This window comes from Nipponia nippon, unplaced genomic scaffold, assembly GCF_047370975.1.
Source record: "Nipponia nippon isolate SJK-2023a ecotype South Korea unplaced genomic scaffold, ASM4737097v1 scaffold_1, whole genome shotgun sequence".
NCBI classification, from domain to species: Eukaryota; Metazoa; Chordata; class Aves; order Pelecaniformes; family Threskiornithidae; genus Nipponia; species Nipponia nippon.
The window spans coordinates 7,680,476-7,824,654 of NW_028262290.1; the positions used below are offsets into that span (position 1 = coordinate 7,680,476).

Genomic DNA, 144,179 nt, shown 5'->3' on the forward strand with positions numbered 1-144,179 from the left:
TTTTCATTTTTTCAAATCTGTAATGAGTGTAATAAAAAAGTAAATGTGATTCATGATCGCCATTGTAAAACATACCACAAAACTTTATCACAATTCCTCATGCGTTTATCCCGCAGCTCTTTCAAGAGGAGTAACTGCCTGAGGATCGTCTCTGCTTTCTTGACTTATATTTCCTTAAGTCTGTCAATCTTAGGGGGACTCTGTTTCTGATGTAACAATAATACAGTCTTCAAGTGAATAATGAAAAAGCCACACGCGCTTTTCTTATTAATATGCTGTATGAGAAAATCATTACTGGAATATTTTAAATATCTAAGGGAATTTTCTATTCAAACGATTTCAAGTTAGAACCTCAAGTGCTGTAAAAAAAAGTGAAATTTATACTAAATAGAATAAGGTTAATTTTCACATGTGGATAATTCTGATCATCATCATTAGATGACTTCCAATATGCATGTAGGCAGCATTCACCATAGATTATACTTGGTCTTCTCATTTGCTTTCAAGCCTGTAATTAACTATCCTGAATGGTCTACTGAATTTTTAAACTAATAAGTATTTATATTGTGTTATGAACATTGCAAAATGATTTAGTAAAAGCCCAAAGTCCGTGAATGTACGTTCAGCAGTGTAAAGCTGTAGCAGTCTGTTACTATCTGAAGAAAGAGCATCTTCATCCATGGATTTTTGAGCAGGTAATTGCATTATCAGAAGAATTAGAGACAAACGTATTTTCCTTCTTTTTTAATATATCCTTAATAAGAGTAGTGTATTCTGTGAGATGGAGTATGCATATTTTGTCTCACTAAGAAACACACAAGAAACAGTTGTCTCCACATTAAGAAACCCCAACTCTTTATAGAAGAATGAAGAAAGAAGACAATTTATCAAATGAATAAAAAGTGTTTCATCTTCATGTGATGTTTAGGGCATCAGGATCTTTCCCAAACAGATCAACAGCAATAGCAAGTCACCACTTACTCTTTTGCTGTAGAAGACAATGAATGAGTTCATAGGTTCCTGCTTGAGTAAGAATTTGGAGAATTTCACTAGGTTTTGCATAAGAGGGAGGAAACAAAAAAAAAAACCACCAACTACAACACAAAAAAGTCTATGGAGGTCAGTAAAAAAAATTTCCCTTTATCTTCACAAAGGGGCCAGTATTTCACTTCAGGTGAAAACTTTCCTTCTTGATTCTAAATATCAGTAAGAATATAAAGATAAGATCATTTAAGCTCCGCTATACCAAATGGTTCTAGGCATAAAGAACTGGGTAAGTGTTTAGCTTTGCAAAGGCAGAAACTCAACTCCAAGGACTGATTTACATTTGTTTTCTCTCACGGTAATACGAGCAGAACCTTGTTTAGTCAGGAATTCTAGCTCAGTAGCTTTCTATCTTGAAAAAGTATGAGTTGTTTTGATTACTGGATATAAAGAATCCTAAGAACTTTTGTCATATGCCTTTATTAAATCTAAATTATTTTAATTTTATAATTTAAGTACATCTTTGACTGAAAAGTGAGCATTTCCATTAAACCCGTTCCCTAATTTGCTCTTTTTAGGTATGTCGACTTCTCATACTTTCTTAATACTTTCCCAATGAGGAACATAAAAAAGAACTACACAGCAAAGCAGCTTTATCTCTGCCCTCGGCTACAGTTTCTAAGCATTTTTTAAAATCCAAGTGTGCCAGCGATGTTCTCTTGACTTGCAATCGTAGAGAAAGCCTGCCTGAAGACAAGGGTCAATGCACCGCAAACTCATTGAAGTATCTCATTGAAGAGGCTGCACAAACATTTATCATCTTAGCAATATGTGCTTTAACACTAAATACCTTCAATAATTTCCATTACCAAAGGGGGTTTTCTTCCCATTAAACAAATGCAGCTGTCTTGGACAAAATTGCTGAGCTTGTGAAAATAATTCTCAGCCTCTTCATCCAATTAATCTTTTTCATAAACTTAAAGATATTCTGATTCTTGGTGTGCATTTACTCAGCTGCAACAGTACTGACGTTCTTGGCCATTGGTAACCTGGAGATTCTACTGTAAGTTGGGCCTTTTAGCACACAATTGTGAACATGCTACAAAAATCCAACTATAATGCTAAATTAGTAAAAAGACGACTATGAAGTGTGGGGAAATGGAATCAAAACCACTCAAGGGCACATTTGATCCTATTTACCAGCAATCTTTATATATATATTTTTCAGGTTTAACTTCGCATTTTGATCTTTAAATTATTTTCAGTTCCTTTGTCCAGAAGGATGAGAAGTTCCAACTTGAAAAGTACGCTCTGCAACATCATTTAGAAAGACGTGACCTCAAGGTTTGTTCTAATACAGTCATAGAATATTATTTCACACATTTATTATGTACCTAAACATTGGAACATCGCCACATTAAGATAAACACTATTGGAAAGACTGTGATGTAGACTGGACAATGCATTTGAAGCAGCAGGCTCATATCCTTGCTCAAAACCTTTAACTAAGGCAATGTCATGTAGAACTGGTATCACAGAACAGAGCATCAGGACTGTCCCACACTGTAGGCTGAAGTCATCAATGACAGCACAGGCAGGATGCACATATATACGTGGTGTCTTGAAGTGAGTGACAAAACTATTCCAATGATACCCAGATTTCATTCAGAACACAATCACACAAATACATAAATCCCTACCTAGTGATAATAAAAACCAGCAGAAATGAAGTCCAGGCTTCAAAGCACAGAAGCAGCCAGTCCTTAAGTCTTTAGTGAAATCAAGCAAAGTACTTGCAAGACAAACAGCTGGATAGTCTGCAGTCAACCCACTTTGACTGGACCCTAACAGTTCCTGTGTTAGGCCACTCAGTAATCAGACAAGATCTCAGAAAAATTACCAGATTTGCTAGATAGCTTTGATAGTTACATATTAAAACAAGTCACCCTAGCAAAATATTTTAGCATTGACACTAAGCAGCTCTGTTGTTCATGACTCCAGAGTGGAAGGCTTGATACTTCACTCATTAAATAGTTCACACCACTCCTCAAATGCGATTGTGTTGGTAATCCTGATGTCCGGTCCAAATTACAGCAAGCAAAATTGCATTCTGCTTATCTAAATTCCCCCCACAGTATCTATATACAATTTTCATACTTGGCTAGCATTTAAAATGGTAGGTGCTGTTCCACATCAGAGGTTCCTGCCTGTCAGTCTGAAGGGAATCCATTACTATGCATCTCTTGCACTTATTCAAAGGTTTTTGGATTTTGCTTTTACTTATTTAAATAACCACTATTGCTTGCTGCAGAAAACATTACAGAAATGCAGTTGTAGCACAGTGAGAGATAATGGCAAGGAAAATCTTTCCAGATTGTGAGAGTAACTGATAAAATCACCTTAAATATTTGAAGGTTAAAAATACAGAATTTTACACTGTCAAGTTTTTTTTTCTTCTATTAAAAGTTATATCTTACTCAAGATACTTTAATCAGTGCCAGGGTTAACAGGAAATCTTAATTTTTTCCACATCCCCATAAAATTTCAAAGCCATTCTTCAATAGTCAGTATACAGTACTAGAAGTTATGAATACATGTTGAAGAGGAGGCATTTGGTGGGAAGCTATTGAGTGATATTGCTTATTTTCAAAATAAAATAAATGAGACAGACCCAAACTATGCTTTTCTTTGGATGAATTTGAGATTCAGTGAAGAAAAGTGCATCTGACAGAAACATAACTGAGGAATGGGACACTCATACTTTGCAAGCAGTATTTAGGAAAAAGACCACAAGAAATTAAATTATCAGAATTTTATTTGTTACAAATTATCACAATCACAATTAATATAAAACAGAGAAAGCACTGAGGAAACCTGACTGTTAGCTACAAGATTTATCAAGGTGTAAAAGCCTCATCCAAGACTACTACTAGAAAACCTGTGACTCTATATTAGAGAAAACATTTCTATGCATCAAACACCAAGTGAAAGAGAATAAGCAGCATAGTATAATTGACAGGGATTAAAACACCTTCGTGTTATACAGGTTTCTGAAGGAAATGGAAGTTGGAGTATCAGTTCTACCCAAGAGTCTTGTTTTAAGTAGACCTGTTTACAGTTAGCTATTAAGAAAAGCTTCAGCATAAAACACCAATCTTGATTTTTACTTATCCATGTTGTTCATATATTAGACAAGCTATTTCCAAAAACATTTAGATTCTAGTCATGAAACTTCACACACTCTCTTACACTTGCTGCATAAGGCTAAAAAGAATGACTAAAAGGAACATGAGGCTGCATTATTGCTTTGTAACAGGAACTTAGATGAAAATTCTTTATTGAGCTCCAAGTAAAACATTGTTGCATCACTAAACAATTAAGAGTTTAAATATACAATTATTTTAAAAAGTGTATAATATTATACACTTTAAGGCTTTAATACAAGAAATACAGAACAGGGTTTTCGTACTCCATAGCCTTTCTCATTGTTGTCTAGGCACACGGATAAGTACAATGCTCTAAGCAGTCCGTAATTAACATGGCAGAAGTTCCTGAAAAAGAGCAAAATATAATTTATTTGTATACATGCCGAGACTAGCAACTATGAATTCTCTGAAGACTGTCAGATTATAAGCAATGGGATCAGGCAATTATGCATATAATAAATGCGTGTAGATTTATGGAAACCATTGCTATAATTGAAATTCAGTGCAAATGTAATAAAAAGGTTCAATAAAGGCAAATTAATGATATGGTTAATTATAATCATTAACATTACTTGTTCGACCAGTAACACACAGGAATTGACCAGTGTCAGAACACAAAATCCTACTAGAATGCATAAACACTCCTAGGCTAGTTTGTCACAATGAAAGAAAGGCTGCCTTCTACATTGATTTTTTTTTTTTTTAAACATAGGGATCTTTTTAGATTATATTTCCCTCTCCAAAATCTAATGGATTTCTTTGCATAAATTACTGCAAAGAAAAAAACAAAACCAAAACAGAAATGCAATAGCAGAACACAATGCTAGTGCATGTTATTTCAGGAACTGTCAAGAGAAGTTTTGTACTGTGAATACGCAGTTTCCAAGAATATCTAATACCAGCTGTTTGAACTGATGTAGCTTATTGCACACACATGTATAGGACGTGAGAATTGATACAACTTTAAGAGGTATGAGAACACATTTTTTTGGGAGAAATAAGGTGTATCAATGTGGGGCATTGGAAGAAAGACGACAATGGATTTAAAATTCATACCACTATTATGCTTAATATATGCAGACTTTTTTCTTAGATGTATCCAATTTAAATCTTGCAGCTCATTAAAAGAATAAAATTGGACTAAAATGGTTAACTTTTCTGTCAAGGTGGGCCACAGCTACTTAATTGGAGCACCATATGGCCACTGACTACTTCATCTTCTGTCACAAGCATATCTGGCACACAACCGAAAATCACTTCTGACCATTCGATGGGTCAGGAGGGGAATTTTCTTTTAATTTACTCATGTGACCTGCAACATCCAGTCATATGACATCTGTCACACTATGGCACACCCAAACAGCCTCTGCATGATTTGACAGTGACACAGTTTTTCCCCCCCGCCAGAAGGGAACCTGGAACAATTTAAGGGTTTATAGGACTTCAGGGCAGAGTAGCAGAAAAGTGGCACAAATGTATGCTGACACATTCATCCTCCATACAGGAGGCAGTAAGGAAAGATGGCATTAAAAAAAAGAGTTGGATAAATATTACAGGAGGATGAATTCACTTCCGATTCACTTATTCATCTACTAGCCATTCCTGCTACTAGATATTTTAGTTTCAACCCATCAAGTTTCATCGTATATGGTTATTGTTAAACTTCATATTCGCAAATGAAAACTTCTTATGACTTATGTAACTCATCATATTATGTGATTTAAGATGTGAACAGAAATAGACATTTAGCCAATTCCATTATAAATTTTTTTTAAAGATATTTAGATACTCAGTTTTGCCATAGCAGTTCTAGCAGCTGGTATCAAATCTTTGCCCTTTGAGCCCCAGAGGGCAGAAATCTTCTCCAAGCTCTCCTAACCTTAAAAGGGTCCTTTGCTTTAAATCTTCAAAATACTCTCAAAATTGTTCTAAAGCCATTTTGTATGTACAAAAAGTTCCTTTAGCCTGTGACAGGAGTCTCAAATTTACTGTGGTATACAGAGGCAGAGCAACATATGCAATATTACAAAGTATAGAGCTCTATTTATCTAAGTCACATCAACTAAAGGCACTGAGATCATGAGGTTAGCAGGAAGAATTACCATTCCAAGTAGAAAATAAAGAAAAAAATTGTTCTATTTGAAATATACACAATCTGAGCTTAAAAAGTTATTTCTTACTTAATATATTGAGTTTACCAGAAACAGTAGAGCTAGCTATTATTCAGCTAATGTTTCTCAATGGACTTGTTCACCTACTTTTGTGCCAAAAATCAGTCTGCTCCTTGTGCAGAAATGCTTGACATAGAAAATCGTTCTACAAAATACTTTCTTCAGCTTTGGAAAAACATTTTAGAAGTGTTTGCTGACCAGACTAGAGTTTTAAGTTCCCATTTGAGCACTAATAGCATAATAAAATTACATTCATTTTCTTTCACCTTCCTCTGTCCAATGAAATACTTAACTGGTTGAAATGTCAAAGCTACATACACCTTTCAATAAACAAACAGCCAGAGGACAGTGTCCACACACTGGGAGAGTTTAATGTTCTGTTTAATTATAGTTTAAAACTATGACTTTTCCCACCGGAACTGAACATAGCCAATGATTTTCGCTGGCCTCCAGCTCAGTACCTGTAATCATTACATAAATTAAAGCCTTGTGTATAAACATTTAAGGACCTGATCAAAAGCTCCATTATTTCTCTAATAATTTCACAGATGAATAAAGATACCTACCAAAGCATCAGAAGATTAAGGTTTTTGTTCTCTTGGCTGTCCAAGGAGGTGAGTTTCCTGACAAGAGAGAGAAAGATATTTTTACTAAATTTCAAAGACTTTCAAATAAAAACTAAAGAAAACAATGTAAATCAAACTATAATTAATAGAAACTTAATGATTAACAAAAAGCTTTAGATAACATTTGTAATGTTTAAGTTACTAGAATTTATGGAAAAATAATATATTACAAACTATTGGTTATGAGGTTTTACAGTTGTTTAATAGGGAATAGTTTGTCCAAATTTAACTAGCTAAACTAAGGCTTTTTAGATTACTAACACAAATTAAACGTTTTAAAATGAGAATTTAGGTGTCCTTAAAGTCTTTCCTACATTCTAAAATGAAACTTTCTAAGTTGTAGCCTCCCTGTTTTTATTGGTTATATTAAGATAAATTGAGATTAAAATCTTGTTTGATTTATTTACCTTTGCAAATGAAGACCGTTTTAAGGGTTACACATCCTCTGTCTCTGACGAAAGCGACCTCAATTAGTCAAGTCAGAAAGTCTTTAAAAGCTTTGTGTTTATTGCTTCCAGCACGGAGCGAGGTGGTCATTAACGTACCAAAATTCTCATAAAAATTCCAAAGTTGCACTAGTGAAAAAATGCTCAACAAGATGAAAACTAGTCACATCTTTTTCAGAAAATTCATTAGCTATTTTAAACCATTTTTAACAAAAATATTTTGATTTAATGTGGCACTCAAGCAGATCCATACCATTTGGATACTTTAAACAGCATTTATCTACTGTGAATATATATATATATACATTTAGGTTTATACCATTTTTTTAAAGAAGTTGCGCAATGTTTAATATGAGCCTTTTATGCTGATCACTGTTAAACGTATTTCTCCCTGTTTACTACTATTTATGAAGTTTTATTATAAGATAAAGCATAAAATTAATCTCACACACACTGATTTTCTTTCAAAAGTTTATTTAGTATCAAGCAAGGGTAAAACTTTGCTTAACACTACAGAACATTTCAAGACTTGAGTTACAAAATACCACATTATTTGCATTTGTAATTTGCTTCCCTTTTTACGCATGTTTGCAAAGAGAAAAACTAGCAAATGGCTGAAAATAAAAACTAAAAACTAAATTGTTGAAAACCTTTAAAATAAAAGGTTACGCTTATGTTAAAAGAATGGACTAACATATTTAGTAAACCTATTTTTTGTTTAACACTAGTTAATCAAAGGTTATTTTTTTTGATCACCTATTTTTTCAAATACAGTTTGGAAATAACAAAGTTCCTTGTTTTACATATCTTTATGTCCAGGTTGTTCTTTCAACAAAATATTTTAAGTTCAGTCCATCCATTCAGATTTTTAAGCGCTTTGATTTAATAAAAAGGGATTGTTCATAGAAAAAATTACTTTGAACAGTATACAGGACTGGTGGAGATTGGATATTTCACAACATCAGACAGTACAATCAGTATCTGGCATATGGCTGGTCTCTGTAGACTCCTTTTGTTGTCCTTGCAGAAGGTGCCTTGTGTCTTGAGTTGGTCCATTCTTCTTGCCCTACAAGAAGGGAAAATATTAGTTAGACCTCTTCCAATGTTCTCAGATGCTGTACTTATTTTTTCCTTATTTAATTGAGAATTAGATTGTGATATTTTATTTACTGAAACCAAGACGTACAAAGCGAAGTCTAATACTTGAACCATAAAATCTGGGTACAACACATCTATATGAGCTACCCTACAATGCTTTTTCAGCACATAACAGCAGGGAGTGTGACAGGCTAATGGCCTCTATTTAGGGCTCTGGCATTCAGCTGGACCTGCTTGTTGAAAATACAGAAATGCCAGTTATAGTAGCAGACCTACAAATAGTTATGCTAGGATTAAATGAATGGAGGATATGAATTATGTATAAGCAAATAAGCTACCCTCAGAAATAAGTTTCTTTACATCAGTACCAATTTAGGATTAATTCAAATATGCAATCCAATAGTGAAAAGCCTCAAGTATCACTACAAACACCTGTGGCTTCTAATAATCTAGGGGTAATATTGAACTTTACTGTAAACATATACTTCCTCTAAAATGCAAGAAATAGGAAGGCAGATTATAAAAAAATTTAAAAGGGCAAGGGAGGTTGCCTGTTTGAATTTTGACAACAAACTAAGTTTGTGAAAAGCTTGTGCTATATTTAATGCTTCATAATCCTACCACATTTTAGTAGTAATAAATATTAACAAAAGGTAGCAAAGTATTGTCTTAATAAACGAGAATCAGACCTACTGCGCCAGACATCTACAACAAAAGAGAAGACACAGGATCAAATGCAGACTATAATGAAACAGTACTTAGGTACACTTTAATCAAGTAAACAAATCAGAGTACTGCCCCTGAGAGAAAAAACAAACAAACAAAAAATCCAAAAAGCAAACACAGCCGAAAACAGTGTACGTGCTTCCATATCTATTTTTGGAGAATTTCCTTAAGCAGAGACATGTCCAAGTGAACCCAATGCAATCAGAAAATAAGGGTGGAATCCAAATGACTAGGTATGGTAATCTAAAATGTAGGCATCACTTTACCTGTCTTTCTAGTCAATTAAAAAAAAATAAAAAATAAAAAATAAAAAATAAAAGTAACAGTCAAAGAAACCCTGTACTACTTGGAATGGTACGGTAACTTCCTCAAACAGTAGATATCTGAAATCAGGTGACAAGAATTCCATAAGTCAAGGGTCCAACTTCACTATCTCTCATAGAAGTCTCATCCTAGCTACTTTACTTTTAAAAATTTAGGTGGTTGCCTGCAGAGCCTAGGTTATATATCATACCTAGGTGGTCAGAACATTTGCCTAGGAGGTAAAAGGAACAAATTCAAATTTGGTGTAAGGCTGAAAGAATTAAACTCAACTCAGGCAAGTTCCACAGGAATCTGATAACAGAATAACATACAGGAGAAGCAACCTCTTGTGCTTCTTCATCACACAGAAAGCAAGGCTTATATTAAGCAAGGAAAAGAACCCTAGCCTAACAGTAAAGGCAGCTGGCTGAGGGGTTAGGTTTAAAAATATCCTAGCTTTTAAGCACCATTGCAAAGAACTGTTTAAATGTAAAAAGCAGCCTTGGTTACAGTTTAAGGGGAATATTTGCTTATTTTGAAGCAATTGGTCAAATCAGTAGGGTAAACAGTCACCTTTTCATCAGGTTTCAATTTGGTGCCAGTCAGGGCTTCGAATGCTAAAAATACTGATATTCTTCCTACATCCTCTGAATCGGCACCTGAGCTTCTCAGAGGAGGACAAGTTTGGGTACTTCCTGGGAAACTGTTTCCTCCTGGCCAGCACTCAGCAACTATCTGCTCACTATGAGGTCTTACGAATTTTAGTCCAAGGCACCTAATGTTTTTTACATACTGTAAGGATGATTATTAGTATCTAACTCTGCAATTAAGGATGTACTTGAGGGTCAGCTAGTTAAGAAACAAAGTGTATGACTTTTTTTGTATGTGCAAAAACTTCAGTGGCTGTAACCCATAATCATTCTTCAAGGTATTTATAGTTTTCCTCTTAACTTGAGTAAATACATCACTTAATATTCTGAGTGGCTGTGCTTTGATAAACAGAAAACCAATTTTAAATGCAAAAGCAATGAAACCCCCATATTTTCCTCCTTAAATACTGCAATCCACATTTTTCCCCATCAGTCAACTCTATCTACATTAAGCAGTTTCATATATTTTTTCTCCCACCATCAATTTTGCATTCATGAAATAGTCTTAGAAATATCAGGCTTATAATGGCAAACAGTTTATTTTAATGTTGAAATAAAGATTTAAGCTATACATCTACCAAGACCAATTGAAAGTGCTAGGGGACAGAGGAATTTCAAGCAACCTCTTCTTTTGATGAACTGACTTTCCTCTTAAGCAAAATAATTAGTTTAAGCAGATGACATTGAGCAAACTTCCGTATTAGGTGCATTTATCACAACAACTTAGTTGAGGCCGTTTCAGTTTTCAGCAGGAAGCACTTCCAAATGGAGTTCAAGAAATACACCATGGAAAATTTTAAGTACAGCACTGAAGCATCCATTACCCAGAATCACAACTCTTTTACACTAGTTACTAACAATCCTCAAATGTTTGAGATTTGAGTGATCTAGATTATATTTCTCTGATCTCTAGCCAGAGATTTACCATTTATCCCTTAAGCAAAGGTGCCTTTTAACATGCTTTATGCTTCTAATCCGGAACAGATTTCTTTAATTAAACCTGTCACTACCACACTTCTAGCTTAAAAAAATGTGATCTTTACCACTAGCATATGTTTTTTGCTTCATTACACATTGTTTTGTCTCCATGAGTAACCCACTGCCCTCATGTCTATTAGCTACCTAAACTACTTTCATAAACTTTACATAACGACTCCCTGCTTGATTTCACAAGACTGATGCATGAAAATGAACTAATACAAAAAGACCATAAAAGTCTAAAATGCACTCAATTAGGCCCTGATTCAGCTGAGAACTTCAGCATATTCTTACCTTGTATCAAGTTTCAATGCCAGTTGTGCCACACTGGAAGCATTTGCTTTCAGCTGCAAACAGCTCCTGAAAAAAGGTCCTACGCCCCCATTTTTTTTCCTTAAATGTCTTTGAATGTGACATGAAAAGGGTACTTGCAGCATGATTTAGATTTTATTTTTCACATGACTATGTTAGCTAACATACCACAAAAACCTCCTTCAGTATTTTTCTCAATAACCACATGAGGAGCTCTGTGACAGCGCAGGAATCCCTGAACAGCTGTTACCCACTGCAGAACTGAAGCTTGCCTTACGGAAATTCTTCTTTGATTATGTTTTTTCAAGAGCCTACTACCATAGTCATTCAGCTTATAAAGCTACTCACCATAAGAGTCGTATGTTTCTTCACTCAGTCCATGGCCATAGTCATAGTAATCTGCTCCACTGTACGGGAGGAGGGGAGTAGGAAGAAGAAACAACAACAAAGCAGTTACATTTTAAGGAGTCATGTTTATCATTACACATTCTACCTTTGAAAAGAAGAAAGCTTGAAGGATGTAGACATACCCTAAGGTAAGAAAAGTAAGCATTCATGTGACAATGGCAGCTTAGGTCTTGTTTGTTCATTAATAAGAAGAGAAAATAAACCCTATTTACTTCCATTTAAGATTTTTTTCATCATTGAGCCCCTTGTCCACAGTGTTAAATATGGATGTGCAAATTTTATATTTATAATTATACTTATAGGCAGGAAGGTTGAAGATCTTATGAGTCCCAATAAAAGAAGAGTAGGAGGTATAGGTACTGAACCTAACTCCTTTGTCTTACAAACTTCATTATCTACTGTTGCCTAGCATTTTGTCTTTGCATCTTTAAATTCACTGATAAAAATGCAAAGGACAAGCAACATGTTCAACAGAGGGTTATATAGTTTCTATACGTGTACAGGTTCCAGTGTCTTCAAAACAAGATAAATGTACACATATGCAAATGCTATCATTTTAATAGGCAGACAAGAAAGAACAACAGGAACTTCAAAGTTAAAAGCAGAAATCTGCAGTCATTAGGATTCAAAAGTATTCATGAATACCATAACCATGGCCTAAAACAGTCTTCCATTTCATAATGGCATTTCTATTTGTATTAAGACCACTGAATGGAAACTGAGGGACAACCCTTAGTATATACTACTTTTCCATTATGCTTTCATATATCATAGAAGTATAGCTATGTATAGTCTTTTATATAACTGACAGAACAAAAGTCTATTAGACATGTTTGTAGGGCATCAAAAGCAAGTCTCTTAATTATTTCTTTCTTTTTCTTTCTAAACCAGCCAGACCCAGGGCTGATGATATTTGGAAAATACAAACTGATGCTACCAAGTCATTACGTTCTCGGTGAGAAGGAAATCACTGTAATATATGTCCACTAGCAAGTAATTACTAATATTGACAAAATGTTTCTAACATTAGATTGATTGCTAACAAAAGAAAAACCAGAGAGAAAAGGCAATTTATAGCCTTAACATGCATTAGCAGGTAAAGCATTTATGTACAAATAACACATCACAATCACTTCTAAACTGACACAAGATAAAGATCATTTGCTGTGTTTGGGTTGTTTGTGGTTTAGGGTTTTTGTTGTTGTTTTGTTTCTTAACTAAAAAGTTTTAAATACCACAAAATAATCCAGGCCAGAAATAATACAGTTCTGGTGTGTGCAAATGCATATCTAAAAAGTGTGGATGAGTATCTGTTATTGCTAGTATAAGGCTTCCTAAACAAAACCTTAACCAGAACGCACTATGAATACCCACAAAGAAGTAGCTGTATACAACCTAAACGTTATCTATGGTTTGTCAGTCCATGCGATGAGGACCCCAGAATAACAAGGACAAAGTTTGAAAGAAGAAATAACATAATTTTGCCCTGCAGCAGCCAGTGATAAAACAGTCTTTATTTTGACAACTTAAAACTGACATTCAACTATCCTTCCACACAGTACTTGATATTTATTTTAAGGCTGTCATCAAGTTTAGAAGCCTATAGCAGCTGAGCCCTATCCCCACATCTGTCAATCCTGTCAGAATGACTTTTGCAGAGTTTCATTTCATAGACCTAAAATATCTATTAAACAAAAAAAGACTCATTTTACAGCATATAAATTGCAAAATGAATACACAGAGAGGAAAAATCTTTTAGTTATACTGAAAGTATATCATGACCCATCAAAATTAATAATCTTTCCAAAAAGTGCAAGTTATAATGTGAAGTAATGTTGCCTAGTCCAATTCAATACTCTCTACTCTGACCACTTTCATTTGTGCTCTATGAACAATGCCAGCACTCTCTCAATTCAACCGTATGTTAAACAAATGCAAAACTTCAGATAAGACAACTTAAAGACTATGACCCAAGGAAAAGGGCACATACAGATGGAGTTCTGGGTAAAAGAGAAAACATTAAAAAGATTATTTTGTTTCACCTGTAACAGTCTGAATAGCCCATGAAGTTCGCAGCCAAACCCAAGATATCTGAGTTTTTTGGGGAGGAATTACAGAACAATCTAGTACTGTATATGAAGTTACAGCTTACAGAACTACATTTTCTTCAAAGCAATCACCTACTAAAAGGAAACCTAGTCAAAGGAACCTGCAATATCAAACTTTTGTAAACTGTATATTTGAACTCATTAGCTGAGAGAGTGGAAGTCAATTCTATTGTGGGGAATTAAGTAGCTATATTAAATAATTCTTCCTCTGGACAGAAGGTATGATGTCAATTTTTGTTTTAAAAGCATCCTTGACATTTATACCTTTTTTTATATATGTTCTCTGGTATCTCAGCATTCTGACTGAAGACTATTCAAACTCTATATTTCCCTTTAAGGGATTTATTCTGGAAGGGAAACCCTTTTCTTCCTATTCCTTTCATTTCCTCTTGTAGAAAGGAAAACAAAAACACAAAATGTGTTTTTCTTTTTCACCTCATGCGCCTCCCTCCTTTCAGAACAAGGTAAAAACATACCATGGATCCCTTCCTTTTTAACCCAGCAAGACTAAACCAAGTCTGCTTTAAGTTCATAGGTTTTAAGATGTGAAATGTCTTCTTGAAGCCATTTTCTTCAATTTTTTTTTCTTAATTTTTCCTTACTTCTCCAGCTGTCTGCAAGTCGTTTCTCCCTAGCAGCAGATGGGGGCAGTACCTGAAAATTCTGTGATGTCTACTTTGTAGATGGACAATTGCATTACATGGCATAGTCAGGAGAGGTTTAAAGCATTTTCCTAACCATCAAGTAAACAGTAGAACTGCAATCAACAGTGGAGTATCAGCTGTGAATCAGATCTTTTGTACATACAGAGCCCTTGCTTACATCTAGTTATATTTAACTTCTTTTGTATTCCCATTCCAGCACAATGTCTTTGGGCTGACAAGAGAGAAGACAGAGATGGAGAGGGAAAAAAAAAAAAGCTTTGATTTTCCACATCAACATAAGAACTTGGAACGACCTAATGGTATAGAAGGATTAGCAAACAACAAATTTAAGAAGTATCTCACTTGTAATTGCTGAGGGCTGGGCATTAATCCTACAATGCTTAAAGGAAGTGTGAAGTGAGGCTTAAGTAGTTTAAACAAGGCCAGGGGAAGTGCCTGTTTTCTCTGTTCAAGAAACAGCCTGAGATAGACAAGAGCAACCTCAGATTTTTGCACTGCATCACTGATGAAGTAAAGCCTTAGAGGATTTTTTCTTTTTATCTAGTAAAAGAGAGGACTGGGAAGCTTCCTGCCATTTTTCCAGAATGACTGTGCTGTGAGATGTGTCTTAAAACACTTTAATTTAGAGGTATTCAACATAAGCCTTCAGAGGTCTTGTGGAATATGATCTGAATTTCTCAGGCTTTTCTGCTAAGCTGATTGTTTCTGAAAATATCTTGATGAACCATAATAGGAGAACAAATCTTTATAGAAAAACCAAATAACAGTAACTGCTCTTCACATGATGATTAACTCTTAAGGAACTCTTCCCTTTTATACTATGTTAACTATTAGCTTATTCTGTCTAGATGTTGGAATATTCTCTTGGGACAGATACCAACAGAACAGTAGAGTTTCAACCTAACACTCATGAAGATATCAGAATAGGTCATTAAGCTATTTTTGTGACAATCCTAGAACAGGCATGTTAACTACACAGTGCAAGTGTTCTGTAGTATTTCAAAAAAATGCATAAAGGTAGTCAAAGTATATTGTGATTAACGAATACAATTGCCATGGCTCTTTAGATTTGATAGAGGCATCTGTTAGAATCACCATTATGCCATTCCTGTGTTTGAAAGAAAAGTAGTATGGCAGGGAGCCTGATTGCTAAGGGGAGAGTAAAAGGTCTCCGATTGAAAGCTTCTAGTTTACTGGAAACGCCCAGACTTAAGCACTGACAAGCCTGGTTACTGGGTTTAAGCACTGAGTGAACTGAAAATTTCTTGCTCTTCAGTGATGAAAAACAGCTTTTGCAACCAGTTCAGCTTCTAGTAACGCTTACTATGGAAAAAATGAAAAAAAAAAATTCTGCTTTTTCTTTTGCACATTGGTATCATAAGTTACTTTGGGACTGATCCCTGTAGACAGAAGCCAAGGCAGTTTCAGACAGCGACCAAAAAAACCCTTCGAAACACAAAGGGTTCCTCTTCTGTTAAGATTAGCTTCACACGTGTCACCTTTGTCCTTCTACACAGAGGTCACATAGAACAGCAAAGTAGAAAGAACAAATGAGAATCTCTCTAGCAAGGGGCCTTATATGACAGATCCTGACGATATGATCACATCCGAACAGAACTTTCCCACATGGACAAGCCTCTTTTTGTCATTCCTACCAGATCTCCACACTCAGCTGCTTCTTATATCAAAAGGCATCCGTCAACAGTAAAAAGGAAGAAAAGTGTCCCAAACGTTATTGTCAAGACAACAATCACTGTAGCGAAGCCACAATTGTCTTGAACATGGAGTGGAGTATCTGTTCTTAATGCTTCTGTGAATCATCAGAACACCATATTCTGTAACCCAGCTTACAGCATAAAACCACGATATCAAGAGGAGACCCACATTTTTTCTTGCATCTTGCAGATAGATTTTTATTTAATGCCCAGTTCTGCCACTTCTTAGCAGAAGTTTTTCGTACATACTCTCAATCCCTGCATCTCAGTTTATGTCAGTAAAACATAATGATCTCAGAAAACAACTAAGACCTGTATGTGAAAGCTTTATAAAATACAAAAAATGATGCAATCTTCCTTAAATATCCTATTGTACTCTCATATGGATAATACAAATAGCAAATCATTTCCTATAATCCTACAAGATGACCAGAGTGCCCCCTCAAGGATTCCCTTAGCTATCACTATTTAGAAATTACTTTTTATGGTGGAGATTGTAATAAATTTAACTTCTGTAGAACAGTGAAATGCCCTCAGAGGCATCTGCATTGTGGCGCTACCTACCAGGCACGTAACTATGTCTATCTACATATTTCTAGCAGACCACTACACATTTCCCTAAAGCTAACAGTTTTACCATCTGAAATGTCCAGTTATTGCTGTCTGTGAACTCAGTCTTTTTTTCCCCTCAACTCCACTCTCATGTCCTATCTCTCAAAACACAAAAGGTAAATGGCAAGTAGCAGAGGTGACTGAAGCACACAGCACAAATAAGGCTTCCTTTTGGGAACGGCAGCAGCAGGGACCTATAGCTTTACATTGAAACTATGAATAGAATACAGCAACAATCCATTCCTAAACATGAGAAATGCTAAATGTCAAATTCATTACATCAAACAAGAAAGCACCAGCAGAAAAAAAACCTAAAAATTCAGGCTGTGTAAACATCAGCATTTTGGTTTGGCCTGTGAATTAGAACCAAGCCCCAGCCATCCCCACATCACATTTCTCTGGTTTGCAAAGCAGTTTGGGGGGAAGTGAACTAGACTGCTATCAGAGGAAACTAAACTGGAAGTCTTAAACTATCCAGGCGTGTACCAAATGTGTTCCAACTGCTAAATGGAGAACAGAGATGTGAACCAACATGAACATTAACATTGGAAAAGGATGTGTTTTTTCCCTTTCCCTCCAGACAGACAAGACTACTCAGGACACTGGAAACAGCAGAGAATAATGAAGATCTGACAGGTATCAGTCAAAATCTTTAGACTATCCATTGCTATACTGCAAAGAGCTGTGGGTATTATTGCATTAATTCTTGGTTATCCCTTTTGATATCCCTCTTGAAATCCCTTAACAACATCCTACATAAGATGTTGTTAAAGATCAAGATGACGTTACTTTTCACAGATTGGAGTACAAGACAATACTGCCTCTAATACGTCAGCTTCCACAAAAACTGCACAGACGATATGTCACCATTCTGTCATTACAAATACTACTCAGCAAGATATACATCATACCTTTTTGTCTTTCTAATTTATTGAAAGAATAGTACAACTTTCATCAGTTTCCTATAAATTTGCTACCTTTACTCATCAGTTGAAATAGAAGAACATTTGGGAAAAAAATATCATTCCATCCCATTTTTATGATTACAATTCAAAAATAATAAAAATGCCATCAAGGAATATATTTGGTTAAAGAGATTGTATTTAACTGTTTTCAGGGCTGCATAATGATAAGCATCTGACAGAACTTAAAAGCAATGTATTATCATGTCTGAGATCTTTTCAGTGCTTTTCTAATACCCCTTACACATGCAGGGTTCAAGCCTTGCCTCTCCAAGTACAATAAGGCAGACCTCTTCCCCTTGTGTTAAAGATAATTCAATCCACTTAACTGCTAAGACTTGTTTGCTGGGCTTATGTGGGCTCTACTACTTTTATTAACATGTATGTTCCAAGGACATTGCACCTGACAATTGCACCACAATAAACCTCAAATTCTGATGGTTACTAAACTGTACTTTTCATCATCTGTCAACTGAATGACGCCAAAATTGTGCTTAAAAGCACAATTTACAGGTCTCAGTATTTCTTCTAAAATAAAATACAAGTAGCAGAAACACATAAGACCAATTTAAAGTTTTCCTGCAACCATCTCTCTTTTCTAAAGTTGCCCAATTAAATAGGTATTTCCTTACCAACCAGAAAGTAGTAAGATTTTTCTTCCCCTGAAAGCAAACCAAATACTACAGGATAGTCTAAGAGAAAAAACTGCAATTTTCAGTTACTGCTAGTAAGCAGACACAGTATGTTGACTGCCAACCAGCAAAACAGTGTCAAATCTTCATCTACAAAAATGTGTTCTGTGACAAAAATATGTTCTGAACTGATGAAGCCTGATTTCTCATGCCTCTCTCATTCAACTAATAGACATTGGCTTCCAAGAAAGTGTGAGTTTCCAGTGAAGTTCCTCCTCCACTCCACACCGCGGAAAAGAAATCTTCCTTATATATATTCTTCACTGTCTACTGCAAGCATGAATTTATGATGTCCTTTCTCTAGTCATCGAAAGACTATGTAGTCTCTCTTCCTTATCGTGGTATCTCTTAATGAAACTGGTAGAAAGTTTATTATGTAAGATATTTGGAAAGTTATTTCTAAATGAATAACTTTAATCTGTAAGATTTGGAAGCCTGATTATCCAAGTTCTGTCTCCAGAGACAATATATCTAGCAGTGCTGCTGCAGCATCCTGCTGAGGCCTAGCAACTGGATACTCTCCTTCGTTACCTCCATCATCCAAGATTAAAGTACCTTTTTTTTTTGAAAACATACTGTAATTAAATTGAAGCCGTCATATAATTATTTTTAAACTATGACTATTTCTACAAGTTACTATAACTACAATATAGCATTTAATGTTTCAAAAATAGTCACTGTTAATGAGTTTTTCTTTCTATTAAGGACTTCTTAAAAGATCTTATTTGACCTATCCATTTCTCATGTTTTCACCTATGTAATCAGTCAAGCACAAAAATCCTAAATGCTACCAAATACTCATCCTCTTATAATTATATTGCAGTAATTCAAGCACCCGGTTTAAGATGCTGTACAATCACCTAAGTAAAATTAAACCAATCACGCGAGATGAATAATCTAATTTCATGAAATAATTCCTTTTTTGGATTCATCAAATATTGAAAATTTCATGTTACTACTTTTTGTACTACTATAACACCTCTAAGTTTTCTCCAACAGGTCTCAATTTATTTTTAAATGCATTTTCACTTGTTTTCTAAACATTGAGGCATAGTCATAGTTAAGTTTAATAGCAAAGCCATGAAGAAAACCAGAATTATTTTTTGTATCATTTTACTAAGTATAATTAGTACAAATTAAAAGTAATCCTAACATTTCCCAAATAGCGACCCAATCTACTAATGTCAATATGACGCGGATTCTAAAAACCTTTTCCAATTTTATGAGTGCAGTATGTGGTATATTTGTGTTAAGACTACTTTTTCCTTTAAAGATAAGTTTTTTCCATCATTACACTTGCATTGCCTTAGTCTCATTCCTGTTTACTGAGGTTTCAGACTAGATTTCTGTAAACCAATTTAAAAAAAAAGCATGTACGCTAGACTCACAAATAAAACTATCTGTGCTATTGAGATACTTCTGAATATTTTATCTTGTCACATTTTAGCAGGTAACAAAAAAGGAAAACGACCTATCTCAACCTGAAGAACTAGGTCTGGAAAACTGCAGAAAATAATCTGTTCCAATAATATGAGCGTAAAAATTAAGCAGGAAACCACATGGCGGGGATTTTCAGTTAAAAGACACATTAGATTGTTTATGCTAATGCTTTTGAGGCTTTATTTGTGCAGAATTATAACCTCCAATAAGCTCGGACATACCAGGTGTTCATAAGCAACAACTGCAAAATACTAGCCATTTGCACTATCCCCAGAAATCAAACGGATGTGGATTGATTTGATTTGTAAGTCAGAGCATGAAATACAAACAGCTACTAGCATTAAAATCCAGAGAATTACTTCTTGAAAAGCTACAGTAACAGACACTGTTTTGCATATAATGCATATTTATACACCCTGGAAATTCATGATTGCTGACAAACTTAACAATGTAAATTTAAAACACTGAGCATCACAAACAAAATGTTAGCAATTAACTTTCAAATACCAATAGCAACACCTCCATAAGCCAATTTCAAATCCATACGCTCAGCTCTTCATGAAAATCCTCCTCTTATAAACAACAATGTTGTCATCTTTTGTATGACTACCAAGCACAGTTTCGGAATACACCTGAAAATTTAAGTTCTAGTGGAAAATGGGGAAGGTCTTACGAAGAACTACATACTAGGAATCAGCTTCTCAAAACTAAGGTGCTTCTGGAGTGGCACAAAATCAGGGATTTAGACTTTTAAAGGATTTCAGCAAACCAATTCATTTGTATTATTTAGGCACCTGTTGAACAATGGCCACTGCTGGATTTCAAGGTGGGTTTTTTCAGTCCTCTTTTCAACCCGATATCCAGTTACTTAGTTCTTAAGTAACTACCACAAGCTACAAAACAAATTTCCTCAAACCTTTTAAACCACTGGGTCTTTTTGCATAGTCTTTCCTACTTTAAAGAAATTTTATGTCTGGAATCAATCATCATCGAAACGAACAGCAAAGAATAAGGCCTCCCTGCATGGCATTCATATCACTGGGTTTTTAACATGCTTAGGAATTACCACATGGGCAGTTATCTTTTCATGCTTTTACATAAATAATTTAAAATAAAGTTGCAGCACGTACTTCTCACTTCCCAACACATTAACCAATAAACTCATGAACTACAGGCACTGAACAAAACACAGGTATACTAAAGAGAATTTGCCAATTCCTTCAATTCAGATTAGCTTGACTGGATGGCTCTAAGGTCTACAGGCAACTTACAGGTATTTGAATGTATCACATTGTGGTATAACTGGACATGGTAACAATTATTGTTAGATATGCAAGAAGAGCAACTGAGAAACACTACATTTAAGCCAATGGCACAATGGTTGTTGCCAAGAGAAATCTAGAGCATTAGTAAGTGCAGAAACCAGAAAACATTGCAGAAAACTGTAGACAGTGTCAGCAATTACCTTAAGTCCTAATATTTCCCCTTTATATCAGTGTTTAGATTAATTTCTCCTGCAACGGAGTAAAGGTGAGATCACCAAGACTAAAGACCTAAGCCAGCTTTTAAATTATAAGTTCTAATTAAACACAAAATGACTGCAGTACTACATGAATGACTTATTTTTGCCCCTAAACAGACACAGGCATACAGTTATACAAACTATTCCTTTTACAGTTGAGACTGCTGATCTCTGTTGTAGGTAAAAAAACCAAACAAACAAACAATAACACTAGGTAAAAGCAGGGTGGTTTGGTTTTTTTTTCAGGAAAAGTCGTATCCAGTTTTAAATACTAGCAGACAAGCCTAAAGAAGTTATTTCAAACTTCTGAGTGCCATGAAGCAAACAGATGGGGTTCTCCACATTTTTCTGTACTACAGTAACTGTGTTAGCCATTCTCTCTTGATAGTAAACTTAAAAGCACACAGTAAACCTTTAATGCTGTTGGAGAGGTAACAAACCCAGCCCCCTTTCTCAGCAACCTTGTCACATAATCTGAATTTTAGTAACAAACCTCATTCTCTGGCATGTTAACTCTCTGCAGCATCTGTCACTGCTCTGAATGGTTGATCATAAGTACCTCTGTAGTCATCTCAATGCTATTAAGCAGATGGCAGCGCTAAATCCGAATGATGTAGTACATCTCCCTGGTGGACTTTGTTTCCATACACCACCATTATTCTACAATTCCTCAGTGATAAATCTTACGTATTCTAGAGAACATTAAACAGGGAACTGACAGTGCCAATTGATTTATTAGCATCCATTTCCCTTTGCCCTATTATTGTCTTCGCAAACACTTGTGCAGATCACGTATGGAGCCACTAAGGGACAAAACCACTTTTGCTCAATTTGAAACGTATTTCAGAGATTTAAAATAAACAGAATTTTTCTTCATGCTGAAAACGTTTAAATTGATCTACAAATTTAAATAAAGACCCAACTAAGTGCTCCTGCTTCCTCCACAATATTCTCCTGAGTTTTCATAATAAAATTGGTCTAGCATTAACATTAGGCCATTAAAAACACCCACTACTTTCTGCAATAAATCCAAGTAAAGGATTACAGGTCTAGGCAGATTTGGAGAAGTCCTTTAAGAGTCAGCTTGGTTGTGTAAGTAAGCACGCATATGCGCTAGTGAGTGGAGCTGACAAATCTGACATAAGAAAAAATCAGCGCTGGCAGTCACGAGCACGGCGTTTCACACTTATAACTCAAGTTCAACCATAAGATCCCAAAAAGGTTTTTGGCATACAACCACACATGTTAAACTACTACATACATATATAGAAGAAATTTTATGAAGGAATTACTGATTGCATAATGTAAAATCTGATCTGCAAGACACAGTGACATTCAGCCTAGTCTTGCTGCTCTCCTTAGCTAGGCATCGGGTATCGACCATAAATGATCATAGCTCTTGACAGTGTTCATTATGCTCTATTAAGGTAAAACTGTCTTGGCTGCTTTAAGTATTTCCTAGTCTGATTTTCAGAAATTGAGAAATATTTTGTTAAATTAATTTTAGGTTGCTTTGGTTTTTTATAACAATACTGAACAGCCCAGTTGATTAACCATCCCAGGTTATACTAGAAAAATATCATCTAACAATCCTCTGCAAAAAACTACACATATAGTCACATCTCTTCTAAAAATCAGTTAAGATATCTAGTCAAGCTCAGTATAGCTCCAAGGGATAGTTTTTAAGTCTTTTTGACCATAAAAAATAATTCTCTTAAAAGACATCCTGAAGCACTATTTGGGGCTTCGTTGCACGAACAAACAACTGTGGATAATAAAATATTTTAAAGGAAAACTGTTTTTTAGAGGATTACAGGGCATTAAGATAGATGAGAACTTGAAGAAAATGCTGATGTTTCTCTCCTTATTAGTGCTGTGACAGGTTTTAACTAAAGCTTCAGATTGCCAGCACAAGCACGGATACAGTCTCATACAACATCAAATAAAATGCCATTGAACTTTTAAACACACATGATTTGGTAGCAGCTAGGTTATAGAAAGGAAGAATTATTTGCAGAGGCATGCAAAAATCTCAACTACCTTAATGCACACGGAAATATTCAGATATGAAGAATAGCATACTGTATATCACCCATCCTACCACATCTCAGATTTGGCCATTTCTGGGAAATACACTAGAAACATCAACATTAAAAGCAATAAAGGAGAGTCATGCTGAATGGTCAAATTAGGAGAATTTCCATCTTTAACAGAGGAATCACTAAAATAAGCAAAAACTTCTAAAACAAAATTAGTATTTCAACTGCCTCCACTGAATCACACACGTACGTTGTACATGCAAAGTACACTTGTGAACATTAACCGAGTTTTGATGAGGTGCAGGAAGAGGGTTCATATACTGAAAAACTACTGCAAATAGTTTAATGAGCAAACCCATCTTTTCAGTTTACAAGCTATTTCTCAAATTTTTTCTTTAATGCACCATATCGTTAATATCACTATCTTCTAGAGAAATTAATATCAGAAGACATACTAGAAATACTATTACTTTAAGATTACTGCTTTCAACTTACAAAAGGAAAGAGGGAAAGTTATTTGCACATGCTAGTCACTAAATGATGCGTGTTAAACCTGTGAATGCCTTCTATGAGCAAATGTATTTTCTTTCCATTGCTTTATGAGGGCAAAACACCAAGAATGATATAAGGCTCCACTATGAAAACAGTACACTTTTCCCCAATTTCCTTCAATGTAAGGACATTGTTATGCACCTAAATATGATAAGTATCTCTTAGTGGTTACAAAATGACATTTTGCAATACGGGCTACTATTTGATAATCAGATTAAAGATAGGAATGCTGTTCTAGGTATCTCAGATGGCTGTTTATAGCTATTACTTTTTGCCTGCCAATACAATCCTAAAAATCTTTTGTCAAGCCAAGCCAGAAAATATGCCAGAAAACGAGTGTTGATACCCCGTGAGAAACATACAAGTGAATAATTTCTTGTTTTCTCTTACCATGCAGCACTTAATAAAATTAGGGGGGGAAATGAAGTAATCATTCAGAAGATAATGAATTCAACAAAATCTAGCAGTATATGTATCGTGAAACTACAGGTGAAATACACAGCAGAGCAATCATTTTATGAAGTATCTCCTTCCAGACTGGGCTAAGCATAACCTATTATATCTAAGAATATTATATATATTCTTATGTATTGGTCCTTTAGAATAGCAATTTCATTTCTTGCGAGATTTGCTTTTTGCTAATTTTAGTTCAAAGGAAAAAATCTTAGTGAAAACGTTCTTAACGTGGAAAAAAATATCAAATCCAAGTAATGTTTAGTTTTGGCTCAGGCAAATAACTTTGTAATGAAATCCAAATGTTTGTGTGCAATAAACCCATTTACCAACACTAGCAGCAGTAAAACAGAACAGAATTACTAACATAAAAGTTGAGGACTATTTTGGTAATTTTCTTTTTGGAAAAAAATCCATTACCAGCAGCTGCTCTCTAAATGTAACATCCTACAGAGCCTCATATTTTGAAGGTCCTACACTGCTGGTTTCTTAAGTCATATTATTTTTATCAATTTTCAATAGCTTACAAGTTGGGTGAGTCAATACTACGGCAGAGCAGATGTCAGGTGTAAACAGCTTGTTCCCAACTTTGCTGTGAACAGTTCTGTACTATTTCAGATAAGGCTACATTGTAAAAAAAAGTCTTAAATATTTAGCAGAAGGTAAAACAGTCTAATCAGTATTTATCAACATCACAATATCCACCAATATCTCCCTTTCCTACTGTTTTCTTCTTCCAACAGGGCAAGGTTTGAAGCTCTAATCACCCCAAATAACCAAAGCAGTAATGCAGAACTAGAGCATTTTATTTAGTTTTATTTTACAATTTTCTCAACATTTTTGTTTCAATCATTTTAAGTTTATTCCCATAAAAGTCTCAAGAAATTGTCAATAACATTACAAAATGTACTACTGATCTACTACTGACCTATGAGCGCTTGGTCTAAGAGAAAAAGAGTGAGAATAAATTATAACTCAGTAAAAGGTGCACAGAAGGTCCCCTTCCAGACATGCACATTAGAAGTATGTAACGGACAAGCTGCTAAATAATGTGTCATGTGATATTTGCCATTAAATTCAAACTACCACCTAATAGAAGTAGTTTGTACTTCATAGCATTTTTCCCCGTCATTGGGACACATTAGTATTCCTTGTAATTCATGGACTTTTCAAATAGCAACTCCTTTGAAGAAAGCAAAATTTTAAGGAAATAAATCAGAAGTGCTTAAAAATACTGTTGAGAATGAAGTGAGGGAAGGAACACAAATGGCAAGAGATTCAAATTTGTCAAAGACAATTCCACAAAGGAGTAAAACTGTGTACTACTATTTTTTACAGCCAAATAAAGGTAAAATACTGGAATATAACCATGTTTAAGTAAGAAAATGCAATCAGCTCTGTGTTTCAGATAATTTAATAACTTCTATAAAGTTTTTTTCTCCTCTCCCTGCCCTTACTCCCTCCCAAAATGAAACTGAATAAATTTTCCTGAATTTCCTGAACTTTTGAAAACTTTGAGTTATTATTTGTCATCACTAGAACTCTGTTAAGTTCTCATTTCTGCCTCTTTTCAACCACTCAATAACTTCACTTTTATAGTTATGTGATACTAGAGACAAGCAACACTGGGGGTTATTTCTAATAAGTCTCTTACAACATTTTTGCTGTTTAAGATGAAATTGAAAAAAATCTTTAAGTAAAACTAACTTTCCGACTGTAGTATATTTCAAATGTAGTTACAGCAGATCTGGAGACTCACCTTTGTGCTTGAGTGCTGTAGCTGTTATCATAGGAATCATAGCTTTGTTCATCATAAGCAGTTCCATAACCATCATCATACTCCTGAAAGGATATAAAAGAAAGGTAATATTAGCCATAATAATATTCCAGAAACGTAGTAACCTGCTGCTAAATATGAAAGACAATACTCTCCTGAAATGCATATATATATGACACATGTACACCATGAAATGGCAAGATCTTAATGAAATTAATAGAGACTACTTCCATTTAGGAGGTCACACACAGACTAATTACTTTAAAGGTATTTTGAACTAATGGCAATGTGTTTTGAAAAGATTTTATTACTTAACACTGGCCTTTGCAGACAGTACAAATGCTTCATACCTCCGTGTACTTGAATTTGAGATGAATGAGCTATTGATCTTCAAGAAAGCTGTGGGAAGCACCTCAGGAATCAAAACATCTGAATAAATATTGTGCAGATGACTTAGGTAGCTGGCTTATTTCTGGACAATAAATTCAATATTCTACGTAGACTACAGAAGTAATTCTCTAGAGGTAAGACTAGTAAGAATGACAGTTTTACTTGTTTGAATGCCCTCTGTATACTCTTCAACTTGTGGGAGTTTAGCATCCATTAAGAAACAGTAAGGATTTCTTCCTCCTCCCCCATTATCCACACTATTTAAGTATACACTGTAGTAACACTCTTCCCAAAATAGCACTGGATTTAAATACCAAGTTGAACAAACCACTAACTTCAGCTAGAAGCCATGCAGATGTTTAAGATAAAAAGTGACAATGATGCTGTGTTTTCCCAGAGAAGGATGCACTATAGAAATCCAAAGAACTATCACCAATTTATTGTCTCATCCAATAATAAACTTAACTGAGCTAAACACATGAAAAGTAGAAACAGCCCTTCCTTTATACTGCTTCCTAGGAAATTCTCATGTCCAAATCCTATCCAAATATGGCAAAGACCTCAATAGATATTTAAGGGTATCTTGATCAGTTTTCCCAGATGAAAATGACCCAATGAGAAGACACTTTGAAGCTATAGGGACCCAGAGAAATGAAAATCAGGCATCATCTGATGCCTATGGTGTTTTCTGAATAAGTGTGTATCAAACCCTGGCAACGTAAGGATAAAGTCTCATGAAAGAACAAACTCTTTACCAGGAAAAGGAATCTTTAAGAATCTTTCAATAATGACAGAAAACAAAACCTACTAGCAGTACCAATTAGGTAGGGATGACAAATGATGGATTGTCCAGCTCTAGTAGAAAACACCTCCAATGATTGGAATCTGACAGCTTTCTAGACATTGTAAGGAAAGCTTTCTATAGCAGAAGCCAATGACATCCTCAAAACAACTGATAGGAAACTGAATTTGCTAAGAGAGTTTTTAGCATTTTTCCAGTCATTTGAAACTGCTTATATGGAAAACCAAGCAATCTGCACATCAATATTGCTTCACCACCACCAGATCAGTGAACATGATTGTTTCCCAGCAGTGATTAGTAGAAGGGTTTCTATGAATAATTGCAGGCACAAATGAGTGACAGCCTATTCATAGGTCTGGAAGGAGAAACGAGGATTCTTCCAATTGTCTGTTGAGACGAGATCCATGGATAAACAGACCCACTTGAAGAGGAAATGCATTGTTTTCTCTTTCAGTAATTCACTGTCCTGAAACTCAAAATTAAAACAAGAGTCTTAGCATTTTCTTTGCCCATCTGATATGGATATGGATTTTTCTTGATAAGCCACACACTAAACCCACAAAACCATTGCCTCCTGGCAGTTATCATGAACAAGCACTTTATTACTTATTGATGCAATGCACAGACATCTGTTAACAATACAGACATTGATCAACAGCAGAAGCTGTCTGAGCCAACTTACTTGCTCTGTTCCAGAACATTTACATGACATTTGGTCTTCTCTCATAGAATCTCCCAACTGTGAACCAGCCATCCCCAAGAGGGACACCCAGACTTCAAACCGAGCACACCCAGCAGTGACAACAAATGAAAGCAGAAGACTGAAATTAATCTTTTAACATGTTAGGAAAGCTTTGCCACTAAGGAATCATTGGAGAATTCTTAAGCAATCAGTCCTGTTCTTCACATTTATGTTAACAATTTTACTAACAATTGATCATGAAAGAGAAGGGGAAAACAGACTACTCTGAAGTTACGGTGTATCTATGACTTCTTGCAGACAAAGGAACAAAGTAAATTTGAAATAGGAAGAGCCTTATGTTAACAAGATGTCCAGCAGAAGACGACAACTTAAGTGTTTACAGTATTAGCATTTCTCTTCCAGAGAAATTTTGCCAGAACTCACTGTTCACCATTTTGTGTGTTAATAAATTGACTACCGCAGAAATTAAGTCCTGCATTTTATATTGTTGAAGGTGGCTCTTACAAGCTTTGAATGGAAAGATACCTGGTTTGTAGTTTATATGTGGGATTCATGTCACTGAGCATTAAAAAAAAAAAATCAACCTGTGCTGTTGCAATTACTATAATCTGCTTAAATAGAGCAATTCTTCCTTTTTATTGCCGTATTTACATTTATAAAACCAAAAGTTTACAGTAAAACCAAGACAGACTTCATGTGCAACATGCTGCAAAAATAGAATAGGTTTAAAGAGCTGCTCTCAATGGCTTGTTCTGTTAAGAGATTCAAATTCCAAAACATTTGTTTACTGTGCCCCATTCCCTTGAAGTAGCAATTAGGCAGGGGCAGCTGAAGTATGTTTCAGACCTTTCCCTGAATTAGATCTGACACAGTATTTTCTCTTAGTCATACAGTATTTGAAAACTTTCTCTTTCAGGAGGTTACAAACAAGGTTGGCCAAGGCAGAATGTTTTACATTTTAGATTAAATCTACACTACTGGAGTATTTTCCTTCTGAAACACAGACCTCTTGTGCCTTCAATAAATGTTTTCTTTAACGTTATTTAGTATCTAGGTGAAATATCCCTGGCCATCTGGCATGTTTCAGTACTATAAAATATCACGCTAACTTAAATGAAAACAAGTATCATTTTTACACATATATAGTGAAAACTGACAGGACAGAACTTAAATATGCACAGATATCTTGTACTAAAGTACCTCGCAGATTCACTGACAAGCATTGCTATACAGATTTCTTTCTGTATAATACAGGAAGAATTACAACTTCATAAGAATATTTGAATTGCATTTTTCCTGGTCATTTTTTGTCATGTTTCAGGTATTTATAAAAGCATTCATTTTTCTACTTAAAGCCATTATTCTTCTTCACTTGGATGACAGCATTTGCGTTCCTACTACCTACCAAATGCAATACAATGGACTTCTCTACTCCAATTACAGAAGTCTATAAATAGCTCTTCCTAAAGGTACTTGGTAATCAGGAGGAGTTTACTGATTAAGCCATATTTCCTCTCCCACTCCAAAAAAACAAAAGCCCAAAGAAGATCATATTTTCATCCCATGAATTAGATAATTTTGTTTCTGTTATTCATTATTCTACTTTTCAGGATAACCTAGAATATTAACTCTCATCACACTTAGTCTGATCAAAAGAAGGCAAGTGTGCTGCACAGTTTGTGCTTACAACAAAAAAGCAGAAGAAAAATGAGCTGAAAATAGTAAAGTCCTCTTAAACCACAGGTATTTTCCACACAACATTTGAAATATCAACCAGGAAGGTATCAAGAGTGATTGTCCTGGCTTCTGTTAATTTCAGTCTTAAGAATCTTCCCCCAAAGTAACAGAACAGCTAGAATTACAAGACAGATCTTCTGAAAAGAATATGAAATTACTCTGTAAAATCTCAAACCTGATTAATAACTCCTTTATTAAACCAGCCTACAAGCCAGAATCACATTACATTTCCTCTTAAAGAGAGCTTCTGCCTGCAGTTGTTTCAATGACAGTGCCCGCAGTTGGTATAAATCCAAAGAGCAGCACTGGTCACGGTAATTGTTCAGTGCAAAGTGCAGAAATTTTTCATGAACAGAGCCAAAGGCAATGTGTAAATATGCACCCTTCAAACACATTAAATAGTAAGTTACTATCACAGGTCAAAAGATGATAAAAGCAATGAAAGCAATCTTTGCCAAAACCTCTGCACTACCCAAAACATTACAAATCATGCTAAGCCTTGCTCATCAGTGTTTCTTTCTAATAATAAGTACTCTAAACATACCCTTATTCATGGGGAATAGGAAATGGTGGCTTTAAATTATAATCTGCTGGCAGTGACAGTGACAGACTAGTGTTTGGGCCCTCTTTAGGGAAAATCAACTATGTTTCAAAGAGAACAAGACAGAGAAACAAGAAGAAAGAAGAGGGTAAAAAGTTCATTTTAACAAAAAGGCCATTTGCAGCACTGGAAAAAAAAAATCATTAAATCAATAAGAAATCAATTTTCCAGCACTCCCGAACTAAGGAAATCCATCCAAGGGAAAAAATTAAGGCTGTTATCACTACAACTAAAAGGTTGCTGTTTCTTTTCCTCATCATTCTCTGAAATTAATATTTACACCAGTACTTTATCACAGAATACTGGAGGAATGTCTTCCTTTTAGATAAAAACTATCACATTGAAAAAAATTGTGCAGAGATTAACTTGAAGAAAGAACATGAGACAACATCAGTGCAGTGCAATGAAGTATTTTTTTGGCAAATTAGAATTGTAAAGGGAAGGAACAGCCATTTTGTTATGTGGAAACAACATCTCCCCCATCATTTAATCAACAGCGAATATGCAGCAATCAAAATACATATGGGTTGCTACTACCATCTAAAGTCTGAGTGATAACATTAAGGACATTAGCAGCAAACATGCACAGACTGTAAGCTCTTATTTTGTAGATTTTCATCTGTTTTCATCTAGAAGGAACCTAGCGCATATTCAACCAGAACAAATAAGGTATTCCTGGAATGAGACACGTACTAGTGTATTGTCTTTCATGCACCTCAAAAAAAACTCGAAGAGCTGCTAATGAATATAGGCAGTAACATTTAAACCAAGTTACTATCAGGCCAAAACAATTCTGGTTTTCTATATACAACAGCAGGGAGCAGTGTCTGAATCAGGAGGACAACTCATGGTCATTCGATATCAAGTCAGAAAGTGGTCCTTAGATCAGCAGCTTAAACTCTAAATAATTTGAGAAAATATTTTATATGCACATAGGTCAACTTTCAGCTTCGAGACAGGCAGGCGGAAAAGCTTTTCAGCCTTTCCCCAAAAACACTCCACTGCTTCCACAGCCAAAGTTGCCCGAGTTCCTAAGAAAATGAAAATATTTTCTATTCTTTCTCCACCTCATCCTGAAAACCCCAGAGAAGGTAAATGTAAAAGATTAAAAATGAAACAAAACAGTTGAGGGACTTAACATTAAACCATTTTTTTTTTTTTACATTTTTCTTCTTGCTTGTCCTATTTAGCATGAAAAAGAATGTAGTAACCGGCAAAAAAAGCCACAAAATAATGGTTTGCTGTTATGAATTTGCTTTCCAGAAGTCTTACCTGAATTCACCCTGACTTTAAAAGTAGTCTTATTTTTGAAAAGCCACAACTCAGTAAATATGTTGGTTAAAAAAAGGTATAAGACCTAAGTGGAAACCACAACATTATCCACAGAGGCTAACAGAGACAGAATGGACAAAATATCATTTCTCTAGTTCCTAAAGAATGAAGCTACCTCAAACCCTTTTCCAGGAACACAAACAAAAAATTTTAGACTCTAAACAACTAAGCAAACAAAAACATTTCGAATTAATTTGGTTAAAATCTTTCATGTTATTAGGAAACAATCAATATTCAGAAGACCACAGTAAATTAAAACATGGTATGACTCTTGCAAAGTGACACTGAAGTTACACTTGAACTCTAACCCAGGAGAATTTAAATTCTTTTCAAAGTCTTATGTCATCTGGATTAGCCCTTACTTTGCCACCTCAACTCCAAGAAGCATTCATTTGTAAATAGCTTGGGGATTTTCATATTGTACACAAAGTTTTCTCTATTTTCTTACAGATCTTTCCTTTTTCAACAACAAACAGTAAGCGAGCAAATGAACGTTAATGAGAAAAGTCTGCTTTAAAAAGTTTACTCTGCAAAATCAACATTGTATCAATAGAACCAAAAAATTGTTTCCACAGTGTGCTTTTTAATCCTAGTTTTCAGTTTCTCAAATCTAAACTAAGTATGATCTCAATGAGAAGATACAGAATTTAAGCTTAATGCTGGAGATCAAAAAAGAATTTGCACCAGCTTCCTAGGAAGGGGCACTCAATAACAGGCCATAGGTTATTCAGCTCAATGGGCTCTCACCTGCAAAGAGTAAGACTGTGTTCATTTCTTTCACTAATGGATACATATATGCATATTTTATAATAATCACTGGATCATGAAATGGATTTCTGTTCTTAGCCATCCAGCCAAGTGTCACTTGAGAACAAAATTCCCTTAAATCTTCCCACAAATTCGTAAGGATTTCTTGCAAAATTGGAAGGACAGAAACCACTGCTCCTGACTGTGTATGCTAGGACAGCCAGTATCCTGGTGGTGAGCACACCATCTCCAGAGAGAAACAAGGGAGTAAGAATATCTGAGACAGGCATTTGAACAAAGGGCCTTCTACTACTGGAGAAACTACTGAGCTTTAAATTAAGGAGAGACATATAGCATCACATCTGCTCATCGTTTGGGTAGGATCTTGTTAGCCAGCATATTACATAATGCCTTTTGGGTCTTCCCCATTTCTCATGGCAAACAGTTTAAGCACAGTCTCATACTATTGTAGTATCTTCTAGTATACATAGTGTGAGCATAGTCTCACAGTACAGACTTAGTATGAGAATTACAAGCTTAAGTCTGAATTAAGTCTGAAGCACCACTTTGTCCACCAGTAAAAGCAACATAGTTCCAGAAATATCCAGAAATGTATGCTTCAGGAACCACAAACTTTTAAAACTTAGCAATCCCTAAGCTTTAGGATCTTCCATAATCAGATAACTAAATGTAGATTTTTTAAAAAGTAGATTTTGAAGTCTGTTATCAGCATTCCTTTCGTATTCAAGTCTTCTGTGCACGCTTCTAAGTCCGTATCTGTATGTTTCAGTTAAAAAAAACATCTTTGCACGTAATTGGAAATAGTTCATAATGTTCTTTTTCAAGTTACAATTTACTTAACATTAGAAAGGCTCCCTAGGTCTCTTACTGGTAGACAGTCCATCTTAATTCAATTTCTTATTACAGAAAGCAATCTCATTCAAGCATTTTAATTGAAGCATTAACTGCTAGAAATTATACATGTGGTCACTGCATTAGAAAAATCTGCCGCGGAGGTAACCTTTGTCTGAACACAAGAAAACATCAATAAAACTGCCAGAAACAGATCTGAAGCTCTGCCACAACTTCCCCCCCCACACACACTAGGGAGGAACATTTAGATCTGATTGCTTTCTGAAATAGCGTCGAAGCAAGTCTTGGCCATAACTTGGTAGATTGCAAAGTTTTATGTTTCAGTGCAGACATTCCATACTGCCACAGCAATGGGTTTTAAATCCATGTTTAAAGTCCAATTCTTAATGCCTAAAAAAATCTGATTATCAACTCAGATAAATCTCGCTTTGCACATTTAAGCAGCCAAAATGGGACTTGACATGGCATGATCACAAATATATTCATACAAAGTACAGAACTGAAATACTTACAGAATATTTGCAAAATATTTACCTTTGTAAAATGAAAATAAAAATCTGATCTTAAGCTTCAGACACATTGCTGTGTTACTAACTTGGAAAAAGCCTTGAAGTTTGAAGCTGGTAGGAAGAGGACAACAGGAAGAGGCTGAGAGCAGCAACTGTTACTAGACAGTAACTGAGACTGAACAGTTATGGACTAACCTATGTTTGACTGAACACTGGCTAAGGAATTGACACTATTAAAGAGAGTAGTGAATTGCTAGCATACTGTTACTAATTTCCTACTTATTGAAAATTATGGAAAAGTTTAAAGTCTCCAGCTAGTAGTTAAATACAATTTCTATTTCTTATCTTAATGGAATAAATTGTCAACTTAAAAATACATTAAAATATTTTTATCTATTATACGGTTTGGTTCAATGAGAAAAATTCTCACATAATTAAGAGTACAATGTCCCTGAAAGTATCTCTAAGTGCTTCAATAAATCCAGCAACCATCTAGTATGATTTCCCTTATCCAAGTATTATAAAAATAATCCTGGTCATGCTTCACACGTCATACTAGGCTTTCTCCTGACCTGAGTGGTTGAGGACAAAAATGGCAGGCGCGTTAGCTTTCAAAGAAAAAGTTTATCACACCAAACAGAGCAGTGAGGTTAGAACAGTGATTGTAAAGCTGGCTGGCTGTAGAGGCCCGAATTTCTGCTATCATCTAAGCTGATGCTACAGCTATTAAAAAGACAATGTTCACAGAAAATGATAAGGAACTGTCATTTGGTGTCTTCAAAACCTTCATCATAGTTCTAACAATACGGTGAGGTCCCAGGAGGAATGGGTCCTGGGGCTGAGACGGATACATAAGCAAGACTGGCAGCAGTGGAATGGGAAAACTAGTTATATTGAACTGAAAAAACGTGCAGATATTGCTACTAGTCTGATATGTTGTGCGACTTCAGCAGACAAGGCCACATCAAGCATCCCGAGTCAGTGTTACAAACATCCCAGAAAGCTGATGGACAACAGAAGTAGCCTACCTCTGTGTAGAGCTTTCTGTAACAGGTAAGCTCTGGACAACTTCCCTATGGGCTCCAGGTATGGGACAGCAGTGATCACCTAGTTCTGTTGATCTTGAGTCTGTGTTAAAATGCACCTAAATTCAAGTGAATTATTTTTTGTCTGCAGCATGATTTTCCCTGTGTGACATACTGCCTCCAGAATTAACCCTTCCAATTTTTCAGAATGAAGTAGGTATTCCACTCCCTATTTTGGTATTATCTTTTAAAAAACAACTTCTTAAACAATCAAGAAGAGGAATGAGAGAGATTAGGATAGGCAGGAGGCAGAACTGAGTAAGTTCCTCATAGGTGTTAGATTCATTGGTCTCAGGGACTACAGAAAAAAAGTTACCAAAGGAAGTGAAGGAAAGCAGATGCTGTTTGTGACTCAATGATGGCCTCATTTTCTATCACAAGGTGTACTTAGTACACCACAGAGGAAACGGGCAAGGACTTGATGTACTGAAAGCCCTACATCATCTTTGAGATATTTGGCTTCCATCCAGAATACAGTTTGCTTCTTTCTGAACTTGCATAGTTTCACATTATTTTAATGAGTACAAAGCAGAGGCTTGTAAGCCTAAGGGAAAAGCTTCATGAATCCTCGCAGGCTTTCCAATACTCAACAGAAAAGTTCTAAAGGCTGCTCTGTAACCTCTCTGGATATCCCAGTCTCCAAGGCTCTGAAACTGGACGCTGCTCAAAATAACTTCTTATGATACCCACAATCTCGCTGATATTTTACAGACACTTCTCAAACAGTGACACCTTACCCTGCTCAGATAGTCAGGTTAGCAAACCAGCACTTAATACTAGATATGGCTAAAAAGCAATTAGTAAGGGAAGGACAGAAATAGTAGTAATGACTCCTGCCACGTTAACTTAACCTGTAAAAGATACAGTTAAGGCATTTTTATAATGTACTACAAATGGGCAAGTAAAAAAAATACCATCCATTAAATTTAGCATTTAACATACCATACACTAGTGGTTAATGTCCTAGCAAAACTTTATTCTAATGAATCTCCATTTTAACAGAGGAGACACAGAAAATAAGGTAATTTTAAAATGGACCAGCTTGCATTGCTATATCAATTACAGCTTTAAATATATCTATCCCAGTTAAGATACCTTGTTTGGAAGATAAGTGATCCAGTTCTAGAGAACATTCTTTTTAGAAGTTATTTAGCACACCACTATTTTTCTTTATAGCGCTATTTTCTAATTATTCTCTCTCAGAAGTAAAGCATATATGAGCATACTGATTCAAACAGCTGTTATTTCTATGCCACTTCTATAAACACATGCTATAAAGAGCATATATATATATATATAAAATATGAAGTTACTCAGAGAAGTTTATTTTCTACCACATCACCATGCATTCTACAGTGTATGCCCTGGAAACAGGCTGTGTAATGAGGACTAATTCCTTTGAAAGCATTGTGAAATAACCACTTATTTGCAGTATCGACCTTGACTATTCAAGTGAGGTATATCCAGGCGACATTTAGATATATTGTTCAAGTATAGTTCTCATAACATTAATAAACTGCATTAATTTCTTCTGAATTGTTCAGGTATGTGTATAAATGTTTGTACTAACACCATTAAACTTCTTTCTGCATGAAGCTGTAAGTGTTACACAGAAAATTATGTTTCTGATCAAAAGGACAATGGTTGAGATTTGATTTAGAGGGGCTGGGGGACTGAAAGAAGAGAGGGAGAAGGTAGGTGGAAGAAAGCTTGAGAGAAGAGCAAAAAATGTCTAAGTGGCAAAACCATTTCCTGGAGCTCAGGAATTCCTTTTTTGCCAGTCTGAACAACAGAGACAAGGTCCAGACAGACTTGGCTATAAAGAGGGCATGCTAAAAGCTTTAAGATATATAAAACATTAAACGCATTGTCCTTGAAAATGTTATTTCTCTATAAGACTAGATCCATTTTTATGACAATAGTTTTGATTTAATAAGCTTTTTTCTTTATTTCACTGCTCTGTAAGTTCAGTTTAAATTAAATTTACCCCAACAATTCATAACTGTTTATAATTTTCAGTCATGTACAATATAGAGTATTCTGATTTTTTTTTTTTAATTTTTAATACAATAAAATCAAGGTAAATATGTATGGCTTATTGAGATACACTGTACATTGTTAAAGTTTTAGGATAATTTCTGAAGCTTTCATAAAAATATTTTAATTGTCTAATCGTTGAACAGTTATATGACCACAAAGATAGGTTTAGGAAGAGTAGAATATTATTCTCAGTTTTAGCAGAGAATTAAAAATCTACTGACAATGTGATTTTTCAGATTTTTGTAAAACAGGAATCTAATATAATATGTTTAAGAGGTATATAACTATTTTGCCAAATGCACTGTAAATGCCTTTATGGTAGTACATATAACCTGAAGTCTTTATTAATATGAAACAGTTCAAGTCTGAAAAGGTGAGAAGAGATGACTACATTTGCCATGGATTCTGGGTGCAAGACTTAATTAGGTACTAATTAAAGAGATCCTACTGAGTTCTGAAGTGATAGGATCATCCCTCCAAAATAACACACTTTATGCACAGTATGTGAACAGCTCAACTTACATATTCACCATATGTCTCCTGTGCTGGAGGTGGTGGAAGGGGCCGGTAGCCTGCAGGTGGAGGTACTCCTCTTGCTCTGGGTGCTAGAAGTCCACGGCTACGACTGACTGGTCCTCTACTGGGAGGCACTCCTCTGGGTGCTGGTGCCCCTCTTGGTACTCCTGCTGGTGGTGGAGGCACTCCTCCACGGCCCCTGTGAATATATGGATCACTTACCATTAAATACTACACCCTTGGCCTTCCTTTCAACAGCTCCCTCCCCCACATCATGACAATTTTGCTTTGCTACAGCCAGAAAAAGTCTAAAAGGTTTATAGTTTGTCATTTTTCTGTACGCTTTAATCCAATTACACACATTATGCAATAAATGCAGAAAGATACAAACTAGACGTGATTCAATGATGAACCTCTGACTAGCTTGAGCCATTCTCGCACACACATAGACACCCAAACCAATTTGCTGGAATCAGTCAGCTTCACTAGAATTTGACTTATGGTATGTGAAATTACAATCATAGAATAACAGGTTAATTTGAAGCTGTCAGGCTATATCGTACTCAAACCCTGCACAGAGGAATCACAACTCCCATCTGATCCTATGTAAGCTTCTAAATGCAATCCAAAGATCACACTGCATGTAAGAGATTGAGTCAGAAATTACATTTTCTTCTGGTTCTAAAGAATAGTTTTCCAGCTGTAGCAGGAAACATTCAGACATGTAATAAATGTGCAGGGTGATTATAGGATATAACCTGATGTTCTATATGTATTTAAGAACAAGAAATAACAGTATATTTGTTTTTAAAGTTCTGAAAGAATGATAAGCATTAACTTGTATTCCATTACTTTGGACACTTAACATATGGATGAAAAATCTGAGACCTAAACTGGAACAATTTTCAAAAATATTTGATCCATTTAGAGGTGGCATTCTCCCACGCCTCCCTATAGTAAAGGGAGAGACTTAGAGGTACAATATGTGAGAAATTTGCATCATTTATCCTCTTTTAAACAGGATGTCTAAAACATTGCTAATAGACATCTCCTTTTTAAAGGAGAACATTTCACCCCACGGACTATAAGTTTAAATGACTGCTCTGTAGGCATACAGACTTGTTCCGAGGAAGTCACACCCTTATCGTATACTGTAACAGATACACAGAAGAAAAACAAGCACAAGCTCTACACTACCTTTCTACCTATCAAGCCATCATCTAATTAATCTCAAGAGTAGTAGCTAAGTGAAAATACTCTGTCCTGATTTCAGTAGAAATTTCCGACTTAAACAATATTATAAAGTAAGACCCAGATTTGGCATTAAGATTTCCTATCCCATTTCAAATAAGTCATACAATTTCTTATTGGTAAACTTATCAGAAAAAATATAATCATTTTATCACAAATAATTAATATTTGAAAAAACGCATCACTAAATGAAGAATGCAAAAATGTAAATACTTGATACAATCAGGATAGATTTTTATTAATTCTAATTACTGATCAAAACACAGTCACAAAGTATTTTAAACAAGCCTAGAGAGTAAGTGATTTAAAACTGTGCTTATTACTTGGTTTTGGCTAATCTGTAGAATGCCTCCTCAGGACAGGGTACCAGCTGCTTATTTGACTTCATTGTAGTGGGGGCAGGGGTGAGCAGTGAAGTTCCCAGACACAGCCTGCTGAAGTAATATAAAGAAATAGCAAATGTGACACTTTCCAAGTGAAGCCAAAGAAAGGGAAATGAACCTATTGGCATAGACAATAGTCAATACCAAGTAAAAAAAAAAAAAAGAGGTCAGTAAAAAGACTCAAGAATCACTAGCCATAATCTTCATGGCATCAGTCAGACAGGGTGCAAATGAAAGCAGCAGTAAGTGGGACATGCTGAAAAACATCAAAAAAAACATTTGAGGGAGAGGAAAAAAGTACAATTTTTAGAGCCAGCACAGATTTATTCTTTCAGAGTAATTAGAACACCAGATCCATGTGATGAGAAGGTCTTTTCTGCATTTCAAAAACAGTTAATAAGATTGGAGTGGTGATGGGTGGGAAATCATATTTCTGCTATATTAGGAGACCATTTACAGTTTTGGGTTTTTTTTGTTTGTTTGTTTTGTTTGGTTGGTTTTTTTTAAGAGTTACTGTAGAAGAATAAACAATCTGAGACATATAGTTCTGTATTACACCACTCAGATGGTTACTGCACCAGGCTGGAGGAGACTAGAAAGGTGCAAAGATAGGAAACCCAGTAATAGGAGAGTTCAATTACCACCATGCAGATTTGAGTCACATCAGGGTATATAGAATCACAGAATCATTAAGGTTGGAAAAGACCTCTGAGATCACCGAGTCCAACCGTTAACTTAACTGCCAGGTCCACCTCTAAACCACGTCCCTAAGCACCACATCCACACGTTTTGATTAGGCAACTGTCTAGTATGATCTCCCTTATCCAAGTATTATAAAAATAATCCTGGCCATGCTTAGAATCGTAGAATAGCATCACAGGGTATGATGCTAAGGGCAAATTTTCAGAAACCGTAAATTGTTATTTCATTAGGAAGTTATCAGGAACTAAAGAAGTTTGATTGATATGAACAATGAACAGAGACTGACTCAAAATATTGAGGAACCAGTTGAAGAGGAACCTTTGCATACCTTTGCAAAAACAACATATCAGTTCTGGTATTGCTTAATTTGAAAAAGGGGAGCTATATAAATTATGTTTAAGAAGATTAAAAGAGTAAAATGTATATACACAATATGGGAAGACATTTAGAGAAATCCCATGGGAAGTCAGAGCAAATACACAACTGTCAAAACTGCCAAAAAAGAAAAAGCTTGAGGAAGGGCAACAGGAGCTCAGTAAGGCTAGAACAGCAGGGTAAGAAGAGGTATTAAAAGAGGTATCACTTGAAAAGCTGAACCCATCTCTAACCTCAAAGGACAAATGCTAATAAAAAAATGTAAAATACTCAGAAAAGCATGTCAGAGATAATTTAGGGAATTCATAGAAAGCCTAAAAGAAAATAAAAATCCTTCAGACATTCTGGAATCAGGAAACCAGCCAGAGTGAGGCCAAATCACCAGTGAAGAACAGTAAGATATGTATATATGTATACATTAAGTTTTTTGCTACACAATCAAGACAGACTGGACAAGGTTCTCATGGTAGAGCCTTTCCTTATGAGGAATGTGTTGGATGGCACCACCAACTGTCTTAGAGACAAATTACAGAACAAAAGGAGCAAGTAAAAGTAATTGCACTATCTTTCTATAAACTACAACAGGGGTCCAGATGCCTAGCTCTTTAATCTGTAGCTGAATCCCAACCTGAATGCTAAGGAAAGGAAAACGGCAAAAAAAATTCAAAGCGGCAAAATATAAGAGGGGACGCTTCGGAGTTAATACACACACATATATAAATTTATATATCCTAACATTATGCAAAGTAACAGGTTCTCTTCTTTTACTACCCATAGAATATTTATAATTAAGATTGGCCCAGTGATTGGGACAGTAAAAAAACAAATACAGTTTTAGAAAATATAAGAGAACACAGAAGACTTCATTACCTGACTGTGTGTATTCACAGTCCTGTTTCCTAATTTGGAAAGAACATAAAAGAACTTGAAGTGTATCACAAACTATGTCAAGGATGACCAACAGTATAGTACAGTTCACATGTAAGGAACTATTAAGTAGATTAAGGCACTTCATATTACAAATGACAACTGAGGCTTATATGATAGAATCCAACAGAGACAAAGGAATGGAGAAGGCTGAGGAATGACCTCATCCCAGTCTACAACTCACTCAAGGCGGGGTAGACACGGGGGAGGTGCTGATCTCCTCTCTGGTGACCAGTGACAGGACATGAGGAAATGGAATGAAGCTTGTGTCAGGGCAAGTTCAGACTGGACATTAAGAAAAGGTTCTTCACTGAGAGGGTGGTCAGTGTCTGGAACAGGCTCCCCAGGTAAGCAGTCACAGCACCAAGCCTGTCAGAGTTCAAGGAGCATCTGGACAATGCTCTTAGTCATATGGTGCAGTCATATGGTTTTAGGTAGTCCTGCGAGGAGCAGGAGTTGGACTTGACGATCCTTTTGGGTCCCTTCCAACCTGAGAGATTCTAAGGTACATAAAGAATTATTCAGCAGTCGTTCTCAATGTAAGAATCAGGGGATATCAACATGTAGGGATAGACTATTAAAGCAGATTGCCTTAAGGGCAGGGCCACTATGACTGTTCCTATGAAATGCAATCACTGAATGACAGAATGGCTGAGGTTTGAAGGGACTGCTGGAGGTCATCTGATCCCACCTCCTGCTCAAGTAGGGCCACCTAGAACCAGTTGCCCAGGACCACGTCTAGGTGGTTTTTGAATGTCTCCAAGGATGGAGACTCCACAACCTCTCTGGGCAATGTGTGCCAGCATCCTGTCACTGGGCACCACCAAAAAGCACCTTCATTTCTCTAGGCTGAACAGTCCCAGCTCTTTGGCTTTTCTCACAGGAGAGATGCTCCATACCCTTCATCATCTTTGTGGCCCTTTGCTGAACTCTCTGCAGTATATGCCCATGTTCCTCTTGTACTGAGAAGCCTAGAAATGGATACAGCACTCCAGGTGTGGTCTCACCATTGATGAGTAGAGGGGAAGGATCACCTCCCTCAGCCTGAAAGCAACACTAACACAGCACAAGATACCCTTAGTCTTCTCTGCAGCAAGTGCACATCACTGGCTTGTGTTCAACTTGGTGTCCACCTAGGTCCTTTTCTGCCAAGCTATTTTCCAGCTGGGTGGCCTCCAGCATATATTGGTGCATGGGGTTGTTCTTCTCCAGGTTGCAGGACTTTGCACTTCCCCTTGTTGAGCTTCATGGGGTTCCTGTCAGGCCATTTCTCCAGCCTGTTGAGGTCCCTCTGGATGGCGGCACAACCATATGGCATATCACCCACTACTTCCAATTCAGTGTCACCTGCAAACTTGCTGAGAGTACACTCTGCCCCATCATCCAGATCATTAATGAAGTTAAACATGACAGGACCCAGTACTGACCCCTGGGATACACTGCTTCTTACTGGCCTCCAGCTGGACTTTGTACCACTGATCACCACCCTTTGGGCCTAGCCATTCAGCCAAATTTCAACCCACCTGTCTCCTCATCCAGCCCATACACCAACAGTTTCTCTATGAGGCTCTTATGGCAGACAGCCTTCCTGAAGTCACAGCAGACAATATACACCACCCTTCCCTTACCTACCAGGCCAGTCACTTCATCATAGAATGCTATCATGTTGATCAAGCATGACTTCCCCTTTGTGAATCCATGTTTACTACTCCTGATAACTTCATCATTTATGTGCCTGGAAATGGTTTCCAGGATTAGTTGCTCCATCACCTTCCCAGGGATTGAGGTGAGGCTGACCAGCCTATAGTTCACCAGGTCCTCCTTGTAATTTTTGAAGGTAGGAGTGACATTTACTTTCCTCCAGTCCTCAGGCACCTCTCCTAGTCTTCACAATTTTTCAAAGATTGAGAGTGGCTTCACAATGACATCCACCAGCTCCATCAGCACTCATGAGTGCATCCCATCAGAGCCCGTGGATTTATATATGTCCAGTTTGCTTAGCTATTCTCTAACCTGATCCTCTTCCACCAAGGGTATGCTTTCCCCCTCATCTTTGGGTCCTTGGATTTCAGAAGGCCCCTCTTACTAGTAAAGACTGAGCCCAAAAAGTCATTAGTTACCCTAGTCTTTTCCATGCCCTATATCACCAAGGCCCCTGCACCATTCAGCAGTAGGCCCACATTTTGCCTAGTCTTCCTATTGCTACTTAAGTATTCATAGAAGCACTTCTTGACTTTGACATCCCTCACCACATTGCTGATGACTCCAAGTCATCTCTACTCATCTCTATGCAGCAGACGTGTCTATCCATTAGGGGCAGAAGTAATGGCCCTAGGGCAGTTTAGTCCCTGCACATCTAGTACAATTCTCACCTTCCATCTGTGCTTTAGCTAATCCTTCCACATCTCTCAATTCTGATCAATTTTGCCTACTCTTGTTTTCCATTTCACTCCTTTATTATCTACATATTTCTCCAGGTGTTTAAGGTTGAAGTGGTTTTGTTTTACTTTTTAAGTAAAAGCTTCACTCACATACCACCAGCTCTCCTTGTCTTTGCACGCAGCCTACAGACTATTTTTCTTCATAAAACCACCTACAATAGCCTTTCTTTTCAAATTACATGAAACATTATTTGGCATGGAGATTTCAGGTGACACCAAAACTTTAAGACAATGAAGGGCTCCTCTCCCAAAATCAGATATTGTTTCATGTTAATTGAGGGTTTATAAAAGTAGATTTTGAAACTTTCTGGAGCATCAGTGACTAGATACCAAACTCCCATTTAATTAGAATTATGGCACATTTGTTCAAATAACTATGAAACAGTCTTGATCCACAACTTTGGTTCAAGTACATAATTCATGGTTTCACTATAAGCAGTGTAACTACTGGAAATAACTTTTCCTTTTGATAAAGAAAACTATGCTATATTAACCCTCAATCAGAATGCTTCTGAATCTGAAATTTGATCAGTCTCCCAATACATTTCCTTGCCTGTTAGCCATCTTAATCCTTGCACTATTTCTTTGTTACAGAAGAAAGACCTTTGTTTCCACTTCTATAGGCCACAAAGCATTATCCCCAAACCTTTAAAGTTGTATGTTATCAAAACTCATTTGTCAGCCCATGTCAGCCTTGACTACCTGCTTATATTCTGAAACACAAAAAGGGTCTTTTTGCTTTTATTTTCCCTCCTCACTACCATCAGTGACATCTCATCCCCTTTCAGAAGTCTTTTGAATGTCCTCTTTACCCCAGTGCCCATTAGTATCTCTTTTACAGTATTGAGACTGCCAATATATTCAGGCTAATGATGTACACAAATGGGCACTGAACCCCCATGCATCTGTCTTCAAACTTTTTGTATACTTTGATGGTGTAAGTACTCTGAAACAGAGTTTATATGCCTTATTTTCAGGACACCTGACATAAAAAGGCCCTTGCTTGTGATCCCTCAGATTAATGATACTGCAAATACATGAATACTGAAGCATCACAGGAGACACTAGTGTTTGAGGTTTTTTTGTTACATTTGTACAAAAAAACCTCTACTCTTCTGAATCTTACATCAGTATGCTATCCAGAATCTCATAGATTTCCTTGGATGAGGGAAACCCTGCTCCTTAAGTACCTATTAACTGCATTTTATACTAAACAGACTGCAGTAGTTAAATAGTCAGTACTTAAACATACTCAGTAAATCCCATCTTCCAGCCAGGTGCTATTATCATCACCTCCAGACACATTTTAAAAACAAAGCAATCATCTATGTACTTGAGACCACTGAGTCCTACTCTCAAAGAAACATTTTACTGCCTTAAAACAGATTACTATGGCTACATGAGAAAATTTGAAATACTTCTCCATTCATCTTTATTATCAGTTTGGTTTTGATTTTCCTGAATTTATTAATCTGGTAGTGATGAATCCAATGAATAAAGTTAACCCTTCCCCATTAAAGGCACAGGTAATTTATGAGAGTAAAATTATTCTTAATTTAACCACCTAGGTATGTCATTAACTTGTAGGCTCTGCAGTGAAAAAAGGTCTTTTTCAATCTGGGTACCACGGACTAGAGATTAAATAAAGCAAATCCCAGTAACTCATTTAAAATGTTTTGTTTTCATTACACACTGAACAGTGTAGCAGAATAGTGGGGGGAAATAATCTAATTTAGCTCATGTCACAGTATCCTTTGAAGATATCATGAAAACTATTTCTGTTGGAAACAACCTTCCTCCCGTAACGGCTTCATTATTTATACTTGCAATGTAGTATATGAGAGGAAAAAATTAAGAATAACGAGTGGAGCACTTCATTTCTATAAAGTTATAAATACATTAGAAAATGGGAGAATGGGCCTTTCACAAAAGTGTTAGAATGTGCTAGTGTGATTTGTAAAACAGTACAGTGGTTATTGAAGATAATTTGGATGTATAGAAAACTGAAAAGTTTGCCTTACAGTGTACAGTTCAAATATTACTTAAGCACTGCATTTTGTAATTGATTAATCACTGTTTGAATAAAGATTTTAATGTGTGGAAAAACGTTTTAAAGAAAATCTAGTACCGCTCAGAACCACGTTGTACTATGTTGGACTCTGAACATTTGTTCACAGGTAGTAATCCAACCCTTGATTGCCATTAAAATAGTATTTTACTAATTCATACAACTTAAATACATCCATAGAAAACTACTTAAACACTTCCTCTTTGGCCTTTATTAGCAATATTTTTTGACCTATCTACTTTATAGTAGTCCCATAGTGTTTCTAGGATTTGTTTCCAGGAAACTAAATTATTGCCCTTGACCACAGCAGGCATAGTGTCTAGCCAATACTCCCTTCCAGCTTCCCTAAGCAATAGGTCTACTTTCTTATGTTTTCATTTATCACGTTCTTCTCTAGTATTACACTGATTTTTATTTCAAGTTTCTCTTTTCACTGGATGACTGAGTTCGTAAAATTACTCTGATTATGAAATCACAGCTAGAGTCAGTTCATAGCTTTCCTTCACTTTTAGTGCAAGAACAAAAATTAAATGAGTATGTGATATGAAGCTCCTTTTCAATATCTCCCCTCCAGAAGGGGAAGTAAATGTAAGAATAGCTTTAAAATAAAAATACTTGTGAAATTTAGGATCAGTTCCCTAACACTGTATTATTCAATGAGGAAACACTTGGAATTATTTAATTTTAGCATTCACAGTTCCATATATCTGCAGGGATTCAAACTGTTCAATAAATGAATCTAAAATTTTGTTACCAGATGTTGATATTATCTTTCTTTGAGCACAGCCAACTACAGTCAATGTTCCTCAAACAGTAAATATTTTTGTTCAGGTTTTGTATTAGACATCTGAAAAATAACAGACCTGTTATTTTAAAATGTCAGCACCAAAATATTTAACACTGATATTGAGATACCACTCAGAGCTATGATTCCTGCCTTTTCATCTTTTTTTTTTAAAAATGAGAGTCACCATTGAAGTTAACACTCTTATGCAAGTTTTATTTCACATTTTTATTTGGATACAGTAATATGTATGTTCATGTTTCGATTTTGTGAAAAATGGGAGATTTATCACAAGACTTAAGAAAGAGAACACCCTGAACATATCTGCCTTTGTCCTGGATCCTGAACTGGCTTGCCAAATATTTTTTGTGCTACAGAATCTTTTGCAGTACGTTACTGACATGTTCTCAACAAAAAGTTATTCTTCAAAAAAGAAACCAGTTGATTCCAGACATATGACAGGAATGACTTAAATTTGACCTGGTGACTAACAAAGAACAAATGGAAATTGTGAACACACTACAGCAGTGATCCACATCACCTCATATTCCTTCTGACATAAGACAGCAAATTCTAACCTACAGATTCTGTAACAGTTTTATTTGTCCCCAGATAAGAGTGACAGTCATTCAATCATTGGGATCCCAGCCATGCATACACTGAAATATTAATAAAAAGAATAAATGGGAAAGTAAAAAACCCTATAATCTCATGCAAGCATAAACCAGAATTATGGTATTTCTTTAATTAGACTATTCCTACATGTTGGCTTTATAAGAAATTACTTTTTCATCCCCTCATCTTAGTGAAACCAAAATATCTTCTTTCAAATACAATTCCTCTCAGTCTGGGCCATGAACCAAACCAGCTCTGCCTTATTGCAGCCTTTCAATACTTAAAGGGGGGGGTTGCTTATAAGAAAGATGGAGAGAGACTTTTTACCAGGGCCTGTAGTCACAGGACAAGGGGCAATGGTTTTAAACTGAAAGAGGGCAGCTTTAGATTGGATATAAGGAAGAAATTCTCTACAGTGAGGGTGGTGAGATACCCGAAGAGGTTACCCAGAGAAGCTGTGGGTGCCCCATCATTGGAAATGTTCAAGGTCAGGTTGGATGGAGCTTTGAGCAACCTGATCTAGTGGAATATGTCCCTGCCTATGGCAGGGGGGTTGGACTAGATGATCTTTAAAGATCCCTTCCAATCCAAACCATTCTATGATTCTAACAGTGATTTTTAGCTATAAGTGGTATGACTTGGTGTGTCTCCCCCCACCCCCAAGGTAGCAAGAAAGATTTATCCATATTCTTAGACTTACTATCATCATCCTCTAGAATTTAACTTTTCCATTATATCTTGGTTTGAGTCAGAATTGAGTGATTCTTAAATCTTATTTTTGTTTATTCTTAAAGTAGGAATGTGATGTTTTAGAGAGGAAATGCTACTTTATTTGCAAAATGTCCTTAGAGGTGTACATTAACATGTACATTAACACATGCTTATTTGCAGTCTTTAGTTAATCAGAAGTGTCAATTCACATTTCAGTAGTATCATTTATACTGCACTGATTCAAGATGGGAATTCAAATGCATTAAAGAAACACTGATTCCAAGAGAGGTACATCTTCTAGCTACTCACTATAACAGCATTGCATTAAACATCATGGATTCTCTTAAGCTTTCTAGAACAATAAATTAAAAAGTAACTGGTATGATCCTTCATTCTATATAGTCACATCCAAAAACCATTTAAGAACAATGTCAGTTTACAAAAAAAACAAAGGAATGAAAACCAGACTTTCACCAGGCAAAGATTCTCATGTCCCTCCTCTTGTTGCAGAGGAGGCGGGTACTACCTGAAGAGGATAAATGCTCAGCATAAGTGTCACAGAAAATAGAAGCGTCACAATTAGATCTGAAGGTCATTTTTAACAGTTTTAGGATGAAGGAAAAAAAAATGGGGACAAGAGGGCAGAAGAAAGCAGCTATATGCCCAAGATCAATTATAAGAAAAGCACATTCCTAAAAGATAAAGCTCAAAACACACACAACCCTTCTACAGCAAATTCCATCCACTCACCCCCAAAATCTTACTTGGCTCTAGAGTCATAAAAAATTCAGTCAAGAAAATATAGAACAAGCCAGAAATAGCAGAATAAAAGAGTTCCCAAACCACACCCCTTAGGAAATTACTTACCATATACAGGAATACCTGTGCACAAGCTAGAATTTTGTATGCAAGCGCAACAAATCTATTGTTTTTGACAAAGTAAAATTTTGGTATAGAGCTAAACATACACATAACAAGTCTTCTTAAAAGAAGGCACTTGATAAGATGCATTATCTCTAGTTTCAACATGTCTGATAAGGAGTAAAAAAAGGCATAAATTAGTACTGTTTAAGTGAAGCTATTCAGGAATAATAAAGGCTTAAAAAAAATTGGGAACTTAAACACACTCAGTTATTGCATCCTCACAGGATGTTTCATATATCAAGGTTATCTTAATATTCTACAAACTATAAAGAGGTTAGGATCGAGGTTTTAGACTTCATTTTACAAGTCTTCTCAAGCTTTGCTTCAACCTCTCCTGGATCTCAGGGATGCCTGCTATTAAAACTGTTTTATTTAATACTAAGACAAAGTCTTTAACAAAGCCTTCCTTCAACAAAAGTATTAGTCACTGAAACAAATTTGTTCTAAAAAAGAATCAGAGCATTGCAACGGAGTTTGAGATCTTTAACGCAATGGCTGCTGTATCTCTGTAGCAATGACGTTAAATTTCACTCAAGGAATCTTTTACACTAATGAAGCACTTCAATTTGAGGGAAAGAAGTCTTGGAGTTTAAGACAAGTAAGGGCAAGTCAAACAAGCCAACAACCTTTCAGTTTTCTTTAGAACATATATAAAAGATGACAAATAGAATTTTTAGCTGTCAATACTCCAAATCAAATACTAATAACATTTACCCTGAAGACACTTCAATAGTTGTAGGCGAATAAGATGAACTACAAAGGATTTTGTGAGCTACCTAATAGCATGTATGTCTTGTATAAAATGCAGGTTTGAAAAAAGAATTTACTAAATTCCAGAGGATGGATCTAGTGATGTTAGAAATTCCAGACTATGAAGAGTTAATTACGCATGCATGTGCTAGATACTAGTAGTGGAAATTAGGTATCAAACTTTAGTGATAAGATCAGACCAAACAATAACTAATTTCTGTATCAAACGCTAGCTTAAGGACATTTGAAGAAAACATGAAATATAACTGTGTGTACAGTACTCACTGTACTGAGCATCTGTAGCAGAGCTGTTACAGGCATCTATGAGAAAAAATTAGCAAAAAACCAATCTCCAAAATCAAATGAGATCTCCAATTTGTGAGCACTTTTGTATGGCTAATTACCATGTTAAAGAAGTGAACCTTGGTATATAATTACCACTACTCTGAACAACATTAAAATCAAGAAAAGCAGAATAGATATATTATACAAGAACAAAAATTTGTTGATTCAGAGAAAATAATTATATTTTTACAGGACACAACCAACAGTAATTGTAAGTTCTCTAAATTAAGATTCATTCTGCATTGCATTTTCAATCATTATTACAGGATACACATAACTGAACAGATCTGTATAAATGGAATAATTCCTCAGTGCTTTTTCTTCTAACATGCTTAATCTGAGTTAAAACACTTAAGAATATTTTAAATTATTTTTAAAAGCTTAAATGTAAATTTCAAGCTCGCATTAAGAAGCGCCATAGCCACAACTGAACGAAAATAGTTCACCGTAGAAAACAGTTACACTAAGATGCTGCAGCCACAATCTCTCTGTACTGTAACAGAAACAGTTATGCACTTTATTTAGTTTGTTTTCACACTTCAGGACTCAAAGGAGTTGAAGCTGTCATCTCAGTGCTGCAAGGAAGATAGGGGATGCTAGAGTAAAAATAAAATGTCTCCTGTGCCAAAGAAAAATAAAGCAAAAGCAGTAGCCTTGCCTATTCCTGGCTCAAACAAAAGTCACTTTTTTATGAACTAAGTGCCACTCAGATGAGACTAAATCCAAATTCTACCTCCAAAGCGCTTCTATAACATTTTATCATGACTACAAAAACTTAGTAATACTGTAAAAAGGGAATATGTGTATTCCATAAATTAGAGAAATCGCTCTGAAATTCGTATGTCAATCAAGGTAAGACACATTTACCGATTTTTCAAAGCCATGAGCTCCAGACAGATTTCAACACCATTGGTAATTCAGTCTAAACTAGACTATCTTCAATGAATCAAGATTGTTTCGCTTATGTTTTGCTCATATTTTGGGAGTCCTTCATGAATTTTACTGTGTACTCTGGGGGGGCTGTGTTTGAAGGGAGAAGCTTAAAATACATACATTCCAGTGAAATTCCACTACAGCTGAGATACTTACCTGGCCAAAGCAGGAACTGGTACTCCTCTTGCTCGAATAGATGGCTTTCCACGAACTACTGGAACTTCTGCATTTTCTGAACCACCATTTAAATACGTTAACTCTTGAAGCTGTGCCTGTCTGATTTCATCATTGTAGTCCTAAAACAGGGGGGCAGAGTGAGAAAAAAAACAAACTGTTCAACCCCCAAGTTAGTATCAAACACTGATCCTGAAAGTTTCCTCAAAAAGTTGAGCATCCCACTGAAAAAGTTTAATATGCAGAATAACGCTATAGGCATATTAGTCAAAAGTTTCTAAAAGAGTTCTACATATTAATTATAATCTTTGCTCAGGAACAGTTTTCATCCCATTGCATATTACCTCCAAGCATCACCACTTAAAATGCCAACGTTAAAATGCAATAAAAAAATCAAGGTCCCATATTCTGAGCTGAGATCTGGTTTATAGTTCCAGCTGTAGAATGATAGTGTGTTAAAAGCAGTAAAAATCCCATTGCCTGGTGTTGCAAATCAGTAAAGAGTTGAGAACAGCCCCTCATGAAGAAGGAATAGATTACAGACATCTACATTTTTAAAATCAGGAGTTAAATAAATTCATTCAGTACACATGTGCACTATTATCTAATACAAAGAGCTGCAAAATTCTCAATTCTAGAATATGCAACAGTAAACAACCTGAAGACACATGGCTTGTTTCTTATTGTGCACAAATCCTCTCAAGGTCTAGCAAAAAAGAAAGCTGAAGTTATTTACATGGAATTAATGTGGTACTTCTCAAATACATAGGAGTCTTTTCACAGACCTTGAGCCAACCTCCAAAACTAGCACATCACACAGGAATAAAATAGATACAGAAATGAACTCAAGCTACACATTTTTCTAGCATTTTTCCTCCACTTAAAGTGAGCCAAAGAATGCATCTGTAAAGGTGAATCAAAAATAAATGTTTTACTCAAGGCATATACATACAAACTAAGCATCAAAATATTAACAGGTCCTTTAATAAGAATGAAGTGATACTTCTGATATAACAGCTCTTATCTTCTGCAAATCCTCCCATTCTGAAGGAGGAGTATCAAATATCACCCATTTTACAATTCAATTACAAAACAAAGGATCTGCATCTCTTATTGCAGATACGAGTTCTACATTTATGCACTAGGCAGTTACCAAAAGACTGAGGTAGCCTTGCAGACAACTCTGAAACAGAACTCTGCATTGAAAGGAGGTTAAGACTTCTATGAATTCAAAGATCTCAATTATCCTGGAAAAATTCTGCTTCCCCTAGGCTTCCACAAACAGAAATAAGAAAGTCTTCCTTTACATGCCATTTCTGAAGATAGTGAGCATTCAAAAAAAGTGGAACTATAAAGGCATTTTGTCCAAACTGTCTTGAGTAGGCTCTGAAGTTTAACTCAGAACTGGCCATCTGAGATCATCCTCTACTTAGCAGCAGCAATCAACCAGCAAACAAGATGAATAGTGAATTCTGAAAGACTGCATCAACTGTGTCAAACTGCATAATTGAAGCTTTTGAGAAACAGTTTTAATTATAAAACAGCTTGGGCCCAATACAAAGCCAAACCATCACAGGGAATAGAAACAGGCAATTGCAATCACTGTACAGAAACTCACTTTATATTTGTGCTTTGTTGCTGGACCAGAACTAACTACAAATACAAAGTTCTATGCAAGGTATGTATGGAACAAAACTTCACTCTTGAAACAAAATGCTAATGAATTGTTAAAACTGTACCACAAATATAAAACTTAGGTCCCAAAGTTCTGACATAGCATATATCAGATGCCCTTTATAACTTCTCCACAAGACATCCTCCTCAGAATTGGGCTCCTAGAAAAATACCTCAGAGCATCATTTGATATTAGTATCATTTAATTTGAGAGACATGCTTAGGTTGGACATGCTTAGGTTGCCACTGTACATGTTGGGACCCTTTTCTTCCTAATGATTTCTCATTTTCCTGCAGCATACTACTAGACATACCAGCAACCTTAGTCATAGACAAGGACTTGTGACCCAAGGACTAACACTGCACAAAGGCACAGAAAGTATGGTCCTTATCACATATGCCAGAGGCAGCAGGACAATACAGAGTGAAGGGGCAGTACAAGGAAGCCATGATAAGCAGCAGTGTTAATCCATTAGACTGATTCCTCAATTAAAAGTAACAGACGGTCAATTTATGAATAACCGCTGCTGGAAAACAGCACACAAGTCAAACTGAGGAGACAGTCTGTTCCTCACCTAGAACACAAGATGGACACAGAAACCCTTTGGGCTGCACTCCTCCCCTCTACAGTTTAGGCAGAGGCAACACTCTAATTTCAGTGAAATGCTGCTGATTAATTTCAAGTGGATGGATGTACTCTCATTTTACAAATATTGCCCATCCTGACTTTGACTACAGTCTTCTGTGAAGATGGAGGATGTTTTCTTCTGTAGGAATGACTACATCAAAGATACACGCAAGAGATTTTCTCCCTACATATTTACATGACCCAAGTAAGCAACATTCTTTTAGATGTTATCTGCGATTTTCACCCAGCCCTGATCAACGCACCAGCAGCAGCTCTCCTTGGGATCATCTGTAACTTAAGACCTTATTCCAATTTATCAAACTACTAGTAAAAATATTTTCTATTTAATGTTAGGACAGAACCCTGCAAAACTCTATGCAGTTTTGCAAAACACCCAAGCAGATCTTTATGCTGGCAGTAAGCAATAGTTATCAGCTGTCCAGCCACCTTTATACACATACCTTACAGTTATTTCCCAGCTTGCTTTAAGAAAACTGTGTGAGTTTCTAAAGCTGACCAGCTCTTCCAAATGCCATTAAAAGCTATTTCATCACCACCCCCTACAAACTGAAAATGCAGGAGGCAAAGCAAGACTACAGGAAAAACTTGTAAATTCGGCTCACATTGTAAATTGACTGCTACAGATTGTTTTCTCAAAGATATTTTTATACTTTGCTTTAAAGACAAGGAAAATGAGTAACTCAGGTAACCAACAGCAAAGCTTAATTAATGCTGTAGCTGTCTTTAAGAAGAAGAAGAATGACTGCCACTACTCAAAAATTAAGCAAAATAAACTAAGAAAAGTCCTGTTGGCCAAACCTGCAGTGATCACAGTATAATACAGGACCCAGGGGGAGGTGAGGATGGAAGTATCTGGCTTTTTGTCTTAACTAAGAGAAGTAATTCTGGGATAAATATCAAGCACAGTACCCACCAATCTAACCATTGAACAGACTGCTGATCAGAGGGTCTGGCTAATTTAAAAGGAGGACAAAAGAAAATACTTGAAGTCAGAAGCCACAATTCTACCTGCAGAAGACAGGTGAGAGTCAAGGCAGCATAAGCACAACCAAAAAAAAAATCTCAAGTCAGAAGGTTTTATGTCTTGGTTTGAGTTATATCAGTAGTTTAAAGGAAACTGAATGCAAAGGTACTTGTGCGTGGTTCTAAAGATCTGAGAGGAGAGGCTAAAGCATTTTTGCTATAGTCAGCTACTACAAGGTATTTTGTATCCTACATTCTAGCACCGGTTGTGATTCGGTATTCAGGCTTGATCTGAAAACTGAACAATGACCATATTCATGAATTAGGATCAGCATCTAAAGTTGTTGGCAGATATCATTAGCTTACATTGTAAGGAGAATACAAATTCTGATCAATCATATATACTGGTAGCAGGACTTCTTACCTGAAATAAAACTGATAATTTGCTAAGAAAGCCACAACACCTCACAAAAAGATCAAGTTGCATTTGGCAGCAGTTAACCAAATGGTAGTTTTGGAGAGGACAAAGCTTCTCCTTATTGCTTCCTGGAGTGGCTGCTGAAAGGGGGGTGAGAGGAGATTAAGGCATTTAGAACCATTCTGATAAGATTACATTTGAAAAGCCAAAGGGAAATTAAGACAGTGTTGGCTTGATCCCACAGTTCAGAAAAGATTATGTAGCATCAGTTCAGCTCAGTACAATAAAGATCCAGTGATCAAAAATGAGACTGAAAAGCACACAACCAATGAATGAAATTGCCCATTATCAGTCTGTAACTCTACTGGCTTAGCAGCAGTAATGACTAGGTTTTGATAAGCTTACTTCATTTATTATGGCATTAGGTGAATCAAGCTCAATGAAGAAAAATAAGATCTCTGATGAAGGGGGCAGGGGAATCAGCTATATCCTTACTTCCAGTGCATGCAAAAAGCACTTATCAAATTGAGCATATTTTAATCTAAAAAGAAAACAGCTGTTTGCTCACTAGAATAGCCAAGAACTTAATTCTCCCTTATCTCTTCACACAATCAAATCATGAGTCATGTAAATACAGTAACCTTCAGTATTATGACAGCCCAGCATTCCTACAAATATTCTGTTGAGTATCCCCTAATCAGTTAGGATGTTTGAACAGTAGTATGCTTATTTACCTCTTCACATACATCAAGACAAAAGCCATTTGGAACCTGCAGACTGAGTTATGATGTGGTGCTTGCTTTTTTATAACAGAACATAATGCGTAGAACATTTTGGGAAGGGGTTTAACAGTCTTAAGGTGCATCCACATTAGTGTGCTATTTCACATCAGGATGCCTCCTGATGATCGTTACTTACTATGCTTTAGTTCATGTCATGGAGTAGTATTGGGGCATATGAACTCTTTCATTCGGACAAAACCAAGCCAGAACACACACTCAAGGAGCACACAATTAACTCCAGTCACTTGGGGGCCTAGTTTCATGGATCTAGACTGGAGTTAGCACAAACTAAAATCCCCAAAATACATTCAGTAGTATTTCAGGTCATCAGCACCAGCTGCTTCACCTTAGAGTACAGATGGCAGTTCTACTCCTAACAGGCTGTACCAGCCATACAACACATGTCCCCAGCTGGTCCTGAACACAGCTACACTGACTACACTCTCAACCATGTATGTGCTTCTGTCGCTCAGACACACACCTTAGTGAAGTTTCCTTAGCTAGGTCTACCCATGTTTACAAGATCTGACACTAATCAAGAATAACACTTGGATAACATTTTGAGCAGTAAAAAATAAACAGAAATCAATACACCTTGAGGATGCCTTGCTTTCTATATTCAGTCATTTGATAACCAATAAAAATAGAAGAACCTTCACTGAAGAGCTAATACTATACTGGAAATCACATCCCATTTTATACATCCATACATCGCAAGTTGAAGAAGACACCAGAAGACAAGTATAAACCATGTATCACTAGCTTTGTGAGAAAAAAAGTTACAAGATAGAATTATATTGATTCTTAACACTGAACACTAAACCAGTATTATGGGTGGGAGCAATACTACAACTTCAAATTCATTTAGTGAAACAGAACCCTATGCTGATGCTTCAGGTATACCAAGAACACAGAAAAGCCTTACCTTAAGCAAAGTTATTTTTCCATATTTTACAGATCTTTACAATTATTTGTAACCTTAAATACTTTGGACATGAACAGTTAAGCAAGAATAAGTTGCTTTTTTATTACAGGTCATATCATGAGGCAAGAGTGTATGTGGACAGTTATGCATTCACCCAATAACTGCCTATATCAGAATGAAGAGTATTTGTAAACATCACCACTTCTTTCAATGACCAGTGCCATACAGTAAGCTAGCTTTAGAGATATCTTCTCACTCAAGACTACCAGAATTCTTATGAAAAAGTTAAAATACTAACAGGGATGAGGAACTTCTTGATTTCTTCCAATGCATGTCCCATTCTGGCATATGCTTCTGCTGGTGGAGCAAATACTTCAATTAAAACATGCAGGTCATCATTTAGGTGGAAGTACTTTGCCTCTCCACTTTTTCTCAACTCTTCCTCCTAGGAGACAAGAAAGAAGTTGTGGTTTTTCCACCCTCTTAAAGATATTATAATGCAAGTGTTAAAGTTGCTTCAGAGCCATTTGCACATACTGTTTACTCATGTCCAGATGTCAACAACTGAAAAAGTATAAAATTACATACTTTTCTGATACACTTCAAACCAATCATGTTTCTAAAATATTAGAATATCAACTTGCTTATCAACACTAAGTGATTAGTAACACAAAATAGGACCTATCAGCTTCTGCTCACATACAGGAACTGTAGCACATGGGAGAATGTTCCCGGGAGAACGTTCCCAGGAGTTTTCCCAAGTGTACCAGTTTCACACAGAACACACTGAGAAACATAAGTGAACTTGAAGCCTCTTTTCTCAAAAGTAAAGTCTTTAGAAATAGGTTTGATCTAATATTCTACAAGTGCAAGATTCTTTTACCAATATTATTTCAATCTCTTCTTAGTATCACTGCACACCTCAGACAGTTTTTATTTATTTGCTGTTCTCACTGGGATTTCTACCCCATGAGTACATCCTTCACAGAACTGTGCTACTTGAACATGAAACTAACAGTTCAGCATATGAGACAAGGGAGGAGGACATTAGAGAAAAAAAAAAGAGTTCACTAGCTATTTCAGAAGAGAGTTTCTCTCTTATTCTGTGTTACCCAACCCACTTCGACACGACTGAAAATCTATGATTTCAATGTAGTGGAACAGAGCTCAGTTCTCTCAAATACTTGCAGTCACATGCAAAACGTTCAGGCCTAAAGGACATTAGTTAGTCTCGGATAGGCTCCCTGCCCCACCATGGGTGTTTGACTGGTGCATTCCAAGAGACTAAGCCACCATTAAAAATAATTTCATTGTATTACCAGATAACATTGTATCAAATTCTTAGCAGTTCTGCATCTAAAAAAAGATGCTTATTGTATTTAGCAAGCACCAGGTAAGTACTTCATCCTTTAGATTACTAAAATTACATAGTTTCAATGACAGTTGAAGTCTCCCCAAACACATACCCCTTAATTATGGGTTGAGGTATATGCCAATCCATTTCTGCTTCTCATAAATAACATTCTTGTCAGACTTCACGTGTGACTGTGGGGATGTTTAAAGGAAATCAACAGAATCTAGTTAACTCTTAGAGCATCCACAGCAAGATTAAAGAGGCCAGAGTCAGCAGGATTAGACTTTGTCAGCAAAACCATTATCTTGTCAATACAAATAACAGGTCTTAGAAATAGGAAGTAAACTAATATAAACATTATAGTTCAAACAGTTTTAATAGGAATTTTCTCACTTAAATACTTAAGCACAGTTATTCAAGACATATGGAAGCTAGATGTTTTAATCAGTGGAGTTCCCCATATACCTTGGGTTTTAGTATGCACATACTATCAAGCATCCCCTGTCCCTTTTTTTAAAGGGAAAAATATCACTGTGCAGTTAGATGTGCAGAGAATTAAGAATTAAGAAAATTCATTTCTGTGGTTATCAATCAGCTTGCTTGGTAATAGCAACAAGCAATAGAAACACCACAATTTCGTGTGCATAGTCTGATGAAAAAGGATTCCAATCAGCAATTTTAACAAAACATACAAGATATTTCAGTGCAGGTTGTTCTAAAATCATTCCCATAAGCACGTTTTTACTTTTATCTTTTATTCTTATTTCACTTGCAAAGTACACTTTGATTAATTTTTTTTTTCCCCAATCCTGTAACATGACTCAGCACCACATTATTCTCCACAGCTCTTAACAGCACACAAATGAGAAAGAGCTCATCCGCTGTGGCCTACATCTCCCAACCTTGGGCACACATTAAGCATTTCATGGTTTTTTTTATTCCCCATGATGACCAACACAAAAGCCACAGCTTGCTGCCATTCCAGTATCCTTCACTGACAGTATTTTTAGCTCCCACCAAACTCTCTGCCTTCCATTACTTGACAGCACCCACATTGGCTAGGCTCGCCTGGTCCATGTGGATGCTGCGTGGCTGGCCAAAACAAGACAACTTTTTTCTCCATGACTGCAATGGAGATTTTTGAGAACTGCTGAAAGGATGAAAGTAAAGCACATATGGAACAAGGGAGCTTTAAAAGACAGCAAGGTAGCCACTTCCTTTAGATTTTTTAAATAAAGAAAATCTGTCCTTTAAATGTCCATCTTCTCACACAAAGTATTGCACCAAATGGTTCATAGCTTGGACAAGCTGATCTAACTTACATTTTCAGTACAGACACATCCCTGCAGTACTGCACTCTGGGAGCCTTACAAGAAAGGTCACTATTTGCTTTGTACCTTGTGACCTTCTGTTTCATCCCTTCATGGTCCAGAACAAAGCAGAGTACTAGCACAGCTTATGATGCATAGCAGCACAAGGCATCTGGCAATACGCCTACTGAGGACAGTTAATATACTTTGCCCTGTATTCTGTTGCACCTACAGACCCTGTTGCCTTTCATCCTATTTGTCAAGCTATCAAGAAACAGATACCAGCCCTAGAACTCTACTGCTTTAAATCAGTAGTTGAGTAGCAGTATTTATCAAAATATATGCTCGTAGTACTGTCCATTTTCATCTTTACTTTAGGTTGTACATTTTTTAGGTACTACCAATATCTCCAAATCTACCAATGTTATCTTAAATGAAATTTGGCTTCTGTCAGATTTTAAATACCATTCAGAATACTCCAGTTGAAAGGCCTGTACCAGTCTCAAACTATTGATAATACAGGAATAACTGACTGGGGTGGGAGGCTTTATTCAACTATTATTTCTTCATATTTGCAATATAAAAGCAATCTTGTCATGCAATAGAGAAATTCTGAAATGGGTCCTTTTACTTTTTCACTGTCCCATAAACACATAAAAGTCTGAACAGAAGGTATCTCTGTGCTGAGTAATGACTCATGAAAAGCCAGTGCTGAAGGGACACCACAACTTAAACATGTAAAAGGAAGAGAAGAATTACTGAATTTATATACTGCGTATCGCAAGTAGATGCACAGAATGGTTCTGCAGATGTTGACAAAAGAAATGGAAACAAACCCTAGATTGATTCTAGAACTCAAGTTTTCAATGAGTAAGGAACAAAGACACAGTGAAAACACTTTCCTGAATGTGCTCTTTTTAAACCCAGGTCTTATTATTTAAATGAATTTAAAGTGAGACAGAATCCTGTGTGTCTTGTTTTACATTTCTCTATAAAACTTGCAGAAGGTAATGGTGTTCTTTGCTATATTTTTTCAGCCTTTCATATCAGTTAGCTTTCTTCCATGAATCTCTGAATTTCTTAAAGCTAAAAAAAGTATCTAAAAATTTGGCTTAGTCAGAGAAGTCTACAGAGATTACTGCCACTTTTCTTTAGGAAAGAGGTAATCATACATTTAAAACTGGTTAGGTAGCAGGTGTACTAAAAAGTGATAATTACACCATTACCAAAGGAAACAAGAGAAGTTCAAATTCTTCAAAAGTAAACCTTTAAGACTCTTCCCCAGGATTCTGAGATTCAAGTTAGAATCTGAACTTTTTAGCTTGAGCTTCTGCTTTTAGTAAAAAAAACTTTTTTTACACTGAAGAGCCATTAGAAAAAACTCAGGGGCCTTCCTACTCCATGACACATCATATTTTGATATATAAACATGTAATCCAGCAACAAAACAATGTCAGTTTGACATGTTCCACAAGAACTGAGGAAGTCCACCAAGTGTCATTTAAAACAGTATTTGCAGCCTCACTTTGCCATTCTGGCTTAGTAGCAAATTTAGTTTATATTCTTGGGGGTTTTTTTATAGTTGAACTGTTGTATTTCAAGTTTGTAGTTTCTCATAACTAGTTGAGTAGCACTTTAAGATTTAAGTTGCATTACCTGTATTACGTATTACATAACAGCTCTCATTTAAAAAATCTATTATTTCATATTTTCAAGCCTTTACTACATTTCTATAAACATAAGTTATATTTCTGTAAGTTATATTTAATAAATATTTTCAAGAAGGAATTAAGAGTTTATTTTTTGTACAACTCAAAAGCTAAGTCATTTATGGGCTCTGATCAAGTTCTAGATAAATACTCTATAAAGCACATAAAATTTATATTTTGCTGATGGAGAAGTGTGCTGAAAGAAAATACAGTTTAGGAAATTCAGTAGCCAGCCCTCTAAGTCACTGTTCCATATGTATGTCATTATCAGTCTTTATAGCACACAGTATTTTTAAGTTTCAGATTACGAAACCACAGAAAGATTTCACTGGAGGCCTATATGGTATGCCACAGGCAAGAAATATATTCAATTTGTATCATTAGGATTGGCAAGAAATATATTCAATTTGTATCATTAGGATTGCTCCAATTAAGAAATGCATCTTAGACAGGTGACATCTCCTCACAGATGTACACTTATCTGCTACAAATTTAACCAGAGATTTATTTCAGTAAAGAGTGAAACTGATTAATACATACCCCTATCAAGCTAAAGGTTTCTCTTCTGCTGTGTACTTTGGCTCTTGTAATGGATACATCCACTATAACCAAATACTTCCCATAGAAACAATTGCAATTTGTCAATTGCTTAAGCTGCATAAATCATCCTCAGAGTTGTGAAATTTTTTCCAGTTGTGTTTTATCTCCTTTCATTAGCTATTTTTCCTCTTTGCCTAGAAGTGTTATTAAATTATATTAAATTTAAATGTTAAGTGTTATTTTATGTGAAAATGTTTGCATCTATCTAGAAGTCAGGTTCCTTCAAAAGTGAGCACACTGCCGTGTTCACTTGGGCATTACTTGTTACAAGCTGTACAAGATCAATCAAGAACATGCCACTGGTAATACCCCACTTATATCCCCAAGGACCATCATTTGGAGGGGGGGCCTAAGTATAACTCATGGTAGCCTCAAAATACTCAAGTGAGAACAGACTCCTTAGAGAAAAGAGACATCCGAATTTAACTAATATGGGGATATCCTATACTTTTTATTTGCTCCACAATTTTTGACATGGGGTTTGTTCACCTCACCAAAAATTTTAAGAAAAAGTTACAAAATCCAAGTATCAAACACTCCACTAGTATACCCAGGTCTTACCTTTGTCTTGTCCCTCATAGAACCTTTTCCCAAAATAGACATTTTTGTCAGTGTTTCTTCCTGTAAACGTTTTAAAGAATTGCCACGTGGACCCAAAAGTTTTCCCACAAAGTTGAACTGCAAGGAAAAAAACATTAAGATCATTGGATATTTAAGCATAAACGAACAAGCAAAATGGAATATTTTGCTGCAACAACTTTTTGTTCTAGGTGTAAACAAGCATTAGATCATAAACTACAAAGTCATTAAGTCATTAGGACAGTTAACAGCATGTCAGCAGCTCCACCAGGTGCCAACAGAAACACAGAAGTATCTGAACTCAAAGAACTCAAATAGTGTAGAGAACTTTGTGTTCATCACACTCAACACTGAGAACAGATGTGCTCAAACTGCAATTCAATTTTCAACAATTGTTACCAGGTACATAAAACCATAAAAACAAAGCTGGCGGCAATCTCAGATATAATACTAACCAACGAAAGCTCTGAAGAAAAAGAAAATATCTTAATTGCCTTATCTTCCTTTGAAGATTTATGAAGTAATACAGCAACCCATACAATATACCCTACACAAACACAGAAACAAACAGGGAATTAAATCCAGAGAACATAAGCATATAAATCCAATCCCAAACCAGAATCAACACTCAAGATCTTCCCAACTACCCCATTATCACTGAAGTTTAGCAAAACCAGTTGGGGTTCATAATCATGGCATTACACCATTAAGGTAATGAGGGAGAAGAAAGTGATGAGCCACCAAAAAAAAAGGAAGACAAGGAAAAGCCAACCATTTCCATTCATAGAAAACACCAAAACATACAGCTGGTGCTCTTTCAGACCAGAAGGTGCTTCAGAGAGAGAGCAGGCTAAAGAAAATATCTATCAAAAATCCATGCACAACAAAGGAAAACAAGATGGGAGAACCTGCCTATTGTCCCTTCAAGGACACAAAACTGGACTTAGCAGAGCTCAGAGGTGTGAAAGTTCTCATGAGCACTGCTCCATAGGGCATATATTCCCAGTCACATGTACCGGGAGAAAAGCTCCTTCAGCAGTCCACTTTCATATATCATTGCACTGTATTTTGGAAGGTATATAAAATTTGAAGGATAATTACAGAGAAGACCTCGGGATTCACTTAAAGTATGTAGACAACTATTTTAGTTGGGAAAAAAATCACGAAAAATGCTGATAAACAAACTACACTTGGAAGTTGATATGGAATGCTGCGAACACTTCCCGGAAGTAATAATTTATTCCTGTATTGGATTTTCATGGCAAGGTTTTGGTAGCAGGAGGCTGCAGGGGTGCCTTCTGTGAGAAGATGCCAGAAGCTGTCCCCATGTTGGCTAGAGCCAGCTCCAAGACAGACCCACCACTGCCCAAAGCTTAGCCCATCAGCAACATAGCACCTATGTGATAACATATTTAAGAAAGGGTAAAAAAAACTGCAGGACCTGTGGCCTGTGGAGACGAGCCCACACAGGAGCAGATTTTCTGGCAAGATTTGTGACCCCATGGGGGACCCAGGCTGGAGAAGTCTGTTCCACAGGGTACAGGCCTTCAGGAAGAGACCGACACTGGAGCAGTTCTTGAACTGCAGCCCGTGGGAAGGACTGACATTGGAGCAGTTTGTGAACGACTGTCCTGTGGGAGGAATCCCAGGCAGGAGCAGAGGAAGAGTGTGAGGAGGAAGGAGCAGCAGAGAAAGTGGTGTGAGCTGACCACAACCCCCAGTCCCTATCCCCCTGTGCCACTTGGGGGAAGGAGGTAGAAGAGTCAGGAGTGAAGCCCAGCCCAGAAAGAAGGGGGTGAGGTAAGAAAGGTGTTTAGTTTTGTTTTACTTCTCACTGTCCTTCCGTAAGAATTAATTGGCAATAAATTCATCTTCCCCAAGTCAAGTCTGTTTTGCCCATGACTAATTGGTGAGTGATCTCCCTGCCCTTACCTCAACCCACAAGTTTTTCATCTCACTTTCTCCCCTCATCCTGTTGAGGGGGAGTGATAGAGCAGCTTGGTGGGCACCTGGCAGCCAGCAAAGGTCAACCCACCACAACTCCTGTCAAAATACTGCAATAGAGAACTGAACTCTATTCAGTTCAGGAATATTTACTATCCCCAATGAAACTGTATAGAACCAGGATATTCACACTGTTGGAATATAAACTGACACAATCATGTTAACAAAAAGATGGTTTTAGGCGCAAGTAAAATAGTGATGATAAAGAGCAAATAGGCCTAAACTACTTGTTTGTGGCCTCAAATTTATGAAACAGTTTGTAAGTTCTTTGACTCTTCCTCTACTGTTGTGTCACTTAAGGGGCAAGAGGGGCTTCTTTGATCTCCTTATTCCTTTGGAGGAATTTGAAAACACTTGACAATGGGGTAGTAGAACTCAAAATCCTTTGTTGCTACATTAGAAGTGCTGATGGAAAGAAGTCCCAGCTGCAGGCACCCTACAATGCAGAAAGTCTACAGCTCCAGTTCACCTACTTCAGCTTTAGACAAAAAGAAATGCAAGCATTAAAAGCCTACTAAATATGAAAATATAATTTTATTCCTTTTAGTTGTGTACTTGCAAGTTCAATTCCCAATGTAGACCTGAGTTAGAACCAACATACAATTGAGCAAATTGCTTATGGATGACTATAGTCCACAGAAGCTATTAAATTTAAGGCCTTGCATGAACTAGTCTTTTCTGAAATTATCAGGCCAAATCAAGAAATCCTCAGGCAATTTCTTTAAGTTTGTTTTATTAGGTATATTCCTTTTTTCCTTATAGGTCCTAAGATACAGTCAAGGAAAACATTCATCAGAAATATGTTGCCCAGCAAAACAGTAGAAATCTCCCTTGCTGAGAATATTCAGGACTCAGGGCCACTGATGGGGCCCCGTGTAAACTAATTTACAGTCACGATTTCAACAGAAGGTTGGACCAGATGTTCTCTAGAGGTCCCTTCCAACTTAGACTTCTGATTATTATTTCTGGAGGTATAACTGCACGGAAAGCAAACAAATTGAAACAATTCATAACAAGTCTGAATTTCCAGAAGCCAGTAATTCCTTGTCAACAGTTTCCTTAAATAAAGGATCTTTACTTATGAACACAGAGTTCACAGCTAAGCTCAAATGAAAGCTTTCATATAGTGGAATATCACATCAATTTTTTAAGCATTACTTAAGATTACTTATGTTTACTTTGAAATAGCCTTGTAAGTTATTAGGATCAAAAATAAACACTGCATATATTTAAAATGAGAGATTTTCCATTTACAGTAAAGTATGTTGAAATTATTTCAGAATGTTGAGGACCTGCAGTCTGATACTGTCTAAATTTCTAGCAGCAATCTTAAATACATGCTTGCCTACTCCTAAATTGCAGTCAAAAATTGAGTAAAATTTCATCTGAATATTTTAACTATGCAATGCATAGCTCTGATTATCACTTCCTAACTGGAACAAACAACTACCTGGCAATTAAAATACAAACTACAAATCATAACAAATGGAAGTGTATATCTGCAACAAAAGTGAAACCCACCTTGTATGTAATCAAAATAACTAGAAGGCTTCAGTGCTGAGAGAAGACTTGGGTGTTCCAAAGCTGTATTGTTTATTTTAATTAAAGCCAAATAGTTTAATATGTTGTCTGTATCTAAAACTTGACCTACAAGACTTTAATACCACCAAAAGCTGTCATCTTCTCAAAACCAAAAAATCTCTAGTGTTGAAGCTAGACATTATGGTAGCTATACAAGCATCTCCACAGATGACATGTTCTAGACAACACATTTAATGAACGTGAAAATGTATTAGCTGTATCCTGAGATCCACTGAACTATTCTTTCCTGTGCAACGAGGCTCCAAATATTAGATTTGACAAGTCTGAAGCATGAGAAACCGGTGCTGCAAGTCTGAAATTCTGCTGATTTGAAAGCACAGTACCTCTAGGTGCAGCTTAAAAACACGATGAACATTGAAGGTTCTGGCTCAGAATCAGACATGCCAGACTCCCCTCTTCACTCACTCTTCTCTAGTACAGCACAATCATATCTGAACTGCCATAAATAGCCAAAATTGTCCTCAAGTTCACTACCTTCAGCTTAACACTGTACAAAAGCAGTTGCACTGCTTTCCAGTGCAAGCTGGTCTGCAAGCTATTGCCATATTCACAGTTCTACAGGATAGCTGAACTCTGAAGAGCCAGCCATGAACGTTATTCTACACTGGATGAATCATCTACGTTAAATCAAGGACTGTCGAGACATTAAGACAGCTTCCAATGTCTTGGGTAAGAATCAGGATCTTATGGATGATGGCATATAAAACAGAAGAAAGTTCCCAACTTAAAGTTGCTTCTAGACCAGCTCTGAAGAATATGCCAAATATGGTAGCTCAAACAAAGTTACAGCAAAATATTTAAGGCATCTTTGCAAAAGCAGTATCAAGATTCAGATTAACAGACCTGGGAGGAGACAATTAGAGAAGATTGGAAAAATTGTTCTCCCAGCTACAGTTCAAGCCAAGTAACACTCCAGCCGTGATAAATGGAACCCTCTTACATCATTACAAAGCATCACCAAATATACATTAGTTTGAGCAAAAGGATACAAGATTTACAGGGTGTTCTTATTTCCCAAAGCCTCTGATCACCGGAATGACATCGCCCTATATCTACACCTCTGGTTTACTTTGTGGTTAAACACACACCACAAAGTGTTGGGGCCGGTCCTGTTCAACATCTTCATTGATGATCTGGATGAGGGGATTGAGTGCACCCTCAGTAAGTTTGCAGATGACACCCACTTGGGTGGAAGTGTCGATCTGCTGGAGGGTAGGAAGGCCCTACAGAGGGACCTGGACAGGCTGGATCAATGGGCCGGGGCCAACTGTATGAGGTTCAACAAGGCTCAGTGCCAGGTCCTGCACTTGGGTCACAACAACCCCATGCAATGCTACAGGCCTGGGGAGGAGGGGCTGGAGAGCTGCCCAGTGGAAAAGGACCTGGGGGTGTTGGTTGACAGCTGCCTGAACATGAGCCAGCAGTGTGCTCAGGTGGCCAAGAGGGCCAATGGCATCCTGGCTTGTATCAGGAATAGTGTGGCCAGCAAAACCAGGGAGGTGATAGTGCCCCCGTCCTCGGCACTGGTGAGGCCGCACCTTGAGTACTGTGTTCAGTTTTGGGCCCCTCACTACGAGAAGGACATCGAGGTGCTGGAGCATGTCCAGAGGAGGGCAATGAAGCTGGTGAAGGGTCTAGAGCACAAGTCTTATGAGGAGAGGCTAATGGAACTGAGGTTGTTTAGCCTGGAGAAGAGGAGGCTGAGGGGAGACCTTATGGCTCTCTACAACTACCTGAAAGGAGGCTTTAGCGAGGTGGGGGTCGGTCTCTTCTCCCTAGTAACAAGTGATAGGACAAGAGGAAACGGCCTCAAGCTGCGCCATGGGAAGTTTAGGTTAGATATTAGGATAAACTTCTTCACCGAAAGGGTGGTCAAGCATTGGAACAGGCTGCCCAGGGAAGTGGTTGAGTCCCCATCCCTGGAGGTATTTGACGGACAGAGACATGGTGCTTGAGGACATGGTATAGTGATGGACTTGGCAGTGCTAGGTTAATGGTTGGACTCAATCTCAAGGGTCTTTTCCAACCTTAACGATTCTATGATTCTAAGTGCAACAGCCCCTTCTCAAATTCCTCAGATATGGAATTCTATCCCTTTGCTGCGGTGTCCACTACCCCACAGGTATTGGTTAACTACACTGAAGGCATGTATTTGTTTCCTTAAACTGCTGTATAACTACAAAATCTCCAATTTAAAATACATTTTTAATAGAAAAAAGTTTTATAGAAATAGAAAAAAATCAATAATCAGATTTTTGCTTGAAAATTGTTTCTTTAGATATTCATAAATCCTTATTTTAAGAAGCATTTTTGCAGATATAGTACAATGGAGATTATGGACATCACTGCCTAATACCCATTTCTTCAGAATCCCCAAATCAAAATTGACTTCAACAGTTATCTACAAATTTATTTCCTTACCAGATCACTGCTTGAAACTATTCCCTGAAAACAGTTTTGAAGAACACAGCTACAAGGAGTATACAAGTGAGACATTCTCTTCATAAGCATTTGATCTACTATATGAATTTCAGCAAAAAAGGAATTAACATCAGTGCTACTGAGTTTTTAAATGTGTGTATTACAGAAAGGGGGATATAATAGAAAAAGTAATCCTTGTTTATCCCCACCAAGACAAGTCTGCTGAGAATGGTTCATCCAGCTTAAAATACTTAGTGAAAATATAAATGCTTGACCAAATGGTTTCCTGTAAAGCTTTAAGCAAGCCATTGTCATTAAAGCCATAGAAAGCTTTCTTGGCATATTAGTTTTCTGCAATGGTTCCTCTGTGATAGGGTCACTAGAAAAAAATAAAAGTAGTTCAATTAAGATTCAGAACACTTTCCCTTGCAGTGACCTGAAACCAAGAAATTTTCAAGTTTTTTCTTACTCATTTGAAGAAAATAAGGTTTCTAGACAAAGGTAAATACTTCAAGAATTTACATTGTACTACAAACTACTCTCCACACAACACAGTAACAGGTCTTTAAACATTTATTCACAGAAAGCTTGGTAAATTACTATAAAGTTGCTCAAAAGTTATCCCTGGTATTACATTTGATGCTTGTTCCTCCATGTCACTTATAGTTACACAACCACATTTTTCTCCTTCCTATTTTAAGAAATCCTTAGAGTTAACATATAATGAAAAATCGTTTTCTAATTAGTCATGTGATTAAAATGTTAATCTCCCCATGACTTTACATAACAACTGCAGATACATCGTATATGACAATGACATTTTAAAATAGATATTTTCACTTTAAATACTGAGCTAAAATGCTTATATGGATACCAGTTCTATAAGTCAGTAACTTTTGAGAATATATATTTAAAGTATCACTTCAGGGAACACAACACAGACCATTTCTTACCAACTTCTGAGATTTACCCAGTATTTAAGTGTCGATCTATGAGCAATTTTTAAAATGGTAGCCTGTCACAAAACGGAAATAATTGTTCCCATAGTTTTGATCCGTCTCATGGAAAGCCATCATCATTCCATTTATCATCCATGGAAGCTATTTTTCCTCCAAATTCAGAACACTTGAATTCACTAAACTGTCAAAGCAAAATCAGATTTCTGAGACTAAACTACTTCATGATGCATATTCATTGAATGTGTGGGAGAGGGATAACTCCCTCCTGCCTCATTTGTACATATCTAAGCTATGACACCCCTTTCAGACAGGCTGGCATTTCATAGCAGTGTTAAGACAGATCCAGAGAGTCCCTCCACCAAGACAACCACATCATGACCTTCCATGGCCAGCTCACTTCTTCCGCCTTTAAGTCTGTGCAAGTTTCAAGATTACTTTCAAGCATGAAATGCAACAGAATTACAGGTTTAAGGGCCACATTCTCACACTTAACCTGGAGTCAGTTGAGGTATTCAGCTGATCAAATAGCAAGGTGTATTAAATCACCCTGAACTCCATTGACTAAGCTGACAAGATCTCATTCCACTAACTGCAGTTTAGACATCCAGCATCCACATGGATTCCTATAGGAATGGGTAACTTGATTTAGAACTGAATCCTACCTCAAAAAGCTGGCCCTTTTCCTGTAAGGTTTCATAAAAGCCCTAACCTCTCTAATCCTTGCTTGTAGCATGTCCCAGTTACAACAGGATTGTAGACAGCACTACCAAAGCATATTCAAGTCTCACCTAAATATCTCAGATTAATTTCCATATCACAGCAATTCAGACTTCTCAGAAGAATCTGTAGAGCTGGACCAACCTCAAAAATTCATGACACAATTGTATACAATCGGATTTTGAAAAGGCTTAACTGAACCTGCAATCTATAGACGAGTTTACCAAAGGTTTTGTCTTACCAAGTAAGACTATCTGTCACCATATCAAGACATTAATTCTGGTGTTTTTTAACATGTACAGGAGTCTAAAGAACACAAATGAAGAACTTAATTCAAATGGGCAACCAGTTGCCCTGGTTTCAGCTGGGGTAGAGTTTATTTTCTTCCTAGTAGCTGGTATAGTGCTGTGTTTTGGATTTAGCATGAGAATAATGTTGATAACACTGATGTTTTAGTTGTTGCTAAGCAGTGCTTACACTGGTCAAGGACTTCTCAGCTTCCCATACTCTGCCAGGTGCACAAGAAGCTGGGAGGGAGCACAGCCAGGACAGCTGACCCAGACTGGCCAAAGGGCTGTTCCATACCATATGCAATACAGTTTATTATTATTATTTTATTTCAATTATTAAACTGTTCTTATCTTAACCCATAAGTTTTCTTTCTTTTGTTCTTCAGATTCTCTCCCCCCATCCCACTGAGGGGGGCAGGGAGGGTGAGCGATCAGCTGTGTGGTGCTTGGTTGCCAACTGGGGTTAAACCACAACAGTCCCTTTTGGCACCCAATGTAGGGCACGAAGGGTTTGAGATAACAGATTAACCAGAGCATATTAAGGCATTTATATCTGTTAACATTTGCAGATCACAATATTGACTCATCTGTTCTCAATATTAGTATCTGATCTGCAGCATGTTCTTTTTTGCTGTACGTGTTAAAGACTAGAGGTGTTTTTTGCAGTTTGCTGTGCTCTAGTCTGCAGCCAGGGAGGATGGCCATACCTGGAGCCTCTGGCAGAAAGCACCAGGGGAGACTCAAGGTCAACCCTTAGGGTTTTGAAGTCAGGGATACAGAGGATCCAAGACCTGCTATACTCCAACTGAAAAAAGATATTGGCAGCATATGAAGGGATTGAAGCTGCTTCAGAAGTGGCTGGCACTGAAGCACAGCTCCTCCTGGCACCCTGACTGCCAGTGCTGGGCTGGATGTTCAGAGCGAGGGTCCCCTCTACACATCATGCAACTGATACTATGTGGAGTAAGTGGGTCACACTGATCACACACCAGACTCGAATAGGAAACCCCAGTCGCCCAGGAATCTTGGAAGTGATCATGGACTGGCCAGAAGGCAAAAATTTCAGAATATTGCCAGAGGAGGAGGTGACACATGCTGAAGACGCCCCACTGTTTAATAAACTACCAGAAAATGAGAAGCAATATGCCCTGTTCAATGATGGATCCTGTCATCTTGTGGAGAAACATGAGAGGTGGAAGGCTGCTGTGTGGAGTTCTATATGGCAAGTCACAAACTGCTGAAGCAGAAGGTGAATAAAATCAGTTTGCAGAGGTGAAAGCGATCCAGCTGGCTTTAGGTATTGCTGAATGAGAAAAACGGCCAGTATATCTCTATACTGACTCACGGATGGTGGCAAATGCCCTGTCGGGGTGGTTACAGCAATGGGAGCAGAGCAACTGGCAGCACAGAGGTAAACCCATCTGGGCTGCCGCATTGTGGAAAGATATTGCTGCCCAGATAGAGAACCTGGTTGTAAAAGCACATCATGTAGATGCTCACATACCCAAGAGTCAGGCCACTGAAGAACATCAAAACAATCAGCAGGTGGATCAGGCTGCTAAGATTGAAGTGGCTCAAGTGGATCTGGACTGGCAACATAAGGGTGAATTATGTCTAGCTCAGTGGCCCATGACACCTCAGGCCATCAAGGAAGAGATGCAACATACAGAAGGGCTTGTGATCGAGGGGTGGACTTGACCATGGACGCTATTGCACAGGTTATCCATGAATGTGAAACATGCACTGCAATCAAACAAGCTAAGCAGTTAAAGCCTCTCTGGTATGGAAGACACTTGTAATGGAACCCAAAGTCACAGGTGAATGAACTCAGACATTTTAGAGGGATGGTTCATAGACCAAGGGAATGGTATCTATTTGTATATATCAAAAGACAGGAAAAGTGGTGGTGATTAATTGAAATGTATTCGAAAGTGCGGGACCTGGGCACGACACAGATGGTATAGAATAAGGGGTGGATACTGTCCTTGTTTCAGCTGGGATAGAGTTCATTTTCTTCTAGTAGCTGGTATAGTGCTGTGTTTTGGATTTAGCATGAGAATAATGATAACACACCGATGTTTTAGTTGTTGCTAAACAGTGTTTACACTAAGTCAAGGACTTTTCAGCTTCCCATACTCTGCCAGTGAGGACATGCACAAGAAGCTGGGAGGGAGCACAGCCAGAACAGCTGACCCAAACTGGCCAAAGGGCTGTTCCATACCATATGACATCATGCTCAGTATATAAACAGGGGGGAGTTGGCCAGGCGGGAAGTGATCACTGCTAAGGGACTGGCTGGGCAGTCAGCCAGCAGGTGGTGAGCAGCTACATAACTTGTTTTTCTTGGGTTTTGCTCCTCTCTTGTTGTTTTCCTTTTCATTACAATTTATTACTATTATTTTATTTCTATTATTAAACTGTTCTTATCTCAACCCACAAGTTTTCTTTCTTGTGTTCTTCAGATTCTTTCCCCCATCCCACCAGGGGGTGGGGAGGGTGAGCAGGCAGCTGTGTGGTGCTTGGTTGCCAACTGGGGCTAAACCACACCACCAGCCTCAAGCACAAACTGAACATAACTGCTGGGACTAGTTATCTTGACAAATTATTTCATAAAGCAGCCAAAATTCAGGCTGTCTTGGTTATTCTATCACCTTCCATCAAGGTCCAGACATAAAAAAACATTTAGGCCAACTAGCTCTAGTATGAGATATTAGGCCTGTTAACATTGCCAAGGTTTGAGCAAGCAAAAGGTCCCATCTAAAGTATATAAATATATAGCACCACAGAAGCAACCAGGAGCTGTTAGGTACGAGGCAAGTTAAGCACATCAGACACTGAACTCTTTGCACACTAAGCAGAAGACCAGTAACTCAAAGTTTTTTCAGAGAGAACAAAGATGACCAAAAAAGTGAAATACGTACTTTTGAATCTGAGGTCTACCACATTCTTTTCCAGTAGAAACCCAGCTTTTCTGAACTTCAGTTGAATAGCTTTCTGCTGCAGTTAACCTGTCACCTTCCAGGGCTGTCAAAGGTAATGAGGCTGAATTTGCACAGGACCCAGCTATGAGGCCATGAAAATATATCTGACAGGACAAGTAATGTGAGCAGGCATTACAATGCCAGGTTGATCAGATCAGAGCTAGGACTGCCTGACCCATGTTGAGGCCATTATGATTTATTCAAGGAGTCAGAGTTAGAGGGAAATTTTAAAGAGGGAAAGGGCAATGAAATACTTAAAGGAAACTTAGTTAACCCTGTGTCAGGTCTAGCAAGCTGTCTGAACAGGGGTAGTGCACTGATGGGCTGTTTTGGTCCAGAGACCTCATTTATCACAAAATGATGATTGATATTTCATTAATCCTATCAATATACCTAAACAGCAGAGGCATCTTTGCATGCCAGAGTCATCATTGGCAAATATAAACAAAGCAAGAGTTTCTGCTAGCAAAATCACTTATATTTGTAGTTAGTGTCATTTTCAGATCTTAAACCCTGTTAAGGATTTAATAACATTAATAATTTGGTTTTTGATCCTGTTTAAAAGCAGGATCATTTATTTCGGGAAGCACTATTTTATTCATAAAGTTGAAACTTAGTTTTTCCTCACCGCTTCCTGGATACCCAAGTTTGCTGGATTCAAACCAAACTGGTACCCCAATGCTAGTTTGACAGATTTAATCAATTATTGTAGTGACTTAGTATCAAACAGCAGATTCTCGGTACACTAACACCAAAAAGACTACACCTCCTGAAAGACTGGAGGTATCTTTGTTCAGGATCTTACACAACAGCTAACAGCATTAGTGTGGACTGCAGGCATATGGAAACAGATGCCAGATTGCTACGAGAACTGCTTTAAATTCAATATTGACATGCAGAAGAACTTTTTGCACAGATTTCTTCCATAGTTAAGTCTAAGTTTCATTCTTCTGAAGCATTTGTCACCAATCCTGATCAGGAGGAAGGATAAAATTGCTCATAAATCAGAATCAAATCTTTTAACCATTTTTCTGAGGAACTATCACTTGGCATCTTCTACAAATGACACATTTGTACTAACACCTCTTGTAGGCAAAATGGTCTAGAAAACTGCACATGTGCACAGAAAAGAATGGCACAGAGGCATAAAGCATTTATGTGAAGCATCACTTCAGGTTTTATAAGTATCATGTAATACCTTCTGCTTAAGTTCTGCAGAATCAGAATATACAATGCATTCACTCTAGATACAGCTCAGTGAAACCAAGATGACTGGAATAATTTCATATCTACCCCAAAAGATTTGATAAAGCATCCCGAATTTCTGAGCCCTCCTCTGAACACACTTAACAGGAAGATGATTAGTCTTTAGAGCAAACATTAACATACAAAAAGACTTTGTTGCCCTGTGTACAGCCATTCAAAACTCATGTCACTCACTGCAGACTACAGTGTGCCAGGATAACACTGTTTGCCATGTCACTTCATACAACGTATATAGATTTATTAGATCTCAGAAATAAAACCACAAGCCTGGTCCTAGTAAACAAGTGATACTAAACTGCAGTGACTGCTTGTGGTTTAGGGTGGGTGTTTTTCAGAGACATTCCAGAGTACCTGTCATAAGCCTGAATTCACACTCACCTCCCAGACTACTCCTCTACAGTGAGAAATTTTAATTACTTTTGACTATATGGAATCTTTCATGAGTAAGCTTTAAAATAAATATCCATCTCTATGTAATAAAATGGAAATGTCTAAAAAATTGGGGCCCCCTGTACTGGGGTAAAAATATTCTTAAATAGAGAACACCTAGTATTTTATTTCCTCTGGCAGAAGGGAGATCTGTGTGAGTAGAGATACCAGTATTCTGCTTTCTGTGGAGAAAGTCCTAGTGGAGACACAGGAACTCAAATTGCATGTCTATTCTGCACAGTAGTTGTAATCTGTGCCCCCTGGATCCTGATGGTCTAAGCAGACACGTACAGGATTACATCAAAGCTCTATCTGGATATAAATTCAGGTTTCTTTCCATAGCACATATCAGGCTTTATCCCAGCTCAGACAATCAAAGACTGTCTCCATGGACCAGAACTACTGAGCACACAGAGCATACCTGCCCATTCAAAAGATGGCAAGGGCTTTCCTACTACCTATCTTAAATAAGAATTTCAGTGTTTAGTCCTTTAAAGAAAGTTGACACTACGTAAAGTAGCAGAAGCATCTTTCAAAAGGCACTGTTTCCTTTTTTAACATCCATTTTGCCTTTCCTCCCCTTGAGCTCAAGTATCTAAATCTCAGCATCTATAAGAAAAACATCCTGATTACAAACACTGACCATATAAGCTTCCCCTATCTTTTGCCTCCCCATCTTTTGTTTCTGTTTCTATATAGCTCTTCCCAGTCGTAAAGATGACTTAAGCCAGAGCTCCAAAGAGGTGCCCACGTACAAGTGGTATCTTGAATTCACAGAAGCAGTATTTCATGGGAATTTGAACGGCAGGACAGCAATCCCTGCAAGTTACCCAGCACAGTCTGTGAGGAAAACGCTGATAGTGTGAAAAAAATTTAGAAAAAGTCTTCCTAAAGAAATGAGGAGGGAATGAAGAAATTCCTTTCATGCATGAGCAGAAACAGAAGCAGTCTTAAAATTTCTAGTAGGAAGAAAAAGCCATTTCAAACAAATGAAAAACACACCAATCTGATTTTTATAACATTAACCTTAAAATTTAAAAAGGGACCAAAAGAATAAAGTTCCACAGTCTATTAAATGTTGAATAAATGCTTCTAGGTAGCAATATTTTAGTGCAGGATAATACTCAGCAGTAAAGAAGTGTTAAGAATTCATGGGTCAAAGATATTAACAAAACAGTCCCCACCCCTCCAGAATAGACCGTATACTTTAGTAGTGCAGATTTAACTAATTCAAGACTAACAATAGCTAAAACTTAAGAGTATGAGAAGAAAAAGTTTACACAGTAAGTTCCTTCAATGGTGCATTTTAAGCTGCACTTCTACCTACAATAAGAAAGTTTCAAAGCCTGGCACCCAAGTCAACTTAAATATATTTCATCCCTTTTGCTATTCTGAAGAGGAGGATCCTGCTATCCTGAAAATATGATTCATTCAGCATTTGTTCTCAACATACTTTTGTGACCAGCACCACTTTCCTGTACACTTATTCCAACAAGAACCATTCCTACCTTAGAACTTCTATAGAACAGACTGCAGAATAGCAATAGTAGAGATTGTTAATACTGTTTCAAATGTAAATTAACAAACTAGTTAAGATTAGTGGAATATCTTTTATAAGCACTTATTTATCAAGTGTGAAAATTGGGCTTACCTTAGGGAATTGTTTTACTGGAATCAAAACTTTTTGTCCCAACTTCATATTTTTATTGATGACTACATCAATGTACTTTTCTTCTTCCTTTCCTTCCCCTTTTTGGAATTTTTCAATTTCTGTTAAAGGAAAAAAGTTAGTTATTTTCTCAGTTTAATACAGCAATCTAAAAGGTGAGAATCTTCAAAGGCAGTATAAATTAAACACTTTAAAACTAATACTGTATGTCATAATACCTCCAAAGAAGGGCAACAAAGCTGGTGAAGGGTCTAGAGCACAAGTCATACAAGGAGCAGCTGAAGGAGCTGGAGTTGTTTAGCCTGGAGAAGAGGAGGCTGAGGGGAGACCTTATCGCTCTCTACAACTACCTGAAAGGAGGTTGTAGAGAGGTAGAGGTCAGTCTCTTTTCCCAAGTAACAAGCAATAGGACAAGAGGAAATGGCCTCAAACTGCGCCAGGGGAAGTTTAGGTTGGATATTAGGAAAAACTTCTTCACTGAACAGGTAGTCAGGCACTGGAACAGGCTGCCCAGGGAAGTGGCCGAGTCTCCATCCCTGAAGGTGTTTAAAAGATAGGTAGATGTAGTGCTTAGGGACACGATTTAGCAGTGGACTTGGCAGTGCTAGGCCAACAGCTGGACTTGCTTAAAGGTCTTTTCCAACCTAAACAATTCTATGATTCTATATGGCACAATGTGTAATTAATATAATTAGTTACATATGTCAATGGGTTAAACAATGTGTGGCTTTTTCAGGCTTTTTTAATACTCATGTTCTTAGTAGCACTTTGAATTAGCATTGCAAGCATTTTAAATGCTAACTTTAGCTTAATACTGCATTTACATTTTATACAGCTCAAGAAGGAAAAACTTTTCTTAGATACCTTTATTCATGTTTAAATTCAAAAACATACAGTGTAGTTTAATACTTGACTATTTTATCCCTCTATATTATAACCAAAGTATAGAGTTTTAACGGTAGTTGTCTACAGTGCACTTATGAGCAAATGTCAAATCAATCTTTCAAAATTTCAGGAATGTAATTGAGGCACATAAATCACACCCAAAAATCTGATATTAGTGTTATACCAATGACAGCATTAGGAATGGGATTTAGAAGTTCAAACCCAGGCTGCATGACTACTTGTTCCAGAGCTACATACAAAACTGATTCTTGATTATAATTCTCTCCAAATATTGACTCCCCAGTGTGCTAATGAAAAATTGCAGATTTCATTTCATTGGTGGGGAAATGAGCATAAAATGAGACTAAAAATGAAGCACTGCCTGAAGTTTTTGCTGGACTGGAGTCCAGCACACTGAGTTGCAGTGTTAAAGATGTTAGCCCAGGACATACTAACATCCAACCAATTTCAGAACTGCGACAGAAGTTCTTCTATGGACACCTAGCATTTGTCCTCCCAAATCTTCAAATATCTTGTTAGTTTTTCACAACAAAACACACCCTTCTATTCTATTTAACCAGTAGAAATTAATGACATTTATCAAGACCTTGAAGTTTTAATGGGAATGTGATCTTATGCCAACAGGAGACTAACAAAGACTTGAGTGCAAAGAAACCGATCAAAAATAGAAGAAAGCATCCTTTAGGTACACTTTAAAAGACAATTTAGTTTGAAAGTACTTCAGTGAAAAACAGGAGTAGTAAACCAGCACATTTCTTACTACTGAAAAAATCCATGCACCATTAGCAGGTTTGTTTAATGAATACCAGTCCATTCCCATTTACCACAATAGAAATGAAGATGCTAACATCTTTCCCAACAACTGAAACTCCAGTTTTCCATGCAAGTTTTCACCTCACTAGCACAGAACAGGAAATACAGTTGCATTCATTCAAGTTAATGTTCAGTGACTGAAGAACTAAGAAAGCCGAACTACCCTAAGACTACCTGAAGGCTTCTTGAAAGAAAAGCTTTCCCCAGCTATACTTTCAAATCTTCTTGGTGAGTCCCTAGGAAGTTTGATTCATATGGATTCTAATAATGTAAACATTCTGGAGGAGCCCTATCAAAGCAACTGTCCTCTGAAGTGTCCTTTATGTTGCAGCATGCTCAGAAAAAGCTCCAAACCCCTCAGCCTACAGGCTGATAGCCACTGAGGAACATATTTTAACAGCTGAATCCAGGTAAAAATGGAATTCACATGTTCTTTGTAGATGCCACAATTAAGCAATTAGAATTAGCATTAGAATTTTACCCATATCTGCACAGCTCATTCAGTACTTATCACATACATCAAGCTTTAGATAATTAGGGAAAAATCATGCCAAATCACACAGGAAATCCAATCAGATTTTTCAAGGTCAAATGGATAGGAAGATTTGCCTTCTCCTAATCCTTAGATGACATTCTGTACTGCTTAGCTATATGAAGCTATGGTATTTCCTAGATCACGAATAGTAAAACATGTGATTAAAGCTTCCCGTAATGCGAGAGATTAAAATCCCATGTTCTCAGACCAAGGATGCAGCTAATGCAACAGTCCAGGAATTTAACTGGATAAAGTAATAACTGCATGGATTTTTTTCTTTACATTTAATCATAGCAGAGAGATCTAAGCAATGATTACTTCTCAGTTAATTCACCAAATAATGTTGCTAGATACATCAGATAATGACAAAGTAGAATTGTTCCACGTTAATCTTTAGGTAGAATTAATCTTCCTGTGGCAGAACTACAAGCCAGGATTCCAGCTCCCTCTAAGCCAATATAAATACTTGAGTTTAATGTAGAACAAAGCGATGCTCTGTATTTGTCTGTGGCAAATCAATATAACCAATATAAGATCAAATGTCAAACTCAAAGTGACCAGAAATGCTTACTGCATTTGTCCTTAATACAATGTTTCCAAAATCCAAGATCAGGAGAAACAGAAACGAGGTAAACTTGTCTGCAAATTGTTAAGAAACATACTACTATTTTTCCTTAAATTCAGAAGTCTTATCAGACACTATTAAATCCAAATCATTTCATACTTTTTTTTTCTATTTTAAATGGAAGAACAAGTGAAGAATCCAAGGCTTAAATTCTAGGACATCCAAGTGATCAGAAAACAGGGGGATGGCAAAACTGCACTGCAATTTCACTAGAAATAGTTTCCACATTGATTTTGAAAACAAAAATATTTAAGAACATTATCCTTAATAAATACTCCTAAATAATGCTTGACTGAAATACACTGAAGAGGTTTGGGAAATTACTAACAGTATAACAGGAGCAGTATATTTTGATTTATTTGGACAATTCCATTTTTATTAGCTTGTAGCTAGGAGAAAGAAACATTAAAATTTAGACCAAGTCAAACAAGTCTGTTACACAACTACTTAAGCATGTCCCAATAACAATAGTATTTCTCAGTAAATTCTGAAGACTTCATAGCTGACTTAGAAAAAACACACCATCTCCAGTTCAGAAAGCTCTTAAGTCAAATTGAAGGCTGTGGAAGTATCCCTATATACTTTCCCTGTCCTTTTACTACTTGAAAAAAAACTCTGCTATTGACCATTGCTGGAGATACAACGCTGAGCTAGATGGATATCTGGTCTGACAGTATGAGTCCTTATGGTTTCACATGAGAAAAAAAATCAAAATGATGATACTACAAAAGACAGACTTTGGCTTATTAGTTTGCATTTGATAAAGAACACACACAAGCTTTTATAGGATACAAGCTTCCAGATGAGGGGGACTCCAAGTTAGTTGTAGCAGAATTTCAGAACAAAAATAGTTTTTCCTTAATGGAGGAAAACACATGGACAATATCAGTGCAGTTTCCTCAAACTTTCTACAATCCTTCCAGTTCAGAGTATCAGTAAGTACTTCTGAAACAGTCTTTGGGATTAAAACATTACTTTAATACCATGTGTAAAATTCTCCAGCATTCTATACTGTTTCTTATTTGGAAATTTTCATTGATGCAAAATCCATACTTGTATCTCAGAAGGCACATTTTAAGCACACCTATTCTGAAGATACTGGCAGCTAGAACTTTTGCAATGAAGCCAAGTCATAGAAAGTCTGCTATGCTGGATGTTCATTTAATGCTCACAGTCCTTCCATTACTTATTCTGCTAAATCCAAAGCGCAGTAACATAGGATGATGAACCCAACAATAGTTCTAATTTTGATGACGTTGTTGACAGCTTAATCTCATTATTGTCATAATAAAATGGTCTCAACTGGGCTTCAGATTATACATCTCTTACACTGACTCCTTTATTTCCTCCCCCACTAAGAGGGCAATTAAAAGTTATCTGAAACAGTACCTCTCCAAAAAATATTTTTCAGCTGAAAATAGCACTGCACAACATGAACTTGAACTATCATCAACACACTAAGGCTTAATACATTTCAAAAGGCTTTCTGAAACAAACCCCACAGATTCCCTGAAGGCAGCCTCTAAAATACCTACTGCTACTCACTCTCCCTGTCCTCTTGATCAGTATGAAGCTGGATGACACTCCCAATTTTTGCACTAAACAGAAGAGGTAAACTTAGCCTCCTCCTTTTGAGTATCTTAAAAGATGTCTAGCAGCCTAGCTAGCTTTAAAGCAGTTTCTGTGTACATGTTCACAAGAGATGCAGAATTCCCCTGTTTGAATTGTATGTAGCATCCCAATCCCTCAGAAAAAAAAACACAATTAAGACAGCAGCAACTAAACATTTTCTGATACAAGAGTAATGTAAGCAAATACCCCTTTTTCCACAACAAATACCAATTAGTGCATCTTCATGAAAGGCAAATTAGAGAACTAAAGTAATCAAGCACATAAAACAAAAATAGCCTCAAAAATGTTAAAATAAGGGAGTTAAATATATCTGGAATGGCTACATCTAGATCCATCCTGAGTGGGTCTAAAAGACTCAAATCAAAAATGCAATAGAATTTTCAATTTTTAATACAGCTGCTCTATTACTGCACCCATCCCCATTTCTATGAGCTTCAGAAAACTCCACCTATCCTCCTCAGCCATCATTTTGATACTTTAAAAAAAGCCTTTTTAAATCACAAATTTAGCCTCCACAGTAGGTCCTAATCCTGAACTGGCATAAAAAGTAATACATTAAGAGCATGAACTGTGCATAAGAAACAGGAATTTTTCAACAAATGCACATTGTTACAATAGTTGAATTCAGAATAACTGTCTTTTATATGCTACCTTAATTTTGTAGAAGGAACTGACAATGAATCTAATTTGAATTTACAATAAAATGAGTGGTTCTTGCTAGAATGTCTACAACATTCAGCATACTCAAATTAATAATAATATCCCTGTTGAAGGACTTAAACCAATCTTTATTTAAATTGTATTCACATGCATTGCAAGTTCTGTTTTACTGTCTAAGTACTACTGTCTGCACTGATCTGAAAATACATTTCAGTCAATGACAAATATTTTGAATAGGCCTTTTTATTTAAGCAATTCAAAACTAATTGAACACCTATTACCTTCACATCAAAAATGCCTACAATAAAATCTGTTCAGACTGATTAATATTAGCAATAAAGCAGAAAGTACCACAGTAGAACCTGTCAAAAGTAACATCTACAATATTAACAGATGTTCAGTCAGTCTTGCTCAGGAAAAAACATGATGTAAATATAGGCTTCGGTCCCATATACCCACCTTACTCCACTGAAAATTACTATTTATCTCATTGTGAAGAGAGTTTCTCTTTTATAACAAAGTACTAAAATTTCCTATATGATTTACCTACTGTTGACAATTTTCTTCAAATATGAATGCTTGTACATTACAGAGTCAGGAATCTAGTAACTGCAAAAATGTCAACTCATTTGCTCCATAACTTAAAAGTAAAAAAGTTCCAAAGGCAACATATATATGTGGGAAAACAGTACCCAACATCCTACAGTCAAGTACTTCAAACTTGGATGCTGCATCCTATCAGGATGAAAACATTTGACTTCCCTGTTCCTCCCTGCTTCAGGAACACCTAACCTTTCAGCCTAAATATTGGAAAAAGCACTGGCTTTTGTCCTGCTTTGAGCAGAAGATTAGACCTTCAGAGGTTTCTTAAAGCCTCACACATCTATGATTTTTCCTGTAAGGAGGTGTCCAAAAATGGACCCATGCTGTCCTGTATTTACTACTGTAGCTACTGAGCAATAGCCTATAGATAACACTACTCTTACTGCAATTACTTTTTTTCTGCTTCCATATGACAGCACAAGTAGCCCCCAAGCCCCAAAGGCAAAACTCTGGAAGCCCTCTAAACTGTTTAGATACTATGGTAGGAACAAAATGGAGGAGTTAGTATTAAAGTAGTTCCCTCAAAAAGCAGCATGTGCAAACATGACAATTGGCAGTATAGATATAAAGCTACTTTGGATGCAGATTTCATATGTAAATCCATGACTTATTTCAGAAGGGAATCCAACATACAGATCATCTTATGTTCCTTGGGCATAGGGCTTAGACAAAATGAAGTTAATATTTTGTATCAAGAGCCCTTAAAAAAGCTGTTCCATCTTTTTCATTTGACACATAAGAACACAATCAGCTAGCCCTTACACAAGATTTAACTTGTCATCTTAGTGAGTCATCAAGAAGGGCTTATATACTTTATTCTTTATTATGCACATAGCACTATTCAATAAACTTTCTGTGATTCCTTTAATAACTTTCACAAGAAGGAAAAGCATAATTCAAATCTCATTTGAAAAAATGGATACGACCCACAGCTCTTAATATACATATCTCATTTTAAACTATTGTGAAGTTGAAACACTAGCCATAGCACATCCAGTTATTGAACCCTAAAGCAGACAGACTTCAGCACTAAAGACCACTTTTAAAGCTTCTTAGGGCACTGGCAAAGCCAGTGCAGTCAAAATCTGCCAACAGATTCAAACAAACCACATTTAATACTGGAAGATACCTGCACTACCAAAACACATCTTAGTACGGTATCTTCCATCCCCATATTTTGTGTAATTGATAGTTACACAAGTATACAACTGTTTACCTAGCATTATGCAAGATTTATGTAACGCTACTTTGTCTTGCTTATGGTTATCTCCCCCAACTTCTCTAAACCATTTTTAGCAACTCTAGAGCTTTGCCAGCACCCTCCAACCCAACCGACAGAAGGCCACGGTACAGCTTCACACTCTGGCCACCCTTAATTCAGTAATGTGTCATATCCTATTGATAAATCCTAATAAAACACAATTCACACCTATAAGTCAGAATTTACTTGAAATAATCACTAAACCAGATATTTCATCCACAAAACATCCACAAGCACTGAGGGAGCTGGCTGATGTCATTGACAAGCCACTCTTTTTGAAAGGTCATGGTCATAGGGAACATTCTTGATGACTGAAGCAAAGCTTATCTTCAAGAGCAAGGAGGAGGATTGGGGAACAACACAATGGTAAGACTCACCTTGATCCCTTGGAAGGTGATGCAGTAAACAACCCTGGAAAACCATTCCCAAGCATATGAAGGACGAGGTGATTGTGAGTAGTCAGCATGGATTTATGATGGGGAAGTCACACCATACCAAACTAAGAGCCTTCATCAATGAGTACCTCTGCATCAACAACATGAGTACCTCCACAGATGAGAGAAAAGCAGCTGATGTCCATCTCACCTGTAGTAGGGTTTTTGATACTGTATCCCCTACCATCCTCATGTAAACCAAAGAGGTACAGGCTAGAGAAATGGACACCGAGGTGAACTGAAAGCTGACCTGCCTGGCTCAAAGAGTTTTGGTTAGTGGCATCCAACCAGAGCAGCTGGGGGCCAGACACTAGTGGGGTGCTCCAAGGGTCAAGACTGTTTAACATGTTCATCAGCAGCCTGGATGATGGGACAGACTGCAGCTTCAGCAAGTTTACAGATAATAGGAAACTGGGAGAAGTGGTTCAAACACCAGAGGCTCACGATGACACTCAGAGGTACCTTGACTAGCTGGAGAAATAGGCAGACAGGAATACATTTAGTTCAAAGGAAAGTGCAAAGTCCTGTGCCTATGGAGGAATAACCCCATGCACCAGAAGGGACCAGCAACCAAATAGCTAGAGAACAGCTTTGCAGAAAAGGACCCGGGAGTCCTAACAAGCTGAACACTAGCCAGGAATGTATGCTTGTGAAGGCCACCATCATCCTGGGCCACACTAGAACAGCATTGCCAGCACTTGGAGGGTGGTGATGCTTCCTCTCTACTCCGCACTGGTGCAAGTTTTAGTAGAAATCAAACAAGTATCTTGCTGTTTTGCAGAAGAGTTTTGAAAGGATTTAAAGGAAAGATTTGTTCCATCTTTGATATTTTTAAAGAATACTAATTCTAATGAGTTCTGTCCCTAACCCAAGATTTATTTCTAATGAAATACTGTAGCCCAGAAAGCCATGATTTGTTACCTGAAACCATGCTAAAATTCTGTTGCATCATAGGATTACAGGTGCTCAATCAGTCCAGAGAAACACATTTGGACAGATCCAGTATACAGATGTCCACTGTCCCCTTCTCCATAGCCCCACCATTACTCTGCTCTGCATGGCTGAAGTGTACACCTTCTTTCCAAAGTTACACATTTCTTCCCACTGCTCCCCAGAACACCATGCTGTCTAAGATGATTTCTGTCCAATAAAAACTTATTATTCATACTTCACAGTGTTAAGGAAAGGAACAGAGATGAGGCTATCACAAGTACCTGTAATTCATCTAAATTCTTACACTGAATTCAGTGAAACTCAGAGCTAGAACCAGACACCGTTAGGACACTCATACCCACTGGATCCAACATAACCATTTTCAACAAGTGTAACCTCACTCTTACTACAGAACTTGAGAAAATCTAAAAATTCTGTAACACTGCACTGGTCAAGTGAACTAGGAAAGTGAATGCTACCACTACTTTGGTGCCTGTAAAAGATTACCTGTTGAAAACAGTATATGCTGGAGTAACCTTCATGCATACCTGTGTTGACTCAACCTACTTTTCATCAGTTTCTCAACTTGTTGATTCTAACACAAGTTTCCTGGTCCTTTGATGTAAATTGCTCCAAGATTCGTGAGACTTCACATCTGTAACTTTGTTTACTAAAGCACAAACTATTGGTGTGTAAGATACATGAAAAGGTAAACTTGTACAGAAAGAACGTGAAACCACAAGTGTTATGTCCCTTCACATTCATTGTGGTTGGGTTGTATTTTAATCCATAAAACAAAAACATAGCTCAAGAATTTGAAAGACACTCTCAGAATACTTATGAAAAAGGTAACAACCCAAAGATCCTAAAGCATTTGTGTATTCTGGTCCACAGATATATGAAACAAACCTGTGGAGGTTAGTGGGTGCATGTAGAAGAAAGGGGACTAATTCCAGCATACCACTCTGGATTACTTTAACACACCTCTAGTCCTTCAGAAGGTCATTACTGCCACTGCCAGCAGACAAAAGACAAAACACTACTTTTGATACAATTATTGTAGGCAGTACTTCTATTTTATTACTTGTCATCCATTACAGTCCTTGGCTGGAGTAACATAGCTTGGCAGGAAAAACATACAAGGGCAGCTTGTACATTTACTGCCGTATGGGAAAGTGCAACATAAAAAAATCACATGGAAATTTTATGTATGAACTTCAATGTAAGTTGAATGTTAAAAACTCTTAGCATCCAAGTTAATTTTTAACTAGCAGAAGGAAAATATTAATTACTATCCCTTCCACATGCTCAATAATAGGTGAACCCAAATATCTTTTCTGTGTATGAAGATACATATTACACAGAATTAAGCAGATTGCTACCACATGGAATTGTTTCCAAATATTATTCTATTAAATTTATTCTCATAAAATCAGTTGAATCACTTCATGGAATTTTAGACCAAGATCAGACTTCCCTAGAAGTGTGATAAACCTTGAAAGTCCAGCTCATGGACTCATTCCAGCTGCAGATCACAAGGCAAGGAACTAGCATCTCTGCCAACAGACCAGTTTCTCCAGGAAAGAAGTGAGATCTAAGTCTTCAATAAGCCTATTCTCTGTAGGACCATGTGCTTATCCCTGTAGCACCTTCACTGAGGAAAGGGATCTTCCAACTTATGGCATCTGTTGGAGAAAGTTTTTTTTCTTAGAATGATAGAATCATTAAGGTTGGAAAAGACCCTTAAGATCAGAGTCCAAGCATCAACCTAGCACTGCCAAGTCCACCACTAAACCGTGTCCCTAAGCACCACATCTATCCATTCTTTAAATACCTCCAGGGATGGAGACTGAACCACTTCCCTGGGCAGCCTGTTCCAGTGCCTGACTACCCTTTCGGTGAAGAAGTTTTTCCGAATATCCAACCTAAACCTCCCCCGGCAAAACTTGAGGCCAATTCCTCTCATCCTATCGCTTGTTACTTGGGAGACAAGACCAACCCGCACCTCGCTAAAGCCTCCTTTCAGGTAGTTGTAGAAAGCAATGAGGTCTCCCCTCAGCCTCCTCTTCTCCAGGCTAAACAACCCCAGCTCCCTCAGCCGCTCCTCATAAGACTTGTGCTCCAGACCCTTCACCAGCTTCATTGCCCTTCTCCGGACACGCTCCAGCACCTCGATGTCCTTCTCGTAGTGAGGGGCCCAAAACTGAACACAGTACTCGAGGTGCGGCCTCACCAGTGCCAAATACAGGGGCACTATCACCTCCCTGGTCCTGCTGGCCACACTATTCCTGATACAAGCCAGGATGCCATTGGCCCTCTTGGCCATCTGAGCACACTGATGTCTCATGTTCAGGTGGCTGTCAACCAACACCTCCAGGTCCTTTTCAGCCAGGCAGCTCTCCAGCCACTCCTCCCCCAGCCTGTAGCGTTGCATGGGGTTGTTGTGACCCAAGTGCAGGACCCGGCACTGAGCCTTGTTGAACCTCATACAGTTGGCCCTGGCCCAACGATCCAGCCTGGCCAGATCCCTCTATAGGCCCTTCCTATCCTCCAGCAGATCAACACTCCCACCCAACTTGGTGCCATCTGCAAACTTTCTTAAACCAGTATTTCTAGCATTCACCTAATAGAACATTACTCAATTTTCCAGGTTTAAGAAAAAATGAAACAGACCTTCATAATTTATACCTGCATAAATCTCTGAAATAAATACCAACTTATGCCAGTAAGCTTTTGCTGAAACATATCTTGTAAAGAAAATGAAAATATACTACAGTTTTAGTAGCATTTGTAGTATCATTCCACTTGCCATAGGAAACAGCTCTGAATTGTTATTTTTTATCTAAGGAAAGTGTCATCATGTTTAGCTTCAGTAAAACTAAACAGTTCCTTCTGAATAAGTCATATTTCAGGTTAGTGAATTTGCTTATAAAAAAGCATCTTTCTTCAGTAAAAAGTTTTTAAAAACCCAAGGTCAAGTTTGTTTCCAATAGACATGGTTATGTTACAGCTGTAAGAAGCAGAATACATGCACGACACTCTGCCAGTACTCAGCAGCCAAGATATTGCAAATTCAGTTGTCTTACAAATTTGTTTTGAAGACAGTTTAAAATCAAGTGCTTATGTGGACGTAGAAAATATGATGCCTCAGTTTTACTGAGGTTTCAGAAGCCACATTATCTCATGTAGTTATGTGATTAATTTTAGAAACTTCAATTTTAATTTCAAAATCCCAGCTTTCACTGAACACAACTTTTTCCCAGTGATTGTGTGCATTATGAATTTTCTTGTGGTAGCAATTCCTATATTTAATAGTTTAAATAGCAGATTTCAGTACATTTCTACAGATTTTTGAATGGAATAATCAACTACTAGGAAGTGTCACATGCACAAGAGAGCTGACATCTTTAAGTGCAGCAGAGCAATTCACAGCCAGGGAAGTACACCCACATTCAAGCTGAGACACCAAAACCAAAGCTGAAGTGGTCACATTGAGATATGAGTAGCACTGGGAAAATGCAGAAGCTGCTACTGACCACAGACACCTGCTCTGCCTGTCCCCCACCTGCCTTCATAAACCCATATATTCAAGTTTCTGTTCCTGCATCACTTCTGTCTGCCAAGAAACAATAAGAAAAGTGCACAAGCCCAGAACCTGAGGTGCCATTACTGCTTGGTTCAGTGGTGTTTAAGTTGCTTCTATATGGGAAAGGAAATTTTGATGCTCCAGTTTCCAAAATTATAACACCAAGTTACCTTCTAGATGTGGCAGAGGACGAAGGGGATGCATTTTAAAAAATGCAGGTGCCTAAGAAATTCAGGGTCTGGGTGCCCAAAGGATGAAGGACAACTGAGACAGCAATAATCACTTGATATGGCACATTGTTCTGTCACTCTTTGCTACTAGAGAGACAAAGGATAAAAGTGCATTTGAGAAGAACAAAAGACCAAAACAGTCATCATGGGTACTTATGGTCCCATGAATAAGCCTTCCTAAAGAATGGTTCATGTGTATATTAAGTTTCAATCTTACTTCCCCTTCTTGATTCATTGATTTTAGAGCAAGTGCAGCAATAACTTACCTAGTTACAAACAGAATAACTACCTAAAATGCTGGAATGTGCTACTTCACATAAACCTGAGAAATAAAGGTGCTTAACTCAACTGAAAAAGATCTGACTATCCACTAATAATAAATCTGGGAAGAACATTTAACAAGGGAGAAGTTAAACTCTCACTCAGCCATCAGGAGAAATATAGGCACAAATACCTCTACCAAATTTGACATGAGGGTTTAAAGACACAACCATCAGTGTTTCACACAGCAAGAACATACCAGAAATACTACAATGAATCTTTGCTGAATATAAATGGAACTACATTCCCAGGATTGCTCTGTTTTAATATCCCTTTCTGAAGCAACACACAACTAATTTAACAGGTTACTATTCCAATTTACTATAGCTGTATCAAAACCATGAACATAACACTGAATTATCAAAAAGAGCCAGAAATGAGGACAGCATTTTTTTTCATTAAATCCATACAGCTTTTATTTTACCCTTGCATAGTAACTATCTATTGGCAGTACCTCTCGACAAGAAGCAAGGGATTAACTATGTAGCTGTCCAGGAGCATCTATTCTCTTTAATCTATTTTTCTGAAGGGGCCATCTGCTCTTATTTCTTCATTTCATGGCCTAGCTTGAAATTGCATTCACTATTCTGTTAGGATTTAGTATTTCAATTAGTTACATGTAAAAATTTCTCCCATGTCAGGATAGCTGTCCTGAGAATGAAATACTGTAAGGTGAAAAAGGGTTATTACCCAAAACTGATTGACTATAATTGATGCAGCTCAAATAGCTAATTAGTCATCAATAAAATGAAGGGAAAATAATGCTCTAACATTTGTTTTAGTACAACACAGCTTGACATCCATTACTGACAAGCATGCACAGCCATGTTTTGAGGTGCCAAATCTGAATAAAGGGACTACGTTTGCTTTCTGTATTCTCTGCACTCAGCTCTTTTCAGATTACTCTGCAGAAAAGCTTCAAATCTCTACTTTGATAACAGCACCAAAACCTTCCAAATGAGTGTCCAAAAATACCTCACACAAATGCTGACAAGATATACATACATGATTAACACCATTTGCAGACTTATGAATAATGAGTAGTTACCCTAAAAATTTACTCACTACAACAAGGTTTGAGCTCTAGCCAGGTATTACTCCAATACAATTATATCAAGTTAAGCAAAGGATTCTGAAAGGACTGTACAGGATGAAACCTATACAGTTTTACATCCTACTTCATCCAAGTGGGAAAGAAAAGTACTTCTGTTTCGGTTTTTCCTATCTATTTCACTGTTTTCCCCAGCAGAAAGACCAAGCAGGCAGCTATCCAGCAAGCTTAGTACTTTAGGTAGTGCCTAGAGCAGCTAACTTCTCAGCATCATCTTCATGCAAGCCGTAACAGCCAGCCATTGAAAGCTTTGGTCATTGCTTTGAGCACATTGACAAAAATCAGGGATCAGTGCCTTGAGGACCTACAAGCTACTCGGAAGCAGAAGGTACGTTATGTTAGCCGAATGCTCAGCATACCATTGAAATCTAAAGAAACTATGATCTACTGGTTAAGAAAGCAAATCACATTCATTTTCTTCTATCAGGGGCACTAATTTAAAAAGGATAAATTGTCTAGGGTTCTTCGTAGAGCTGATCTCACAGACAGTGACTTGCCACTTATGTGATAATGAAGCACATCAGCGTTCTTAATTAACCTTATATTGAACTATGTGAACTATTACTTACTGTTCCAAACAAGGACTATTATTTCAGGAGATTTGTAAGTTCTGTAAGTGCATCTATGAACAAATGATTTATAAATAACATTATGGTAGTTCCCCTGCACTCTCCATTTAATCAGCTGATAATAATGGGATATTCTGGGAGTTTAGAGTTTAAAAGTCTAGCAAAGTATTTCTTTTAAAACTTCATTCAACACTTATCAAAGTGGACTGACTGACAGCAGTCTTACTAGTTAAAGCACACATCAAGAGAACAGCACAGGCCAAAGCTATTTCAGGTCCCATCCTTATCTCAATTGTATTTGGAAACCCTGTGCCTGAAGATAAGGTAGTTCTTTTACAGCCACAGCATTCAGTCTATACCTGTGATTGAGGGATGAGCAGTAAAGACAAATACCTGTTAGGTGGCCAAGCAGAAAGACGCAACCAATGCTAAATTCAAACAGGCCAGTTACCAATTAAAGCCTTTATACCTTGAGCATCAACTTTTTATATTCACATAGTGAAGCAACACGGAAGTAATACTGACAAAATGATTCTCTAAGCACTGAAGCCTCAGTTAAGCGAACACCAGCTTTCAGGAGGGAGCTGTGCTTTAAGCAGCAGACAGCACACGTCTGCCTGCAGGAGTTATCGTGACAAGCGAACGCCGACGGCACCCAGCGCTCGTGGGAAAGCAGCTCCCGGCTCCCCGGGGGGGCGCTGACCGCCGGCCCCGGCAGCCGCGGCAGGGCCGGCTGGGCTGGGCGCCGGCTCCCCCTGCTGACGCGGCGCCAGCGCTGCAGTGACGCGGCCGCGCCGTCACGCTGAAAACGCAGCCTGCGCTGTACGTTAAATAATGCCAAAACGAAGCCCTTCAAGAAAAGCTCCACGCACAATTAAAAACTGCATGATGATTTATCTAATACTTAGTGACCTACTGCTAATAGAGTGGAGCTTCCTGACAGAAACGGCATCCGAAAACCTGAAGTTACATCTTCAAAATTTCAGCATCACTATATTGAAGATGCTGTATAGGTATCCTACAAGAAAACCCATTGTGGAACACTTCTGCTCTTTCCAAAGTGCGCTCATATTACTACTTAATAATTGCCCAAGAGCCTCAAATTCACAGAAAAAAATAAAGCTGTAAAAAAAATCTTAAAAGGTCATTAATTCCCTCGCAAGCATTTTATATGGCTACACTTCTATCATTCCCAACATTTGTTTCAAATTATATTAACAGGCTTCTGTGAAGACTTCAAATGTCTGCAGAAAACATGTCTGAAGAACCGATACAGTAAGCTTTAAAGACATGATAAATCTTTTCTTGTATGCTTTCATACAGTAGGCCAATAAAAACCTAATCATTTTTCCAGACCATGGATGCATGGTGTAATAAAAAGGTCAAGGGTGTACGATAAGTGAAAAGAATCTTTAAGACCAATTTGTGCTACACAAGACAAATCGGACCACAGTAGTCCTTTCCAGTCTTAAGATCTAGGACTAAGGTGCCACATTTCACCCTGCAGTCTGTCTACTCAGCCTAGGATATCATTAGGATCCACCTAGAAAAGCAGCAAGAGTTAACTAGAGCTAAAGGTATCACTGCAACCTACCTGCTGTGAAGCAGAAAGGTAAGCAGATTAGCTCCTCCACACACAGCCAGGATTTAAATGGAAGAACTGAGTCAAATCATTAGTAAGAAACTTGTTTCACTTTGAGAAACTCCACCTACTATAAAAGTTTCAGGGAATCCCTGTAAGGAAGGCAAACAAATTCAGTTGTGACACACAGCTCCTCCTTCCTTGAAATTAGGGCTTCTTGATCATAAAAAAGGCAAGCTGGAAGTAGTCATGAAACAGCCAGATAATTTGTAAACTGACAAACCACTCCAGGTTTCTGAATTTCCATGACTGTACAAATGGACCAAGAACACTGTACTCGACCTGTGTGAAAGCAAGTCTAGAATAGAAAAATCTGTTTCCCTTCAAACTCAGGGAGGGGTAGAGAGTGTAGTTATGCATAACAAAAAGCCATGAAAAAGACATGATGGACCTTAGTGCTTTTCACTTTTACAAAAGCAAAATCCATCCTTTAACATTATCTTGGAGGTGGGCAGAAGAGAAAAGGGTGATTTTTTTTTTACTTCACTGGTTTACCCCATAGAGCTGCATCACTCAAATCTGAGTACAAGGGAGCACATCATTTATGCTTGGTAGCAGGAGAAAGACAACATGAAAAAGATCAGATCCTCAGTATTTGAGGGTTAAGGAGCTCAGGCAGCAGAAACTGGGCTGATGACCAGAGATGCATCAGGACTGGTGCTTCCCCACCACCTCTATTTGGCAACCTCTAGTTAATTAGGACACAGTTCAAAAGAAGCCAGTAAAAAACTTTTGTCCCTTATCAGTTAACAGAAAAGGAGACACATGAAAGGAAAAATGACTGCATTAAAAGCAGTCCTTCCATTTCTACATCTTTTAAAAACATCATTATTATCCCAAAGCAGCAGGAAAAAACTGGCTGAAAATATCTAAAACCTTTTGCTTTCAAACACATCTGCTTTCCAGAATACTGTTAGTGGATAATCAGAGGCAGTAAGAGACTACAGATGCATCTACTCTGAGCATTCAGTAAATGTACCAGTATTCTGTGTCAGAGCAGCAGCAGCAATTCTGACTTCTTCCTAGATTCTTTGTCTCGTTCACGAAAAGGTATCTTCCCCTACTAACTATTCCTTTTGTACAACCCAAATGGATTAATAAAATTGAAGAAAAATCAGTAAATCCTGAAAGGATTTGCAACTTCAGATTTTCACTGTCACTACATTATACCAAGATCAACACAGCAGCAGTTGTTATAGCAAATTTTCTTTTGGATTAAGTGCAAGAACAATAGGTTTACCGAAATAATTTTTAATCTTTTAGGTTTCCAATTATTTTGTCAAGAAATTCTTCCTACAAAATAAAGACTTATAAAAGAACACCTATATAGGCCAAAAAAGTGAAAGATTTACCAACTACAAGAATTAAACTGACATTTGTTTGCTGCCTTGCAACTTTATTCCTGTTGAGCTGCTAGCTGAAGCCAAAAGCCTGATAAACACATCAAAATAAGAAATGGAAGGCAGCCAGCAAAACAGCAACTGGAAATGGAGAATAGGAAGGAAGGAAATCCATTTAACTTTCCAGTTTCTTATTAATTTTACCTTGACAGTAAGGTAAAAGGATAAAAAAGACAACACAAAAGAACAATAAGTGATAAATATGACAAAGTTGAGTTCAAAGGAATATTTTGAGATAGGATAAACAGAGAATAACACATGCACTGCTCAGCTGTTGAGACACCCAAAAATACAGCTTTCTCAGCTTAAAAATGTTTCTTCATTCCACCCTTCCAGTTGCTACTCTTTAATTTGCTCTTTGTCATAAATAGCCAGCCCACATCCACTGTATATCCCAAGTCATTAACAGTTCAGTAAAGAGCATAACAATTTAGTAGAGATCAGAAGTCCAGAAATGCATCTCATTTTGAATCAAAGATGTCAAGAGATGCAAAATCTACCAATTCTTGTATTTGATTTAAGAGTTCATCATCCATTGCTGAAGCACTGTGCTTAATTTTTTCATTTGCACTTTTTTGGCCAGACCTTTCATCACCAGATTAAAGGGCCTCTTCACACCTTTATTTACCACCATGAAGGTAGTAAGGCACTCAAACTACAGGTTAATGATCACCTTCGCAAACCAATCAGACAGGATTGAGCAGGAGGCCTACGGACCTTCTCAATCTTGCAAAGCATTGTGTTTTTTCCATGATATCAAAGATTAAGACGCATGGACTTCTGTACCTAGAACGTCACAAGAAAATCAAATTCCCTAGCCCATATGCCCTCATGGCCTTAGCTTAAGGCCATAAAGATATTAATTTTCTAGCTAGTGTTGTACCTGGAAGTCACACTTAGCTAGCAATATAAGGCTCTAAAGTAATTCTCAGAACTACTACCACCCCTACCATGCAGCTCCCATTGCACAGCTGGGAGCCGTCCCAGGTCTCAGGGGTATATAACCCCACTTTATCAAGATACTCCACTTGCCCAGTGTAAGTGCCCTGTCTTAAAATTTCCTATTTGAAAAACAGTATTAATAATGTAAACATCAAGCCTGCAAGATTCCTGCAGAGCTCAGCTAAGAACAGTCAGTTAATTCACCATAAAATATTAGGTGTGTCAGTTACCAGTTAATCCATTTAAGCATGCTTTTTACTGAAACTGCTAAATACTAATTAAAAAGTCATGCAGTACCACACTGAATACTTTACAGAGGCTACTCAACTCTGATATCCAATTCTTTCAAATCAAAGCGCATCCTAAATTATTTTGTTTCTTAACTACACTTGAAGTCGGGGGGGGGAACTCAGAGGGCAGAAAGGTCACATACATAGACCTTAAGTACATGCAAGTTAAGTCAAACAAGCCATGGGCCAGAAGAGCAGCCATTCAGTGGTGTGACCTTCTTTCTGATTTCTCCAGTAAATAAGTACTCAGAAGGTTAGTTTTAATTTGCATGGCTGGTGTCAAAAAGGATTGAAAGTGACAAACCATGTCAGTTTAAATTTGAAACCTTTAAATTCGAGCTCTCTCATTGACTGCCAAAGTAAGTGTGCAAGTGAATTAGAAGTCAGCTTTAGACTAAATGTGATCATCGGTGAGTGGCTGCAGGCTAGAGTCATGCTTCAGAGCAGCTGAGCCTAGGGTGAAGTATGTATGATTATCTTCAGCTGCATTTCACAGCAGCCCTGTTAGCAGGACTGGAATACCTGATAAATCACTTCCCAGCCTTTTAAGAGACCAAGATTTGAATCTAACTGTTAAGTCCTATGATTTGGCCAATACAGTTTCACTGCAGTAAAAGCAAAGAGCCAACCATTACAAAAACAAAGTTCTGATGTGTTACTGAGCAAGGAAAGCTGAGACAAGGGGCAACCTCTGAAATACCTGTTCTTCACTCCCAATCTTATTACTTTACACACTGTTTTAAGAAAACAACTAGAACCGAAGTCAGCCTTCCCTGTCTTTATGGTGCTACCATCACACCACATCTGTTCCTCTTGCTGTCACTAAATTTCTCATCACATGGAGACTGCCAAATAACCAATTCCCCCTGCACACTTTCATAGACTGTTGTTTTGAAGTCTGATTACTAAAGACAACAGAAGAATTTCTTCTTCCTAGTTAACCTCTAAAGAAAGACAACTTAGTGACTTGCTGTCTGAAAAAATCTTTGTCTGAAGGGCAAATTACAGAACTATTTTATTCAAATTAATAGGATGCTCCAAGTAATCTTAAAACACAGATTTCTTCAGCTATATTTGCTTTACAAAACACCTATGACCTTCGTAAAGTATTTTGCCAGCCTCCAAGCGCAGGACACTTGAAATAAGTGTTGCTCATATGATTGAGACTACGATAAGAAGTGAAGGAGAGTTTGAGGTTATACAGCAACAGAGAACATGTAACAGCATTAGGGACTGGGAACGAGCAGCATCATGCACGTCTGTTCCATGCCATGAAACACCTGTCCTCAGAGGAAAGTGGATGATTCAGTAGCAAACTGATTATTTCTATCACAACATATGTATGTCACTTCACTACATATAATTGGGTACATATTACAATTATGAAAAATTAGAATTCTATTTGTGAAAAATTACAGAAAATCCTTGCTAAGCACCCAGAAGCCCTTACATACCAAGACAGATTTATTCAAAAATCACTAACATCTATGGAACCTTAATTGAGAAGTTCCTACTTCAAACATTTTTACAAAGCTGTCCCTTACCTGCTAAAAAAAATTCAGACGGTTATTATCCTCCACAATGCAGAAAGTCAGTACGCTTTTCCTCACACTCCATTCTCCCTGGTATTTAGGGAACTACTGGTCTATTTGATTATTGAACTCCTCCTCAAAATTTGACACAAAAATCAGCAAGCCGCTACTGATCACTACTAGACACGTGGCTCAGTAAAGTCATTCAATATACAGCTAACACATACAGACATCTACTGATAGGAAGGCTTGTTATTCCTGTACATCATCTTGTTGACAATTTAAAGGAAGCCTCATCAATTTATGACATTACCTCAAATTTCACAGTAGCTAAAATGAGCTTGTAAGGAAAAATTCCACAGGTACAGCCTACAGAACTAAAAGCTGTCTTTCAGCAATGGCACTGGTACTCATAAGGATTTCAGCTGCCCTAAGTTTGATTACAGGGTCCTCTCCACCTACACATTTAACATTACACAAATCAAAGAAGTGCCAGGCATCCATTTTAATGTCTCCACTGTTACAAAACATGTCTAGTATCAACATGGTTTTTTTACAGTTATCTTCTTCCATCTGCAGTTTCACATACTTTACCTAACGTTCACAAAGTGCTTGTCATAAATCAATACTACACATAGATGCAAAAGACAACAATGAAGATGAAGTACCTCTTCTTACAGATTTTCAATATTTTTACAGCATCACTCGTGAACTAAGTTATGACAATCATCACACTTGCACATTTATCAACATTTACATAAACCATAAATGCAAACAAAGTCAGCCTTTAAAACAAAGGTCTCAAAAAAGGTTAAAAGTAAAGCTACTCAGTGCCTTGCAATGATAAACACAAAGAAGTAACCTAATTTCAGAACAAGTATCACTTTCACATACAAAAATATTTTTCAGATTTTGCATAACGATGAGGACCTGCAAGTTGTAAATAGGAAAAATACACACATACTAAACTCTTGCTTCTTCACAGAACCTCATCTTTCCCAAGCTTCTTCAATTACAGAACTTATAATAATATAATAATTGGACATCATGTTCCAGTTCCCATTGTCTGTTACAAGCTGCAAATTAATCCTATTAACATGGTCACCTTACTACATATGCAAAATAAGTCTAACTTCCAATCTATAACACAGTTAATGGCTTACAGGTAAAAATATCCCCTTCTTAGGAAGGCTTAATGTTCAAGTGTACAAGTAAATCATCTTAATTAGAGCAAAGGATATAGTCTAGTCTCCTGCAAAAGATTCCTACTGTTCTAAAATTTAAGCAGCAGATGAATGTTTCAATGACTTCTTAAAGCAAAATTTAACAATAGGACTTATATTTGTGTCCCAAAGAGACAAGTCGTCAAATAGTTGAGCAGAGTTTTCAACAAGAAAAAAAAATCAACACTTCCATGTACCATGTAGGAACAACGAACAATACTGATCTTTGATTTTAATGCTTTCAAAATGCTTAAAACAAGGTTTTGTTAGGGCAAGAGGAGATGCTGTCACCTCTTAATTCTGAAATACAGATTAATAATACTGCCCAGGAAAGTATTCTTGCAGCATCCTAGTTATCACCACACTGTTCTTTTGCAACTGAAAGGCTACCCTGGAACTCAAAGCATGTCGAGCTCCACTTTTTTCCTGCATCATTTAAAATTATGTAATTTGTGTGTACCCAAATTATAATTTGTAATTATAAGCATAATATGCAAATGTGTCCACTTCCATTCGAGAACTACAATTAACAGATTTTGGAAGTCTAGACACAAGACTTTTCCCTAGAAATCAGTTTTCAACATGGTTAGAAATTTGTTAGTGATTTGGCTCTTTTGTCTCTTCCTTCAGCATCTTGGAAGGATTTACTAATTCAACCATACAATTCTTACAAATCAATCTTGAGTTTCTGAAGAAAGTTGGCTGATCTACAGGATTTCAGTTTAAGTAAATACAGATAGTAAATGTAATACTATTAAGGCATCAAAATGCTATTATATAATTAAGCTGGTTATTTTAAGCACTTAAACCTTTGCTAAGACATTCTCACACATACCTGGAAGAAGCCAAACTGAGAAACATGCTTCATTCTAAACTGAAAAGCTAAACAAAATTAGACAAGCCATTTCATTTGCCTGCTCACTGAACTATCATAGAAAGAATTGAGTGGACCTGATGAAGTACAAGCCAGCACTATTACATATACATTTTCACTAATATTTGCCTTCATTTAACTGCACAGAATTGTTAAAATTGTCAAAAAAAACCCAGCCACTGATAAAGTTAGTGTCATGACAGGATGGGTTTGTAAAACATCTCCTCTTACATTTCCTACTTGTATTATACAATCACTTCACCTTATTTGGTTCTTTGGTGAGTCTACAACTGCCTAAAATATCTATATTACATGGATATTATAGAAATTTGCATTTTAAACTACAGTTAACCAGTTGACAGTCACACTCCTTAATCCTTTTTAAGGATCTCTAACACATGAAATACTTCAGATTTCATGTAAGACTTCACTTTCAAAGTAAGCAAAAAATCTAGAGACATACTAGAATAAAGACATTGGATCCATGTCCATCTACATTCATTTTTTCACTGACAATATCACTTATTTTTGGAGCCGAAAGCAAGCATGCAGATACCAAGCATTACATCATAAAAGCAGGCAGAAGTTTGTCCTCTAATTTCTCATCTCACTGAGAACATCAAAAAACTATCATAGTCCCAAAAAGTCACAATTTTTATAACCGCCATACAGTCATATCTACCTCCATAAACGCTGTTTGTAAAATAGTAAATCACATACTTCTGTAACTTCCTCAAATAATTTACATATGCAAAAAAGATTCTTCCCTCACTAGCTGGAGAGGAACTTCACTAATTTGCAGCCTTAAATTCTCAGCCATCATACTAAATTTTAGCCAGTTTTTTTATTTACAGCAAATAATACAAGTATATATTTGTTAACATAATTCTCCTTCTCCCACTATCAACAGTGGTATTTTGACAAAGTTGGGAAAAATATGCAAAATACCAACCATCCAAGGACATGCAGCTACAAATCACATGGCATATGCATTCCACAGCTGAAACTGTGACAGCTACTCCTAACTCCAGAATATTTCAGACAATAGTTGATTCTCCTTCTGATTTACAGATGGGCATTCGCAGTCTATTACACATCAAAAACTACAACAATGCATTAAAAGAAGCCACATTGATTTAGACCTCTTCCTGTTATAGGAAGTAAAGTACACTAGCACAGCTTTGTAATCACTTCAATTGGAGCCAAAATCATTTTGGCTGTCATTAAGTTATATTAGAAAATCAGTTCCTAACTTATTTTACTTGACCATCCCAAGCACTGTATCAAGTGTTTTTCTCTCCAGAGCTGTACTTGGAGATCACCTGTCACTTATGCAATATTTCCAAATTTACATTAAATCATACTGCAAACTACATAGCATTACTTTTCTATTCAGTATAGTAACATTCAAACAAAGAGCTAGGACTTTAAAGGATTATCTGACATGTCAGATGCAGAAGGGGTAGGAATCACTTATTATCTGGAGTTATATAATTGCAAAAGAAAACACACTTTGCGTTTTTAAGAGATTCACCAAAACATATTCTTGGTTCCTTAATATTTTAGTTACAGAGCCAAAAGTTCCTAGAAAAGGACATAGGTTGTAGGCTCCTTTTTAGAAGGGCTCACACATATATAAACAATAAGCTAGTTACTGTTCAGAAACACATCAGCAGGGAAAAACAGAAAAACCTTCGGGGATTTTAGTCGACTTGAAGCCCAAGCAGAGCACCGAAGACCCAAACTGTCCTACACCACAATTCAACTTGGAATAATTTATAACTCAAGCAGCAAGCGACCGTGCCTTCGCTATTGCAAAAAAAAAACCCCACACCTATGAAAGAAGGAATTCGGGAAGGCAGCGCAGCGTTTGCTGTGGTTCGGGGGAGATGCTCTGCCTGCCAGAGGAGCAGCCCGCGAAGCCTCGCTGCCCGCCGGGGCGGCCGGCAAAGCGCTGCCCGGGCAGCGGCCGCCGTGCTGGGCAGAGCCCCCCGGCTCCTCCCCGCAGCCTCGCAAGGGGAGGGAGGGAGGCAGGAGCCGGTAAACACCGGCAGCCTGAACGCACACACAAAAAACCCAAGCACCAAGCGGTGCAAGACGAAGAGTAAACCCCCGACTGAGCATCCTCGGCGGCCGTCACTAACTCCGGCTCGTCCCCACCGCTCGTCCCCCCGGCGGGACGAAGCGGCGCCGCCGGCCCTCACCTTGGTTGACCAGCCGCAGGGCGTGGGTGAAGGACGGGTCCAGCGAGTCCTTCTCCGCCATCAGCTCGGGCAGATACTTCTCGTCCATGGCGGCGGCAGCGGCCTGGAGCTGCAGCGGGCCGAGTGCCCCCGCAGAGAAGGGGCCGGCGGCGGCGCGGGTCCGAGTCCCAGGCGGCGGTAAATCCTCGGAGGCAGCGCTTCCCCCTGGCCGCCTCCCGCCCGGGGCTGCGGGGACGCATCCAGAGGGAAGCGCCGCAAGCCTCCGGCCGGGAGCGGGGAGGGAAGGGGCGCGGGCCGGGGGGACGCCCCCCCACAGCGGGCAAGGGGCACCGAGAAATCCCTCTGCGGAGGCGCACGGGGTTGCGGGGAGGGAAGGGGGGGAGGGACGCGCCCCGGGAGCCGCTGACCCAGGCGGGACGGGCCCCCCAACCTCCGGCACACACACGCGCGAAGAAGAAAGGGGAGACCGTGAGGCGGCTGGCGCGGAGCGCAGATCCGCACCTCCAGCAGCACTGCACCGACTGAGCGGGCGAGCCCCTCCGCTCCAGCTTTAAATACCCCTCCCGAGGCCACGCCCCCAACCGTCCGTAATCCCCGCCCTCTTCCCGCCGAGCCCCGCCCCGGGCCGCTGCCCGGCTCCCCGACTCCTCCCAACGGGCGGTGATAGTACAGCCCCCTTCACTGTCGCCCCGCCTACTCAGGTGACGGCTCCTATTGGGCGGCGTGGCTTGTCAGTCAAGGGCGGGCCGCAGCTTCGGATTGGTGGCTGCTCTTGTCCTCCCCCGCCCGGGCGCGGGTGCGGCGCTGAGGTAACGCTCCCACAGCGGCTCCTGACGGGGAGCGGGCCGGGCGGCGGGGCGGGGGGCGGGGCTGCGAGGAGGCGAGGAGCGCGGTCTCCCGTTAAAACGCACGGCGGACTGTCTCCTGAGAGGAAAGCTGGTGCCGTCCCCCTCCGGGAGCCCCTCGGCGTACGAGCGCCCCATCGGCGCCCGGCGGGAGTGCCCGAAGGGAGAGCTGTAGCGAGGCGAGGGGCGAAGGGAGCCGCCCGGGGCGTCCCGCCTGCTGCCGGCCGCGCTCCGCTCCTGGGGACCCGCTCCTCGGGGTGCGAGAGGGGCTCGGGGGAGCCAGGGCAGCGTCCCGACCTTCCCTTCCACATCTCAAGGGGAGGGGGAACGAAGAAAGGCAAGATTTGTTTTTAAAGAAGGAGTAAAACCGCGATGTTAACTTCTTTTTCTCCCCCAAACAGCGGTACGCTATTTATCCAGCATTTTGTACAAAGCACTTCATAAATACTAGCCAGAAAATCTTATTTCCGCTGAATTACAAGTAAGCGGGTTGTGATTCAGTAGCAGCCTATTTTACAAGAAAGAGAAGGGAAGCTGAAGAGCCCTTGCTCAAGCCCATTTTCCTATTTTTTCAGTGGATACACTTGGTATATTAGATCATTATTCACTTTGATCTTTAGCTTTGAGGCTTTACATAGCTTCCTCATTAGACCTTAGGTGTTTCATCAATGAATCTTTGGTGACAAAAGCCCAAAGGAAGCGAGACCAACTATTCTCCTCTGTAACAGAGCACAAGGGCAAAACAGAGGAAAATTACTAAATCACTGAAGCCAAAATCATAATGCCAGAGTATCATTTTCCTCTCTCTCTCTGTTGTTTTTTTATTAAACAACATTTACTGGAAAAGCTGATAAGAAACTTTAAGTGCTAAGCTACAGTTAAAAAAAGACTGAAAATATTACCTCTGTGAATCGAATAATCACACGTTTACTTTTGTATTTCATGCAAAAAAAAAAGGGTTGCAATGTATCTTAGTCATATCCTTGCAAGATGGGGAGAAAAAAGCTCTGAAAAAAAGGCTAGCATGAGAAATCACTCACTCAAAGCTTGGAAGCAGAGGTTAAGGCTCCCTTCTCAGAATTACATGTGCTCTTTCACCCTTAAAAGAGAAGGACCATATATTAAGGTATCTTATTTCTTGTCGTATTTTACAGACTGGAATATCTCATAAAACAATGTCTGATATGTTACAGTGTGAAATAGACTTGATTTACATTCTCTCTACAACTGTTCCAAATAAATCTTGACCCAGGACTAACAGAAACGCATTCACAAAGTTATGATTTAAAAGTTCTGCATGGCATCAAGCTTGATGGATACAACTAAAACATACAAGCAACTAGAAGAAGTTAGATTACTATGAATGTTTTATTTCAACCTTCCATATACATCTTCTATGTAAAACTACTGAAATGCAGCCATCTGTTGTGAAACAGGCAGACACATGCAACTTTGACACAGAACAATATGTAGGAGTGTAATCTTTATTAAATGACCTGGAGCAAAATAATCCCTATCTTTGCCAGTAAAGCCAGAAACGTATTTAAAGTCCCTCTACAGCATACAAGACCTCAGACACAAAGGTAGCTATATTATTACAAATGGTGTAAAGCACAATGCACCCTTCTTGGAAAGAGTCATATTCTCCCTGGTAACTGATTAAATAAACATTCGATGTTTTAAGAAACCACAGTATTTCTTCTCAAATTATACCAATTCCCTCTGGCTTACAACAGAGAAAGACTTACTGGATTTCTGGAGACTTGTTTCTCACCAGGTCTATAATAATACAGGAATTATAAAATTATCCACTTTTTACCCTATTGTTCAAACTCAAACCTGCACATAACAAGTGCAGTATACTGTTTTCTCCAACGAAATTCACTAGGATGTAATAAAACAAAAGGAGGACAGAAAGGATGGGAAATTACGAGCCTCAGGCCATAGAAAGCAGCCTAGGATGTGGTTAGCTGGGAAAAGCCTGCTGAAAGTAGTTCTTACTCTCCAGGAAAGGCAGGAAACACCAACTTCTTAAGGACTGATTGCTTTCTTGCTACTGAAGTCTACAAAAAGCTTGAAAAGCAGCTTGATCAAGGAACTGCCCAGTCAGTATTAGCTTTACTATTCACAAATGTTTAAAAGTCTTGAGTCCAAACTTTTAAAATTCACAATTTAAATGTGTTTATCCCTACTCTCCAACAGTAAACTAACCTTTTTTCACACATGTCCACTCTGCTGTCTATATGCATGTGGTAGTCTCAGGAAGTTTGGTGGATAAACATCAATCAGGAACCAGTGTCAGAGTAACGTCCATTACTTCCCTTAAAGCACCTGTTGTCTGACTGGACGGTGTGTCTGCCTATTTATAAGCAAAAATTTTAGATGCCAAAATTAATATTCATACACAATAGAAACATTAGGATGTGTTAGTACCTTCACTCTCATGGGTGAGATTCACTTTCTTACTTCTTCTGCCTTTTGATGCAGCCAACGGGATGTCTGAGGACTACGTGTGAAGAGGCTGAAGCTGAGCTGCATCCTCTCTCTGGTATGTAGGTTCTGTAGAACTTACTGGAGTCACATTTTCCTTATTTGCTGCATCAGCATAGCAAGCAGTGTTTTCATCATTTAAGTCTTTGTTCCTAATATTCTAAGTACACCTAAATATTAGTAATTTTGCCTAAATTACTTTTCACTTATATTTTTATTTTGTATGACTAGTGTTATTCCATTTATTCAATGATCATATCGAGCAGACTGCTCTAATGTAGTTCTCACCTCTGATTTACCTCTGGGTTCCTGATTTAAAGCTCAGACCACAACAGACTGTTACGGAATCATTATTTAATTGAGACTTCAGCTCATTAAAATGCACACAGCTGAAGACCTATAGAAACAGGATCTATTTTGGGAAATAGTTTGTCACAAATACCACATCTAGTGACTATGTCCTTGACGTGACTCACCACAGTTCTGATTAGCATGTTGCTAAGTAGGTGCTGGCTTCCTTAGTATTCCAATATATCACTTGCCAATTTCTGTTAGGGACATGGAAATTACCATTGCACTCTTTTTTCCGATATTCCTGTGGCCATTTCTTTTTTTTTTTTTTTTAATACTTGCATTTGGGTTAAAGTATGAAAAAATAGCCAAGAGTATACTCTCATATCAAGACAACCATCATGAACTGTTTTCAAAAGCTGTGGATGCTTTCTTCTAAAAATGCATGGCTTTCTCTTTTATACCTTTTGCCCCATAGTTCAAAGGTTAGGCTATTTTTGTCCCTAATGAAACTTATTTCATTATCAGCTATGTTGAGGTTGTTTCTTTTAAAGGACTTGTTATATTGTTTTCATATAGTGACTACAAATGCGGTCGCAAATAATTTATATGCCTTTTTTTTCCTAATACAAGATACTTTCTTCCCGCAAACATGCACCTGTTCATCCAAGTCTTCCATTTGTTTTACACCTTGTTTTATGGTATTAAATATCAGAAATGGGCTGCAGGAACCTCATGAATTTCAATCAGAGGAAGTGGAAAGTCCTGCACCCGGGTAAGAATAACCCCAGGCAGCAGGATGTGCTGGGGGCCACCCAGCTGAAAAACAGCTTGGCAGAAAAGGACCTGATAGTCTTTGTGGACACCAAGGTGAACATGAGCCAGCAGCATGCCCTTGCTGCAAAGAGGGCTAATGGTGTCCTGGGCTGCGTTAGGAGGAGTGTTGCTGGCAGGTTGATCCTTATCCTCTGCTTCATTCAGGTGAGGCCACACCCGGAGAGCTGTATCCAGTATCCAGTATCCAGCTCCCCAGTACAAGACAGACAGACACGGACATACTGGATAGAGTTCAACAAAGGGCCATGAAGATGATGAAGGGTCTGGTGCATCTCTCCTATGAGGAAGGGCTGAGAGAGCTGGGACTGTTCAGCCTGGAGAAGAGAAAGCTCAGGGGGATCTTATTCATGTCTATAAATACCTGAAGGGAGGGCGCAAAGAAGATGGGGCCAGGCTCATTTCAATGCTGCCCAGTGACAGGACATGATGCATCAGGGCACAAACCGAAATGCAGGAGGTTCCCTCTGAACATCAGGAAACACTTTTTTTACTGTGAGAGTGACCGACCACTGGCACAGGTTGCCCAGGGAGGTTGTGGAGTCTTCCTCCTTGAAGATGTTCAAAAGCCATCTGGACATGGTCCTGGGCAACTGGCTCTAGGTGGCTCTGCTTGAGCAGGGGGGTTGGACCACATTCTGTGTTGTACAAAAGATATGCAAAGAAGATTTTTTTAACAATTATATGCCTCATTCAAGTTGTACATTTGTATTTTTTATATTGTGTTATAGAGTCAGCACTGAAATAGCCAAAGGTTTATCAAGATTTTCGTTGAATCTGAACTGATTATGTTTAGTTTCTACTGTTCATTTGTACCCACATGTGTGATGGAAAAAAATTTATAGTATCCACAAGTGACTACTATTCTGATAGCCATGATTTTACATTAATGAAGGGCTACTCTTAACTTCTCCTTGTTATGTATTGGCCTACAGTGTGTTTCCTTGAATGAGCTAAAATCCTACAGCAGAACAAGTAAATGACTAAATCTTTCATGTTATGCAAAACATAATCTGTGAAATCATTCAGACTGTGATCCCAATACCATTTTCATCTTTCCCTCCCCAATTGCTGTAGATTTCTGCCAGTCTTAGTCATCATCTTCATTATGTTCTTCAGCTCTTGTAAGAAGAAAATATTTTTACTTGCTTTAAGCACTAGCTGTGGAGAGTTAGATACATCTCTATTCCTTAGACATAACCAAAATGATTAACACCAGCTTTCCATCAAGTATAATTGAATTTTAGATGGCATCTCCTTCTATCTTTTGCCTGTGACATTAGGATTTTGCCATAATCTTTTGTTGTTATTGTTGTTTTAGTATAGTATCAATAGTGGCTAATTCCAAATAGTCCTTGTAGTATATCATTGCACCTTCCTTAAAAATCTCCTGTGCAACAGTCATCATAAAAAGTGTTTTCTTGAACCGCCATCTTTCAGAAAGGTGAGAAGTGGGTTGCTATACTCTGCCTGGCCTGAACTCGTGGTATCCAGGTAGAACACACAGTATGTAGCATGTATGAGACCTGGAGAGCAAAAAAATTACGTCATCTGTAGCAGGTAAATTTTATCGTTCCACCTTATTGTCCTTTTTAGGTCTTAAAAGCTAACACACTGTATCAGAACAGTCTCTTCAGTTTCTAGTGCAGTAATTGAGGCAATGCATTGCAGTGAGTTCACCACCTTTTATCATTATATTCATTTATGCCATGATCCAAAGGGCTTTATTCTTTCCTTTAGGCATTATTGCTAATGACAATTGTAACAGTGCACATAGTCCTGGAACTGCCTGCACATACGATCACATGATGTGCCTGTAGGCATCATGACACACTTTATTTTCTCTGCTCTGAAGTATTTTGTAAGTTTAAAATAGTCTTTTCTAATTTTGTTTTAAATAAGGTGCAATGATTTTAAAGCTCTCTGTCTCAGTATTGACTTTGTACATGTATTTATTAAAAATCTAGATTTTGACATTTTCCTTTATATACTTGCTAATACTCACTTCATATAGTTCTAATGCTGCAAAATATATCAATATTATCATGGTGAAAAGACTTTTTTTGTATATTCTTTTTCTCTTGTGTCGTATTTGGTTATAAATACTTTCTCACTACTCCTTTTTTGATCCTGTACTGTAGTGATAAAGGAATGTTACACAATTGCTAAATTCCTCTGCTAGGAGCTTTTGCAAAATCGTGTGCTCTTTATTTTCCTATTTTCCTGCGTAGTATGCTTATAAAAGGTGTTTGCTTTGTGTACTTTGTGACTGTCTTCTCTAGTGCTGGACAGTCAGCATGCATTACAAACCTTGATGCATCTGGTCCTCCCACATACCTCTTTTATTGCTCTGAACGTGGGCGATGCCATATCCATTGCACCTTTATCTTTGTTATACCTGTCTTTCTCCTGGTTGCACCTCTTTTAGCACATTCTGTTGTGTGCTAATGTATGTTCTCTTTTGTTCTTAGGACAGCTTTTTCCAGTGTGAAATTGTTTGTTACTAATTTTTTCTCTTATATTCAGTCCCATTAAAGCCTGTCTTTCACAGATTGTTTTTCCTAACTACCAAGGCCTCATCAGCCATAACTTATCAGTTGTCTTAGTAAGACCTTGATGTGTCTCACAACATTTATCTTTGTGTGGTGATGTTTTCTTTAAAAAGAAACAGAACTCAATCCAGAATGATAATCTGTGTTTTCCTGTCTGCTTGTATGAGTTTACTGGATACCTGGGCTTTGAAAATAACCCTGCCTTTTTCCTTGTTACCTAGTGGAACGAGTGGCTATTCAGGGTGAAGAATATTATCTACTCCAACCCTGAAAGACATCTGCTGCATTAATATCCTCTATATACCACTATTTTCTGCAACACTTCTTTTCTGATCTACCCATGGCCCATTTCTTTCATTATTCTGCACGAAAACTGTAGATGGTTTCTTTTTTTCTGATAATATATCAGAAAATATCATTGTTCAGACTGCTCAGATCCTCAGAGAGCTAGGGTAAACTAAAATTATTATATAATAGAGGCTGTTTGGTGATGGTAGTTTATTGCATTTGCTTTTAAACAAAGTTAACCCAGACACAGCAATCATGAAGCAGTCTTATAAAAAGCATTTCTTAAGCTTCTCTTAAGGCGGGATAACAGCAAAATGTCAATTTTTCTTTTGGAAAAAAATTCTTGTTTAAAATGCTGGAAGATGGGGGTTTTTAGGCCAGGGGCTCACCTGCACCAGCTACTTCTACGAGAATTAGCCAGAGCATACTTCATGAAAACTTTGCAGACTGTGACGAGACCAAACTACACACAAAAATAATAACGCTTCTAAGTGACGCTCAAGAGTCTGCATATCTGAAGTGAGATTAGAAAGCAAAGCAGCAGCTGTAGGAGATTCCCAAAGGAACTGTTGGAAAAAAAAGCATAAAGCACTCCAACCCGTTCATCTTCTGTATAGGAATGGAAGCATGCTCCTTCTGCACCTTCTACAGGTAACAGATGAAAGAGGATGAACTTGCCATGAAAGACAGCAAGACTCAGCTCCTGCTCAAAGTATACAGGCAAATCAGTACGTGAAACACTGATTTTATAAGTGCTCCCACTCTGCCAAGCATATATCCTACAACGGAAGGATCAAGCAGATCAAAATGTTCTCAGTATCCTATGTTCTTGGTATCTTTTGTGATGCAGAGAGATAACGGACAGAAAGAAAATCATCAAACAGTTGCCATCAGAGATTCACTCAGCTCACTAGCAATTGCTGTAAAGGCTAGCTTGTTTTTATGTCTAGCTCCAAATAATGTCATTTGCACTTTTAACACAAAGTAGTTCTGTTCTCTAAGGCCCAGTGCTTTCAAGGCGCCTATCAATACCAGCTCCACACTGAAATGTTGATGTAAGTGTTACATATGTATCTCATTGTTTAATTTTGTAATATCACAAAGCAGGTAGCAAATACATGGAAAACAATTTTTTTGTAAAAGATTTCAGGTGTGTATATATTGATAATTACTAGTAATAGAAAAAGTGTACCTATGGTGGCAAGGCAGAGTTGTGTCAGACACTATATTTATGAATTTTGCCTCACAAGAAAATCAGTCTTTAAATCTGTCACATAAGTTTAAATTCAGCTTTAATGGAACTTCTAATCATTGTGTTTTGGTCTTATATTTTGAAATAAAATGTTTCCTTACTTAAACTTAACTTTCTCTAAATTTTTGCAATAAGCAGACTAAGTATTTTCTCTTTAACTTTAGCATTTCTTGCTTTAGACAGTAAATAGACTAGGTAATTTCCATTTCAGTAACAGTCTGATTTCATTTTCAGGTTTTCTTTTATATCAGACAAGAACTGAAATTTAAAGTGCTTGCTCTGCAATATGATACTGCATTAGAACAGTAATCTTGAGTTCTTTGTAATAATTATATATTCCATAAAAAATATATGAAATATATAGCCATATATTTATTTCTCTATTTAAGATAAAGTAGTCTGGATGGAAGCATTGATTAAAACCGTTTATCAAGATTCCTCCTCCAATTAATTGTCTCACTGTAGGAGGAAAACAATATTTGTATCATGCATTGTTTAAATGCTGAGTGGTCAGCGCATCAGGTAGCATTACATGGAGATAAGGGGAGAGAGAGTTACTACAACAGTTGTCACAACCCCTCATGTTAGTTTTACAGTTATAAGGTGGTATCTTGTTAGTGGTCTTACAGCCTTCTTTACTGCGTGCAGTTTTATGAGTGTTTAAAGAGGTTAGGTAATTTCAAAATTTTACCTTAAGAGATGAAAACAGTTTTACCTGCCCCGTTTAAAAAAAAAAAAAATCCAGAAGGATGGTTATAATTGCAAAGAGTGTATTGGAATTTTTATGGTGTAACAAGAAAAAAAATCTACAAAAGTATCAAAACTAGTTACATTTTAAAAAAATATCTGAGCACTAATAAATCCCAGGGGAAAGCACTCTGGGAATACAGTCTGGCAGTTGTATATTAGGAGACTGGCTTTTGAGACTTAAAGAGCAATTCTAGAGGTTGTCCCAGATTTGTGAGTCCTAAATGTGTTGTGGAAACAAGACAGAACACAGAATAGAGCAATATAAGAAGAGCTGAGAGAACTGTTGCTTTGGGGGATGGTAAAAAGAAATGTGGCTGTGAGAAGAAAAAGAGAAGTCACTGGGAAAAAAAAATAACCTGTTTCTACGAAGTATGCCTGAGAATTCAGTGGGTGAGAATGATCCGGTTTCAGATTTTTAATTTAGAACTCAATTGGGAAACAATAGTCCTGACCATATGTTCACAAATATCACAGCACTTCTGTCCACATATTAAGTTTTAGCAAAATGAGGGAAAGTAAGAAGCAGGACTATTTCATTATAGATCAGAGTATAAAATGAAATGTTAAGACAAAAATATGCCTTTGCTTTCCTGCTAAAAGATTTTAATTAAATGTAGTTTCCTTCCCTCACCCAATAATTTTCCTTAATAATTTGGAATATTGACTTAATGCAGATCTGTGACTTAAACTGAGAAATATATTTTTGTCAAAAACAAGTTACTAAAAATCAATAGGTTGCATTTTATTGATACACTGTCTTATTTTGGCAGTGAACAGCCATGAAGGTAAGCTTGGGTAAGAAATGCTTAGTAAGGCTTAAAATGTATCCAAGCACACATTTCCGTAAAAATAATACATCAATGGGCTAATACCTCAACTCTGTGTCTTATTCACAGGCCTCTAGACAGATTTTATTTTTTTTTTAAATTAGTGGAGAATTAGAACATAATACTTCCCAAGGAAACCACTTCTGTTTTCTTAAGGAAACTGTTAAGTTTTATTGACTTTTGAAGAGTTTACCTCTTATAGAGTTCAAGGAAAAGTGCAATGCTTGAAAATTAGGATATGAATGGGTCTTTTAAATTACCTTGAGGGGCTAAGAATATCTTTATAGCATTAGTAGTTAGTAATTGATGCATTCATCCTAAATCTCAACTTTGCTGCTGCAGCAAGTCCTGAAAATTAGCATAACAATCCTAAAGAACAAATGGGTCCCTAGCTGTAAGTTTCTCAGCTACTGATTTTTTCATTCATTACTGTGATTTTTTTTTCTGGTGTTTTGCCACAGATCTTTTGTTCACATGATAGAATATGCAGTTAAAATTATCTCATTTTGTATTTGTTTTTCAATAAACAGAATGTGTTACACAAATGTGCCATATTCTTGGTTGTATTATAAAACAAATACAATGTTCTAAATGACACAAATAATTAGATTTTTAATATTCATTATTGTATTCTTCTTTTTTTTGCTTCATGATGGCCTATATTATAGCTATAAGGATAATAACGTGATCTCTTATGTTTTATATTGCATTAGATTTCCACAGCAGTTAGGAAGCAATCCTAAAAATATCCAATCCTAAGTATACCCAGATAACATTTCTATTTCATTTTTTTATATCACATAAATAGAACAGCTATAATTTTATACTAGTAACAGATCTAATTTGAGTAAAAACACTTCAGGTAGGCTGGGACAAATTAAAACATAAAAGTGGGAATGTGTGAAAGAAACATATGCTTTCATTTCAAGATTTATGGTATTTAGCTACAGCAGTGTTAAAGTCTTGCTGTTTTTTCATATGGAAGAAAATGCAAATATTCACATTTCCTTAACACAACAGGCCAGTGGTCAACTGCAGCTTTATAAAAGATTCCTTTGGCAGATGCTGTTGCCGTCTTCATGCAGGAAAAAAATCAACATGAATTTTCTTTCTTGACGATACAGTCTTACAGTGAGCTGCGTGATACAGAACCGAAGAAAAACAGAGTGGAACAGACCCCACAAGGTCATCTAATCCAACAGTTTGCCCAGGGAAAGAGTCCAGGAGACACTAATATCTGCTGAACTGCCTTGCCAGAAAATTGGATACAATGCCTCCGGTAAGGGCCTCTTCTTATACCTACAGACATCTCCTTTGATGTAAAGCATTATGGGATGCAAGTGCACCAGTACAGAGCTCACTGTAGGACTTGAGCTTTTGCCCTAAAGCTGTAAGACAATGTATATAACGTTTATCCCACTTGTTCAGGTTATGCAGGCTGCTCTTAATGCATCCTGCATCTTGTTTGTTAATATTCACCCACCCTAAAGAATGTGAATATGTTACGCTTTTAGAATCTAAGTCTCTACACAAGTGCCTAGTTACCCTTTCTTATATTAAACTTAAGATAAAAACTTAACTTTACCCTTCACGATACTATTTTCCATGGTATGAACTCTTTTTCAAGTTAATTCAGGGCTCATAGAAAATGCTGAATTGACACTACCATTATCTATTTACATATGGAATGCGTAAAACGCACATGAAAGAGTCCACGTGTTTTCCACACCACTCTTCTAACGTTTCAGTCTTCAACAGTTATGAAAATAGTACTAGCAATACTATCTCCCAATTAACCCCCTTTTAGCTGAAAAGGTTAATGACTAGTCTATTTTTTTATTTAAAACCTACTGCAATAAAATTGCTGCAGATTAATGGTCTTTTGTGTTTCACTAAATGTAAAGGCCAGAGGAGGACACTTGTGAAAGGTTAACATAGAAATTATGTGCTTTTGAAAAATAAATTCTGAATAAAATCTTCATAATTTAAATGTTAATGCTTCAGTCATTTTAGTTAGATTGCTAGGCACTGCAATATGGGATGGGTGAAGTTCAGAAAACAATATTCAATCTCAAAATTGCTCCAAATGGAAAGGACTCAGAAAATAGATGTGGAGAGTATTATTACTACAGTAGTGGTAAGACAAAAGATCTGAATTCAATAAAAAAACTGAAAGGAAGTCAAAAGCTGTGTGCTTGTCTAATTTTTCTTTTCTATTGGAAACTTAAAGGAATTTGGTATCAGATGAGAAAAGCAAACACTGTAAGTTGAGAAACAAGTAAGTTGTTTTCTTCTTAAAGTATGAAATTGAAGTCTGCTGGCTATTTGTGGCCCTAATGTTACAGGATGATTCATCCATATCAAGGAGCTTAAAAGATCTGGACTTATGGCATTTCATTGCTATGACTGTCCTGAGATTGAGAGGACTAATATTTGTGTCCTTCCAAAGAAGAAAAATATTCAACTATGTAAGTTATTCTTAATAAAAATAAGAAAATTAAGTCGACACATTCATTTCAAAGACATTACATTTAGTATGTAATTTCAAAAGCGTATAAGACACAGGAAGAAAAAAGAATAAATTATAAGCTAATTTAGTGTTCATATAATCTTTATTGCAGCTAGCTTTTTCTTACACTGAGCTCTCAACTTTTGTTTTCTTTCAGGGTTTTTTGTTTTGTTTTTGTTTTTGTTTTGGAGTTTCTATTAAAGAAAAGAAGCCCACACATCATTTTATTCTGATTACTTTCATCCAGATCTGCTGATACAGCAAAGAGTCTTTACTGGAGTAGTTTCTGACCTGATTTTAAAAAAGCCATCAACCTCCACCCTTAAAAACCACAAAACCCTAAAGCCTCACACACAACTAGTGATATTTGTAACATGTTTCTTTATCCAAACTGAGAAAGAAGCAGCCCTGGAATTCTTAATCCGTTTCTGATCCTCCAGAGCCTTAGAAACAACCCACCAAAAAGGGGATTGGCTTTAACATTAAAATTTTGAAACAAATAAATGTTAACATGCATTAAAAATGTGAAAATTCACATTATCTCGTATTAACAAATCCTTTGTGGTTTTCAAGATTTTTTAAGGCCCCCAAAATGGAAGCTCTCAATATAGCCCTAGATGTTTCCTGTGCTACATGTCATTTAACACGTCCTGTGGAGAGGGAATTCTTAGAAAATTTTGTTCCCCCTTCAGCTTTTGTTATAAGGAAATTAGTTGTAATGTACAATGGTGCACAGGTGCAACAGTAGAGTAAGCTGAGGCAAGATAAGCTCCCTATAAAAAATTAATCTTTTGTCTTTGTTTACAAATACCTGCAAACCCTGAGTTGAGAACAACTCTACAATACCAGTTGTAGTGGCTGATTCAACTGGGTCTTAAAATCCAGTCCCTGACAAAGGTTCAAGAAGAAGGTTTCCTGTTATATGGGTTTTGAGAGCTATTGAAAAATAACTGCTTTGCAAAACAGTCTGGGAAATGTAGTTCTACTGCAAGGGATTATTTTGGTAATTAAAGCTTACTAACACACTGGGAAAAGGGGATGAAGAGCTGGTAGTGTTTGATAAAACTGTATCTTACAGTTAAAGACAGCATGGCAGTAGCAGGAGAAGGTTAGGGTGTAATAAGGGTCCATAACCTTGTTTGTGCTACGTTTGGTCTAGGTTTTCTGGTGGTTTTAGAGCCTGAGTTTTGATTTCTTTCAGTAAAGAAACCAGATGCTTTTTATGAGCATAATGTAGGACCGTTTGGTTTGGGTTTCATTATTTGCTTCATAATAGGGTCTGTGAGCAACACGCAATAAATCATCTGTTGAAATCTGTTACAATAGGTTTTTCGTAATAGTAGTAGTTGAAATCCTGATTTTTATTACATTATTTCAATATTCAAAGGGCTGATATAGCTTTTGCCTAGTTTTTCTTTTTTTTTTTCTGTAGGAATTGAAGTTCTTCACCAAGCTTTTCATGTCCTGACAATATTTAACGACATTATGGTGCTTTGGTAACCTCTTTAAAATACAGAAAACAAGCTAGCATGAGAGCAGATGAAAATAACTACCAATATAACTGGTAATAGCTACGATCCCATTGTGCCAAAGGTTATGCAGGTGTTTAACTTCAAACATATATGCAGACCTCTTATGATGGCCTCTAATGAGCACATTTATAATGGGGACAGGGAACCACAGAAACCTTAGCCAAAATGAGCCTTCTGCATCTTCTTACTTTTTCTAGATTTTGTAAGTCTGTGGAGTACTATAATCTGCTTCAGTGAGCAAAGATATCCTCCAAGAACAGCTTCTCTGCCTAGCTGTTTTCTATGGCAATACTTCAGTGAAGTTGGACTCCTTCAGTACTAGCAACTTACAGTAAAATTGCCTCACACCACCACTAAAGACAGATGGATAAAGAACTGCAGTGATTTTTTGCAATGGTTATTTTTTAGGTGGCTGGTCCCAAGAAATGGAAGCCAAAGCCAGCTATGTGATTTCTATGCAATTCTGTGGGGAGAACTAATTCCCTTGGGGAGACAATCTGAAGACCGTCAGATTCATTAAGGAATTGCTAGTACCTCAGCAGTTACCAGAGGAAAATTCTGAGCATGGGAAAAGTCCAATTTTTGTGTCCCCGCTAGTTTAGGCACCACAGTCAGTTCTGCAAGGGAGATGCTGCACAGCCTCCTCAGAGTCCGGAGTCAAAACCAGTTCATGGGGGAAGATGCCTAATCTGAAAGAATGGCAAAAATCTTGTGCTAAAAACATTGTGATGCCCTCCTTGTAGAAAATATCCTACTGGTTTTAACACTTCATCAGAAATGCTTTTACACTAGTGCCTAATGCCTTGACTTAAGAGTGTGGAGTCCTGGAGTCTCGACTTCCCCTCAAGATTGTTTCTTTTTTAAATCCATTGACTGCTGAATGCAAAGCATAGTAGCCTGTAGGTACATTCAAAGTGTTCCCCTGTGTTGAAAAGGAGGAAAGATTCATATGGCAGGAGGAGAAAGGATATGAAAGAGTGAACTACTAACTGACTAAAGTAGCTTTCTGAGAGGCGAGAATCTTCCCAAGGCACACAAGTCAGTTCTCAAGAGTTTCTGGGTGAGTATTGCAACTACTGGGCTACTATAATCATAGATACTGCTGCAGCTGGGTTCTTGTAAAGAAAGAAGCTACAAGTGCATTTTGGCGGCATTTGTTCTTTTGAGTATGTGTCCCCACCGTTCTCAGAAGACATCTTCCAGACCCGATGTCTTGAGTGTTAGGCATTGCTCTACGTATTTTCTGGATCCTGACAGAGTTCGTGCTTGAGGCTATTGGGGGAAGAAGGCAGAACTGCACCTGCTTGAAAAAAAAAATTGCCAGATTTGTGTACAGAATGGAGTTACCATAAAAATATCCTCAGGTTGTTTTTTTATATGCACTTTTCTTTTTAATTGTGCATGACTATTCCTAAATCCTACCACTAATTTAGTTATAAAATTAACTTAAAAACCTAGCGAATCCATTTTCTAAGTATATAAGGAATGCAAAAAATCTCACAATCAGTTCTGCAGGAATGTAAACTTTCCTATACTGTTTGCTCTGCAGATGGAAAGATGCAGAGAGACAGCAACTTACACCGTATCTCAGCATCTTCAAATTAATAATGTCTCTTTTATTTTGGGGAGGGGGGGGATAAAATGTTGGGGTTGAGATAAGCATTTGTATTGATAAAAACACATAAATAAACAGGAAAAGCATTTACAGAGAAGTCTTCAGAGCCCTGGTTATTACAACAGAAATTCCACAGCATGAAAACTGACAATAAACAATCTGTGTGCATAATTCATTTTATTTGAGGGAAGACGTGAGGAAAAAGCAATGTACTGAAAAGTACTTTTGTTTTTGTTAAACTAAGGGAACCCCTTGGGATGCCTCCCCCCATTTATCAATTCCCTTTGAGAAGTAAGCAAAGCTCTATAAACCTCTGTATATATGTGCATTTGTAGTGTCTCCAGAACAACAGAATATCATCATATTAGGGTTTTGAAACAACTACATTTCTTCATTGTTCTTGTGTTGCCTTTCACCAGTTAAAAATACTCATCTGCTTGATTTATAGTGCATAACTAGGTACATGGTCTAGTTATGCATTCTAGTTTTCACCACCGTTTTTGTTTTGCCCTTTTCCATAAAAACCATATAAATCCAATAACTCTCCAAAGAGTAAATTTTAAAACAAATATCTTCTGAGCCTATCTTTTAGCTCTACAGCTACTGCATTATCAAAATGGAGGAAATGGACAGCAACTTCCAGACAGTAAAGGTAAGTAAGTGCATATTTTCTCATTTTTATATGGAAAAAATTATATTTCTGTACCTTGGTAAAAGCAAGCAAAGGCTTAGTTAGTTTTAAGGTAATTTTCAGGAATTATGTGTGTCATGGTTTAACCCCAGTCGGCAACTAAGCACCACACAGCTGCTTGCTCAATCCCCCCCGGTGGGATGGAGGAGAGAATTGGAAGAGTAAAAGTAAGAAAACTCATGGGCTGAGATAAAGAAAGACAGCTTAATAGGTAAAACAAAAGCCGCGCATGCAAGCAAAGCAAAACAAGGAATGCACTCACTGCTTCCCATCGGCAGGCAGGTGTTCAGCCATCTCCAGGAAAGCAGGGCTCCATCACACGTAATGGTTACTTGGGAAGACAAACGCCATCACTCTGAACGTCCCCCCCTTCCTTCTCCTTCCCCCAGCTTTATATGCTGAGCATGACGTCATATGGCACGGAATATCCCTTTGGTCAGTTGGGGTCAGCTGTCCCGGCTGTGTCCCCTCCCAGATCCCTGTGTACCCCCAGCCTACTCGCTGGAAGGGTGGTGTGAGAAGCAGAAAAGGCCTTGACTCTGTGTAAGCACTGCTCAGCAATAACAAAAACATCCCTGTGTTATCAAGACTGTTTTCAGCACAAATCCAAAACATAGCCCCAAACTAACTTCTATGAAGAAAATATTAACTCTGTCCCAGCCAAACCAGCACATGCATCTGATTTTCTTTTCACTGGTGCAAATCAGAAACAAAATTTCACTGTGGATGAAATTAGACTAATGTTAGCAGTTAAATAGATCAGGACAAATGCTGTCATTCCTATTTCTTAAAAAATATCTATCCAAAATAAGGATTATAATTAATTATAGATGAAAGACCTTCTACCAAGTCATGACATTGTACAGAATATTACTAAGTTATTAATTATGATTATTACTCTGTACAGCTGCAAGAGGATTGTAATTCACAATCAATCAACAGTTGTATATAGGTTTCCACTCCCACCAACTTGTAGAAACAATATGGTTCTTTAGGGCAAAAGAAAAAAAGAACCAAGAATACTCAGTCCTGCACAAATTCATGTTCCTAATAATGAAAGTAGGTGAGTTTCAGATGGTCAAATTCCAGATTTCTCTGGAACTGTCTCCCCTGGATGGCTTAATTTGTAGGAACCACATTGGAAATATAATCTGCTATATGCTCTCTAATGAGCTACTGGGTGCAACTGGTTCAAGCAACCTGTTCTGGTCGCCCGTAACACCAGAAGTCTGAGGCTAAGTGAAAAACTAAGTTGTTTAATAACATCAGTGAAACTACTTCCTACCTGCAGGTTACCTCTGACATCAAGGTTGGAAATGGCAACTTTTAAAAATGAACTTTCTCTGTAATATTATTAACTCTCATTAATAAAGGAATGAAAACACACACCCGTGTCATCACAAGTTCATGAGTGCACTCTTTCAGGCTCTCAGCACTTCTTATGTTCTAGACAATAAGCAGCGTGGGGGCAGAGCTGCTTTGTAACCACTGACTGTGTGAATCACAAGTGGGTCTGAGTCCCACCTTTAACTTGTCTTTGTAATTTCACGAGTTGTTTTTAACAAAGGTAGAAGCAAACAGCCAGAATATTGGTTGAACTTTGCATTTTTTTTTCTCTCTACCTGGAGTAGGACTAAATGATTGCTTTTTGTTCCCTTTGTCCAGCAGTAAGAAATAAATAAATACATCAAATGAACAGATTTTTTTCCTCTTGCTGAAGCTGCTGGGTGTCTCATGCCTGAGGCATGTAAGCGCTGCCTGTCCAGCTTTACTACACTTTCGTAGAAGACAGCTCTAAGGATCTCTCTGAAGTATTTTATATGAGCCTCATTACAACAGTAACAAAGTGCATGACAGTTATAAATTGATTTATCTGTACAATACTGTGATAATTAGAGAATTAATCTTTTGCAGATGAAGATCCAAAGCACAGAAAATTGTCCAAAGATAAGCTATGACAGAGCAGCGGATTAGATTTCAGCTAGCACCCCATGCAGCAAACTAGATTTCTCTGGTGCCCTGGCATATCTTCATCACCACATACTGACCTGGGCTAACTCTGCCTATGTTGCAGCATGGCAGGGTAAAAGCAGAACTATTTGATGTCATTGGCTCAGGTTTCTGCTCGTATCCATCATCTCAGGTGACACACTCTCGCAGGAGCGCAGCTATCAAACCCGGAGCTGATTTGCATTTTGCTAGCTTTGAATGGAAGCAAAATTAAAGCCAGATGTTTCCACCTGCCTGAGCACATGCTCTTGGCACAGACGGAGATGCCAGGCAACATCTGATATTCCCAGGGATTAAGCTACTAGACTCACTTTAACGTTAAAACCTCTTCACTAAAGAGGAGTTTCAGTTAAGGTGTCTATTGTGTTTGTCCCAGTGTATTCTGTGTAGTGAGCTAAATAACCCAAAGTATAGCGTACCTTAAAATTGTCCACTTTGGTTCTTTATAAGTGTTTCTATACCTCATGCTATCAATGAATCATTCTGGGTTAATTGTTCTTGGGCAGTCAAGGGAGATGATAACACATTTATCAATAATTAGGGGTGTGTGTCTTTCTATCTTCAGGCGAAAAAGGGCAAATATCCTGCATATGAAATATTGTGGGTAACAGCAGAAAAGGAAAATGTTACATGCATGATCAGCTTCAGGAATTAAACTCTCGAACGTATGGACCATTAGAGACCATAAAGCTTTATTTGAAACAGCAGTTTTCATATGTTATTTTCATTATAAAATAACAAAAATCCTAAATAATGCTGTATTTTTCCAATTTTATAGCAGTTTTCAATAACATAATAAATGCATAAGACAAAAATATTAAGTAAAGCCTTCTCTGACTGTGATACTATATAAGTGAGAGTCAAATATTTTATGAAGTTCCTTCAGAATGATTGCATGCAGGGGTGAAAAAGACCTACAATATTCTTCAAGTTGGAAAAGAATTGTTAATTACATGAAAAAAAAAGATTTTACTTAGGTGAATCTGAAAGAAAAAAAAGGTTGGATTTTGTGGACTTTTATTCTGATGAGAGACAGTATGAGAACAGCATGTCTCTTGGCTTCTGTGGTTTCTGATTTTCATCTGTGCTCCACATAGCTTTGTTTCTTCTTGTGAGGTTATAATCAAGGGGGTTGATACAGTTGAAAATGAATAAAACACAAATTTAAGGGTTTTTGTCAACTGAAAGTCATGTTAAATCACCACTTTCAGTTTCTTCTTTTGCATAGCAATTTGCAGTTTTCAAAGATAAGTATTAATTCTGTAGATATTCCTTAATTTCTAATGTACAAAGAAGCTCTTTCATTAACACATAAAAGTTTTATTTGTTCATTATAGCTCTCTTTTTCGTTGTACCACGGTTGTTCAGGATAAAAATAGATGATGCTATACCAAAAAAATAACCAACCCAAACTAAACCACTTTAGTCTTGGGTAACTAGCAAAACTCGCACATCACTTTTATTGCAAATACTTTCAATACTATTCAATGTAGGTACAAATGCATCAGCCTCTAAATATCTATACGTGCTATATTGTCTGTACTTTGATGTTCCTGTTTGGAAGTTGACCTGCATACAACGCCGTTCCGCTGCCTGGTCTGGTCGAGGGCCTGCAGCAGCAGGGAAGACTTTGATCATGTACTTGCTAAGTGACGCTACTGCCTCCCGGTGGCTTCCTCGGTCATTCATTCTTGATGCCTTTACATTTTAAAGCTGGTTTTTGGCTGAAATAAATCATGTTGTTTCTTTTGTATTTTGAATGCTAAATGCACACAAGTAAGTACACTCCTTTTTTTGTATACGATAAGACATCACTACATCCATATGTGCACTTGAGGGAGGTTTTTTTCTGACATTTTCATATGATTATTCTAGTACAGTTGCAGTAATTGAGATTCAGACTGAAAACCCCAACACGCTTTTTTTTTTTTTTACTCTGGCTTGGCAAGATTATTTAGGAAGATTCACAAAACATTATATTCCTTAAGTCGAATTTGGGTCCAGAGCAACTTCTTTTGCAGCATACTGAGAAATCTAATTGCTAGCAACTTCTCATCTTTTTGCAGAAATGATTTAATGAGCCTGTATCCTTCAACTTAAATATATGCATTAGCTCTTTTGTGTTGCTTATGGCTTTCCAAGAACACCCAGGTCCACTTGACCTGTCTGCACAAAGACTGCAGAATCACTCAGACCTCAGAGAGATCACTAGGTTTTCAAGAGCTGAAAGTCACTGTTAAAAGAAAGGTCAGCCTCTCTAAAGTTTTGGGCACTCTCTCTGGCAGCTCCCACTGTCACATTCATAGCCGGCTTCTTTTTTAACACTTCATGTACTAAGCAGCTGAAAAATCTTAAAACATGATCAAATTATAGACATATGTGTCATATATATGTGTATATAGTGAGATAAGACATAGCTATGAACATGCACAGGACACGATTAGCGTGTAGCGGAACTTTCTTTGTAACCCCCAGTATTTCAGATCATTGCCAGGAGCTTGTCTCAGAGGCTGTCAGCTTTACCTGGCACATGTTGGATGAGAAATTTAAGGCTTTACAAAGGGTGATACAAAAGTCTCTGCTAGCCGTTTCCCTTCATACTAAATGTGGGGAGGAGGAGGAAAGGAGCGTAAATGATTGATTGTGCAACAATTTGCAAATGTCCTTGTTTTTAATGTTTCATTTAAAAACAATACACTTCCATTTTGTCAAGCTATAGCTGCTGTTTATGGAGGCATGCTGTATTAATTCAAACAGTGATATAAAATGAGTTGAGATGGATATGCCCTTTTCCAAGTATTTTATTCAATTATATGTGAATTACAGAGCCTAATTAAATGTCTGTTTTACTGAATGTAAAACAATTCCCCCTTTTTTAAAGGTGAAATAAACAAGAAAACTAAATTAATTGTGTAAATTTAACATTATGGCTGTATAGTTAATTTTGCATTTTTATATTAATATTTTGGTTTTCTGTGGAAACCACAATGTATTTCAGTTTGGGGGTATAGTTTTGAGGGGTTGCTCTGTGTTTTTTTTTTTCTTTCTCACCTTAGGACTGTGCTCAGGATCTCATCTGGCCATGGGAGAGCAGCTGCACTGGGTGCTCCAGGCCCTGTGAAAGTTACAGACTACATTTTTAAAAATAGTTACTGATTCTAGGTAACCATTTTAAGCATGGAAGCCTAAAACTCAAGGCTGCCATGCATCCATACATTCTTGGCTGCATCTTCTTTTTCTGGGTGGAATTCTGTCTAAAAGAAAAACAAGAGGACTATGACCAAGCCCTTGCGTCCTCCAATTAGCAGAGATTTGCAGAGGCAAGTAGAGATGATGTAGGTTGGTTGGCGTGTCTCATGTTGGGTTTCAGAAACTGAAGAGCCCAGAAGTGCTGGTGACTTTTGTATATATGGCTCATGACTATACATCAACTGGTAATTATGGATTTAGAGCATTAAAGACGGGAAACAAATGTGAGCTAGTGTGAATCTGTATCATCAGCAGCCTCAGTGGAAAGTCGGAGTTACTGGCATGGAAATATAGGGGTCCTGAAGTGTTTGCACTGGTTTGTCTCCATGGACAGTGCAGGTGTCGATATGCTGAAGCTGTGGGGTAGTAAAGCTGCATACAGGCTCATTCTGACCTCTCTATGTAAGTATTTATGTGTGCATCTATACCATGCAATAAAGATGTGTTAATATTGCCATGGGAGAGCTATTTGTTGCATTTTCTTTCACTGGAGCCCTCCCCAATGACAGCTTTCCCATGGTGTTAAATTCCCATAGTTATATAATGATATTTATTTCATGTTCTTAAGCATACGAGTGCCTGCCACAAGGCCTGATTCTCAGCTACTTTCTGTACTCGGCTTGCTGTGTGCCATGTTTGTGCAGTGGTGGTGTAAAACACGACAGCAAGAGTTGTTTTTTCTAACTCCACTTTGCAGAAAAAGAGGAAGGGAGAGACAGGTTCACCATGAGCCAGGTAATCAAGGCAACTAGGTCCCAAGTTTTCTTGTTATTATTGAAGCAGCATTTACAAAAAAAGGCTATATAATTCGTGTCCACCAGTGTCTTTCTACATCTTTATCTGTGTGATTCCCTATTGCCTTATTTCCTGTCATAGGATTGCTTTGTTTCATATGCCACGAGGAGGTTTCCTTGCTAGCCAAATTCCTTGGGAGAGGAGAAGCAATCCTTGTCATGCAGCAACTTTTTCGGTGTTAGACACTGTCTCTCTTGCACATTCAATTCACTAGTGCCCTGCAGAAAAGAACATATTGCCTGACAAGATAGCGCTGTTTAATAAGCGGTTAAATCTTTCTATGTTCCTGATAACTTGTCTTTGAGGGAGACAGAAGCAGGATATTAAAAGTCTTCAGTTACAGACATGTGCTGGAAGGACAATCTTGACACTGTACTTTGGTAGCACATAAAGGTTAAGTGTAAGAGGGATGTTGTGCATTAGTGACTGCACAATTCTGTTTGCACACAAAAGCATTCTGTACCTTCTAATAATCTTTCTCAGGCATGTGTGCCTCACTTTTAGTTTTTGGCAAGCTCGTAGTTTAGAGCAAATTACTTTTTTTTGCAAGAGTGGTTAGTCCAGGTAAATTATGAATTTTCCCCCTTTTTGCTTTAGAACATCTGAGCCTGCAAGGCAGTATTTGGTTGCAATCCTTTTCTCCTCCTGGCTCAAAAGCTTTGTAGAATTGCTGTTATCAGTTTTCTGTCCTGTGCCAGTATATTTGAACAACAGGGATGCTGCAGCCCAGAATCCGGGACCTATAATGGCTCTCCACGTTCATGATGTTTATGACGTATTGTCTGGAGCACAGCAGAATTCTGGTAAGCATCTTGGGTTAAGAAAGATACATGCTGTAACTAAAGCAATACTCTGTTGAAGAGACTGCTATAAGTAAGAATCTCGAGTGCTAAAAGTTTTCCTTTCTAAGCAGTTCCAAATTAATTGATGACACTGAGGTGGTCTGTGAGTGCTTGCTATGGCTTTCAGGGAGCTGGTTGCTCACATGATTTAGTCTAGATTTTTTTCTTCATCTGCTGCTCCATGTGTTTCTATTCTTTTTGCAAATGACAGCTCCGAGATGTGTAAAAGTGCCTGAATGGCAAGAAAAGAATCTAGCTGCTGATGGCAAGAACAGACACTATATTGGAGCAAGGAAGAACTACTCTCAAGGTGCTGCTCCCAGAGCTGTCATTTTCCAGAGAAAAAAAAGATGTCCCATGCAGGCAGGCAAGAGGCAGACAGGCAGTGTATGCAGAGGATGCTGATGAAGAGGGATTCAGGGGAACGAGGAGTATTTCCAGTGAGAAAGGAGCCATTTAATATGGCAACCTAGCTTAGACAAGACGAATAGACAACAAGAAAGCACAAGAGTAGAAAAAGAGACGAGGATCAGAGTGTGAAGCAACATATTCAGAGGAGCAGAGAAAGAGGGATGAACAGATGGATGCAGTATCATTTTTTACATAAAAAAGGGAAGCAAATTATAGTATTACATTGAAGACATAGCTATGAATGCATATATATGTGTAAATATTTACTTATACATATATATATACACATATACTGATATATGAAATGCATGCATTTTTCTTAATGCTGTCTATATGAAGAACTGCTGCTGGTATAAAATTATTCTTATGGTCTAAGTGCATAGTTTGAAAAAGCTTATGAACCCCTTTGCTATGAGAGAGAAGAGAGCTTCTGTACTTCTCAGCAGAGGGAATATTCTGTAGTGTTTTGATACCATTACCTTATTCTAGTTCCTCTGTAATTCTGTGAAGTGTATGTAGAGACCTGGATAATTCAAGTGTATGGGTTAATAAATTACAGTTAGAGTATATCCAGTTACCATAATGGCTCTTAAATAATTAAACAAAGCAATCTTAAATAGGATACTGCTACACCGCACTGACTAGAAAGGTGTCATCAGAGTTACTAAAAACCTGTCCCTTAAGGTCCCATTCCACTGTGTATGTAGAATACAATTAGTGGCTGCTTTGTGAGTCTAGAGGAATTGAGTATAAATCAAAGGCACAGAGTGCTTGTAGGGAATCAAGTGGAATTTAATGATGAGAATTGTGTGGATTATGGAAAATGTGGCTCAGTCACTGATAATGATGTGTCGGATGAACTGCCTAGCCTTGCTGTGACTCAGTTGACCTGTCTGTAGGATGGCTGTAGCCCTCTTCCAGGTCACTGCAAGAATTAATGCTTTTAAAGTTCTTTCACGCTCTTCAAAGAGGATACTACTTCTTAAATCAACATCTGGAATAAAGATATTATTGGAAGACAGTGGTGTATATTGACCATGCTTCAATCAGGCCTTGAAGTCCTGATGAAAGCTGAAAGCAATGCTCTCGTAATTAGTTCCACTAATATCTGACAATTTACTTACATAAGTGAAGGATACAAGATTAGTCCTTTGTTAGGACTCTTGCAGGAGCTAAATTTGTACTTGGTAGCAATGAGGTAATAATGGGCTGATTGATCCTTTGTGCAGACCTAAATGAGAATTTAAAAAAACCTGGAAGCCTAAAACAAAAGAAAAAAAGAACATTTTTTTGAAAAATATTCTCATCAAATTCTCACGCACATAAAAAAAATGAACGGTGATGTAAGAATAGGTCTTTTCCATGAAAAACTAGAGATACTGTCTGAAAACTGAGTAAGGGCTATAGTTCATATCAACAAAAGACTCTGTAGAACTTTACTCAAAGGCTTTTTACTGTCTGTGGTATTTCAGATGTTCTCACAGCAGGTGGGCCATATATTGTGTTACTTGCTTTGAGAAATTGCAGGAAAGCAGCTGATGAAATACAAGGTGTCATCCAACACTTGTTTCATATACAGTAAAGCAGACCAGTAATGCAGGTTTCTATGATTTATCGATAAAGAACCAAGCCACACACTGGAGTTGCCTCTAGACAACTCACTCAGTGCTCTTTTAATAGTAATAACAGAGATGTATATAGTGCCTTTCATCCCCCAAAGATCCCAAAGCGTTTTACGAACTCCTTTAAACACGCTTTTTGAGAGGAAATACAAGGTCCATGAAGAAAATGTGACCACTTCTTGGGCAAGAAACAATTGTCTGGCAAAATATGCAATACCACTATACAAGTTTGGGAAAGGAAGTGAAGGACAAAGGTATCGAAACAGAATGGCAGACAGTTCATCATTAAATACATTATAAATAAATGCAATTTAACTAAGTACCTTGGTACTGGAATCTAGCCATTATACTGCAGGACTTCACTTCCCTTAGGAGAGACATCTGGGTTTTTTTAACCTGTAATGTGAAATCAGTCCAACACTGAGCGTTGAAATACTTTCCTATGTGCGCAGCTGCAACAAGAATGCATTTTTATCACTGGTAGTTACACTATCATAGTATCCAAAATATATCAGGTGCTGTTCAGTTGCTGTAGATATAGTTCTGGTACTAAAAAAAAATCACAGGACAAGAAAAAAAGAAAGGAAGGGATGTACAAAAAATTACAAGAGGTGATATTGCAGCTTGTTCTACTCCTTTCGCACTTTGGATTTGTCTTGATCATCAAGCCTGATTTGCCATTCTCATTTTCAAGAAAGAGCTTTTCTGCTTCATGGCAACTGGCAGGTTGTTTTCACTTTTACCTCAATCAACGAGAGTAGAAGGCGGGTATTCCTACACTCAGATTGGGTCCAAATCTGTTTTAACTTGCATACCGTGTGAATCAGTGAGGCTCCATGAAGTATAAAGCAGAACAGTCTTTGACATGCTGTTTTGTTTGTTTTTAATAAATACTATGAATGTGTCGGAGCAGGCTGTGATATTTTTTAATTTCTTTCCTTGCCCTTTTGAGTCTTCAGAAGCCCTGGAGGGGATGCCTCTGGGAATCGTTTATTTACAGACAAGGGAAGAGAGGTTTATTGAGTAGTGAAAATATCATCTTGTTTTGTTGCTGTATTTTCCACTTTTATTCTGAGAGATTAACCTGTACAAGACAAGCACTGTAATGGAATATAACTGCTCTATGAAGAGGGCCTGAAGAGATATCTATGCAGTATTTATACACTGTCTCAATTACCACTGCAAAATAGTTTGATGATTCAGCAAGGGGCCCTAACAGTATCTTCAATAATTCTTTCCCTTCTAGGTCTCTGAAGAAGAACCAAATCTATACTATTGCTCTGTCTTTTATTCCCTCTAGGTCACACATTTCAGTACAGAAAGTACGTATGTAATCCTCTATGAGCTGGAAATGCAGATGAACCAGGCAGTGAGGCTGAGCTGAAAGAAAAGCCAGGAGTTTGTAACAATGCAAGCTGCTCTCCACAAGATACTTTGAGGTAAACGTGCCTGGCTTCCAGTTACATTAAAAAAAAAAATGTTGAGGGTATACCCCTTACAAGAACACACACAGAACTCTCAACAAAAATGCTCTGCAGCAAAGGCAATGTTTTACTTCAAATTGTTTGTGTAGTTACAGTGCAAGGCAAATGTGTAAATTTTCATTGTCTCCAAAGGCAAAAGTCCAAGACAAGTGAAGAAACCAAGAGCAGAAATTGGAAAGAACTGGTGCACAGCACTGTGTGGGAGATGCTGTAAAGAAGAATATTTTTTAATAGTGTCAGAAAGCACATCAGGGGAGTTGGTAGCAAGCATCAGTCGCTCAGGAATACGCGACGAGCTGTAGTTAAGAATATTGTGACAAGTTATATGGAGCACCAAGGGATACTCGAGACTTTATCAAGAGTGAGGCAATCATTCCCACCACCATAAAAGTATCTTGTCAGGCAAAGACTATAAATGTAATAAAAGAGGGGGGTGGGGGGAAATGTTGTCTGTGCCCGTAAAAGAGGACAGTGATTGTGTAGTTATAGTGCTTCATAAAATCCTTCAAGTTAGCAGGAAGGGAAGGAATTGGGTGAAAAGATGAGTACAAAGCAAGCCGTTATATTTTTGCTGGAAGCTGGTAGGGTGGATGAGGGAAAATACCATTGGATCCTTAATCTGATTTTATACCTTTCTATAAACAGCAGCTACTGGCCACTATCAGAGACAGGACTCAGCAAGATGGACCTTTGCTCCAATTCAGTATGGATATGTTTTGCATTTCTAGCTAAAATAAAGGATAGTAGTAAGACTGACAGAAGCAAAATTATTTCATTGATTAAGTACATATGGTGGTTTTACACAGTCTTAGACAAAGAGCCATACAAAGGGCAGGGTGGAAGCTGTGAATTAGGTGACAACTCATTTCTGGATTTTTTTTTCACTCTGGAAAGCTGTGGCAAAAAAGAACAAGTGACACAGCTGCTTTTCTTGATAGGAGTCAATAATTGTCCAAATTGGTTTTGCCTCAAACCTTTCTTATTACAGGTTTCTTTTCTGACCTAAATGATCACATTCATAGCTAGCAAATGAATGATATAAATTAGATCAACAATTGTTGAAAAAAAAACCCAGTTCTGTCAGTTCACAAGAAATATTTTGTCATAGTCCTTTACTTTCTCCTCATTTCCTTGAGAAAGTCTTTGAGACTGAAATATTAAGTTCAGTATATCTTGTATACATCCTAAACACTAACTGAGGCAGTGCTGAAAGATTTGTGGTTTACCTTAATTTATTCAGGCTTTATTCTGCTTCTGTAAGGCAGGACATGGTAACGGGTAAAGATTCAGACTTGAAAATACATGCTTTTGGAACAGGTGATTTCAGTTGTTTAGATATAGCAGTTAATGAGAGCTGTGATAGCTCTCTGGAGATACATAAAAGACTACTAATGACTGGTTCATTTATAAGTGACGAAGATCTCTCAAGATCAAAATCTTTCAGAAAATACAATGAATAGAGAGCTGTGAACTTGTGGAGATCTTGACAGTGGTACACTGTCATTGTCACCCCACTGGTGAGTTTTCTTTAATGCTCAACTTTTAATGGAATTATTTTTCGTTTGCAACATCTTGCAAGACATTTAATTTACCTTTCTTCTCCTGCTTCACATCTCCGCTTTGCAGAGCCCAGTGGTTTATGGCTACCATATGTCGACATTTTCTCAGTCTCATCTTTTTTCTGCCTGACAGTTTAGTTTGAGTGGAGTTAGAAGATTTTGTGCAATTCTGTGCAACTGCAACGCGTTCAGTGTCTCTTCAGACACAGGAGGACTCACAGCCTCCACTCCTTGGATGGTCAGCCCATTTGGGAAATTTCAGAATTGTTGTGCAAACACAGATCAGCTGGACAACATCTGTGCAGCAGGTCTTACCCTTGCTCAAACATCAGTACAACTCTGCATTTCTACATGGAAAATACTTATCAAAAATACTATAGACCTCAGAGGTGAATATTTGAAATGCATGCGACCCTCTTCAAAAACACCATCTAATCTTTAGGCAGAGAAATATATGGCCATATGTCAGCATATGAATAATGCCTTTATTTATTTATCTTTTTTCAGATTTTCATCTTATTTGAAAATCTTTCATCTTATTTGTATGCCAATGCTTAATGAAATCTGATCATTTAAGTATAAAATATAAAAACCAAACTTGTTGTTTATGTGGCTAGTTTTATTGGCTAAATAAACTAAATAGTTATTTCCAAAAGTGTTTTCTTCATTTTTGTTGGTAAACAAATAGTTTGTTGATTACCTGGAGCCTTGAGCTTGGAGCAAAGGCTAACCAAATCTTACCATAAGTGTTTATCTCAATTGCTGGAGCAGCTGGACATGAAGTGTAGACCTATGCTATTTGTAAAGTACTTTTATGACTTGTGTATAAAATCTGTTCTATAAATACAGTTTTACTATTACTTAGTTCCCTCACAGAATACTCGATACAATCAAGAGAAATAAATCTCTATTATTCTTTGCATGTAGCTCTCTCTTGCCCATGTGGGATGAATGGCAAGACTGCCATTAACTCCAGCAATTGACAATCAAATCCATGATTTGAAAGCGAACTCAAATTACAGTGGACAGCATCAGTGTTTCAGTAGCTAGAGAAGCAGATGTTGGTTCATGACCTGAAAAGTATCAAGCATCTGTAACTTTCACTGAAGTCAAATTATAAATGTTTGACACCTCCCAGTGTTTGTCCTGCTATTCTGAAATGTAGATTGTGACTAGAGGAGAGAAAATGGCAGTTTAGCAGGAATATTTCTTCAGGGTTAAGTAATCAGAAAATTAATCAGGAGCTGAACTGTGCTAGGATGGATGGAGCAGATCTCTTTCTATCAAAACTAAAATTTTAGTATGCTACTCATGCATGAAAAGGATTTTGACCACTATAAAAATTAATATAGCTGTGAATAATAATGGTAATCCATTTCAATAACATGAATATTTATATAATATTGCCATCTGATAATGTTTAGGTCAGTGAGGAGTTGCAATTACACTATAAATTAACTCTAAATGATGCATATTGATGACTAGTACTGAAATAATATGTTATTTTCAAAATCCCCTCTTCCGCTTTTGCTTACTACTTCCTTATCTCATTCAGCTCTGCAGTCTTTTCCATTAGTCAGTGTACTTGTGAGGGCATAGACGCTCACCCTTTATGGCTTGTCCATTAGGAATTACCTTCATGAGAGCACGGACTACCATTTAATATGTGTACAAAAGAATGGAATTCCAGTCTGACTTAATCCTAATGACACAAAAGTAAATAAGATCCTGGATTAATAACTGTGCAAACATTATTAATAACAAGAATAAAAATGGTAAATATCTGAGCTTCTAGAGTGTTAAATTATCCATTATAATACCTGTTTTCATGAGGTCAGGCACAGATTTGCTTATTGCAGATTTACACAAAGGCCTATTTTTAAAACAATGGCGTGAATAGTTTTCACTTATACAGCAAGATATCCATTTCTTGTGAGATTTCCAAAATGTTTTGCAAATGTCAAGATATATCACTTTCTCCATACTGCTGACTGTCTTTGAGCAATGAAGAAGAAGAAAATTTAACTCAACCAGAGGGTCGTTAGGAAGGTGCAACAGAGCTCAGGTTTGTTGACCGTGGTTTGAGCTGTGGTTACTGGGCCTTGAGGTTTTTTGAACAGTAGGCTATTGACTCTTGTTGAATTAATTCAATATAAGACTTAAGTACCTACAAGTGGAGTTCCCTGATGCCTAGGGTCACATCCAGATCTCAGAGGTTTGGCGTTCTATCTGGTGTACAGGAAGATTTAGGCAGAGAAAGCAAGTTAAGAATGTGCACTCTGAGGGTGAACTTCCGTGAAAAAGGCTAAACTGAGCCAGAGGTATAGTTTTGTTCCCCTCTATTCTCTCCTTGTTCCCTCCTTTATGCTAGAAAGAAAAGTATCCTAGGAAGAAAGAGGAACAGTTTTCTCCTGGATTAGTAAGTGCAAAGTCTCTCATGAATACAAGATGCAATGAGAGCATATAACCATAAGTAGGCCACCCCTCTGATTATCGTGAGCTATTAGATCAATTCAACCCTTTCAGAGCTCAGGTTGACCTCTCTCCATGTAGTCTATTGGATTTGCTAATCATGTGGATGCATTTTCAACTCTGACTCTCTTCTAAAAATGAGAAGTCTCAACAAAGGTCTTCCAGACAGATTTACCTAGCTATTTGAAAGCTAGAGCCCAAAGTCCTCTCCTTAGGATAAGCCCCTACAATTGTTTTCTCAAAGAGCTCATGTGATGATGAAAAGACTCTTGTCTTTTCAAAGAGGAATGAGAAGCAGTGGTAGTGTCACTCCTTTACCTTCAAGATGAGTGGTTAGAAGCTTTTACCCACAAAGTGAGACCCTGGACCAAGGCCTTTCTCAGCCACAGTGGTTTCAAAGGAGCTACACCTATCTTTTCAAACATCATCCTAGCCACCAACAGGGACAGGAATCCTCTTCCCCAGCTAGCATAGTCTGCTGCCTGGGAGCAGTGTACTAAATGATGTGATGTATAGAAAATGCTGGTAGTGCCATCAGGTAGCGCTGAAAATACACACATAATCTGCAGCTTCCAGACAGCTGTTGGTATGCTCATTATGTGACCCTGAACAGACCAGATGGGCTTGTCAGGACACTGTGGACCTACTTTGCTTACTCTTTTTACCCTGTCACGGCCCAGGTAGAGAGCAAGAGGTAAAGAGCTATCTGATTAACCAGGGCAATTCTGAGCATGCACAGTGAGTTCAAGACCAGAAGGAGAAACCTGCTTTGCGTGAGCTGTTTCAGTGGTAGGTATCAGCTCAGCCCCATGTTGGATTTACTCCTTCCACTTCTGTTTCACTTGGCAACACCTTTTCCCCTGTCTCCATCCTCATCTGGCTCAAATTCCTCTTACACCTGTCATTTAATGAGCAGTGACCTCTGTGAAGCTGTGGCCCATTTTCAGTGGTAAGAACTGTTGCTCTCCCTACTACCATCAATTGTACCAGTGTCCAAGGGCACTTTTAAAAAAACCCATGACTACAGATTTCTTAAAAATGATGAAATACATATTTTACTAACAGGATCAAAATCTTTCTACTTAGTTATCAAGAAACGTTTGATGAATCTAATCCACAACGTAAGTTATTTAGAGAGAATAACATGTGGTGCAGTTGATATGAGAAGGAGGTGGTATAGACATGCCTTTCAAACTTTTAACCCTCTGAGAAGTGAGAGGTAAGGGGGCAATAACTCTCTTCAAGCTGTGAAATTTTAAAGAGACATCTGAAATGTTTCCCTTGCAGATTTTACCTAAAAGTTGATTTATTGGTGCTTTAATGCTCAAGCATATTCAGTAAATAGGACCACAGATGTGGTCATATTTCTGACTTGATAAGCCTGATGAATAATGGGATATGGGACCTTTTATCCTGCGGCCTGTGGTCAGAAGTGAGTGCAGTGATCTCAGCCCTGTTTCTAGTGGTCAGGTGTCCACTTAGTGACCCTAATTGTTGGCCTCTGCATTTGTTTCAGATGACAGGATGACAGCTTACTTGTTCCGGAGGCATATATGCAGAATAAATAACCTTAATAACATGCTTGTCAATCCATGACAAAGAAGTTTTCTTTTTTATTCCCTGTGCTTTTCCTGTTCTGTGCAGAAGCTGGACAATTCATCACCTTTTGTGAAAAACACTTTCTGTCTTTAAAGGAAATAGTTGCATTCCAGCTTGAGTTAGTCAGTACTAGGGTTTGAGGTTTTATCATTACAAGGTGGCAAAGATATTTTTTTCTTTGTTCAACTCTCTTAACTCACCTATTCACCAGTCTCTTTCCCACTTTCCTGAACACTATAGTATAGGACCACATCCAAGAGCAGAGTATTTTCAAGGGTCAAGCCCTCTGCTGCCTAAACCTTATGCAGCCACACTAAGACAATCAATTCTGTTACAAAACAGTCCAGAAGCAGTGACATTTCCCTTCATCTTCTTTGTGGCCTTTGACAGAATTAAACCAGAAGAATTTAAAATTATTTTTCTTCATTAGAATCACAGAATTACAGAATGGTTGAGGTTGGAAGGGACCTCTGGAGGTCAAGCAGGGCCACCTGGAGCCAGTTGCCCAGAACCATGTCCAGACACCTTTTGAATATCCCTAGAGATGGAGACTCCACAACCTCGCTGAGCAACCTGTATCAGTGCTCAGTCCCCCTCACTGTACATTGTACCTGTTGGATCCATCTTGTCTGGAATTGTCTTCATGTCCTATATCCACTATTTTCATAAACTGCCTTAATAACATGCACTGCTGGCTACTACAATGGAAATGTGATTTTTATGATCTATGATGGCTATAAATTTCACCCCTTTGTAAGCATCTCCTTCTTGGCATGTACATTTTCATGCAACAAAATCATAGACTGTTTATTCTATCAAGTCAAAAGTAACCAAGACTGCCATCTGCCTCTGAAGCTAATGTCTTGTGTCCACACTACTGAAGCTTTCTAGCTTCCAAATCAGGGTGGCTACAACCAAACTTCCTCCTAGGAGTGATCACTGGCCTGTGCTAACTCCCACACCGTGCTTGGACATTGTTTAGGGGAGTGCTGGTTGGCATGGGACAAAACAGCACCAAGGACCATCTGAATGATTTAGCATTGCAGAGAACTGAATACCCATGTCCGGGAATGTTCCCTGGCACTGTTTAATGTACTGTATAGATGTAGCCATAAATTCTATGTGAAAGCTACATTAATGTGGCTATTAGGAAGAAACCTTTGACCTTAGAAAACACTTTCTGTGCTACCCTGTCATTGAAAGTGTGGATCTTTCAAGTACTTGTGAGAAATTGGTACTTGGGTAGCCAACCTGCTGCTATGTTTGCTGTCAGTATTACTGGGGGATTACAGGGAAGGGGGAGAAGTGCCAATGCAAACCTTCTACCTAAATTTAACCTCACAGCTGAGTTAACTCTATTCATATCAAAGTAAGGCAGAATTTCAGACAAATTAAGCAAAGAATTGCAGTGCAAAGGAATACTTCCCCCATTTCACGCCGTCTTGTTATTTCCCTTACAGGGCTTCAGAAAGGAAATAAGCCATTCCTGCATACTGGGCTTTGAAGGTGAGCTGCTTTGTGAAAACTCCCTGCCGTGCTGTGTTGCTGAAACCAACAGTTCAAAAATGTAAGCTATACTTCATTATAACCTGTCTTTTAAGTGGCTGTAGAGGCTAAACACAAATCAAGCAGTTTTTTGACCTATATCTGAAAACAAAAAACAAAACCAAAAAAAACCCAACAAATCTGAGATGTGTTTCCCAGTTCCTGTATTCACTTTCAGGCTCTGATCACATTTGACTTCATGTCCCAAAGAGACTCAGATACCCTTTCTTTCTTTCTTCCCTTTACCCATGAACTGGGAAGGTGAACAGGCCCCCAGCAGGGCCCAGTAGGATTCCCAGCCTGGAAGATCATGGGCTAGGAGAAACTGGATGAGGCTTTCGAGGTTGGACAATGATGCCTAGGGATGAACATAACAGTCCTGCTAGGAACAGAGAGAACTCTGTCTTTCATTGCTTATACCGCTTGGCCATGTTTCAGTCCTTCAGTCCAACAATGGCATCAGACTATGTTTAATGCTTACAGAAAAATATGAATAGATGTTTTGTTGCAGGGGCTGATGGTTTTGCAGGTTTTACTCATCTGCTGTATCACATGAGATGTATATTCACTAAGGGCAAATTGTGCCTGAAAAATTTGGTGGCCTTCTATGATGGAGTTACAGCATTGATGGATAAGGAAAGAGCAACTGGCATCATCTATCTGGACTTGTGCAGAGCATTTGATGCTGTCCTGCACAACATCCATGTCTCTAAATTGGAGAGACATGGATTTGATGGATGGACCACTCGGTGGACAAGGAATTGGCTGGATGGCTGCACTCATAGAGTTGCAGTCAACAGCTTGATGTCCAAGTGGAGACCAGTGACAAGTGGCGTTCCTCCAGGGTCGGTATTGGGACTGGCGCTGTTTAACATCTTTGTAGGTAACATGGACAGTGAGATTGAGTGCACCCTCAGCAAGTTTTCCTACAACACCAAGCTCTGTGGTGCAGCTGACACGGTGGAGGGAAGGGATGCCATCCAGAGGGACCTTGACAGGCTTGAGAAGTAGGCTCATGTGAACCTCATGAAGTTCAAAAAGGCCAAGTGCAAGGTCCTGCAGATGGGTCAGGACAATCCCAAGCACAAATATAGGCTGGGCAGAGAATGGATTGAGAGCAGCCTTGAGGAGAAGGACGTGGGGTTGTTGGTTGATGAGAAACTCAACATGACTCAGCAATGTACGCTTGTAGCCCAGAAAGCCAACCGTATCCTGGGCTGCATCAAAAGAAGCGTGACCAGCACATCGAGGGAGGGAATTCTCCCCCTCTACTCTGCTCCAGTGAGACCCTGCTTGGAGTACTGCATTCAGCTCTGGGGCCACCAACATAAGAAGGACATGGACGTGTTGGAGTGAGTCCAGAGGAGGGCCACAAAGATGATCAGAGGGCTGGAACACCTCTCCTATGAGGACAGGCTGAGAGAGTTGGGCTTGTTCAGTATGGAGAAGAGAAGGCTCCAGGGAGAGCTTATAGCAGCCTTCCAGTAGCTGAAGGGGGCCTACAAGAAAGCTTGAGAGGAACTTTTTACAAGGGCATGTAGTGATAGGACAAGGGGTAATGGCTTTAAACTGGAAGAGGGTAGATTTAGATTCGATATATGGAAGAACTTCTTCCCTATGAGGGTGGTGAGGCACTGGAAGAGGTTGCCCAGAGAAGTTGTGGATGCCCCATCCCTGGAAGTGTTGAAGGCCAGGTTGGATGGGTCTTTGAGCAACCTGGTCTAGTGGAAGGCAGGGGGGGTTGGAACTAGATGATCCTTAAGGTCCCTTCCAACACAAACCATTGTATGATTCTATGATCAGTACTGAATTGATGTCACACACAGCATGCAAAACATTTTGTACTTCTTTTCAATGCAAGGCCCTGTGCAATGGCATTTGTTGTATGTGTTAGTAACCCAATTATTAACTTCATGTAAGAAAAAACTCTTTTACTGACTTACAGGAAATATGTAAAAATGACTTGGTATAAATTGGTTCATAGTATTCCTTACTTGTACTGTCTCAATTGACCAATATTAAAACTAGCTACTATTTATCTTCATTTCCTTTTGAAAATGGCTGTGAACTCATAAAGGTTTATCCAGTGTCCACTGAAGTCAATGGGATATAAAAGTTGTTCTAACAGTGAATTAATTTTTCTGGTGGAGTAAACGGCTTTAGGGAAACGGCAAATTAAGTATTGTAAATTATCATTAGCCTAAAGCGTTATTCTAATATTATTAGTTTTACTACAGTTTCCAGGCCGGGGTCTGATCTCAATTATACTGGTGTGAATGCAGCTAACTGTCGACTTAGAGCTAGTAAACTTTTTCTGAACATTTACTAATGTAATAGACCAAAATCCAGACCCCTTTCCTGCTTGGTGGGACTTATAATGCAGGTTTCATTTGCTAGTTTTCCAGCTGATATTTCTGGTGCTCTCTACAATAGTAAACCCCACTACTCTTAATCAGTCAGTCTTGTTGCCAGACACGTTTTTTCCCCTTTTACAATTGTGTGCTCCTTCTTTGGAGAAGAAAACCTGATGCAGTTGCACAGTTAATAGCTTTTTACCTTACTACTGATTTAAGTCCTCACTTTCTTTAAGAAGTTATTAAAAAACCCCACAACCAATACCCAAGCTTTTTTCTAGTTTCTATTGAAAAGGTACAAGAAAAAAAGTAATTCCTACCACTCTGGAATGGCAATACTTTAATGTCTGTCTCCCTAATAAAATCTAGGGGAAGTTTATTTTCCCTAGGTAGCCTTGTATGTGCATAAATAACAGGGTTTATAAACAAGTGTCCCTATCCATATGGTCACCCATCTGGTGGCAAAGAATCCCAAGAGAGATACCAGTTAGTGGGAGCACAAACATAAAGTTAGGAAAAGCAACTAAGACTGTTCTTTGTACAGTTTGTAAATGATAAATCCTGGTATCACAATAAGAACTAATAGGTTTCTAAAGTGTCTTTCATCTTGAACAACCCTGCTGGTACTTTCCAAGGAGGAATTATTATAAACATAATTGTGTTATGAATCTTTGATATACAGGGGAATTAAAAATAAAATAACTTTCTGGGGCAAAATGCAGAGATTAGGGGATGAGCACCTAAATGACCCTGCTATTAAAGACCTGGCTCCCTCTGCTTAAATTCAGAGCCTTCACTTGAACACGTATGTTTCCAATGCAATAGAAAGGAGAAATTAAACTAAATGGAATAATGACCGCAGGAACTGTGTGCCCCTGTGCGAGTGGGTGCGTCACCTTAGAGCAGCAAATCCCAGAGCCCCCTTTTTGATTATTTCTTATCCAATCACCTTTCTACCTTCCATCAGACAACAGATGAAGGAGCAGGAACTTGAGATCAGCATGAACACTCTCTGCAAACACACAAATGCACCTTCACCCCATATTCTTGGGTATGTCAAGGCTTGAATTTGGCAAATGGTTTACAGTGTGTCTGTGCTAATTGCCAGCGTACTCTGGGAGAGTTGGTGGATATAGCTTGACAGCCCTTTCTTAAACCTGTCTGCTCTTATATTTGGGTTATCTTTGGATTCTCAGTATTCCTGAAAAGAAACTAGATTGTGTAAGGAGCCAGAGCAGAGGTGTTTTTAAACTGTTTTACAGCTGTGTCCAGAGTTATCCCAACAACGTTTTTTTATTGACAACACTTAGGTGGCTGCACTCTGAGCATAAATACTCTTGTCAGCTTTCTGCTGAGCACAGTAGCTGCCCTGAGTCTCATTTTGTGGTATGTTATTCTCTATGTCTCATACCCAGAGTTCAGACACTCAGCAAAGAGTTCTGGATTCTGCCTAGGGGCAATCAGACATCTAAATGTCATATATTAGTTTCCAGGCATAGGAGTCGCTTACTGGATTTAGCTTAGGAAGAAAAAAGTACACTTAGGGGAATGAATATCTTTGGTGAGGAAGTATTCGTGTCCTTTTCAATGGCAAATGTAGGATACTGCCAGTAATCATTTCTGCCAATTTTTATTACTCAGGCACTATTCGAATGTGATTTGGGGAAATTAACTAGCTAAAAGACCCTCAACTGAATATTTTGGAATACAGAATGATTAATCTTCCAGCGAGATCTGAAAGAATTTCTGATGTATGGACTGTTTTGATTAGTAGTCAAGGGGAAGATTTTCAAAGGTCAAGACAGAACAGGAATGCAGAATTTATCCAGGGAAAGACTGGAGTCTGCTATATAAGCAAGTTAAATTTACATCAAATCTAAAGAGAGGTTAACATTATTTAAATTTTCAGTGCTGAAAAACAGATGATTGTAATGTGTACTATTCTACCACAGTGGTGAACTACACGTGCAATAAAGATTAGGGAGCTCAAGCCATTGTAGGTATGTATGGTTACTGCAAAACTTGGGATCAGAATTTCAGGTTTTGTAAGATTTTGTGGGTACAGTTAGCTTATATCATCCAGATGTCTGCATTAAAAGAAGTTATAGCAAACCACGTTTCTCCTCTGATTAGTGACTATAAAAACTGTAACATATCATTCCAAACGCACAGTGTTTCAGGGGTTTTGAGTCAAATGTGATCACTTTACCAGCAAAAAGATATGTACTCATTTCTTTTCCTTAGCTGTCAGAGCTGGTAACTCAGTTTGGAATATGGCAGTCAAACTGTGCTTTTCTCTGCTGGCACTTTATTGCCAGCAGTAACAATTCAATAACACTTCCATAACCCTGTTGCCATTTGCTTGTCCCCGAAGTTATACCAAGACAAAATTGCTCTGCAGAAAATGTCCTTGTAGGGATGGAAATTAGCATCATGTGGAGACAGTGGGACATAATCTGAAGACAGTATGGATAAAAATGTGACTCACCTTTATTACCAGTAGTGATACCAAAGAATAAAAAAGCATCTGAACCACATGTGTTCAGTGGGTTAGATACCAGAGCTGGCTGTTGAGGAGATGGCTCCAAGAGTCAGAAACTCTGGGGGTGTAAGTACACATTAGAGCAAGCATGGTCCTGAAACACAGCCTCCAGGTCCTTGGTGGTTATGTCCATGTGGCATTTGCTATGGTACACCCCAGCTCTGGTTATCACAGTATGGGCACAAGCCTGACTTTGTAGAGCTGGAAGCAGTAAAGGAAAAACCCCTCAAATTTTAAACTGAGCTTATTTGATATGAAAATCACTGACATGCAATGCTTATGGAGCTCCGCAGTCACTTTGAACAGCAGAAGCACGGTGTAAATAGCTATCAGAGAGAACTTATAGGACTAAAATTATCTAGAGCAAAAAACATACAATGAGACACTGAACAAAAAAGAAATCTGTGCTTGCATTGTCAGGATGGATGACGGGTATGGATCTGTGTCTCTGAATCGCATGTTATTACTTATCAGCCTGAAAGACACATAGAGATAGCTCAGCTGTTATGATACCCATATTTCACATTGTACTTAATATAAATTCTCATCTAAGTGTGTTACTAATTGTGGTAATACAGTTTCATTTGAGGTTTTCGTTCTGTTGACTTAAGTAAGACTATTTCATATTTGTTTGTAATAGCTGTATATGCTGGCTGTGCTATGCATATTGTATTCTCCTTCAGAATTTACCTGAAGATGTGGGGTGAAAGACGTGGAGTTTACATCTTCAGAGAATGAAGAGGTAGTTGATGGATGAAGAGAAAAGCTTATGAGAAATCCAGATAGACCAATGACCCAAGTAGGAAGAAATCTTTGTGGGGCAAGAGGAACTTACTGAGCTGGACACTGTTTGCCTGTTATGCATACCAATTCTTGAGATATTTGTGTTAAATAATAATAAAGAATCTGTGATGGCAGTTCACTAAGGAAACAACAAAAGAATCATGTCATATCGGGGCAGGAGGTGAGTAACGGCAGCCTGTACTGCTGGAATAAGAGACTCCATAATAGCTAGAAACAACCATTTTTCTGCTCAAAGGGCTTATCTGTGGGCAAGACATTAATGTGATTCTTTATATTATTGATTTTTCTCTGGGAAGCTGAGACAATGAGGAGGGTATTAGCTGATGCAGTGGTAAGGACCTCAGATTACTTGAGTGTTGACACTGGCAGCCTAATTGAAGGAGTCCAATGCAGGGCTCATTTATGACCAGAGATGAGAGACATAGGAGAGCACTTGAACGGCAATTTCCTGAAGAGAAACAGAGAGGTATGTCCAAAAGGCAGTCTCCAAGCCTGAACAGCCATCTGTGAGAAGGTATACGAGAGGGAGAAGTGGTTAGTTAACTCATCAGCTCTTCACAACTGTAAGGGTCATGATAATTCCTAATGCCTGGGAAGGAAGCAAGGAAATGTCTTCTAAATTACTGGAGTATTAATATACTTTCCCAAGTTTAGAGGGGATACTCACAGTCTCATTCTGTCCTATTTTCCCCAAAAATGTTCTGCTTATTTTTAAGAATTACTGCCTTAAGGGTCCAAGGGACCCCCCACTGCTGACTCCTGAAAAGTGTGACACCCTGCAATTTCACCAGCTTCAGTCCAAAAACTTGGATTAGCTATTTCTTGGCAACTTGGTTTCTTTAACAATGTTATGGAATCTTATCAAAAAGATCTTTAAAAATCCAAATATATAATGTGTTCTGCATGTCCATCAGCCACATGCTTACTGAATCCCCATAAAACTGTGACTGGATTAGTAGAACAGGATTTCCCTTGAGATAAGCCCTGACAACTTTTATCCAACACATTGTATTTATCCATGAACAAAGTGATCTTACTCTTTGTTACAGCTTCAACCATCTTATGAGTGATGGAAGCCAGACTTACTGGTGTGTATTTCCCAGGACAAATGACCTAGAGGGTCTGTTATTGCTTCTACACTTGCATTTCTACAATTGTATCACATGAACTGGTGTCACAATCTCCCTATCTGGAGATAAAAATGTCAAGAGGTGCACTGTGGCGTGTCATCAACTATTATTTGGCATCCTTATGTGGAGAATACTGTGGATATACAGTAGATTGTTGATATGGACAGGTCTTCAACTTCCAGAATGAACAAAGGGTATGTTCACATTCTGCTGGAAAACTAGCCAAAATAGCAATGGTGTGCGCTCCAAACTTCACAAGTGGTAAGCAGTACAGCTTCTAGAAGGAAGCAGGCTGCCTCAGGTTTCATAAGACTGAAATTACATTTTCTGGGTGTAAAAACTGTCCATCAGGTTGGAGAATGGACTGAGTAGAAGTGTGTTTCACCTTCCCATGGGACCCTGGCTCTCTTGTCTGAGAGTTTCTAGTTGTGATGGAAGACAGTAGGAAATTGATACCTTGTTTTATGTACATTTGACTTCAGAGCCATTCTTCTAAGCAATAAATTTACTAGGCTTTTGACAAAACCCAACCTAAGAGTCCTTAAAGAGAAGTAGTTGGTTGGCACTGCCAGGAGCTCTGAGTGCCAGAGCTGGGGTCCAGCTCAGCACCAGCTCAACCAAGGGTGTCCCCTTCCCTTGGATGAGAATCTGCTGGGGAGGACTGTGGGGAGACCATGTCTAGGGCTGACTTCTGACCCAGAAAAGCTGCTTTGCACTGCTCCTCTGGTCTTCAGTTCCCACCCAAGCTATAGCTTCACTGGGTTGCAGCCCTGCATGTGCTTGGCCCCAACCCTGAACCATGGGCTGATGTCCTGGTCTGGCCTTGTCCATCTCCATCCCCTCAGAGATGCCTAATGCTGTTACCTGGGGCTGTACCTGAATGTCCACCAGTCTGCCCTGCTTCCTGGCCAGGGGTGGTAGGACAGGCTCTGGCTGGTGATGCCCTGCCCTTCCACCCCCATGGGTTGCCCACGCTGCTACCAGCTGCCAGCCCTCAGGGAGCCGTTTACCCTCATGGCACCCTGACAGTGAAGGAAAAAAAGTAACATTCAGCTTTTATAAGTAAAGAAACAGAGGCTTCTGGGAAAAGTTTAGGACAGTGTATCCAGATTTGGGTCCTCCAGTGAAAGAAAGACATCAGCAAACTGGAAGGAGTTCAGTGGAGGGCCACTGAGATGGTCAGGTTGGAGCACTTGCCCGATCAACAAGGTTATGCCATCTCCATCCTTGGAGGTTTTCAGGACCCTGAGCAATGTGGACTGACCCCATAGCTGATGCTGCTGGAGGCTGAGCTGGAGACATCCCAAGGTCCTTACCAACCCAAGATGTTCCAGGATTCTATGTTTCTAAGTTATTATTATTCATAAATTTTCATAATAGGACCAACCAAGAATGGTTCTGTGCTAAACAGAGCACAGCACAAATTTGACATTGTAGACAGTTGTTTTGATTGTCATCTTTATTTCTTGATACCTACTTGGCTTCTTTTGCACTTTGATGAAATATTGCATTTCTCAACTATGAGATGTTCCAGTTTAACAACATGTGACAAGAACTGCACATACCCCTTCAAAAATTAAGGAAAAGTATAAATTTTCTTACTGATAATTTAAAAATTAACTTTGCTTCCTCAAAACCTTCTGTTCTGGACCTTGTCATAGATTATAGTGTCTGATGTAGTGTTTCATTCATCTGAAAAATGATATTTATTTAACAGACCAAAAATACAGTTTATATATATGATATATACAGCAAGACAAGTCTTTAGCAGCATAACTCAATGTGACTTCTTTGAAATCTATGGGGGTATATTAGTATGTCAGAAATTGATGTGACCATTACATATCATCTTCGCATATCTATGTAAGGCCTATCTTGGTCACATACAAAATCTCGTTTAAGGCCTCATTTCACTTAGGTGTTTTAATAGTTGCAAAAATTTAAGCATGTCATTCAGTTGATTGCAAAAGGATTCATTGTATATTTAAGCACTCTGCTGAATCATGATAAGGAAAATAAGTGAGGCATATGAAAGATAATTTTAAATAGTGGGATATGCCTACCAGCATACTGGAATGCTCTGAAATGTATATGCTCCTTTTTTTCCCAAAAAACAAAGAGAAAAGCAAAAAAAGTGTAACTTCTCTGCAGAGTCCCTGGTGAAGAATTTGTAAAGTCAGCAGATACCTTTACTGTTTGTTTTGCAGTGCAGTACCTTCACTTTTCAGTTGCTTTCCCTGTAACATAGACCTGTTCTTTGTCACTTGACCTCTGGTTCTCCCTGTACAAACTGCTCTTTTTTAAAAAGCCCTTCTGCTCAAAAGATTGTCAAGTGCTGTGGTTTCTATTTTCAGCTTGCAGTTAAAAGCTTTGTTATTTTTGCAATCCTCCCTTCTTGTGGCTTTTACACTACACAAAGGTTATCTAATTCCTATCGCAAGAATCCTGGCAAAAACACTCATCAAATTAGGCCAATTGAATGTAAGAACAAATCC

At 37.9% G+C, this 144,179-nt stretch overlaps 1 protein-coding gene across 5 annotated transcripts; it reads right to left on the bottom strand.

Annotated features, from left to right (window-relative positions):
• Positions 1 to 3,781: 3,781 nt before the first annotated feature.
• On the bottom strand, positions 3,782 to 117,618 carry KHDRBS3 (KH RNA binding domain containing, signal transduction associated 3). 5 transcript variants are annotated; one of them, XR_015701369.1, is made up of 12 exons: positions 100,791 to 101,302; positions 76,447 to 76,565; positions 62,109 to 62,225; positions 56,873 to 57,019; positions 51,146 to 51,285; positions 39,355 to 39,465; positions 37,787 to 37,979; positions 26,428 to 26,510; positions 11,849 to 11,907; positions 8,350 to 8,499; positions 6,928 to 6,984; positions 3,782 to 4,535 (listed from the first exon to the last, which is right to left on the bottom strand). XR_015701369.1 is itself a non-coding variant. In XM_087744267.1 (10 exons), the coding sequence occupies exons 1-10, from the start codon at positions 117,536 to 117,538 to the stop codon at positions 8,408 to 8,410; spliced, it is 1,071 nt and encodes a 356-aa protein (XP_087600393.1). In that variant the 5' UTR covers positions 117,539 to 117,618; the 3' UTR covers positions 7,803 to 8,407. The 5 variants fall into 5 exon arrangements, 4 of the variants coding, with proteins under 4 accessions (XP_087600393.1, XP_087600318.1, XP_087600207.1 ...); XM_087744267.1 differs by lacking the exons at positions 3,782 to 4,535; positions 6,928 to 6,984; positions 100,791 to 101,302 and adding an exon at positions 117,529 to 117,618 and having other exon boundaries at positions 7,803 to 8,499; XM_087744192.1 differs by lacking the exons at positions 3,782 to 4,535; positions 6,928 to 6,984 and having other exon boundaries at positions 7,803 to 8,499; positions 39,355 to 39,462.
• Between the last annotated feature and the right edge of the window lie 26,561 nt (positions 117,619 to 144,179).

Coding starts and splice junctions, on each gene's coding strand:
- KHDRBS3 (XM_087744081.1), bottom strand. CDS start 100,878: ATGGACGAGAAGTATCTGCCCGAGCTGATGGCGGAGAAGGACTCGCTG. Junction 76,566..100,790: donor CCTGCGGCTGGTCAACCAAG/GTGAGGGCCGGC, acceptor TTCCTTTAACAG/AAATTGAAAAATTCCAAAAA. Junction 26,511..37,786: donor AGGAGACATATGGTGAATAT/GTAAGTTGAGCT, acceptor ATATCCTTTCAG/GAGTATGATGATGGTTATGG.